Below are 120,737 nucleotides of genomic sequence, written 5' to 3'. Positions count from 1 at the left end.
GTGTCTAAGGTACAATGCAGTATAGCAGACATATAGAGCCTAGCGTTGTAGTAAATATCTATATTGCAGGACTCAGCATGATCCCACCAGGAATTGCCTTTGCATTTGTGGCTTAGTGCAGGACAAAAGGGCTGAGCAAACAAAGCACATTGTTATTGCACATGTGAACATAACTATAAGTGACTTGTATATAAAATGTGGGAGGGCAAAGCTGAGCCTGGTATATTAAGGACAGTTGTGGAGTGACAAATGTGCTCAAAACCATGATCTTGTACATAGTTCTTGGATTGCATCTTTCTTTGTTCTCTTTACTTTAGTCCCAGGAACTGTTCTGGACTTGATAATCACTGCATCTCACTGTTTTCATAATGCTGTAACTGGAGAGCTTGATGTTGTCCCTAGATGTGAGAAGAGTAAGGTTGTTGTAATCCAGGGCACACTGCAGTTTGGCCAAACTGCGAGAGGCAGTGAAGGATAGGCGTGCCTGGCGTGCTCTGGTCCATGGGGTCACGAAGAGTCGGACACGACTGAACGACTGAACAACAACAACAACAATCCAGGGCACATTTACTTCCAAATAAATATACACATGACTGAGATGCACAGAAAAGAAACCATAAAGCACAGCTTCTGTCAATCACTCTACTACCAAGACAGAGGAAGCTGTGCCTTGTGAAAAATTCTCACTTCCCTTAAAAAGAAAATAGTTCTTTTGGGGACTGAATCTGGGAATCTTAGACCATGGTAATTCATGGGAAACATATGGGCACAGGCCGCGAAAACTTCAAAAGGTAAAAAAGAGCACCTTTCACTGTGTTAGCAAAATTGTATTTTTAACTGGATTCCTTTGATCATTCAAAGGCAAGTCTCTGGGCTGGGTTCACTAAATCAAACAAACAGCACTTCAAAGCTATCACTGACGTGATGGTCTCTCTTCTCAAAGCTGCACGCCTTGATCATTCAAGGATCACAGCAAAAGTTGGGGAGGATGGGCTGCAGTTCAGCAGCAGACCACCTGCTTTGCCAGGACCGGTTCAAGACATTTTGGTTCCTGAGGCAAACCACAAAATGGCACTCCTCGTTCCCACCGGGGAAGAAGTGGTGAGTGAAAATGTAAATCAGAAGCAGAGGGGATGGGATAAAATCTATGCTGGGATGTGTTGTCCCTGCGGATCCTGCCGTCCAAGGCAGTCGCCTCACCTTGTCTCATGACTGGGCCGGCCCTGAGCTCTGCATATCTGCTCCAATTCCTGGCATCTCCAGGTGAGACTGAGCAAAAGATTCCTGCATTGCAGGGGGTTCAGTTCTTTCCCAAACTTGGGTCTCCAGCTGCTTTTGGGCTGCAATTCCACTCATCCCTGACCACTGCTCCTGCTAGCTAGGGATGATGGGAGTTGGGCCTGCAGCTGTTTTCGGAGTGCAAATTTGGGAAACACTGGGTGACCCTTGTGGTCCCTTCCAACTCTACAATTCCATGGTCCGGAAACCTCCTGCCAGTAGAAAATGCTGAGCTAATAGGCGGACCAATGGTCCATTTCGTTTCCTTTGTCGCTGGCTGGATCTACTCTCCTGCTTCTCACCGCGGCTACCTCGGGAAATCCCTTTCTCAGCCTCTGAAACCTGGAGGCTGCCTATGCCCTGGCTGGCCTTGAAGGAAAGGCAGGCACCCCGAAATAAAAGCACAGCGGAGGCGCAAGAGCCGTTCCCCTCTCTCTCTCCGCCCACCGGCGCGGAATCCCCGATCCAAGGCCCGGCGAGCCGCCGCCGCCGCGCGCTTCCCGTTCCTCTGCGCATCCCGAGGCCGCGCCCCCTCCGTGCCCTACAAGGGGATTGGTGGAAGCGGCCTCGTACATTTGTCAACCTGGGCGAGTCTATTTAAAGCCTGCATTTTGCCGCCAGTGGCTTCTCGCCGCCTCTCGCCTCTCGATCCCGCGCCTCCTCAGCCGCAGAAGCGCCAGCATGTCCGACAAGCTGCCGTACAAAGTTGGTAAGGGAGCCTCGTTGCATGTTTTTGTGCGTTTTCACTGGTCTCTGTGCTTAAGGCCTGCAGAGAGCGAGCGGGCGAGCAAACTAGCGTGCTCCCGTTTTTCATCGCGGGTGGGTGGGTCTGGAATGGTGCGTTTAATTTCTGCCATGTTTCCCCCTCTCTTTTTTTCGTCGTGATGTTTTATAGGCAAATGAAATTTTTTCTGCACCTTTTTCATTGTTCTCGCTCCACTCCCGCAACCATTTTTTTTAAAAAAGTAGAATTTTGAAATAATAATGATGGTGCTAAATGTAATCCCCCCCTAGCCCAGTTCTGGTGTGCGGGGAGGGCTTATTTTTTTTTCTCCTTCCCGTAGTCCAAAATGGACTTTGGTTTAGCTAGCTAGCGTGTAAGTTTCTGAGCAAACTCCATGTGGGCTCAGGAGAAAGCTCGGCTTCTGGGAAATGTAGTCCCTCTGACCATTCGGCAGAAGGTTCGTTTCGTGGTCGTGGAGCCCCGGGGACTGCATTTCCCAGAATGCTCTCGGGTACCATGCTGTCAAGCCGTCGCTGCTGCTCCCCTGCGTTAAGCACGCTGCAGGTTTCTATTAATCGCCTCTGCTTAGGGAGAAGCCTGGCTATTTTGAAATACGTGGGTAGACCCGTCAGAGACAGAAGGGGTTTTTGGAAATGGAAAAAAACCCACCCCGTTTCTCCAGTCGCGTACAATAAAATGTTTCGCAACGTCATAATCTGCTACCTTTGCAGAAGGGGCTTAAAACTAGGGCAGAGGCTTAAAGGGAAAGTTGTGCAATAGTGTGACTACGTCAGAATATCAGGCTCTGATATACGTTAAGAAGATTCTCCCCCCCACACTAATATTTCTTTATATTTTTAGTTTGGGCTTTCCCCATCTTGCCTCTTCTAGCGATGCTTAGTGTATCTGAAGACAGCTGAAACAATGATCGACAGGCAGAAGGCCTGTCATGTGCTTAAATAAGAACTGAAAATTGAAGCTATTGATGTATTGAGAAAACGTGGAAAAAATCTCTAGGTTTCACCATGCAAATCACTGGGATTCACTGTAGCTGGTCACCAAAAGATCTTGCTACTCTGTTGCAAGTGTGCTAAAGTTAGCTATCTTATATAGTACCAAAGTGTGAGGATCTTAAAACTACCCTTTCTCTATTTTCCATTCAAGTATTGAAGTATCTGAAGTTTGGGTAGGGCAGGGGAGAAAACAAGACATCCCAGTTCTATTCAAGGTTAATGCTGGCATCCCAGTTACCCATTAAGTGGTTTGTATCAGCACTTTTGTTTCTCTGCCACTTCAAAGGTTTCATGTCATTTACCTGATGCAACATTTACCAGTCTTTTCTGAGTTCATTCCCACAAGAGTCTCTCATAAGATTATGACACACAATGTAGTCAGGTAAGGTAAAAGGTAAAGGACCCCTGGACGGTTAAGTCCAGTCAAAGGCGACTAAGGGGTGCGGCGCTCATCTCGCTTCAGGCCTAGGGAGCCAGCATTTGTCCACAGAAAGTTTTCCAGGACATGTGGCCAACATGACTAAACTGCTTCTGTTGCAACGGAACACTGTGACGGAAGCCAGAGTGCATGGAAATGCCATTTACCTTCCCACCGCAGCAGTACCTATTTATCTACTTGCACTGGTATGCTTTTGAACTTCTAGGTTGGTAAAAGCTGGGACAGAGCAACGGGAGCTTACTCCATTGCGGGGATTCAAACTGCCGACCTTCCAATCAGTCAGGAACCCACTCTTTTTGGCCTATGGTTTTGTGGCTTAGTCTAGCAGAAACGGGCAAGACAGAAGCCTCTGAACTACAAAGGGCAGCAAATGTTGCTGAGAAGACAAAATTATTTAGGTTAATGAAATACCTATTTAGGTTAATGAAATACTAGTAAGTGCTGTCAGAAGACAACAGAGGTATTAACAGTGCCAAATCCTGCCTAAGGTTCTTTCATATGTTGTGATGAAATAGTGCCCAGTGGGATGGGTCAAAGTCACAGATCATAGTGGGGCTGAAATGTGTCCTCTGCCTCCCCCTACCCTTACCACCTACTTAAACCTTTGTTTCCTTAACATTTGAATGCCCATTTATTTAACCACCTTGGTGAAGTCTTGGCTTATGGTTGCCAATTCTACTTCCTGAATTATAGTTACTAGAAATCACTGCAAAGTGTGCGTGCCCTACTATACCATGGTGTTTTTGTTGTTGTTGTAGCCTCCCCATCTTTTAGCTCTAGCAACTGACGCAGCAACTTGCTAATGTCGTCAAATTTATAGGGTGCTGTGAAGCCCTTGAGTAGCACTTGTGCAGGAGGAAAAGTTGACATTGCCATGCACATTATTTTAAGAACTGCTATGTCTACTTAGAACTAAGTCCCATTGATTCCAGTGGGGCTTCTTCCCAGGTCTGCAGCTTTACTAGATCCAGATCAGAGGTCCTTCTAGCTAGTATTCTGTTTCCAACAATAGCTAGGCAGGTGCCTCTACAAAGATAACAGGCAGGATACCTTGAACTTGGACAGTAGACAGAACCAAAAGAAGTAGATGTGCACTCAAGATCTCTGCAGAAAAGAAATATGTGGGGTAACTTTATGAGATCTTACTTGCAGTGCACATATTCTTCTGTTCACTCTTTTGGATCATGTAGGCACCAAGGTGTTTTAGTGCTGCAGATCTATATGGTCTTGGCCACACAGAATGACAGTAAAATGTATGCCCACCAGTGTCAATGATGGATGTATCATACTACCTTTAGCTTTTTGAGGAACCACCTTTTATTGTGGATGTTTGCACCTGAAAGGCTTTAAAATGGGATCTTCTTTAAAAAAAAAGTAAAACGGGATCTTCTTCATATATATTTTTAGATTTCTCTGAATATTTGTTTCCTGAGCTCTGTTGGCTGGCTGTCCCCTTCTTTTTTTAAAAAAAGATTTTTAAAGATCTAAGTGCTTGGCAAATGAGTTTTCCTGTATTTTCTGCAAGATTAGCATGTGGTGTAATACAAGCTAAGTGATGCTGTGTCATAAATGTCTAATGTAGCAATGTTTGGAAAATGAAAGCTATATTTAGTTGCAAAGAACTTATGGTTGGGGTTTATCTTGCTTTTAGTTCTTTTAGAGCTGACAAATGCCCTCAGTCTTAAAAGTATTCCTTGCAGAATGTTGCAGTTCCATGGAACGGTCCTCCCTCGGCCCTTATTCCAGAAACACCTTGCTTCCAAGACTTTACAGAAGAAATTGCCTGGAAATGATGGTTTCTTGTAACTCAGAGAACATTACACCTAAATTGGATTACCTGTATATGATTTTTTTAATTTTAGTTTTTGTAAAACGGAGGTAGAATTTAATAAATCTCTTAGCATAGTATAACACAGTGTATGCATAAGCTCTTAACCAAAAAGTTTCAAGAGAAAATGAAGAGGGACTGCTGCTTCTCTCTCCCAGCTGCTGCCAAATGTCTCTCTTGATAGCTTCATAGCAGTTGTGCTGCTGCTGCTGTTAGTGGAGAACCTGAATGAACTACAGTTTCATGAATGCCTGTTCCAACCACCTGTTGCTCCTTATGCTTATAGCTGACATCAGCCTTGCAGAATGGGGTCGCAAGGCCCTTGAAATTGCTGAGAATGAGATGCCAGGGTTGATGAAGATGCGGGAGATGTACTCTGCAGCAAAGCCACTGAAAGGTGCTCGGATCGCTGGTTGCCTACACATGACTGTTCAGACTGCAATTCTGATTGAAACTCTGGTGGCGCTGGGTGCAGAGGTAAGCATGTTTTGGATTCCTTCTTTAAGGAAGAAAGAGAGGAGGAATCTCGTTGTTGTTGGCTAAAGTGGAACAAAATGGCCCAGACAGTGTTTGTTCAAAAAATTTAAGGGAAATGTCAGAATAAAAAACAAAACAAAACACTAAAATGTGAAGTTGTTCTGAAAAAGGAAAAAAATTAACTTGTGTTTCCCTTAGTAAAGAGGACTACTGACCCATACCAAATGGAGCATTTTCATGCATCACGTTTAAGTAAAGCCACAGACTCTGAACACAGGTCTTTTGTAGGTATGGTTAGCCATTAAGAGTCATAAGTATAGTTGGATTTGTGTAGCTGTTGAATAAATAGCCAGTGCAAGAGCCAGATCAGTACTGCAGCATGAGGTTGTGTGTTTTTTTTTTTAAAACTTTTTGCTCCTGCTGCAGTTCCAATCCTGCTTGGGCTTCTTCTGCCCTGGCTATTTGTTAAACAAAAAAACAGGTGGACCAATCTGGCAGTCTCTAGATCATGGGTAGGCAAACTAAGCCTGGGGGCTGGATCCGACCCAATCGCCTTCTAAATCCGGCCCACTAACGGTCCGGGAATCTGTGTTTTTACATGAGTAGAATGTGTCCTTTTATTTAAAATGCATCTCTGGGTTATTTGTGGGGCATAGGAATTTGTTCATTTTTTTTTTCAAAATATACCGGTAGTCCGGCCCCCCACAAGGTCTGAGGGACAGTGGACTGGCCCCCTGCTGAAAAAGTTTGCTGACCCCTGCTCTAGATGTTGACTGGCTGCAGTTCCCATCATTCTTGACGATAGGCTATGCTGGCTGGGGTGAGTGAAAGTTGGAGTGTGACAACTGGAGGGCACCAGGTTAGGGAAGGCTGAGCTAGGCAATATGGAACTATGTGGAAGTCACTTGGAATTTATTCCTGATCATGCTTCAGAGCAGTCATAGTTGGCCCTGAGGAAGCACATTAGGGAGTACCTCATTAGAGCAGCAGTGCTGGCTGTAGGGATTTAGATCTGCTGTTGTTTTTCTGGTGTAATGGAAGTTCCATCTCCCATAAGGATTCTAGCGGTGGTAAGAATAGATTTTCTCCCCACCTGAAGTATAGGCTGAGAGCCATCATTAGTCATTAGACACACTGAAATTGAAGACGTTATGGTCATTGATTCCAGTAGGTCTGCTATGAGTTTGAGTTTGAATACCACCTGTAGTTCGCAGGGGGATTGCATGTGATCGAGAATTCTGTTCACCTGCAACTCAATTTGCGCAGAGGTATATTTAGATGCCAACTTTGCTGTCATGTTGTTGACTGCCCATCCACCCAAGAAGAAGCAAATCCGAGAAAGGACATAGAATTCAGTTTCATATCAGGTTAATAAAATCTTGATTGGACCTCGAAAGGGGGGGGGGGAACATCCACACACTTGTATTGTAAGTTAGCTCCATTCAAAGCTCCAGTTACATCCTGATATTTAGCAGATGCATTTTAGAAAGGTTTTCTTTTGATGCAGGTAATGGTTCCCAAATCTGATTAAGCTTCAATTTGTAAACAATTGTTTCCTGTTTCTTTAAACTGTTTTGCCTTTTAAATGAAACATGCAACAGTTGAAAGGGTTTGGACATGCTTTGTTATCTCTGTAGAGGAAGGAGGGGGGGAAAGCACCCTTATGGTTTCTGGATATAATTTGATTTCTTTTGCAGGTGCAGTGGTCCAGCTGCAATATTTTCTCCACCCAGGATCATGCTGCTGCAGCTATTGCCAAAACTGGAGTTCCTGGTAATATGTTGCTTTGATAACACTTTAACTCTTGTCTGTTTCTTTTGCTCGGTCCAGCCCAATGACTATCAAAGAATGTAGCGTAGAGGGGTGAATTTGCCAGGCTAGCACCAGAGCAGAAGAAATGCGCCTGAGAGAGATTTCTCATTCTGAATGCAGTGCTGACAAGGCAAAATTCTTTTGGTGTGTCATCCTAGCAAAGAAAAACTGTTGGTGAGAAATGGCTAAGCATTATAGTTCATCAAAAAGAATGAAAACGTAGATTGGGGTAGGCAATCTGCAGCCTAGGAACCAAATGCAGCCCTTGGGGTCTCTCCAACTGGCCCTAAGAACTCTCCCCACTGCTACACCCCTCACTGACCCAATTCAACCCCCAAGTGTTTTGCCTGGTTGGAGTGTGTCTTGGGCTCTGATAATGACTTATTTGCCAGGATAGAGGTGTGTGTGTGTGTCTGTGTCTATAGAAACTAGCCTACTGTACAAAGGTAAAAATTACACTCATTGGTTCCCCACTGTTGCCCTGCCTACCACTGGCAGGTAGTCCTTGGAAGGTCGCTGAGAAGGAAATGCATCCCTAGTGGTGAAAAATGTTCCTCACTCTTGATGTAGGTCGGGTCGACAAAGTTTTTGTGACTTGGGCTGTTCATGGTCCTGCAGACGCTGCAGTGGGCTGAAGTGCACGCATGAATGCGCAAGCAATATTTCCTGCGCTCCTTCTGGGAGGCGTGCGCAGTTTCCCATTGGCTGCAAGAGCTCCCTGCAGCCAATGGGAAGCCGGCCAGCATCGCAGAAAGCTGGCTCCGCTCTGCTCTGGGCCGGTTTAGCGCAGCGCACAGGAGCTGACCGAGTGGGCAGCGGGGGTCCCCAAGCGGGTGGCGGGGGTCCATGGGCCAGTTAAATGACTCCCATGGGTCACTTGTGGCCCATGGGCCTTAGGTTGCCGACCCCTGGTGTAGGTTATAAGCTGCAGGATAAAAGTAGCTCTCAAACTACAGAAAGCTTACTACAATAGTATGCTACTATTGACGATGCTGCAGTGGCTCTGAAGATGGTACATTCTGTTTAGGAGTCCTGCGTCCTGACTATTTGCTTGAATATATAGTGAGAACCCCCTGCTCCCTCTTTGAATGATCTCATTGTATGAAGTCTACTTAACTGTTGATATCTGTTACTGAACAAGGGCTTAAGTAAAGTGGTCTGCTGTTTGCTAGTGCTGCATGTTGGACAATAAGAACACGTCAACGTATTTAAGGATATCTTGGGAATTTCAGTAGGTGCATCATTGCTTACTCTTACAAGAGAGTGTCAAACTTCACTTGTCCAAATTGCCTCTTCCACACAACCAAGAAAGGTACAATCCTCTATCCTAGATGGAGACTTATGAGAAATGGAGATACAGTATTCCAGATATCTAGTTGCTCCCTATTCAGTAGTAGGTGCAGCAGCTTTTTTTTTTTTTTTTTTTTAAATATATGATCCTCCCCAATTCTAATTTGGTTGCTTAAGGATACAATCCTTAACACACTTTCTAGGAAATAAACCCTACTGATCTCAATGAAACCTTCAAGTAAACATGGTTAGGATTGTACTACAAGTTAGTAATGACTTAAGTCTCACAGGTTTAAATTGGGATAAAATATGTCTTAGTCTGGGATCTAACCTGCTGATATGCATCCTATGGGCTTCATTAAAGGCCTCAAAATGTGGAAGCATGTGTCTAGGCACCACACCAAAACTAGCAAATTCATTGCAGCATAAGTTGGTGAACCAGACTCTAGTCCATAAGAAGTTGTAAGGCCACAATACAATTGTTTAGTCTTCAAGTTGCTGCAAGACTTCCGTTGTGTTTGCGGCAACAGGCTTAGGCATGGCTGCTAGTCTGGAAGATGTCAAGGCATGTATTTTGGAGGATGAACACTCTCCCTGCAGAAGTGCGAGTCTTAAGAGTTGACGTGTGAAGTGAGGAAAGCCAAAGGGATGTCAGCCATGCTCAATAACTCTGTACATCATTTTCATGGAAAAGCTGAGATCTTCTTTAGTTGAAGATAAAAACAGCCAATCTGCCCCCATCTCCTTCAAACCCTTCCTCCAAACCACACCTTTCCCCTCCATACCTGCTGATGCTACACCTAAGTAAGTGTTTATGAAATTTAAGTATACGTACTGCCCCTCTCTCTGTTGCTTCCACAATGTCAATTTAGATTGCAAGCTACTCGGGGCATGGACCTGTCTTTCTGTTGCTCTGTGACAGTATGGCATGAAGAGCACCAGCGTGTGAATGTGTAAGAAACTGATGGATTCTGGTCAAGGTCTTTAATGTGCATGATTAAGTGGTAAACTCTGCTTCCCTGTCCAGATGTAATTATTTTGATTTCCAGTTGTTTATGCAGAGATGAGTTTCTTGTTGCTTCAAGGGAAGATTGCTGATATAACTATCAGGATAGCACATGTTTTCATTTAGCTCTTGAAACTGCATTCAGCTGAATGTAGCTGACTTGAAGTTTTTTAATTACCTTTCTGCTTAATTACCTCTGTGTTTTAATTGCCTCTCTGTTTTGACTTGTGCCTAGTGTTTGCTTGGAAGGGGGAAACAGATGAGGAATATATATGGTGCATTGAGCAGACCCTCTATTTTAAGGATGGGCAGCCCTTGAACATGATTCTTGACGATGGTGGAGACCTCACCAACTTGGTCCACACAAAATATCCACAGCTCTTGAAAGGTAATTGTATGTGGTCTTGCATAAACATTTAAAATATGTAAAGCGCAATGTAAGAATGAAGGAAGCTGCCTAGTACAGATCCAAACATTGTCCCAGCAAGCTCAGTAATATCTAAACTGACAGGCAGTAACTCACCAGGGTTTCAGACGGGGGGCATTGCCAACTCTATCTGGAGATGAGACCTTACACTACCACTGAACTGTTGCCCTTCCTCCTTGAAAGTCCCTGGTTAGTTCCCTTCCACTATATCATGCAAATAATCCAATGTGATTGAGGAATGCTATCCAGAGGCACTGTGCGCACTGACCTAATTAGCAATTCTTTCCACTTGAAATTGGTAGAAAGGGCTATACAAATCAGGCCATCATGCATGCAGGCCTCCAGGGAGGGAGTCCACATGATACTACTTCAGGTGTATGGTGCGGTGGATGTGTTCATGCTACAACACCACTGAGTCACTATCTAGGTAAATATCTGAACTGTCCTGGCAAGTAAAGAGGAGCCCTTCTTACACTTGCCTGCTTCTTGTAAGATTTTGCAGACTAGTAACTTCTGGGTGCTTTGTAGCACGGCTGGGTTAATCTTAGCTATGGCTTGCTGAAGCAAGCCAACACCATGAACCGTGCTGTGGAGCAGACTTGTTTCAGCAATTCATAGTTAAGCCTATGGGACTCTCAAGAGTCTCCTCCAGCACCATAAGTGAGTTTTGTCTAGGTCTGGATGCTTCAGCAAGCTGCAGTTAATCCAAAACAGAAGTGAAAGGTTCCAAACCTTCCCTTCTTCAATGCTCCCGAGGCACACTAAAGAGGTGTGAGCCCCTTCCAGCAGCAATAAACAATGTTTTTGCACGGTGTCTATTAAGCCGTTACTTTAATAGATGAATTACTTAAGAAATGAAAGTAGGACAAAAAAACATGCTGGCAAAATTGAGCAAGATTGGATGCTGTACTCATCATCTGCTAAGCAGAGAGTTCAGTGTTTCTGGGTACCCCCACTCACCCTCCTGCCAGTAAAACTCGCACATCCTTTCTGCCTTCATGCCTTAACTGGCAGAAACTTGTAAGAATAAATGCTGAGATTCTCAAAATACGAGGCAGCATACCTACACAGTTTCTGTGATTGTACAGTGGTATAGCAGAAGGATTCGCCCTTTGGGTTTTTAGTCTGGAGGAAGCTGCCTTGTTAGATCTTCTTATCTGTATATTTTAGTTACAGTACTTTAAGTGCTGCTGCCTTGGGCTTTTTGTGTTTGTGCTAAGGGGTTCGAAGCTTTCGGAAACACCAGTCAGACAACATACAGCCAGGGAGTTGCTTGCGTCAAATGGTTGTGTGCTGCGTTTTAGTACCTTGGTGAAAAACACCCTCCTGTGTTATTTTCCTTGAAATAAGAGGCACGTGCTAACTTCGCATACATAAAGTTATGCAAGGAACAAGGCATGGTTAAGATTAAAGCAGCATTGTTACCAAGCCCCAAGAAGTTACTAGCCTGCAAAATCTTATGAGGAAGAGGAACAAGCATGATAGTAAAGAAAAGAAAAGAAAGGAGGTTTCAGGCTAGAATTGCAACTATGCCTTTTTCACTTTCCTCTTCTCCTGCCCCCCCCCCCTGCTTGCCTTCCCTCTTCTCAACACCAAGCCATAGAGCAGAAGTGGGGGCCTCCCCCCATTTTAAAACATTTTCCTGCACACTGCCACCTGAGCAAGCCCCACCCTCTGCCCAGAGTGTTTTGAGGCCTGTGCAGAGTTTGCATGGAGTGGAGAAGAGAGCAGAATTGCCCCTAGTTAGCCTCTTATGGATTTTTAAGCCCTCTTGGGGCAGGATGTAAGTTTCAACAATAAATAAATTCACATATAGCTAGGCGGATTTTTCAAGAAGGTGAACAACAAATAGCCGTGAGCGCTACTGAAAAGTGATTTTTGCAAAAGGCCCACTAGAGGGGGGCATTGCACTTTACACTGCGGTTGGAAGCTAAATTCCACCCACCCACTTTGATGGTAGCAAAGTAAAAACATGCTGGGAAATATTTTAAAGTAATATCTGTTTCAACAGAGCAGAGACCACATGACTGTTAGCTGAGGGCAAAATTCTCCCCATCACATGTCATGGAATGATTAGGGTCCATCCATAGATTTGTCTCTTCATGTAATCTGCTACTGATTGGCTGCATGTGACCAAACTGTGCTCCTCTCTCCATCCCGTGATCTGCTGCCAATTCCCATTATTTAATAAGACGCCAGTGTTTTCTACATTTATATTATTAGATTCATATGCTCCTGCCCTTCAACGTTAAAAATTCTGAAAGCAGCCTCTCAAACATCTTGAAGGACGCTGATTCATTCCAATCCAGTTTCAGGCCTGGGCTTGGCATGGAAGGAGCCTTGGTCTCACCCTGGCAGATGGGATGGCTTAAGCCATGGAATGGATTTGGTGTGTGACCCTATTAGTTTGCCTGGATCTCAAAGTTTCCTTCCCGTGTCAATGATATAGTGTTTCTCTAGGTTTCCTGGTAGGATTGGCTAAGAAGCAGTGTTTCCAAAGAAGAGGAGAGGGAATTTTAGACACACAGGGAGCAGAGCTGTCAACCTTCCTTTTTTGCATTGGGGAAACGGCCGTAGCTGTCAACTTTCCCTTTTTTTGCAATGGGAAATGGCGCTGGAATAAGGGAATTTCCTGCAAAAAAGGGGAAGTTGACAGCTATAACAGGGAGACACTTTTAATTTCCCCTTGGTTAATTATTATTAATTTAAGACTATTATTAACTTAATACTTGCACTCTCTTGTGTGTGTGTGTGTACACACTGAGAGAAAGATACCATATACCATATACCTGTACTCTGTCTTTTGTATTTGCGGGTGTTGATGATGAGACCAGGAAGCATTAGGATGCTTCTGGCATGTCCCCATAACTCCTCCTCTTTGGCCATTCTGACATTTGTTGGGTCATTGGAGAGAAGTGAATGACATTGAGGGAAGTCCCTGGGATCAATGTTCCATCAGCAGAAGCATTTCATCTTGTCAGAAGGAATGGTCCTTCTCTTCACTCTGTGTGCTGTTCTAGGGGTTCTCTTGACCCCCCCCAGCCAATTTTGGGGAACCTGGTGGGGGTTGAATCCCTGTTGCTAAAGCAGAAGTCATTGCACAGAGCTTCTGTTGATGGGACTCATTAGGTGAATCCCACCCTAAGTCTTTTTGTTCATTTCTTTTGATCTCACCCCTCACTCGGCCCCCAGCAGTCTCAGACAATTGGGCTGCTCCTGATACTAATGGAAGGTGCTTTGTTAGTTTTGTCTCTTAAAAACCTTAAGCTCGCTTTCCCTCCCTCTCTATTGAAGATTATATCTGTTCTTTTAAGAGCCCTTTCAGATACAAATCTTCATCCAGCCACTAGATGGTATTTATGGTCTCTCCCATTTCGAAGGACCCAGGTGTTTGTGTCTTACATTAATCCTGCCAATATAGGTGAAGATACACTCTGACCTCTGAAGGACTACCTGGTTTTTCTCAAACATCAAGATCCTTGATGGCGACCATTACTTTCAGATGGAAATAATTTATTAAATGTAACTCATCCACTAAAATGCCAACAGGACTGCACTTCTGTGGTCGTTTTCTTTGCCTAGACCAGGCATAGGCAACCTTCGGCTCTCCAGATGTTTTGGCCTACAACTCCCATGATCCCTAGCTAACAGGACCAGTGGTCAGGGATGATGGGAATTGTAGTCCGAAACATCTGGAGAGCCGAAGGTTGCTGACCCCTGGCCTAGACCAACCAGCCTCTTCCTTTCCACTTCTTTGAGTCCCCCTCCTCTGTTTGGTTTAGTCCATGGGTTTAATCCATAGTGCAGTGCCTGTGGGCTTATCCATTCAGTAGAAAACATTCTTGTTAAATGGGTTTCATAAATTTTCTGTCACAGGACCCCCCCCCCCCCAAATCGCTTAGAGACACCTGTGGAATTGGCAGTAATTCCTGTCTTTTCATCTGCATATGAAGCTGCGCATTAACCTTTGTAGTAGTCATTTTGTTATTTTAAGTAAGCGCCATGTTGTAAATATTTGTTTTTGTTAGTGAGCTGCACAAATTTTAAGGTTACAGGCTATATCAGACTTGGCATCTCCCTTGCAAGAAACAGGTGGGAAAGTCTTTATGGAGGCCTGGGCCGTCTCAGTTATGCATGCATGCATCCCTACCAATCGGCCCTTCACCTCCTTCTGCAACTGTAATTGGATAACTACCAGCTGCCTTTTCCAGAAACAAATACTTAAGCACCGCTGTGTTGTAAACAAGTTAAAGAGCCATTAGGGGAGGGTAGCATTTTTATGCAATGCTATCCATTGGCCACTTTCTGTTCTGCTAGGCTGCTTTCATGTGACTTTTCCCTAAGTTCCCATATTATATTTGAGCTCTCATGCCATGTAAAAGTCACTTCTGCAACTATAGTACAAGTTTAGTGCTTATTTCCATTTTACTTGCTTCCAGAAGACATCCATTTGCAAATAATATGGAAATGGGTGCTAAACTTGTACTATATTCCACTATAGTTCCAGAAGTGGCTGTTACATTGCATGAAAGCTCAAATATAATACAGGAACTTAGAAGTCAGGAAAACGTTGTGGAAGTGGAATAAACGGCCATATGGATGCAGCCTATTAATCTGCTGTATTGCATCATAGGATTCTTTTCAGAAAAGCAGTTCACCGAACATCGCCTCTCCTGTTCTGATGGCCTTGTGTCACAAGTCCTAGTTTCATCCTGATTTGTTCCTTTCCCCTCTGTTTTGGTCCGTCCACCTTGTGAAGTAGGGAGGGATGTCAAGCTACATAATGAGACTCATACTGCAAGCATGGAAAACCTAGTGGTCCTTCAGATGTTGTTGGATGACGGCTTCCATCAGCCCCAGTCAGCATGGCCAGTTGTAGTCCAGCCACATGGAGGTCCACAGGTACCCCCAGGACTACCTTGTCAGCTGACAGTGGGTCTCTAAGGTCTCATGCAGAGGTCTTTCCCAGCCATGCCACCTGAGGTGATATTGAACTGGAAATGCTAGAGGAATGAATTGCCCCAGTGAGGCTGCCCCTTCAGCTTTGTTGTGAAAGCTTGTTGTCAGAATATTATTGGATATGAGTTAGGATACTGTGTTTCATGTTCTTAACATTCTGATACAAACCTAGAATACTTTAGACTCGACCTTTTATGAAGAGGGTTCCTACTACTAGAGAAGTCCTCTTAAGAGGACTACTAAAGATGGCTGCTTAGTGTTGGTTGAAATCTGGAGATCTCTGCTTGCAGCATATTGTAAACACAGTTGGATTCTTCCTTGCAGGAATCAAAGGAATATCTGAGGAAACCACCACTGGGGTCCACAATCTCTATAAAATGCATGCCAAAGGGGCCCTGAAGGTGCCAGCTATCAATGTTAATGACTCTGTCACCAAGGTAAGGTCACTATAACTCTTCTTCTGTGTTGCCTCTCCTTCCACAGCTGGTGACTGTAACAGCAGGACTTGTTCTTCCTTGTGTCTCATTTTCCCTCTTGAGCCTTCACCTGCCATCTGAAATGATAAGAGCTCAGTAATGATTTTACTGTGACGAGCTGCTTGTCCACAGAACAACTCATCATAATTACTGATTTGTGATGGTGGTGGTCTTTTGCTTTGGGAAGAAGGGGTGGCAAAGCCTACTGAGGTGTGTGCTTCAGAGAGTGCATCTGAGCAGTAAGCTAGTAAGTCATTCCCCACAGCAAGTCTTTTTGGGAAAAGATGCATAGATTTCCTTTGAAGCTATAAGCTTTTGCATTCAAGCTAAATTGCAGCGGGGGCACACTTCTTAACATCTGTCAACACTTGCAACAACTTTCTTCTCTGGGTTCCTGCAGCATTTGTGTCGAAAACATAGTTTGGATGCAAAATATCAAAGGCTTCTGTGAAGAAACCGCCTTTCTTTCACCACCCCTGAAAGTTGGCACATTTTGCCAAGGAAGACTTCAGTGGAAGAATTATGGATAGTAGAAGTTGGGTGTGAATATGCTGTTTTTGGCAACTGATGAAACCTGGATACATTTAGCCTACCTCTAGCATTCTGATGTGGTTGCTTCATGCTGCGATCATCTTTGGAAATTGCTTCAGTTTCTCAAATTCTGCTTTCTTCCCTAGAGTAAATTTGACAACCTCTATGGCTGCCGGGAATCCCTCATCGATGGCATTAAGCGTGCCACAGATGTCATGATTGCAGGGAAAGTGGCTGTTGTGGCAGGCTATGGTGATGTTGGCAAAGGTTGTGCACAAGCCCTGAGAAACTTTGGTGCCAGGGTCATCATCACAGAAATTGATCCAATCAATGCACTGCAGGCAGCCATGGAAGGTGAGAATTGAAGGACCGTTTGCTCAAGTGAGTCATTGCTCTTAGTGAATCCAGCTAAGACATATGTGACATAGGCCCATTAGAATGAATGGGAGTCCCAAATCTGGGGGTCAATGCTTTAGGGTATATTGTTTTAACCCTACGTATGCCACCCTAAGCGCTTTGGGAAAAGGGTTGGGATGATACAGCTGTGATAGATACTTAAGAGCTGGCAAAACAGGCGACATACACCTTGTTTATGGATGCAGGTGGCGCTGTGGTCTAAACCACTGAGCCTCTTGGGCTTGCCAATCAGAAGGTCAGCGGTTCGAATCCCCGCGACGGGGTGAGCTCCCATTGTTCGGTCCCAGCTCCTGCCAACCTAGCAGTTTGAAAGCACGCCAAAAAGTGCAAGTAGATAAATAGGTACCGCTGTGGCGGGAAGGTAAACGGCGTTTCCGTGCGCTGCTCTGGTTTTGGTGTTCCGCTGCGCCAGAAGCGGCTTAGTCATGCTGGCCACATTACCTGGAAAAACTGTCTGCGGACAAATGCCAGCTCCCTTAGCCTGTAAAAGGAGATGAGCGCCGCAACCCCAGAGTCGTCTGTGACTGGACTTAACTGTCAGGGGTCCTTTACCTTTTTACACCTTGTTTAAGGCAACCATCCCCCATGGTCTAATAGTGAAAGAGAACAGATACATTCTGAATCAGAAAAGGCAAGATGGAAGGTGGGTCACCTGTTGGATCTACAGGGCCTTTTTGTACATTACACAGGGGAAGCCAGAATCTCTTTCCCTCTTTCAGTCTTATAATACGCATATTTGCTGCATTCATTTTTTCACGTTTGGAGGTGTAGCTGTAAAACTTGAATGTGTAAGGTGCAAAGAGGCCCACAGTTACAGTTCAATGTATCCTTTCCCTTCTCCTTATTTCCAGGTTATGAAGTTACAACAATGGAAGAAGCTTGCAAAGAGGGCAACATATTTGTTACCACCACTGGATGCTCAGAGATTGTGCATGGGAGGTACTGTACACCTTTTAGCTAGTGACTGCTATCCCTGTGTGTGTTAGGAAACAGGAATTGTGGAAGATGGTATTGCAGATATTTCTATTGCACAGCTTGGAAAAATAGGATGAATAAAAACTACTACTCCTGGAATAAACATTGTCCAGACCGTAAATATAGTTCCAAAACTTTACTAACAGAATTTTCTTCAAACAGACACAAAACAAATAAGTGATACAGCCAAATAGTTGCATGAAATCATGTGCTTGTCCAAGCACAGGTTCAGCTTTTTATAAATATAAAATACTATTTATTATCGGAGTTGACAAACAGAGCTCTGTCTCTCCCACAGATTCCATTAGCCTGCATTCTAGCCTGAAGCTGTTTTCTCTCCAGGAGAGACATCAGCATGTCTTTCCTCTACAGTGGCTGAAGAACAAAGGACTCCCTCAAAATGGCGATTTGCAACTCGGTACCTTACTCATGTGATTTAAGGTTAAGCACCACATGAGAAAGTAGAAGTGCAGACATACATCAACGGTTAATCATCAACTCATTAGGTCCTCAAGCAGCTCTCTTGTTTATCTCAATGGAAATCCCCCAATGTTCCCTTTAGCAACACACATACAGATTCATTTTCTATTCAATGTACAGTTAAGCAACACATGGTTCATTGAAACAGCTTTTGTGTGATGGTCTTGCTATTGTCTTGCTCCCAATGTCATTTTCTGCCTATGGAACTAGATTAAAATGGCGTATCCCTCTAGAATTTGTGTTCTGCGGATATAGGACTATTAACTCCTATCAGCCCTACCAGCATGGCAAAGGATGATGGGAGTTGTAGTCTAAGAGCTCCTGGGGGGCAGAACACTGACTGTTCCTGAAATGCACCAGAGCCTGTTCAGCTGCTAAGACAATTTAATCTGTCCAGACCCCAGTTCTTCTGGATATGTCTGGAGTATTTTGGTTCATAGAAGATATAACAGCATGTGGAGTTTAAATCTGCATTTCATCCCTTCTGTTCTTGATTATGCGACAGGGACAGAGAATCTGCACCACTCCAGAGGTTGTTGGGAATCAAACTCCCATCATCCCCAGCCAGTGTGGCCAATAGCAAGGGATAATGGAAGTCGGATTTAAACAACATCTTGAGGGCTGCAGTTTCTCCATTCCTGTTCTATAATAAGCCTGTAACCAAACCTGCTGAACCCTACCAACTGATTGGTAGCTGACTATGAACCAGGAGAGAGCTGAGAACTTTACTGGTTTCACAGGCTGCAAAGAGGTAATTGGGCCAGGCTGTGACAACAGAGGAAAGATGGGCTTTACAGTAGGTTGTAGCAAGATTAGCGAAGGTGCATTAGAATGTGATGTTGGAATTAGATCATCTTCCCAGTTCCATTTTTAATATGCTGGATTTGGGATGCTCTCTGTTGGGAGTGACAGGAAAGCACAAAAGGGCCTCCTAGTGTGACTAGGGCATCTGAAAAAATACTGGTAAGTGAAATTCTTGGGACTTGTATTGGTCTGTATGGACCAGTCCTTGGGCCGAGGGAATGCATAAGACATCAGACCACAACTCCATCAAGCAAAGTCAGGTTGCTGAAGGCTACCTTACATCCTTGCCATTTTAAGCAGATCTTTTTAGTGGTCAAGGGACTTAGTTACTGGGATGAAACCCTTCCCAACTGATTTGTGGCCATCTTCAAGCAGTGTTCAGTTCCTTGGGTGCAGGACACAATGAATTACCTTCTCCACAAAGAGCTGTGTTGTTGTTTTCCTTTCAGGCATTTTGAGCACATGAAAGATGATTCCATCATATGCAACATTGGACACTTTGATGTGGAAATTGACGTGAAGTGGCTAAATGAGAACACCGTGAAGACTGTGAACATTAAACCCCAGGTGAGTGAGAGTGAACTTAGAACACAAAAGATCCCATCTTCAAGGAACACATTCTTGGGAGGATAAAGTCCCATGAAAGAGAGTGTGGCGGCTATGCCAGAAGTGGAGAAGGGGACCGCATCTTTTGACAGCTTGTTTCTGGTGAGCACTGCCGAGGTGTGCCCTGTGCCTCCCTCTCCTGTGGGACATGTGATGAGCAAGGGATGAGGGGGCTGCGGACGAAAGAAAGTACCTTATTTTCACAAGGGCTGGGCCTATGCAGAGACTTTTAGCAGAATACGCATTTGGGGTGTGGTGCCGAGGCACACTTCGTGGGTTTGTGCAGATCACCGGAGAGCTTTACACAGGTATGGTTCTTAAACAAGCTAAACTCTCTTCTAGCCCCTTATCACCACAGGGGAGATAAGCAGCATTACACCACTGCTGATCTAAATTGTTAAAAGTTACAGGCTGGGTTGAGAACCTCAGGCTCCAGGTGTTGAATGCAACCCACGAGGCTTCTCTGTCTTGCCCTCTGGTTTCTCCTCAGATTACACCCCTCATAGGGTACCCTCCTTGGGTGTTTTTGCTGGGCTGGAATATGTCTTTGAACTCTGATCATGCCCGTTGCTTAGGTTTGTGTATTGAACAGGGGTCAGCAAACTTTTGCAGCCATAGGCCGGGCCACTGTCCCTCAGACCTTGTGGGGGGCTGGACTATATTTTGGGGGGGGGAATGAACGAATTCCTATGCCCCACAAATAACCCAGAGATGCATTTTAAATAAAAGCACACATTCTACTCATGTAAAAACACGCTGATTCCCGGACCGTCTGAGGGCCGCATTTAGAAGGCGATTGGGCTGCATCCGGCCCCCGGGCCTTAGTTTGGGGACCCCCGGTATAGAAGCTACCCTACTCTACAAAGGTAAAATTTAAAATTCACGGCTGGGCCTATTTTGTCTCTAGACCTTCCTACCACAGACATGTGGCCCATAAATGGATGATCAGAAGGGAATGTGACCCTGCCCCTGTTTCGGACCAATTCTGTGAGCCAGAAGGCATCAGCTGTAGGAGGGAATGTAAAAAGCAGCAATTATAGCTCTGGAACTCTGGAAATTTATTTATTTTCACTCACGAAAAAAATGTGAATAACATTTTAGAACCTTGCGAGTTCATGCAGACACTTTTTGAGATGGAAGGGAGGGATGTCTAAAGTATTTTGTGACGCACATAAAGTATAATGAGGTTATCCCTGTTTCTGATCAAACACTAGAAACTCATGGTGTACTTTTAAATTAATTTATATACTGCTTAATGTTAAAGTAGACTTCTGAGAAGCTTAGAAGTATAAAACCAATTACAGGAAATTCCATAATTAAAATCTACAATTAGATTGGAAGATTAAAATATAAATATTGAAAAATAAAAGCATGGAATAGCAGAAACCCATTAAATGTGCACACACACAAACACACACACACACACACACAGAGAGAGAGAGAGAGAGAGAGAGAGAGAGAGAGAGAGAGAGATATTCAAATTAAAACAGGAGACTCGGGTCCCTGGCAGATACCTTTCTCAGACACTTCTCTGAAACCAGACCTGGAGGCTGGAATGGCTCAATTGTCCATCCAGCTGGAGCCCACTCCTGAATGCATAACAGGATGAAAGGTGAAGTTTTGTTCCTCTTGCGCTCTTCAGGCTGATGTTGTTAATCTGCACACCTTCAGTAAAATGACCTCAGCCTTTTAGGATTAGACATGGTCCCATTTTAACTGCTTTGGGAGGCCTGGCTTGTATTAAATGTATATTAGAAACCAGCCTGGCAAAACTCACTTTGTGCTGCAACTGCTCTGGGTTGTGTCATGATTTTCTACCACGGATTTGCAGTTATGGTTAGTGTATCCTGTCAATGGCAAGTCCACATTTCCCTCTTGTCCCTTTCCTCGTTTGTTCAGCTACTGGTTTCCATTTACTCAAAGGTGGCTGGAGGCCTGGAGCTTTTCAGAAACACATTGTCATCCTCTTCTTTTCTTTTCTGAAGGGAATATATGGAACGTTTTTCCAAGGCAACGTGCTAACTGGTTCTGAAATATTCCAGGTGCTGTGAATATGATACATCTTTTAGCGTGGCAACATCAGAAAACACTCCTTCCACGTCGTGCCATCTAACATAAAAAAACAACCCTCTCTCTTTCTTAAAAGCCACAATACGCAACCTAAGCAAGGGCACTTGTTGTCAGAAGAGTAATTGGATCAGAGTGTGAGGCATACATGATTGGAACCATCATAATGGAATTCCTATGGAAAAACCTTATTCTGTTAGAACCAGGCTTTTGAGCAATCTCCATCAAAGATAACCTATGCAAACTGTTTTCGGCTCCCTTTTCGTGCGTGCACATGCACATTTTACTGAAACATAGGCTGCTAGTCATCAAGAACATTTATACTGAGGTTATTTTTACATGGAATCCAACCCATCCATATACAGTGGTACCTCGCAAGACGAATGCCTCGCGCAACGAAAAACTTGCTAGACGAAAGGGTTTTGCGATTTTTTAGGTGACTCACAAGACGAATTTTTCTATGGTCATGCTTCGCAAGACGAAAACGTTTCAATGCATTCCTATGGGAAACTGTGCTTCGCAATACGAAACGACTCGCGGAACGAATTAATTTCGTCTTGCGAGGTACCACTGGTGGTGCTGATGGGACAGTTCAGGTGGAGTCTAGACAGGCTGTTCTCTTTATTGTATCAGCTAACCCTTAAGAGCCAGGTAAGCACACACTCCTAGGATGTGTGCATACCCCCCCTCTGTGTGTGTACGTAAATATTATTGTTGTTACTATTGTTATTTCATATATTGATCTATTTATTATATTAGCACCCTCAAACTTCATGTTGCTTGGGAATTCTAATCCAATGAGGTACTTCTGCTAGTGCTATGTATGGTTTCTGCTTCTGCAAGTGAGCTCCTGTCCCCTTCCCCATTTCTGCTCTGGAAGGTTGGGGTAACTTGCAGAACACATTTAGTGGGGCATGCTAGGAGAGGAGAGAGGAAGAGGAAGTTAGCATATTACACCAAACCTGTACTGGCTGCCAATTAGTTTCCAGGCTCATTTAAAACCGCTGGTTTTGACCTATAATACCTCAAGGACCACACCTTCCTATATGAGCCTACCTAGACCCTGCAATCATCCTCTGAGGGCCTAAATGAGAGGTCTGGAGGGTGGCAACACAAAAATGGCCCTTTTCTGTGCTGACTCCCTGTTTGCGGAATGCTCTCCCCAGGGAGGCACAACCCCAGCATAATTACTTACAAATACATAAAACAAAGGTACAATGAGCAATTTTCTTTTATAGTGAAATAAGCATAGTTTTGTACCATTTATGATAGATCTTTATTTAATAGGATAAATTGTAAATCAAGAAACACAATATAACCTGTCATCTGTTCAGTTTTGATCAAAAAGCATTCTCCCCAGAACTCTTGTATATATTTATATGACCACATCATGTGAAAATAATTTCCTTGTTCTTCACAACATTTACTATTTCTCATTTTTTGGGGAATATTTTTAATTAGTTCCAGCATGGTATGCCATCTGCTCATAATTTTATAAGAAATGTCTCTAGCAGACACACTTACATAGATGCTTTGTGGATCCAAATATCTCCCTAGTCCTCTGCTATCACCTCTCTATGCAGTCTTCCTCCCAATTCTGCATATTCTCCATTTTAGCATTCAGCAAACATGGAAGCTTGGTGTATCGGTTTTTGCCCCATTTCTAATGAATCACCAGCTGATGATTCTTCCCTTTTCTCCTGCTTATAAACTTCACCTGAACCCCATATGCTTAAAATACCAAACTGTTTCCACTCCCCACCCAACCTTTGGACCAGCCTTCTCCAGTCTTGCACAATTAAAGTGAGTTAAAGGGCCCTGTCACCCAAGGAAATACACTTTTTAAAAAAAGAATTGGATGCTTTGTGGTTTGGAACATGATGGGGAAATGCCCTGAAAATGTGGACTGGGTGAATGAGTAATGGGAAGAAATATAAACACCCCTCAAGCAAATCAGGACGAATGCTTATTGTCAAATAGTGACCCTGCAAATAAATAGGAATGAATAAAGAGGCTCAATAAAGACCTGATATATATCTAACCTCTGTGTTGGCAAATTGAGATGAATGTTCAATTAAGCAGGTCATCTGGAGGATCCCCAAACCTGCATTTTCTAGTACACTGGAAGCATAAATGGGAATCCTCACTTGCCTTCTCTAGTGCTGCCATACTGCTTCTTAAGTAGAGCCAGTGTGGTGTAGTGGTTAAGAGTGGTAGACTCGTTATCTGGGGAATCGGGTTCGCGTCTCCGCTCCTCCACATGCAGCTGCTGGGTGACCTTGGGCTAGTCACACTTCTCTGAAGTCTCTCAGCCCCACTCACCTCACAGAGTGTTTGTTGTGGGGGAGGAAGGGAAAGGAGAAAGTTAGCCGCTTTGAGACTCCTTCGGGTAGTGAAAAGCGGGATATCAAATCCAAACTCCTTCTTCTTCTCTTCTTAAGTCCAATATCCGGTCCAGAGTGTCTGGTGCAAGCTCGTAAAAAGATGAATACCTCATGACAGTCATAAAATGAGTGCTGTGTGTTCCTTTCCAATGAGATAATCATCTTTCTTTCACTTTTCTAGGGCAGGAGCTTAACTATTGTTTCTCTCTGTTGCGCCTATGCCTCTGGAGGTTTGAATAGGGCTCTGTGGGTTTCCTCAATCACCCATTCATCATAGTCTAGTTCTAGTCAGGATTGAATTAATCTGTTAATTTGCGAAAGGCAAACTGTTTTCATTGAGGATAGTCTGCAGACTTGGATATTCAGTGCCCAAATAACTGTGGCTCTTTTGCTTCCTTCGGGTGTGTCAGCTCCTAGACCTTTTTCCTCACTCCCATCTCTTTCTTTGCCATTCTTGCTTTCTTGTTTCACTGAAAAATGGCAGCTGCTGCCATTGAGGCGGTTGCCTCATAACACCGTGACCTGAGATGTCTGTTGTCCACAGCATCTACAGACATCCACAGGATGAATACCTTCTAAAGCGGCACAAAAAAATAATCTGGCCACAGACTATTATTTTTTCACTGGATCTGTGAAAAGACCCATGTAGCCCCACACCCTGCCTTGGGGAGTAGTGCCTTCCCTTTTAGTAAACAACCTGCTATGAAGAAGCTTAGGCTTTGTCATACAGGGCAATCCCTATGCATGCTAAATTCCACGGTGTTCAGTAGTGCATGAATCAAGAAAGCACATATAAAGATTATGACCTTGATTCCTTTAATCCAGAGTTGTTTGTTCTCAACCAAGAAAGGTTTGGCAGACTGAAGCATTCTGAAAAGTCATTTGTCTAGGAACCGTACTGCCACTTACTGTATATTCTGGCGTATAAGACTACTTTTTAATCCAGGAAAATCTTCTCAAAAGTCGGGGGTCGTCTTATACGCCGGGTGGAGTATCTGCGGTCAAGTATATCTCAAACTCTATATTTTAACTGGAAAAGTTGGGGGTCGTCTTATACGCCCAGTCGTCTTATACGCCGGAAAATACGGCAATAACCTTCTCAAGGGACATGGTTCTTATCATTCTTTAGATTACATTTTAATAGACTGATTGTGTAGATAATACAGTGAAGAAGACTGGAGAAGGGCTGAATCCCTGACATTTTCAGATAGGGTTCTGGGGTGCCTGAACCAGAGAACCATTGCCAGTCTGTAGAGCCTACACTGTCTGTCAGTGGCTTTTCAGGGTTTCAGGCAATGCTGAACTAGATGGTGGCTTCCAATGTTCTTTCATATCATGATCAGTTAACCATTTTCTGCCTGTTCTGCAGTAGTTGCTGAACTAAGGATTAAAGCTTTTGATCCCAAGGTTTTTACTCCCCCCCCCCAATGCTATCCTCTTCCTCATGTGCATCATTCCCCACACCTGGCAGCCTAGCAGAGCTTGTAATAATGCCTCTGTGTCTTTCCCCGACTCGCTCTTGAGCTCTCTCTGGGTCTTTTTTTTTCCTATTCAGGTGGACCGCTACACGCTAAAAAATGGCCGCCACATCATACTTCTAGCAGAAGGCAGGCTGGTGAACTTGGGGTGTGCCATGGGCCACCCTAGCTTCGTTATGAGCAACTCCTTCACCAACCAGGTTCTGGCACAGATAGAGCTCTGGACACATCCTGACAAGTACGCAGTAGGAGTCCATATTCTCCCGAAGAAGGTGAGTGTTCAGACTTAGGCCCTGTGCTTCTTTGGATGAAAGTGGTATAAAAGTAGTTTTTTGTTGGGGGGGGGGAGGAGGAGATAAACTGACTTGAGACTCTGGAAAGCTGCTGCCAGTCATAGTAGACTGAAAAAAGTTCTGCACTGATTGAAGGCAGCTTCCTATGCCCCTTGATTCGAATGTCAGTGAGTTTATGGCTGTGATACGATTTGAACTAGGCACTCCCCAGCCCTCAGGTCCTTGCGACAACTGCTCTTAATTGCGCAATGTAATGATTGCCAACAATGCTTCCTCCAGCTGTTGTTGGATCTCGGCTCCCATCATCCTGGACCATTGACCGTAATAGCATGGAATGATGGGAGCGCCATAGTGGCTACCACTAGTCTAGAAAAGCCTCATACTTTGTACAGTATCAACAAGCTAACCTGTGCGCTAGATCATATTTAAATATGTTTACAACTTCTGCAAAGAATACTTCTTTAGACAGATTAATCTTGCGTGTCACGGGTCAAGAAGCATTGCTCAAGGGTCTTGTGAGTTTCATTTTCTGCTTTGGCGTTGCCTTGCATTCCTGGAAAACATCAATTTGTACCGAAACCCTTTGCTTTCCAAAGGGAGTTGGTGCACAGAAGTGTTTCATATGTAATCAAAGGAGAAATGGGAGTTTGTCCTCATTCTTTGTTGTTCCTTCTGGAGCCCAGTTGTAGCTTGTTCTTTTGTATAGGCATGATGGATAAAGGGGAATACGCAACTGCTTGAACATCTGAGCAAAGGCAGTCACAATCTGTTCCTAATTGTCCAAGTGTCCATCCTGTCTCTGTCCTTTTTGCCATTTTATTTTCCTGGGTTTATCCTTAATTATGAGCGAATTATTAATTATCAGTGAATTTCTTTGTTCTGAAAGAGGATGGGGGGTTTGAGAGATGTAATAAATTACTAAAAACAAAGAGTAGTCTGGCCTCAATTTTCTAAAACAAGACCATGATTTTGACAAGATGGTAGTTGTTTGGTGCTTGGCCTAGGCTTAGTCGTCTTTGAAATTCAGCCAGAAGTGATTAGAAAAGATTTTCCCTTTGGTAAATAACATAAACCTGCGCACAGCCAGCTGATACACATATTTGCTGGAAGAGCTTTTCCTCTTAGACTAGTCCCCTGGGAAGATGAGTCCCAAATAATTGAGAAGACTTCCCCGATGAACCTGGAGTCACTATGTGTCAGCATTACAACAATCTTGGGATGCTGAAGAAAATTTCGGCAATTGCACAGTGTGCACAGCCTTGGCTCATTGCCTGTCCTTACCAGGGAATGGGGCCATATACCTCATTGGGTGTGTGGGTGTATGCTGCTGCCAGTCAATGTAAGCTAAATGGACCTATAGTCTGATGCAAAAGAAGGCAGCCTCCTCAGCTCCATAGTAGTACAGCTTAGTCTTTTACATCCTTTAAACTATTTCCTCCCCTTTCTTTCTTTCAGCTGGATGAAGCTGTGGCTGCTGCTCACCTGGATAAACTTGGCGTGAAGCTAACAAAGCTGACCGATAAGCAGGCGAAGTACCTGGGAATACCCAAAGACGGCCCCTTCAAACCAGATCATTACAGATACTGAGCAGCTAGCAGGGCCCCAAAGATCAAGACACAGGGACATAAATCTTTCAAAGTGCTTGCTTCCCTGCTGGGATTCAGCGGACGGCTCCACCCCAGTCACTTTTTATATATGAATTTAATAGCGGTTCTACATCGTCACATTTTGCTCTCCCCACTCACATCTCAGCCCATATTTCTTTTTTAGTGAGAAGTCCCCGTGGCTTTCCCCAAGCACTTTCTTTCTCAAACAACTGTGCAGCTGGCTCCTCAGCAGAGCGGTTGCCATGCTGGAAGGTCTACGAGGAGCCTGCAAATTCACTTATCTTCAGGTCTGTGTTTCCAGGGGCGGCTCCTTTGCATCTTCAGGTACCTGGAGTGATCCTTCCCTTGCCGTTGTAAAGCACAGGCTACACTGCACAGCAGACTTTTTACCTAGCTGCTGCTACATCATGCCTAGATAACTGGAACTTGGCTGGGGTTGACCTGAAACAAAAATGCAGGATTTGCTTGCATCTGCTCACTGGATCTCTCGGATCACAGATGCTGGTCCAGATACAGCTTTTGGGCAATGTAACATGATCCCACTGTGCATATATAGTCTCCGTAGTAAGAAAGGACTTGAATGTGTCCAGGGAGGCAACATCTAGAAGCAATTTCTTTTGTGTGTAACAAAATTATAAGCCTGGAGCCAGGGGTTGGAGCAGCCAGTTCTCCAAAGATGCCAGTGGTGAATGTCTACTTGGGCCTAATTTTTGAATCTTGTGCCTGTCATAGTGTCTTAAAACAAGTTTTCTTAATAAAATCTGCAACGGTTGCCTTGTTTTTCTTTATGATATACATTGCTGTCATTTCACATTGTCATCTTAAACATTCACCTATTTAAGGCCACTTTTAAGCAGTCGACTTTGTCAATATTCTGTGAATATATAGGGTTGCATCCAGAGTAGAACCATTGGAATCAATGGATTTTTTTTTTTAGTCATGTAATGTCCACTAATTTCAGTGAGTCTGCTCTGGTTATGACATTGTTGGCTTCAGCCTGTAGTCCTTTTCTGAAGGCAGTTCTGGTATTACCCAGCACCATATCCTGTGACAGTGAATTCCAAAGAATGACAGCATGGGAGGTAGTCTACAATATTATAGCGATGGCTCAGGGCAGGCACTGATTTTCACGCACAGGTGTATGGGGTATTTGAAAAGGGAAATTTGAGTGCTCATTCCCAAAATGTGGAGTCTAAGGGTGGAATTCACTGTTGTGCAATGATGAACATTTCATCTGCAAGCATTTAAGCTTGCCAGACGAAATGGCCCCCCTCCTCCTCCCATGTGCTGTTCTGGGGGTTCTCCCAACCACCCTGAGCCAATTTCAGGGGTGGGTAGACCTGCCATACATCCGGGTTTTCCTAGACACATCCTGGAATTGCTCAGGCCGGGGGGGGGGGGGACTGTTCCCGAAAAAAGCTCAACAACTTTGTCATTAATCCTAACAGGAAAGCCTCCATAAACCAATAGGGCTTGAGATTACTAATGCCCACAATCTGTTTTTAAGCTCCCTTCAGTACTTGGATCAATTCACACATCCAGTGATGTTGGAGCTGAATTCTTCATATGCAATTTTCTTTTGGCTCTCGCCATGTACACAGTTGGGTCAAGATGGCTGTATGTGATCCAGCTCTGTGTGGGATTGCATAGTGATTTTCGGTATCTCAGTGGCACATATTCTGCCAAGATAATCACTGCAGACTTGAATAGCTGTGCAAATCTGGTTCACATGGGATTGCCTCCACATGGTCATGGGGAGCACATAAATCCTCCAGTTGGTTGAAGAGAAGTTGGCAGCTTCCCAGGTGTGAACTGGGTGTCTTCTGTAGTCTGCAGGCGCAGAAATTGGTTCCATGTCTGCACAGAGCAGACACCAGGAATTTCCTGGGGAGGGAGCCTAGGAATGAGTGCTCCTACACCCCCCTGCTAGAAGGTGTGAGTGCCGTGCCTCCCCCCCCCGATAACTTGTACAAATCATCTCTCAGCTACCCACTGGTTACCTGTCTCTCTGAAATGAATCAATCAGTTTCCCTGGTCCTGACCTCTTAAGCTGTGAAGGATGCTGTCGTGGCAAGACAATAAATTCTCTGGTCATCTGTGCAGTCACTTGACCTGCTCTATCGCCCCCACTGTTTCCTTATAAGGAATACTCTTGCAGCAATAATGAAGAAATGGAGAGGGGTGTCAGTTGCACAAGCACAGAAGAAATGAAAAATTGCTTACGAGAGATGGGGGGAGAGCTAGCGTTTCTTTCTAGAAAGTTCTCAGGCATTGTCATGCACAGGTACAGAATCCATGTGTGTCTGTTGGCACAGACAAATGTGGCACCAGTTACAGGTAAATTGCAATATTTTTTTTTAATCTTGGGACTTCAACTGGATACATGTTTATGCACATCACAACTTCTTTACAACCTCCATTCAATATGCAGGGTTCTTATATTGTAATTGCTTGCATTTCTTTGATATATCCCATAGCTGTTTAAAAGCTGGGCATGTTGTTTGGATGAAAAATAGACACCTTTTCCTCAGGCAGGTGTGATATTTTTATATATTAAAAAAGTGTTCTGCATTAAGGCCTTCAAACAAGCTGTGGAGGGAAGCAGATGCCCCAAGATGGCACGTTGCCTAGTTCCTCTTGATGAAAACTGGATGTGGGTTTTCCTTTTAACACCTATGCTTCCTTTCTCCTACCTATGGTTTAAGTTGCCTTTTACACTAATTCGGTTTTTGGTGTTCGTTGGTAGCCTTGTGCTTCTTTCTGGGGATGGGAAAATGGACTAACGGAGCAATCCTGCACTCTTAAGTAATGCCAGGTGTGGTGCTGTAGGAAACGCCTGAAGGCCAGCTATGCTGGTAGAATGCAAGATATGCCACCACCATAGGAATCTGCCTTATACTGAGTTAGACCTTTGGTTCATCTAGCTTGGTATTGTTCACACTGACTGGCAAGTCCCTCGCAGTCTGAGGGGTGGGGGCAGTGGCGTAGCAAGTCCAGACTGCACCCGGTGTGGCAATATTTTTGCCACCCCGTACGGACTGTGCATGTGAGGCACCCCTTGCGTGCGCACTCTGTATGGAATGCCGCACATGCACAGTCCGTCCGTGCTGCTGCTCACGTGCGGCAACCTTACGAGCTGCCGAGTGAGGCTTTTTTTACCAGGCAGCGGGGCTTGGCTTGGGAGTCACAGGGGGGCCGGCGAGTGTCACCCTCTCCAGGGTGGCACCCGGGGCGAACCGCCCCCAACGCACCCACCTTGCTCCGCCCCTGGGTGGGGGTGCTGTGGTTACCAGGTTAAATGAGGCAGTTAATTGCCAAATAAGAGAGGGAGAGGAAATGAGTCTTGGTACCTGGTAAAGGTAAAGGGTAAAGGAACACCTGACCATTACTTCCAGTTGCGGACGACTCAGGTTGCGGCGCTCATCTTGCAAACGCCGGGAGCCGGCATTTGTCCGCAGACAGCTTCCGGGTCATGTGGCCAGCATGACTAAGCTGCTTCTGGCGAACCAGAGCAGTGCACGGAAACACTGTTTACCTTCCCACCGGAGTGGTACCTATTTATCTACTTGCACTTTGACGTGCTTTCGAACTGCTAGGTTGGCAGGAGCTGGGACCGAGCAACGGGAGCTCACCCCGTCGCGGGGATTCGAACTGCCGACCTTCTGATCGGCAAGCCCAAGGCTCTGTGGTTTAGACCACAGTGCCACCCGTGTCCCCAGTACCTGGTGGGGCAAGACTAATGGGCAACATCGCAGGAGTGCGAATGGTTTGGTCACATGTGTTGCCAGGAAAGTGGTCGTGGTGGGTGTAATTCAACAACGAATCAATAAGACAGAATTGAAAGCAAATAAACATTTCAGTAGTACCCAGTTAGCAGACAGTTAAGATCAAATGTTAATGATGACAGCAACTGACTAAATGATATCAGAACAGATGTCATATTCCGAAAATCCTTCTACAAAAAATAATAATCCCCTGGTATTGGAAAAAATCCTCAGAAAGTTACTGCAAGCAAGACCGCTTCACAAAGGAGTTGGACAAGCAGACTATGGGCCAAGTGAATGCTTGGCCTGCATCTAATGAATCCCACCACCATCCCTAGGGAGCACATAGGGAGTAGCAGTAAGAGGGAAGTTGTTGGCTGTGACACTGTGGCTGACTGTGTTGGAGGTACTGTGGTGGCATCCTGCATGTTTGTGTGGTGATGCCAGAGCATGTAACTGGAAGCATGCCATTATTACCTTGAATTCATTGACTACTTCTGTGGAACCCATGAACTTTATGTAATCAGGTTCAAAGGGAAGAATATTTCAGAGACGGCCTCTAGTGTTCTTTCACCTATAAGAAGCAAAACCCTGTAAGCATTGCCCAGAAAATTCCCACCGCTTGAGCACATCAGCAGCGTGTAAGAAAACAATAAATATATAAGATGAGCTTAGAGCGCATATGAATCTGTCATGTCTCTGCGAAGGCTTGCTGAGATTTTTAAAAGGAGGGTGTGTGTTTCCTACAGCCTTTCTAAAACAAAAGAATATGGAACCGGGAGGCATCTTTATGGTACCTTCACTGACAGAACATAACAATCCTGCTGAGCCATTTAGTCCAGCATCCTGTTTGCCTATAGGAAGCCCACTAGAATGATATGAGTTCAAAGCAGCCTACTGCTTATGATCCTCAGCAACTGGTATTCAGAGGCATGCTGCCATCCATCTTGGAAATATAAGTACAGAGCTGCTATGACAAGCAGTCATGGGTAGCCTTATCCTCCATTAGTTTGTCTAACTATCTTTTAATGCCATCTAAATTAGTGGCCACCACTACATATTGACACAGGAATCCTTTTAATTATTATATTTAATAGGGCTGCCAAGTTTTAACTGATACCTTTCAGATTTCCCTGGACAGTGGATGATAAACTAGTTGCAGCTTCTCCCACGGATTAGTGTCTCAGTTCTCTTAATTGCCATCACATCTACTTGCAGTAGCAAGCAGAACTCTAGGGCTGTGTACACACTCCCATTTACTCTACATCTAGTGCATTCCCACTCGCACTGCATTAGCCACAGGTAGGGGCTGAAGCTAGGAATAGAAAAACGAACTCCTCTTGATTTTGCATTTTCCCAAGTCCTCTTGATTTGCAATAATACATTCATTTTAATGCACACTTTTACCTAATATTTGCATTTTGTAAACATCGGTTGGGTGGACAAGCGGCATTGTGAAATTTGAATAAGTGCAAATTTTGAAGGGGGGGGGGCCAAGTTTTAGTTCTCAAATCGTTTCAGAAAGTGCCAATTTGATAAATTTGCCTTTGAATGTGAACTGAATTAAATTCTCTCCCTCACCCGTAGCCCCAGCCCACACCTATGCTGTAATTTCTTTTTAAATGCTGCATTTCCCCATAAACCAGCCACAATCCGATTAGAAAACATAATAAAACATATGAAGATATCCATGCCCCAACTCTGCCCACTGGTGCGGACAGATAATATGCAAGTACAATCTGAAAAGCAACAGGGGTGGGGGAGAGAACCCTGCTGCATTTTAAGGTGCTGGCCTTGCACACAGCTGGGGTGTGATGCCCAGTCAAAGGAAGGTGGCAATATCTGAAAAAGAAACACATGTAGGACAGGGGCAGAGATGGAATGTATGCAAGAAGCTGTGACTGTCTTCTCTCCTGCTGCTCTGTGGGATTTAAAGATATGTTGCAGGCATAAAATGCCATTGAATACTTCTTTTCTAGTAATCAGCCACCCTTCTCTTTCTTTCTGGCTACAGTTATGGATGTCTGTTTTTGTTACGGTGACGGTTCTTCTACTCTAATATTCTCCCCCACTATATAACATTCTACACCTCTTTTATTTCTTTTGTTCAATTCAGCTAACATCTGTTTTTGGGGGGGAATACTTCCCAGCATCATCTGCTTGAAATCATGTCTAATATGTGGTTTATGTGACATTCAAAAAGTGAAAAATGAGATCTTGGTACAATTACACCTCCTTGAAAATTTTAAGTTCTGAGACGTGCAACTTCTTTTCCCTGGGTAGCTGCCTTCCTCTTTTTGCCTTTAGTCTTTTTATCCTACCTAATTCTTTTCCCACAAGGAGGAGCTGCCTTCTCCCAGTTCCCATGTCGTAAAATTGGATAGCCCCTGCTGTCTTTGTCTAAAGGTGGGGATAACAGTTATAGCAGTTGATTGGACAGATGTGGTTGTATGGCACACACACCATACACTTAAAGCAAATCCCCCCCCAAACAAAGAAGCCTGGGAACTGTAGTTTACCTCTAACAGAGCTGGGATTGCATCACCCCCCAAACAAACTACAACTCCCAAGATTCTTTGAGGGTGCGGGGACATGTTTTAAATGTGCTTTAATACAACCACCATGAAGCCAAGATAAAGCTAGAAAGGGCAACTGAGTAGGCACTTGCACTGAGCATGACTGAATGTTGCCTATTCTTAAATATCTGTATCACCACTGCAACTTGTGATGTTGCTATGTAAGGAGAAGGGGAATAAACTAGAGGAACACCTCGGATAAGCTGAAAAACAAAACGTGTGTATGTCCCCCCCCCCCCGGCAATCTGGAGGTGCTTGGGGCAGGGGGAAATGCGCTGTCTTTATGGGCCTGATTTTGTGAGAAATGAAACAGGGAAGGAATCAGCAGGAAGGAAGACAGATAAGGCAAAGTACTGATGAGAATCAGGTGTGTTGGCCAGGGACCTTCAGAAGGAGCTGGCAGCCTCCTGGTGCTTTTAAAATAATGGTGTAATCTTGGCTAAAAGGATGAGATTGCATTTCATCTTTGGATCAATGATGAGCTGGGAGGTTTGGCCCACAGAAGTAGCAACAAAATCTTTGTTCCACCTTCTTTAGCTGGGCTATCTTTAGTTGCCAAAGGAAAAAGGTAACTTTATGTTCATTACTCTTCTGTTTGGGGAAGATAAACAGTTTTATTAGGCACCTAAGGATTCTACATAAAACAGTGTTCAGCCATTTCTGGCCCTTTGTAATAAATGAAGCTGTTGCCTTTATCTATAATACATACCGGTAATCTGAGATTTTCCTTTCTCAAGGTTTGACCCATTACATTTTTTTGGTGTCTTCTCGTCTGATTTTAATTCCTGTTCCTTTCTTTGTGTCTTTTTTTGGGGGGTATTGATGTTAATCTAGCACCAACAGTGCCCACTTATTGAAAATGTGGGCAATCTTTTAAAAAGTTCAAATTTCACAAAATGTAATCAAAAGCTCCACATCACTGTTGCAAAGAGTGAAGTTGTATTCCTAAAGTTTCATTCCCCCCCCCATTACAGAAATTGTATCTTAGAGATCTCCGCATCTTCTACAGCAAATAAGTAACAACTGTACATCTAGGAAGACCTTCTGAGTCTCATAAGATTCAATGATGTTCTGTTTACCCAATTGCAATATGTACCACTGACAGAGGAGTGCATCAACTCCAGTTACTCAGTGGTGTTTTTCATGGGTTATGTCATGGGTAGGCAAACTAAGACCCGGGGGCCTGCAGACGGTCCGGGAATCAGCGTGTTTTTACATGAGTAGAATGTGTCCTTTAATTTTAAACGCATCTCTGGGTTATTTGTGGGACATAGGAATTTGTTCACCCCCCCATATAGTCTGCCCCCCCACAAGGCCTGAGGGACAGTGGACTGCCCCCCTGCTGAAAAAGTTTGCTGACCCCTGGGTTATGTCATGTAGTTAAGTGCAATCTCTCCCCCTATCTCTTGTATTAGTGATATTGCAGCCACCCAGAACTCACTTTTACATGAATCCTTTTCCCTCAGCAGGACCGGTGCTAGGGCTTCTTGCGCCCTAGGCGAGACCACCTTCTGGCACCCCCTGCCCCCCGCCAAAGCCTGCTTTAGCGGGAGGTGGGGGTGGTGGAGAGGCTGTAGCGGAGAAGCTGCTGCTCGCCTGTCCCGCCCCCCGCCAAAGCCTGCTTTAGCGGGAGCCGGGGATGGTGTAGGGGGCAAGCAGAGAAGCTGCTGCTAGCCCGCCCCCCGCCCAAGCCTGGCCAGCGCCCCCTCCATTTTGGCGCCCTAGGCAATTGCCTAGTTCGCCTTAATGGACGCACCGGCCCTGTCCCTTAGTACATTGGTAAATGGCCATCACATCAGTCAGTAGAGAAACCTAAATTTCCAGAAACTAATCAATGTTCCCCAGGGAAAACAGAACGCTTTAGCGAAAGAAACAGCCATTTATTTAAAAAAAATTGTTTCTTATTGTGGCACCTGGCTATTGAGGTGATGAGTTTTAGCTAAAATGACAAATACTATTCAAGCTGGCCTTACCTCCCCAAGGACCCTCCAGATTTTATAAACCGTTTTCATCTGCAAGATGATTGGGGATTTGGCCAGCTTTCTTTCAAGATCAAAAGGAATTCCAAGATCAAAAGAAGATTCTTGTTGTATGTGAATGTTTCTCTGGTTTGCGTTGAATTGGGAGAGATTTGTGGCCTAGTTGGGAGGATGGAATGTGGGGAGAGCAGGAGAAAATGAATTTCAGCAAATAAACATGGGCTCGGAAAAAAAAATGGGCTCGAGTCTGTGCTGTGTATGTAAACCTTACCTGAAGAAATAAAAAGTGAGAGGAGGGGCTGGTGAAGCACGTTGTTGGTTAGAAGGGGGTTGTATCTTTTTGAAGCTTGACAAAGTTTATTCAGCTGTCATTTTGGCTGGTCATCTGTTCAGGGCTGGCTCAGCACCTGTATTCCCTTGGCAGTTACCAGGGAACCCATCACTGATGCTCATTGTCCTGACTATATTTCTGATGTAGCATTGCCTTTGGAGAAACCGGAGAATTAAAATGCTAGTCCTCGGCAACCAAATGCATGTGAACATATTAAACTCTGCTATAATGAGTCACACCGTACATACTCAAAGTATGGAACTCATTCTCACAAGAGGCAGTGATGGCCACCAACTTGGATGGCTTTACAAAATCGAAAATTCTTTCCAGTAGCACCTTAGAGACCAACTGAGTTTGTTCCTGGTATGAGCTTTCGTGTGCATGCACACTTCTTCAGATACACTGAAACAGAAGTCACCAGATCCTTAAATATAGTGGGGGAGTGGGGAGGGGTATTACTCAGAAGGGTGGTGGGAATGGGTGGGGGAAGAGGAGTATTGGGACTGTTTTCAACCCCCCTGACTGCTCCTGATAAAATTACCCTTGAAGCAGCCAATGGGAGCTCTCCCCTCCAGAACTAATAGGAGTTTTGGGGAGGGAAAATTTCAATTCCCATTCCCACCACCCTTCTGAGTAATACCCCTCCCCACTCCCCCACTATATTTAAGGATCTGGTGACTTCTGTTTCAGTGTATCTGAAGAAGTGTGCATGCACACGAAAGCTCATACCAGGAACAAACTCAGTTGGTCTCTAAGGTGCTACTAGAAAGAATTTTCGATTTTGTTTTGACTATGGCAGACCAACACGGCTACCCACCTGTAATTGGATGGCTTTAACAGAGAATTGGACAAATACACTGGGCATTAGGCTATCAGTAGCTGCTTGGCATAATGGCTTCGTTCCACTTTCATTGTCAGAAGCAGCACGTATCTGAATATTAGTTGCTGGGAATTGCTTCTGTGTAGTGGAAGTGCTGGCTTTGGTTGGACTAGGACTGTGAAGACCCAAAATCAAATTCCTACTCAGTCACGAAGCCCACTGGGTGACCTTGAGCCAGGCATGCTCTCTCAGCCCACCTCACAGGGGTGTTGTGTGAATAAAATGGGGTAGGGTGGAGAACTGTGTATGCTACCTTGAACTCCTTGGAGCAAAGTTGGCATTTAAATATAATAATATAATGTAATAATCAATAGTCTAATGGAATTAGCTTTTTGACAAGAGAGAAAATAATTTGGTTGGAAGGCAGACATAAACTTGGCGCCCACCATTCTGAAAGCAGATGTTAGAAGTTTGAAGCAGAATATAATAGTTTCATTCATATACTGAGGGAAGACCTTGAGAGGACCAGAGCTTTTGAGCAAAAGGATGTATGATATTCATTGTGGAATCATCTCCACAGTTTCCTTTATAATCACATTTCTACTGATATTATTATGTATGTTACTCTACAATCTATATCATCTTGACAGTGACTAGGAAATTTTCCTTCCCAACTCAATTATTTTTCAAAGACAAGAAGCATCATTTTTGATAAATACTTTATTGGTTTCCATACCCTGTAAACGATCATGCAATGTGAGCCACGGCCAAGAAATTCAGTAAGGCATATGATTATTTCACAGTGCTTATTGCGGAACACATTATCCTTTGTGCCATTCATTTTCATGGTAATAAGTCACAGGAAATATTAGAAACAACATCTTGCACACCTTTGTATCCAAATAGTGGTGAAAAAAGCATTAGTAACAGAAGATCATGTGAGTGTATGGAAAAAAGACATAATTAATTCCTGGTTAATTCTAAACGCATAACAAAATAGTTAACCGCGGGCCAAAGGAGATATGATATCTGGGTGAAAGCAAGTAATGTGCACAGTTTAAAAAAATGTCAAAAAGCCACTATAGGTGGGGGTGGGGGAAGAGGAGTATTGGGACTGTTTTCAACCCCCCTGACTGCTCCTGATAAAATTACCCTTGAAGCAGCCAATGGGAGCTCTCCCCTCCAGAACTAATAGGAGTTTTGGGGAGGGAAAATTTCAATTGGATTTTGGAGGTGGGGATATGGTTAAATCTTTCCCTGTGCACCATGCTATCAACATCACATCGAATTTGGTTCAGAATTACTGTGTTAAAAATCTCATAATGGTCTAAGTAAAAAATATTTAACTGTATTTACCTGCTCATGTGCTTGTTCACTTCTCCACACACATAGACCAAATGTTGATTTGCATTTTTTAAAAAACCAAACTTTATGCTGCTTCAAAGTAAATAACCTCTAAATGAATACATCTTAATACTGGTCTTCAAATATTGGAAGGGCTGTTATTGCAGAGTATGTTATTGCAGAGTATGAAATAGGCTTGTTCTCCATTGGAGATGAGGACTAGAACCAACAGGTAAAAATGGCAGGAAAGCAGATTTTAGATCTCTGTTTAGGCAAAACTCCCTAATGATAAATGTGGTTTGACAGTGAAGCTGCGCACATGCTGTAAATGTAAAGATGACTGCCCCCTGGAAAGAATTCTGGTAGCTGTAGTTAGTTAAGTGCTGAGAATTGTAGCTTTGTGGGAAGTAAGCTACAGTTCCCCAGGAGGTGGAGGTCTTTCCTTTGCTGGAGATACTTAAACTCAAAAAATCTTCACTTTCTGCAAAAGAGGTCTTTGTTGTTGTTGAAACAGGAAGAGTGGGAACTTCAGAAGAAGAAAAATGTGGGACTGGTGTGAAGTCTAAGTTGATAAAGATGTATTTTTTTTCAAAATTATATCTATGTTATAAAAGCCTTGCTTCTCTCTAGTAATGGTGGGGCTCTTTCACAAAGCGGAATTTGTCAAATTCGTACTTTCTGAAACAATATGAGAAGCGAAATAGAGCCACTCTTCAAAATGTGCACTTAACCAAATTTTGTGATGCAACTGTTCTACCAATCAAAGTTGACAAAAATGCAGATATTATGTAAAAATTGTACAAAAATGAATATATTCTTGAACATAACATATAAAATGCATTATATGGCTAGAAATTGCTTGCAAAAAAGCGTGTATTAGTCAAAACTGCATATGTGTATATTAGACTAAATTTGCACTGAAATGCTGAAGGACTTTCACGAGGATCTTTAAACAGAAAATTGTCAAATGGCCCTAGAAATGTGCAAAACCAAATTTAAGATGGGAAAAGTGAGAAATACAGTGAACGAAAAATTGACAGAAGTATAGGTGAGCAAAATGGGATTTACTTTCATTTTTGATTTTTCATAGGATTGCTGGATAAAGAACTGGTTATTGTTGGAATGGAATGTTAATGGAATTGAGAAGAAAACCACATATTTGATTCCTAAACCTGTATTTATTGAGCTAATACAAATGTAGGGGCAAAGAGGATATTTGCCAGTGAGATTTGGTGGGTGATAAGGAAGAGAGCTTAAGCTTTCTTATACTAACCACTTCTCTCCTGCGAATGGTTTTCCCGGCTATCTTCCCCTCAGCTGAACTTACTGCTTTGGAGCCCAGGTGGGTGAAGAAACCATTCAAACCACTGGAAAGGGCATTTGTAGGGGAGAATCAGCAGCTGGAGAACTCCTTCCACTGCTGTTTCCTTTTAAGTTCCACCAGCACTCATATTTCCCTTGTAAGGAAAACACGGAGTTGGGGACACCATATTTTCATCATGTGGTTCCACCTAAATATGGAATTCGTGATCCAGGCTGCAGCATTTCTATTTTGTTTTGCTGTGTGTGGCATTAGGCAGCCTCCTGACACAATATGCTATCCAACCCAAGTTAAACACATTTAAAGTCTAATTGATTTCAATAAGAGCGAGAATCACATTCTTAATTATCTCCTACATTACCTTTGATTTGTCTGTGCTAATAATTGTATTTTTACTCTAGCACAGCCCCTCCCAACCTTTTGCCCTCCAGTTGTTCTGGATTACAACTCTCATCGTCCCCCAGTCCAAAACATCTGGAGGACACTCAGTTGGGGAAGGCTGCATGAATCATTATTATTTGTCCACTTCTCTTTCATTCCCATCTTCATATATTGGTATTTAATAACCAGTGTGATATTTTTATTACTCCTTTTCAAAGAAGCGCAACCAGCAGAGGAGCCCTCACAGTGGGATTTTGTTAAGTTTGCTTGACAACCATACTACAAGGCTCCCTGGTATTTTGTGCTTCCGTTAATTTAAGAAAGCAGGTTATGATGCTGTGCAAGATTTCTGCTGTTTGGCAGAATCCAACATAAGGCAGATATGAGTTTATTGGATTGAGGCCAAGGTGGCTGGTTATTCCTCTGTCAGCACTTTCATATTAGACAACAAGATCAACATGCCATGCTAAAAATCTGAACTTTAATTTTGGAGAACATTATTGTGAATTTGGAAATGATTGAAACCTCATATCTGAACATCATTGGATGGGTGGCTGCTTTTATGGTGCGAACTATCCCTTCTTTTCACTTTGGGGTTTTTCTTCCTAAGCAAATTAAGTGCAGATCTCCAACCCTGTAGGGCTGATTAGAAGTAATTGTTATGAGCATTTTAATAGAATCCAACCTAAGATTTATGGCAGTCAATAGACAATGTTGAGAGAGATGAATGTTCTTTGGGGTTTTGTCTGTCACTGCTTAGACTCCCTCTTGGTCTCTGTCTCTGTCTTTCTGTCCCAACTTCATAGAAGGCTGGACTAGCAAACCTGCCCTCCACTCTCTGTTAACATCTGGTCTTTATCTTGAGCACTGGTCTTTGAAGAGGGTGAAAAAGAATTAAATAGCAAAAGCATAAAAACAAACATTTCTGAGCCCACTTCACATAATACATCTGTTATGTATTGGTTTAATATGCATACATGAGTTTCACTGCTGGTTCTGTAACTACCTTTCCCACTCCAGGGTGATTCAAACGGGTGCGGTGACAGTTGGTATTGGTTAACTTGTTGACACAATCTGGATCCTTACTCTGATTGGGTCCCACCAAAATCTAAATGTATCCTTTCCCCAACTCCTGTTCCTGAGAGTATAAAAGGAGCTCGCCCTTTCCCTCCAGTCAGTCAAATTCCTACTGCAATAAAGTAGATTGTTCTTGTTAGACTTGACTCCTAGCATATCCTTGCTTAGCATGCTGAATCACTACCCAGAGCTGATTACACAAAGAGCTGAAATCATATAGACACCCACGACTTAACAACATCTATATTTTTTGTCAAAAAAATTCCTTCCAGTAGCACCTTAGAGGCCAGCTAAGTTTGTTCTTATAGTGATCAGCCAATCACCCATTCCCACCACCCTTCCAAGTAATACCCCTCCCCACTCTCTCACTATATATAAGGGTCTGGTGACTTCTGTTTCAGTGTATCTGAAGCAGTGTGCATGCACATGAAAGCTCATACCAAGAACAAACTTAGTTGGTCTCTAAGGTGCTACTGGAAGGGATTTTGTTTGTTTGTTTTGACTATGGCAGACCAACACGGCTACCTACCTGTAACTATATTTTTTGTGTCTCTTTGTTTACTTTGTTCTCACACAGTTCTCTGTAATGAAATCCAAGTTCTGCAAGTTATTCTCATGCCCCAGAAAGCCCAGTGACGGATGATTCATTGTGCTTTAATACAGATGTGAGAGCACATCTTAAGAAAACAGCTCCTGTATGCTTGGGGAGTGTGTGAAGGGCACCCGAGTAAATTCTGATTGGATATAGCCATGTTATCCAATACACTGAGTAAGGAGGCAGATTTACAGATTGTACCACCATACAACAACAGCCTGGTGCTTCTAGATGTTTTGGGTTTTATAATTCTCATCAACCCCAGCCAGCACATTGCATAAATGTTTTTTGGAGGGCACAAGGTTGGTGAAGGCTGAACCACGTAATGCTAAACCTTTTTCACATTGTGCTAGTTAATTACATAACTCAAAAGCTTGTTGACTAATAAAGCCCTATGATGGATTTGGGGGCCATTATTATTTCTGTATAGACCATAGCCTTTTTATATATAAAAAAAATCATCATGGTGTGTTTAGAGCATAATCTACCACTTCAACCATAATACAGTACAGTGGTGCCCCGCTAGACGAATGCCTCGCTAGACAAAAAAATCGCTAGACGAAGATACTCGCAGAACGAATTATTTTCGTCTAGCGAGGCACCACTGTATACCACTTTTGGGGGGTGGAGGGGGATTTGTAGAGATATTTTATTTATTTATTTTTTGCAAAATCTCAAAAAACATTCTGACAGCTGAATCCTGGCATATGGCAGCCCTAACCAGAAGCAATGCAGTTCGGAATTCAGGCATGGTTAGGATTGTACTGTTGTTAGTCCGCCGCCTCATCAGAGCATTAAGGCAAGACCTGCTGAATTGGTTCAAAAGTTCCTCTAATTTAGTACAGTACCCTGTTCCCAACAGTGATCAGTCAGATGCTTCTGGAAAGGGCCTTCACGTCCCCCTTAGTTTTTTTTGTATTCAGCAGTACAAATGGGGACGTACCAAAAAAACAAAAAACAAAAAACCTTCACTGGGACTGATGGGAATATGACAACATCTGGAGGGCCACAGCACTGATCAAAAGTTCCTTTAATTTGGTATCCTGTTCCCAACAGTGATCAGTCCCTGTCTTAAAGGGACCGCTTTTCTCACTTGTGAAATGTTTCGATGAGCAACAGAGCAATATTGGCACACACTTATCAAATTATGTGTATTATTCAGGTGCCTGAATAATTTGACCATGGGTACTATGTGCAATTTCCTGTTCTTCCTCAGGCAACAAGGGGTCTTGAGCCAGCCCTGAACCTTCTGTATTCTGTATGCCTTTTGATATCCCCTCTTCTTCAGTTTTTCAATACAGGGGTACTACTTGCGTATAAAATGGGACATGGATGGCTCTGTGGGTTAAACCACTGAGCCTAGGGCTTGCCAATTGGGAGGTTGGCGGTTCGAATCCCTGCGATGGGGTGAGCTCCCGTTGCTCGGTCCCAGCTCCTGCCCACCTAGCAGTTCAAAAGTACGCAGTGCAAGTAGATAAATAGCTACCGCTCTGGTGGGAAGGTAAACGGCGTTTCCATGCGCTGCTCTGGTTCACCAGAAGTGGCTTAGTCATGCTGGCCACATGACCCGGAAGCTGTATGCCAGTTCCCTCGGCCAGTAAAGCGAGATGAGCACTGCAACCCCAGAGTCGTCCGCGACTGGACCTAACGGTCAGGGGTGCCTTTACCTTACTTGGGTATAAGCAATCTTATTTCCCTTGGTTATCTTCAGCCTGCTGTACAAACGTTCTATACCTATAGTCAAAACAAAATAAAAAAATCCTTCCAGTTCCACTCCTCCACATGCAGCTGCTGGGTGACCTTGTGCTAGTCACACTTCTCTGAAGTCTCTCAGCCCCACTCACCTCACAGAGTGTTTGTTGTGGGGGAGGAAGGGAAAGGAGAATGTTAGCCGCTTTGAGACTCCTTCGGGTAGTGAAAAGCAGGATATCAAATCCAAACTCTTCTTCTTCTTCTTCTTAGAGACCAACTAAGTTTGTTTTTGGTATGAACTTTCGTGTGCATGCACACTTCTTCAGATACTCTATCTACAGGTATCTGAAGAAGTGTGTGTACACACGAAAGGTCATACCAAGAATAAACTTAGTTGGTCTCCAAGGTACTACTGGAAGGATTTTTATTATTATTATTATTTTTACTATGGCAGACCAACACGGCTACCTACCTGTAACTGGTTCTATATCTATAGTTATTTTTCTTTATTCACCGTATGCCAACATTGGTTCATTTTTTTTAAAAAAAGAAGTGTTCCCTTTCCTTCCTTCCTCAGTTTTATTTTCCTCATATAACTGGTAGATCCCCAGCTGATCCTGGTAGATTGCTGGATCCTTATCGTGTACAAAAGTTATGTGGAAAAAAACTAAAAAAACTCTGTGCAATCCTCCCCCCAAAAGTTCAACAACTCTGGGTACTTCCCTCCTAAAAAAAAAGCTCAACAATTCTGGGCAGCCAACTCACCCCATGCATGCTCCTCCTTCCTCCAATGACAATGGGTAGATCACTGCCAGTTTTTTTATACTGGGAGTAGATCACAGTCTCTTGGGAGTTGGATATGCCTGGTATATGATCCTCAGGGTTCCTTCCAACTCTATGATTTCTATAGGGGTAAAGTCATTAATGGCTATTAGGCACAATAGCCTTTTGTTACCTTTTGTTACCAAAGCAGTGCACCTCTGACTACCAGTTGTTGTGGACAACAGCAGGAGAGGTCTATTACCTTTTTATCTTGCTTGTAGGATTCCCATAGGCATATGGTTAGCCACTGTGGTAAATAGGATCAGCCGGATTTGTGGCATGTTGTGTTGATATCGTACTATTCAGTAGGTATCTGTGGAACTAAGTGCGGCCATGCTCCCCGCTTCAAAGGAGATACATTTGTCATAATAATTTGGGTAAGGGCCACTGTTTTCTAGGACCTTGGGTTGGCAGTTTCAACAGGCTTTTATCTTCCACACTTGACAGAGAGCTAACTATAAAAGACTGAGCAGTAGCTTGCTGCCATCTGCCCTATACTATTTAAAAATCTTTTTTATTGCTACATGGCTTTCTGGAATGTGCCTTTTGTAGCTAGTCAGTGGCCCATGTTTCTCATTCAAACTTGTAATGTGCAATATAATGCCACTTCTGAGGAGAGATATAATTCCTTCTTGACATGAAATCTGCTTCTTTTCACCTCTCTTGTAAATACCCTTTCAGGCCGTCAGGCTGCATCTCCTTTCTTTCCATTCCTTGTCATACTTGCTAGGGCAGTGGCTGTCTTGTTTATGACAGCATTTACCTCATGAAATATATCCCATAATTCATGCAGTTTGGGAGGGAGTAAAAGCCAGCCAGCCAGCTTCAAAACTTCTTGGCTTCCTTTGCAATGCACATAAGACAAAGAGGCCAAGAAGACACACTGTGTGTCTATTAAGACACGGAGTCCCCGTGGCATCCCTGGTTTTTTATTTAGCAGTTTGGGTTTCCCATACGGCAGTAGCAGACTGTCTGAAATAGTCGGCAGTGACAGAAGGCACAAAAATCGCAGCAGGGACGAGATGGTGGCTTGCAGCTTGACCAAGTAGGCACACAGTTGGGTGGTGGTGGAGGTCTTGGTTGGGGAGGCTTTTTTTGCTGTGCCTTCTTCTGAGGAGGGGAAAAAAGGATGAAAAGCTTAATAAATCTTGGCTATAATAAAGTATAATAAGAGTTCCAACAGTGTAGGGTTGCCATAGTTCAGGACACCCCAAAAGTTGTTGAGCTTTTTTAAGGAAAAAAATTTCTATTGATTTGCCTAAGATCCAAGACAGAGCTCCACATGACCCCTGGATGTCAATTCTACCTTTGAAATCCTGTTAATGCTTGGGAAGCTCCAGATGTATGGCAGCCCTGCAACAGTGAGGATTTGTTGCTCTTAAAAGAATCTACTTAAAAGAAAACTCCAGAGAAGGTTTCCTGTTTCTGGCGGTGAGAAATGGCTGACTCCCACACGATCGGACTTTAGCCGTGCCAGTAATTCAGGGTTGATATGGGGGATAATTAGCCCTGGCAGACTCCCCAGGGTGGGGGAGGACTGTCTCGTAGATCTGCAGATCGTCCAAGATTTGTCAGCTGGCATCAAGGTGCAAGCAGCAAGGACGCTGGGTCCTAGAGAACGGCATGGCTTGCACTCTCCGAAAGTCACTCTCACAGAATTCCTCCCTTTTTCGAGGGAAGTGGGAAATACTTGCTAGCTGACTTTATAATGACTCGAGATAACAATTTGGGACAACATACAGTGCATCTGTATGCAGAATTTCTTCATTATGAGCGAGAGAGAAGGCTAAGTGGATGTCTAGCAACCCTCTTTCTAGGGCCCGGGGTGGGTTGTGTGGTCTCTGGGAAAGTTGACCGATCATCAAATGACTTACATCTGTGGAATACAGTTCATTTACATTTCATTATTGCAAACAGTATGCTTAACAACTTAACGTTGGGAATTTATCATGAACAGTAACAATTTAACAACTTGGGAGTTATTGCGTCATTAAACTTCAAATGACAGGCTTGGACAACAGCCTGGATTGGAAGATTGGAATGAAGTCAGGAAAAGCTATGCTGGCAAATTGACAGTTGAAAAAATATATATACACAAATAAAACTGTACCCGATGGATGAAAGAATATATGATCTCTGACATGATTGAGAATTGCACAGCCAGGGACGGGGAACTTTAAAGCGTTAAGATCGCAATGTGGGAAATATGAGAACAACAAGAAGAAGGCATAAATGAAAATATTGGAGATATACTTCAGAGGTCCAGAGTATGGGAAGCCTGAAAAATTAATAATTAATAATTTGGATTGTTTTTTATTTTATTTTATTATTTTTAATTGGAATATGATTTGATGGATTTGTTAACTGGATGTTTTTATTGGAAAACTAATAAAATGATTTATTTATATTAAAACAATATATATATATATATACGGTATAACTATACTAGGTTGGATGAACCAATGGTCTGACTCAGTATAAGGCAGATTCCACTGTTTCTACTGGTCTATGAAGCTGGTAAATGTAGAATATCAACATTCTTGAAAAATAAAGAAGTTTTTAAAAAAGCGTTTGAAGGTAAGGAAGAAAGTTTGCATATCTGTAAAATAGTTTTACTATGGATATGGGTAGTTCTCTGGAAATAAGCTTAATGTGCTATCTAGTTCTGCTGAAGGCAACTGTATAATTTTTCTTTTAGCATGTCTGGCATTCACAGATAATCTCATGGTTCAATTGATCTGACTGTATAGACTCTGATTTAGTTCTCTACTAGCAGTCAAACCTAATATCAAACTTGTAATTAGTGCCAACCCTGCTCCCCCCCCCCCCCGGAAGCATATCCAGTATACAGGCAACCTCTGATTTACGCTGGGGTTACATGGTCTAAACCACAATCAGAAGGTCCACGGTTCAAATCCCTGTGATGGGGTGAGCTCCTGTTGTTTGGTCCCAGCTCCTGCCCACCTAGCAGTTCGTGATGGGGTGAGCTCCTGTTGTTTGGTCCCAGCTCCTGCCCACCTAGCAGTTCGAAAGCACATCAAAGTGAAAGCAGATAAATAGCTCTGGCGCTCCGGCGGGAAGGTAAATGGTGTTTCTGTGCGCTGCTCTGATTTGCCAGAAGCGGCTTAGTCATGCTGGCCACATGACCCGAAAGCTGTCTGTGGACAAACGCCGGCTCCCTTGGCCTATAGAGCGAGATGAGTGCCGCAACCCCAGAGTCATCCACGACTGGACCTAATGGTCAGGGGTACCTTTACCCTTACCTTTAGTTCTGGCCAGAGTGGCAACTGCCTGGGAATTACAGGTATGCTGCCTTGGCTTCCATGAAGCATACTATGTGTCTGTGTATGTATGAACTTTGGACTAAACTAGATGTGAGGTACATACCTTGCTTTTTTCTTAACTGATTTTAGAGTGTGAAGACACAGAAAGGTGAGTTTTATATATAAGAGTTTTATATATAAGTACAGAGATACTGTTCTTGTTAATATAATATAAGCTGGTAATGTAGATATCCCATATCAGCAACATAAATGTAAAAGTGAGAAGTCCTATAACCTGTTACTGACAAATTGAACTATTTTGACCTTGCTGACTTTTCAAGAAGGATCACTCACCTTCATAGATTTCCTTTTCTCAGCCTCATTCCTGCTGAGCTTCAGGGATGTTTTGGTTAAATCTTTAGAGGGGGGGAAAAACAATTTTTTAAGGTGTTACAATGCACAAGTGTTTAACATGCAAGTAGATGCTTCGAGAGACATGGATTTTCTCACAGTGCTTGTCTCTGTCCCCCTATTCCAAGTAATGTGGTAAATACATTATGTAACAATATGACATCACTCTCTGTGTCACCTCACATTTTGCTTACTTCAGGGGTAGGCGATGTAGTACCTTCCAGATGCTACTACGACACCATGTTTTGTCCCATGGGTCCAAATACAGACCAGGACGAAGGATTGACTGATGCCCCAAAGGACTCAGTTGCAGGGATTCCAAATAAATATGCACAAAATGGCCGAGTGATCAGTTCTAGTGCTTTCTATCAAGAGGCTTACATACAGCAGTGCAATGCAGGATTCCTTACCGCTATACCTCAGGATGGATACTGAAGCAGCCAATCGTATGTGGGCTACTTATTTAAAAAGCCAGCCACGTAAGCTGGCCCCAATTATCAACCCCTGGCTTACAGGTCCGTTCCCAAGTCCCATCCATCTCTCAGATAAGGGAGTGGCTGCCAGACATAGCTGTCAAGTTTCGGATTTGAAAATAAGGGATCAGCAGTCTCACCTATCCCGGGGACAGTCACATGTCAGTGGTGGGCGGAGCCAGAAGCAAAAGTGGGCGGAGCAGCAATGTAAACTCCAAGCGGGCTCGGGCAAAGAGGAGGGCAGCCATGTGCTCCACGCAATGGAGCCCCATCGTCTTCTTGTCTGATCCCATCAAAACAGGACAGGAAACAGCAGCTGCTCAAAGGCAGCCAGGCTCCGCCCGCCAGCTAACCCTATTGGCCGGCTGAGGGGCTTGGCAGCAACGGACAGGGGCTGATGCAGGGGGAGGAATACAGTCCCCTGTAAGCACGGGAAACGGCTCCCACTTGCTTTAAGGGCTGAGGCTTTTCTCTCCAAGTAGGCGAGGTCTTCCCACCCAGTCCCTGGCCAGCAGGGGAGGAGCTCCTTCCATTAAAAACGGGAAATTTAAGGGAAATTAAAAATAAGGGAGAGCAGCGGGAAACTGCTTGAAATAAGGGAGAATCCCGGGGAAAACGGGATACTTGACAGCACTGCTGCCAGACAGCCAGCTTGAGACTTCAAAGCAAGCAAATAAACATATATGAGTTTATTTTTGCAGTAAATACCAATTAGTCCTGGGACTATCTTGACTACCAAGATGGTGTTTACAGGCCTTCTGAGACATTTGCACCATTTGGTTCTGTACCCTGCCACCTCACCATCCCTGATCATTGGACACATTGACAGGGCCTGCCAAGTACAACATTTGGACAGGGGGTACTGTATTGCCTTTTATCTACCATACATCATGAGATGTCAACCATAGGGTCAGAAGAACTATACATACAAAAATATACTTACGAAGAATGGGGGGTAAAGAGATGGGGAGTGATGGCAACTCTATGCTTCTCATCTATCTGAGCATTAAAAAACGTTCTGGGTAACCCTTTCCGAATTATATATAATCTAGTGCAACCACCTTGCTCCATATGTTCATTTGATTTTGAGCATACCAGGTTTGCTTGAGCTTTTGAGCATTCAGCTTATCACCAGGTGATAACTTCCAGCACTTGGAGACATAGCTTCTGCAACTCTCCTCCTGTTTCTCCAACAGTTCCCTAACCCACCTTCTTTCTTCGCCTCTTGCAGGTGAAACTAATGTCCTTAATAGGCTGGGTGGAAGTATGACATTGAAGAATTGGGTAGGTTTGGATGTAATGGAAAGCCATGGTTTCCTGCTGAGTCAGGTGTGGGGAATCATTGGTCCTCCAGATGTTGCTTAACTACAGCTTCCATAATCCCTGGCTATTGGCCATGCTGGCTGCACAGATGCTCTTACAAAAATATAGTACTGCTAAAAATCATTGTAATTCAAATCAAACCTTTATACACCACCTGGATTTAAAGCCATAACTGACCCTCTGCAGACAGGCAGATGTGATCCATGTGATGCTGTCAAAATCCTAAGTGGGCTAGGAGTATAAAGTGCACTGGGGCAGACAGGAAGGAATGTCTCTGCCTGTGTTGTACCACTGAAATCACTGCTGCCCTACCATTTTCCACATAAAAAATAACTCCACCCAGGAGAAAAAAATGGCTGTGGGAAAGTACCCTTCTCACTCAGCTGTACTTTAAATTGCCCCCCTTCTTCTGCTCTGGGCCGTCTTAGAGGGATTGGCCGCCGTGGTGCGGCGATCCCTCGGCGCCCCCGCCGTGCCGCCTCTCCGCCCGTCTCCCTCCCGCGCTGGCCGCCCCTCGGGAGGGGGGTGGGCGAGTGGGGGATGAGGGGCGTGGTGCTGGAGCAGCGCGGGGCTTTGCGCGCCCTTCCAGCGCTCCAGCTGGGGCTCCGGGAGGCGAGTGCAGCTGGCTTTCAGCCCACCCGTCCGCCCGTGGGGGCGGGGGGGGGGTTGGGGATGGGGCACCCAGTATGCCGGCGGGCTCGCGGGGCGCCCCTGGGGGACCCAGAACCCTGGCGCGGCGCGCCACCAGCCCCTATGAACAAGATGGCCCTGCTTCTGCTTTATAGGAATTTTGCACAACCTATGTCAGATCATGTTTCATCTAGTTCCTCTCTTGGAAATCTCGCATAATAGATAATATGCCTTTTGTGTTTTAAATATACACTGAAGAGCCTTATGGTACTTGTTAATCATCTTCTCTACTGAAGGATGTAATTGAAAAGGCCTGCAAAAAGAGGTCACACCTTCTATCAGCGCTGACTTCTAGCACTTCTGCTGACATTTACTTTTGTCTTGCAGCCTTTCATCTTCCTGAATGCATCCATTGCTGCTGCTTCTGGGTCCTCAATTCCATCCTGATTTGCTTCACGTGTTCTTTGTAACTGATGATTACTCAAGAGTATCATGATCTTCTCCATGTAATACTGATGACAGTAAATCTATACTGATAGAAAGTGTGAAGCATCTTTATACAGGCATTTTCAATTACAGTCATTTGTCTATTTTTATTTGTTTTTAATATAAGCAACCTCGCTTATATGCTCCCTTGCCCTTGCAGGGATTTATTTATACATACATCAATGTACATAGCAGACACATGCAAGGGTAATAGACATGTACCTCGTCTCCTTTCCTCTCTCAGTACCTTACATTCTAGAGTTTGGAAGTAGGTCTGAGTCACACAGTTAAATTGTTCCTTTTTTGATTTGTTAGAAAACCCAAGGTTGGAAAACATAGAATTTCTCTCTGCCACTCATAAGAAGAACTTGCTGGATCAGGCCAATGGCCCATCTAATTCTGCATCCTGTTCTCACAATGAACAGCTAGATGCCTATGGGAAGCCCAAACCTAGGAACTGAGTGCAAGAGCACTCTCCTCTACTGTGGTTTCAAGAAACTACTATTCAAAAACATCCTGCTTCTGGCACAGCCATTGTGGCTAGTAGCTAGGAGCCATCCTTCATGAATTTGTCTAGCCCCCTTTTAGAACCATCAAAGTTGGTAGTCATCCCTGCCTCCCGTGGGAGTGAATTCCATTGTTTAACTATGTATAAAGTAGTACTTTCTTTTGTCTGTCCTGAATCTTCAAACACGACTCTTCATTGGATGTCCCTGAGTTGTAGTGTTATGAGAGGAGAAAAACTTTTCTCTATCTACATTCTCCATGTCATGCATAGTTTTTTACTCTCCATTTTCTCCCTCCTCCTTTCTCCCCCCCCTCTCTCATACACACAAGCACATGTCCTATTCTGCCATCATTCATTCATTCTCACATGTGCAGGTCCACTGGGTAGAGAAGCTGAAAGTATCTTTAGAGGTTTGGGCAGTTGTTGCAATCCTTCCCACCATAGCACCTGAAAAGCTAGCTAGAATGGATCTTGGAAAGCAGTTTCCTCGGTACTGAGCAAGGAAGAAAAGTGAGCTGCTTGTTTGTTCTGATAATACTGTGGTGTTCCTCCACAGATGGCTTGTTTTTCTTCAGTGCCGGATACATAGAAATGGTCTACTGCTCCTTGGCAGCTCACTTTGGGAAGGGAAGAACCAAAGAGGAGACTAGGCAGGGGACCTGCTATGGCCTGGTGGTTCTGGAGCCATTCCAAGACATCTAATTTTAGCAACTGCCTGTATATCTTCATTTTTCCAAAGTGGACTTCGTTGCCATTACAAAATGGAATGTGATAACACATCATCTACCAAACGTCATGCAAGAGATAACTGAGACCCAGTGGACTTTGTCAGAGGAAGAAGAACACAACTTTGCTCCATACTGGTAGTAGTGAACCAGACTTCAGCAGTCAAGGTAATTATTGAGATTTATTTTACATTGCTTTTATACCGCACCTTTCAGTTATATTCTACGATGGTTTACAAAAATACTTTGGGTGGGATTCACCTAAGGAGCCACATCAGCAGAAGCCCTTGTAAGGGCTTCCACTTGCACAATGGAGCTTTCCCTCATCTCCTCTCCTTGTGCCCCTGAAATTACCTTGTGTATGAGAGAGAAAGCCTCCAGAACAGCACATGGGGAGGAGGGGGGAATAATTGCATATGGCGAGCTGAAGTGCTTCTGCAGACAGAATGTTCAGAATAGTGCTACATGGAATTCCAACCGATATAGCTGGCATTCTCATTCAAGAGCATTATAAAGGAAAGTGAATTCCACTATTGTCTTTTGCAATGTTCTGTGACTTATTCCCAAGCATTTAGAAGTCATGACAATCCTTATCTTGGGTAGGCTGTATTCTGAAATGATAGCAGATTCAGGTCAATTATGAAAGCCATATTTTGCTTAGATGTTGGGCTTTCCCAATATCAAATTTACTTTACTCTCAATTTAGTTCAATTAGCTATTTGTGAACAGATGGCTAATGGCAAATGTGTTTCTATTAATCCCAGAATGCCTATGAAGAGCCTTTATAAAATTAGCCTTGAAGTTTTGATTGACTCATCTGGTAACTCTATGATGTGGTGGAGTTCATATGGGTTCAGTTTGAGTAGTCCTGGAAAGCTACCCCATAGCTTTATGCTTTTTTTTTTAAGGATGACAGAAGCATTGGTGAGATTGTGATGATTTGAGCAAAGATAGCTAAGAGATTTACATGGATCCAGCCACTCAGTATCCAATAGGAGTACAGGCTTTTGTTTTTGAAAATGTAAAATTAATCAGCTGAATTTCAGAGGTGTTCCTTTCAACTCCTGCTTGCCTGAAATGACGGTATTAGTTTATTTTAAAAATAAATAAATAATGGCAGGGCTCAGTTCAAGATTAGGTCTAGTTTGATGTAGAGTTGTTGTCCAGGTAAATTGGTACCCCTGTTGTTAAGATACTAAGCTGGGTTGAAATTCACCTCCTCAGTTTCCTGAAAATGCTCTCCTCCTATGACAGTGGGAGCCAGTTTTCTGCTGCTTTTTGCAGGGGGAAGAGAGATATTTCAGAAGGTTTGTCATCCGAATACATTTTTTTCTGCCTGAGGCAACAGACGTTATAGAATCTAACAGTGGAATCTTACTTCAACATCAAACAGTGTCACCCACTGCACCTGGGGGTAACTAGCCAATTTATGAGGCACAGGACAGATTAGCTTAGGGGTCTCTAGGAGGGATGATAGTGGAATGAGAAAGCTGCTGCCTTGCCCTCAACATCAGCTACCCTGAGGCAGCTGCCTCACTCTTCCTTAAAGTAGGACCAGGCTGGGACAGAGGCAGAGGTAAAAGAGACACACGAGTTCTTCTTTCAGAAGTTGCATGCCTCCCAGTTCTGTTTTTAAGATTCCAAACAGAAGACTTTACTGACCTACTATTGAGATGGATGGGAGATCCGGAAACTTGATTTTGTTATTATTTACCGTACTGTTGTCGGCATTCTGCTTTTCCTCAAATATCATGTAAGAGTAGCTGGTTATGAGCAAAGTACAGCAGAGAAGGAAGCCAAGGAGGAAGTTCCTATATTCCATTCTGGTGAGAGAGAGAAAGAAAATAACACCATATTAAGTTTTTGTATCAGTCACATATACCTGAAGGAAAAGAGGGTAGTGCATGTAATGTCAAAGTATACAAATATTTTTGCAGCGTTTCGTTCTGTCCTTCCAACTGGTCACCTTTGCTAGAATGGAGAGGATGTAAGACCTTTAGCTCACAAATCCTCTAGAAAGCCCTGGATTCACTTCTGGATGAGTTTTTTAGAAGATAAAAAGACATCAAAAAGGATGCCAACTTGTTGTTGTTGTTGTTGCTTTGCTCTGTTTGCAATAACCTCAGTTACTCACATCAGTATGGGGTCAAAGGAAGCAAAGGATGTTGGGTTAAGGAGGCAAAATTATTAAAATAGGGCAAAAATAGCAATCTCACTTTCATTTACTGATTAACGTTGCATAATATTCCTAGCAAAGTAGCCAGAATATTATCACCACTGCCACAAGGTAGGAAACACCTTTAAAATTTCATTTCTATGACAAGATCTGTTTAACTATATTTTTGAATGGCTCCAGGCAGAAAATACATGCAATGTAATTGAAATAACTATGATTAGGCTTCTACAATTTGAAAAAAAATCTGGCATACCAGAACAGGGAATGTAAACTGTAAACTGTTGTCAATGTGCAAATAATTAAAATAGAATTAAAAAGGGCTCTTTTATATCCCTATGTCCTGTTCCTGCTTTGTTGTATTCTTGCAATTTCTCTTTGTTACTGTAAAGTAAATATTTGTCATTGCCCTTTGCTGTAACATTTGAAGTTATTGTTAAAGCATTGTGAAGACATACATAAGAGAAAATACGAAGCACCTGATTAGTTGCATAAAGCAAGAGGAAAGTAAAGTATCAGCTTTCTTTAATCCATGAACAAACAATTAAACCCAAGTGAACACTATCAAATCAACTGAAAAATTCCAGTTGTGATCAAATTTAATTAACCATTTCCAAATCAAGCTGTTCCAGGTTTATCCATTCTTAAATATCAACTTAGTCCCATAAAAACTGCTGAACACATTTAAACTCAGTCATATTAACAACAACAACAACAATTTATTATTTGTACCCCACCCATATAACTGGGTTGCACCAGCCACTCTGGGCGACTTCGAGCACATATAAAAACATAACAAAACATTAAACCTTAAAAAGCTTCCCCATACAGGGCCACACTCAGAAGCTATTTTTAAATATCCCCAGAGTTAGGGGTGAGAGCTATCTATATAAATAAATGGATAGATCCAGTATTTTATTGTAGCTGAGATTTGACACATCTCAAAACCATAATGGAGCTCCCCACCCTGAAAAACCCCCACAGCCAAATGAAGATATTTCGCTCCATAAGACACACTTTTTCCCTCTTAAAAATGAAGGAAAAACGTTTGTACGTCTTATGGAGCGAAGGCACTGGACAGCAGCGGGATCCCTCAAGCGGAGGGATGCTTCTGCCACCGGATCCATGGCTCCCAGTGGCGGGGGAGGGGGTAGCAGCCCAAAATCGGGCTGTTCCCGCCTCCGCCACGGCCACCTTCCTTATCTCTCTCTCTCTCTCTCTCCCACGCCTTCCTTCCTTCCTTCTCTCTCTCTTCCCTCCCTCCCTCTTTCTCTTTCCTTCTCCCACCCCTTCCTTCCTTCCTTCCTTCCTTCCTTCCCTCCTTCTCTCCCTCCTTCCTTCCCTCTCTCTTTCACTCACCCACCCACCCTTCCCGTTGTGCTATTCCATTCCACCTTAAGAGCAGACGTGAGGCTGTAGCATGTCACATGTCTGTGTAATATCCCAGTGCTTCTGGGAACTTCCATTTTGTGGTTAGTACTTTGTCTTTCGCTTTTGGACATGGAAGAGATTGCACGTGTTCATCTCTTTGTCCTGATGTTTGCTTAATAAAATGCTTGTTAATACCAGCCTCTGTCATGCCACTTCTGCTGTGCAATGGACTATATAGGCGTGCTGCTTACACGCTCTGTGCATCTCTCGCTAGAAAAGAATATATTTTTTTCTTGTTTTCCTCCTCTGAAAACTACCGTAGGTGCATCTTATGGTCAGGTGCGTCTTATGGAGCGAAAAATACGGCGGGTTGTGGATGCTCAGTGCACACTGGATGCTTTTGGACTGTTGCAGGAGGATAGGGAGATAAATATTTGGGGAGAAATGAAACTGAGGGGCTGAATCACTCTACATAGTAACATTTTATTTCAATGCCCCACTTCTTGTTTTCTATTTTTAAATTTAACTTGTACACTGTCTTGAAATCCAGTATGGTAAATACTGTATGGTATTTAAATACTGTATGGTAAATATTATGGAATATCTCCATAATATTTTGCACAAAACATGTTAATCACAATCCCACACATAGTCAAGTATGCTTAGGTTCAATGAAATCGGTTTCATGCTGGTTTGTATCACCCATCACAACAAGTTATAGCCTGCTTTAATTATTCAAATTGTTTTATTACCCAATTGATTTTGGGGCGAAATGCAATATATTTAGAGTATATGACTCAGGGTCCTTTCCCACTCTATAGTTCTATGATTTTGACAGCTATGAATAAACAATAACACAGAAAAGGTGTTTTTTCAGACTTTTAAATAATTTCTTATATGCCCGTCTACCTTTGGGAATGTTACATATTGAGAACACATTCAAACCAAATTCTCACCATATAATCCCAGAGAAGACAAGGTGCAAAGACTTGTGTGTGATGTGTATGTCTGTGTGCAGGATTTAGTACATTTTATTCATTATTCATGAATGTTTAAACCATACCACATTGAAAATGTATTATAAGATTCATGTTATTTAAGAAATAGGCCTTTAGAAACCCTCAATTTAAGCTCAAAACACCACTCAAATACATATATTTTTGCTTCATTCTTTTTCCATGTAGCCCTTTATGCAATTCTTAAACTCAGAACTAATCCTATCTGTTACAGTTGGTCTGCATCAATTGATCACAGTCCATCACAGTTATGAGTGCAGAAACTCACTGGAGTCAAAGGGCTTCGGTTCCGTGATGCATTATGGCTATCAGTGTGTTCTAGATATGACATGCAAAATTCATTAAGTATAATAAATCCCCTTCTGTTTTGCAAGTGCATCAGAATCCATTCGTTTCAGGAAATCCAGACATATATCAATTATTCATATTATTCAATGCCTCTAAATGGCCTCGATCTCTCAATACAAATTATTTCATAGTTACCTTCTCTAGAGCAGCTCTCTACGACTTCTCTGTCCTCTCCTTTCAGTTCATTTCTAAAGAGCAATGAGTCTGTTCATTGGCATTAAATATTAGTCTTTAAACTTGTTGACAGGGGAAAAAAGAAACCACAGAGCAAAGCTCTATCAGTAGGGAAATGCACAGTGAAAGTCTGTGAGCACGCCTTCTTACCAATAATATATTTCAACTCTAGGGCATTTTTCCATTCTGGAAAATTCACTGGCAAAATGCCAAATCTTAATATGGAACATAGCCTGGGCCAGCTGATTGCTCCTGTTAAGACTTTGTCCGGGTTAATAAAACTACACTAGCTGAACTAATTTAATAGAACATATTTAAATTTTTGCAAATATTGAATTTAGGCTCACATAAACCAGCTGAGCTCTTGCTGAAATCAATTTACAATCCCATTTGTAGCAAAACCAATGGATTTACCGTATTTTTCCCATGTATAACACCCCCTATGTATAAGATGCCCCCTATTTTGGGGGACTCAAAATTAAGAAAATCGGGGGGGGGGGAATTGTGTCCATGTATAAAATGACCCACAATTTTGAACATAATTTTTATTATTATAAAACCTCATCTTATACACTGAAAAATATGGTAAGTACTATGTTGTTGTTGTTCAGTCGTTCAGTCGTGTCCGACTCTTCGTGACCCCATGGACCAGAGCACGCCAGGCACGCCTATCCTTCACTGCCTCTCGCAGTTTGGCCAAACTCATGTTAGTAGCTTCGAGAACACTGTCCAACCATCTCATCCTCTGTCGTCCCCTTCTCCTTGTGCCCTCCATCTTTCCCAACAAGGAGAAGGGGACGACAGAGGATGAGATGGTTGGACAGTGTTCTCGAAGTACTATGTAAACTGTTCTCAAAGTACTATGTAAACTGGTTTAAAGCAGAATGACCAGATACTAAGTTTGCACTTGATCTGCTGCTAAAATGTAGAGATTTATGGGTTAGGAGCGAAACTGAATCTGAGTAGAGTAGTGCTAAGTTACACATCACACTGAAACATTAGTCTCTGATGCTTGTGCTGGAAAGGGCATCAGGTAGACAATTCCCAATACTTCATTTGCTCTTCTCAGCCATGGCAAGGATGCTCACACATGTCCAAATTTGTTGTGGTGGGCATTTTGCCAGGCGGGCAAAAAGAGGGGAAATACAACATTAATTGAGGAGGGCATCTGAAGACACACTCATGGGAAGCTGAGAACCACTAGTATTAACCCTACAACTGGGATCATGCTTGGCGTTTGGGGCATGAGGAGAGTAGGTTGCTATCTACCCAATCAGCTTTTTGTTTGTTGTTTACAACAATTTGGGCCTCGTTTAGAGATGCTTTAGGAAATCGATCTTTGTGAATTTCAATACAAATTGACCTGATCTGAACCACCAAGACTAATGCCCAGATAGGAACATACAGTGCAATCCCCACCATGCCTACTCAGAAAGTAGTTCTATTGAATTCAATGATGCCTACTTACAGTAAAGTGGTGTTCGGTCTAAGCTATCCACTGGCTTTTAGTTTTGATGTCAAAAGTATCAAAATATGCTTAAAGCATGTATTTTGAGAGAAAATGTGTTTAGAAATGCATTTTTAAATACTTAAACGAAAATTGTCATTATGTGGCAGATTAATGTGGAAACAGGTTGGATGCATTAATTTCTAAATGCACCATTGTTTAGTAGGATTAGCCCCTATCACTATGATATTAATCTTTATTATAAAATACCAGTATTAAAATTTAGTATCCAGTCCTAGAACTGTACCTGGAAGGAAAATAGATGCCAGTTAGCTGATACAGAAAAATATAATACTGTGGCTTTAGGCTTCATAAGTGTATATCATAGTGGCAAAATTCAAGGATTGAAGGATAAAAGTCATGGAGCAAGATGTTCTCCATACTAGATGGCACACTCAAAACAAAACAAAATAAAAAATTCCTTCCAGTAGCACCTTAGAGACCAACTAAGTTTGTTCTTGGTATGAGCTTTTGTGTGCATGCACACTTCTTCAGATACACTGAAACAGAAGTCACCAGACCCTTAAATATAGTGAGGGAGTGGGGAGGGGCATTACTCAGAAGGGTGGTGGGAATGGGTGATCAGCTGATAGGTGTGGAAAACCTGTTGACGACTGTTAACGACTGCAATTGGTCTTACAGGAAAAGGCAAGGGGTGAGATGGCTAAAGATAGCTTTGTCATGTATAATAAAATAAGAATCCAATGTCTTTGTTCAGACCAGTCTTTGCTTATACCAATGTCTTTGCTCATACCAAGAACAAACTTAGTTGGTCTCTAAGGTGCTACTGGAAGGATTTTTTAATTTTGTTTTGTTTTGACTATGGCAGACCAACATGGCTACCTACCTGTAACTAGATGGCACATTGACATTAATAATAATAATAATAATAATAATAATAAACAACGAACAACTTTTAAAAATGGCACATCTGGCAATGATTGTCTGAATTGCACTAATGTCACACAGGGTGAACCAAGCCAGCATTATCAAGTTGTGTGAAAACAAAATCGAAAATTCTTTCTAGTAGCACCTTAGAGACCAAGTTGTGTGAGAATTCATAAACAAAAACAAGTTGCTGAAAAACCAGATGTTGTAAACAGCTTGCATAAAGTTCTGTCCAGTATGAAGGACCAAGAGGATAGGCAGTTCAGTTCCCAGTGATACTTGACATGACAATTGAAACACTTTTGTATAAGGGCTCAGACTGTTTATGAATCTTAAAAACAAACAAACAAACAAACTCCAGTATACCTGAATGTGGAGAGATGCAGAGGGATGCCATCTTATGCCATTCCCACACATATATTAATCTTCGGGGGGGGCGCAAGTGGGAAGCTTTCAGTGGCTTTAAACTGCAGGGGTAGGCAACCTAAGGCCCATGGGCCGGATGTGGCCCAATTGCCTTCACAATCCGGCCTGCGGACGGTCTGGGAATCAGCATGTTTTTACATGAGTAGAATGTGTCCTTTTATTTAAAATGCATCTCTGGGTTATTTGTGGGGCATAGGAATTTGTTCATTCCCCCCCCCCCAATATAGTCCGGCTCACCACATGGTCTGAGGGATGCTGGACCGTCCGACGGCTGAAAAAGGTTGCTGACCCCTGCTTGAATGCAACCCATAGTTTTCTAAATCACACAGTAACGGTCTATCGAAATGGTTAGTAGCAAGATAGATTTCTTCCTTCATTCTCTGTGGATTATTTATCATGTTTATATACTGTCTTACTTCCAAGGCAGCCTATAATTTAAATTACTAACACAAATGAATGGTGCAAAATATTCTCTGGCTGATTTCAGGAGTTGATGACACTAACTCCCTAGTTTCTGATTTCCCTCAGGGCAGCCAGATCTTAAGAAGCCCAAGGAAGGTGGGACTGGATTCCCAAGCAGTTCTTTCAGGGTACTTCTTTCAAGGGCTGAATGTTATTTGCTTCCTGCCTGGGCTTCTGCTCTTTTGGCTTTGCTCAAGGCACACACAGGTCTTTCTGCTTTTGGAAGCGGTGGATAATACAGCCCCAGTAGTGTCAGCTTGCTTTGGTTTTATTTTCTGTATCTTCATTAATAGATTTATTGGGTATAATATTTGGATTATTGCCTAAGCTATGGATGTCTAACAGAGACCTAGAGTGTGAATATATGTTGATATTATTTGAATTCATTGTACAGTGGTACCTTGGTTCTCAAACTTAATCTGTTCCGGAAGTTCATTCCAAAACCAAAGTGTTGCAAAACCAAGGCGCACTTTCCCATAGAAAGTAATGCAAAATGGATTAACCCGTTCCAGACTTTTAAAAACAACCTCTAAAACAGCAATTTAACATGAATTTTACTATCTAACGAGACCATTGATCCATAAAATGAAAGCAATAATCAATGTACTGTACTATAAAATAAATAAGACAGCATTGTAGATGATAAAAATAAAAATTATTATTTTTTCTTACCTCCACTGATGATAGTCATTGTTTGGATGCGGGGCTTATCCATTTCCACAGTCACACAGTCACAAAAACAAATTAACCGAAAAAGCCTCAAAAACAAAAACGCTAAATAAATAGCAAAAACAAAAGCACCAAACTTAATCCATTTAAGAAGTTCGAAAACTAAGGCGCAGCTTCTGATTGGTGCAGGCACCAGACGTTCGGCTTCTGAAAAACACTTACTTCTGGGTTTTTGGTGTTTGAGAACCAAGGTGTTTGAGTACCAAGGCATTTGAGAACCAAGGTACCACTGTAATCGTAAAAATAATGCAACTCCTTTATAATAATAATAATAATTTATTTATACCCTGCCATCTGGCCTACTGTATGGTTATCAGAGGGGCAGAGCAATTCTAACCTCTGTCAAAGTCCAGTTTGGGGAAGTTACCACATATAAAGAGCCTATATCAACCAAAGGCAGAATGAGATGATGTCACTGGTGTTAAGAGACCAATAGATCTGGACCAGTCTCATCTTGAATTGGGCTGGGAAAAGACACAGAGACCTGCCTGCCTTGATGTCCATGCTGAGTCCAAAGCTATGAGTTTGGGGGCCTCCCTAGAAATCTTATAGGGAAGCACGATCTGTTGAAGTGTTAATGCTGTGAACTCTTCCATCTAATGCTCAACCTGCATATAGGTGTGTAAATAAAACTATATCACAAAGACACCACTGTCTCCAGTAACCTTCATTCAAAGAAAATCAAGTCTAAGATATATGCTGACAGCCCTGAAATCTTTCATCATTTGGAAATTGTGGTGCAGCTAACAATATAAATAAATAGGAATGCAAGATACATATTATTAATTAATTAATTAGTTAATTAATTAATTACGTCACGAAATTAGAAGACGCCTGCTTCTTGGGAGAAAAGCAATGACAAACCTAGACAGCATCTTAAAAAGCAAAGACATCACCCTGCCGACAAAGGTCCGTATAGTTAAAGCTATGGTTTTCCCAGTAGTAATGTACGGAAGTGAGAGCTGGACCATCAAGAAGGCTGATCGCCGAAGAATTGATGCTTTTGAATTATGGTGCTGGAGGAGACTCTTGAGAGTCCCATGGACTGCAAGAAGAGCAAACCTATCCATTCTCAAGGAAATCGGCCCTGAGTGCTCACTAGAAGGACACTAGAAGTTGAGGCTCCAGTACTTTGGCCACCTCATGAGAAGAGAAGACTCCCTAGAAAAGACCCTGATGTTGGGAAAGATGGAGGGCACAAGGAGAAGGGGGCGACAGAGGATGAGATGGTTGGACAGTGTTCTCGAAGCTACTAACATGAGTTTGGCCAGACTGCGAGAGGCAGTGAAGGATAGGCGTGCCTGGCGTGCTCTGGTCCATGGGGTCACGAAGAGTCGGACACGACTGAACGACTGAACAACAACAATTAGTTAAATTTATTAGTTACTCTTTTTTTACTCAACTCAGAGTGACTTACAAAACAGCAGCAGCAACAACAACAACAACAACAACAGTACACACATATAAAATGGAACAACTGTAGGTTTTTTTTTGCATATTTATCTTGGAGTTTTTAAGCACTAGCTTGCATAAATTTCTTTCGTAGTACATCTTAACGAAGTCCATGACCCTGCTGCTGGCTTCATAGCCATTATAGGGAACATTTATGGTTCCTATGTGGAACTTCCCTAACTGTGAAACCATCATGTGGTACAATTTAACTGGAAAAAATTTGGTGTCACTGCTCATAAAAATCTTACTCTGGAAAACAAAAGGTTGCTACTACAGGCATATAAGGAAAGGGAAGGGGGAAGTGAACCTAAAAGCTCTTGTTTGTTTTCATTTGCATACAATCTATTTGGCATGTTCAATAGTGTTGGGTAAAGTGGGGTCATCACAAATACTGATTCTCAGATCAGTGCATTTCAAGATTCTGCCTGAGAATACTTTCCATCAACCTATCTGTAGAGGATTTCCTTTATGTTGCAGAGAATTGTGTGAGAGTTACTAGAGTGCACAATCATGCAGAGTGCTATCCAGGCCTGTTTGGCTCTGCATGCATGAGAGGGCACCTAGAACCACAGTCAAGACTTCTTTTTGTTGAGTAATGTAAGGGAAACTGTAAGAGAAACCCTGTTTGAAATATGGATCCAGACAATCCCAGAAAAAGCTCGAGAAGGCCCTGAGTGAAGAAGTCAGTATTGATTTATTTAATATTTCTACCTCACTTTTCACTTCATCTGGGGGTCTCAAAGTGACTGATAGAAAATGGAAAATATACAATGTAGAACATTTAAAACATAGATTAAATAATCAGAGATTGAAACAGAGACCAGCACGAAAAATGCACAGAAGACCAAGAAAATCTGACCTTGAGCAAAACAATTGTTTTCTCTTGTTTTTGCAATTTTAGGTGTAACCAGGCTTTCCATACATTGGGAAGATTCCTGACACGTCTTGGTTTTCGGGTGTAAAAATGGTGAATCGGCAAAATGTTTTGGTGAATCGGCAAAATGTCAAGGGAAAACCCGGATGTTTGGCAATGTGATGGAAAAAGCAGTGGAAACAGTTCAAAAAAAGAGAAGAAGCTTAAAATAACTATTTTTGGGTTAGGTTTCCCCAGAAAAGCTCAACAATTTGGGTTTGTTTCCCCCCAAAAAAGCTGTCAGGAATTTTACTTTTTGAAATATGGCAACCCTAGATGTAACATTGTTTAGCAAAGAAGCAGAATCAAGCCCCCCATTTCCCCCTCCCTAACTGGAGATAAACTCCAATTCGCTTTATCCTTATGTGTGAACTGGGGAAAGGCTGGTCCCTTTAAACTGTGGTTTGTTTTAACAACACGGGATTACAAATCATGGTTTGATCCTCAACAAACCATAATTGAAAGTAACTAAAGATCCCCTATCTGGTGCATCTAACAATACACAATGGTTAGTTGAAAACAAGCAGTGAGTGCTTCCTATCTCCTCGTGGCTGTGCCAGAGATGGAGAGGAGAGCATGTGAGCCCTTTGCTCATTTCTGCTTGTTAGCATTATATCTGAAATCCACAATTAAATTTGTGACATTTCTCTCCAAAGCCCAAATGTATACAAGAATAGAGTGACCCATTCACTGCAACAGTAATAGGCGGTAATAGTATTATCATGATGAGGGCTATGGATGATTTTCCAGACACAGAGAACCTTGAATTCAGAATTGCTAGTCATATAATATAATTAAGTTAATTTCATTTACGTAAGTAAGTTCATTTCATTCAAGTGGATTTAATATCTGAAATTACCTGAAAGTATTATTATTATTATTATTTTAAAAAATGTATTGAATTAAACAGGAACTCTACAAAAGTAAATTTGTGTTGCAAAAGACAAAATTACATTGTTCATCACAAAACATAAGTTGTGTCCACATATCTGTCAGTGACACGGTTATAAAAAATAACCCATTTCTCTTTCAAAAGTCCATCAGTTTGCCTGCCTTTACTGTTTTTCTTTATTTTTTTCTACATATAATGGTTACTTATATCTAAGTTATAGAACTAACTAAGTTATAGAATTATAACTTAGTTACTCTCCTTTGTCAGTACAAATAGTGTCTGTTTCTGTGGGCAAAATTCCAGTATTTAAATGTTGATCAAGGAAACAGAATTCGATCTTGTGCAGACTATTTTGCATTTCCCCTGTGTACTATAAACTTTTATTTTCTCCTTCCTGCAAAAGCAACAACAACAACCCTGAGTAGGGAAAAAGAAAGGACTTAAAACTGAGGAAAATTTATAGATGTTTAAGAGAACAATTGCCAATATGATTTTATTATTCTAAATTACAAACCAGAAGTCACCATAGTCTTAGGCAGCAAAAGGAGATCCTACAGAATCTTTCAGACACTTTAAAAATGATAAGAATTCCTCTCCTCAAAACAACCAAGTCAACAAAAAGTACAAAATATGTGTAACTTGTGATACAAAAAGTTACTTCATTTTGGAATAATGATAAAATTGAAAATATGAAATTAAAAGGGGAAAAGAAATACTAAATACTAATATGCATTCAGAATACTAATATGCAATAAATTACTTTGCAATTATATGGGAGAAGTTTATAATCATTCTACCACCATTTAGTCACCACCTACTTAAATAAGAAAACACCTCTGATCAGGCAACTTGTTATAAATTAAAAATAAATATATCCTTCTTTTATTTTCAGTTGTGAATTTAAGACCAAAAGAACAATGCGTAAGAAAGGGAAAACGGTTACTATTGTCTCCACGGAGTGATACCAAAACCTTCAGAAAATATTGAAAGAATACTAAATAAATGCTGCCCCACTTCAAACTTCATACACCATTCCTAAAAATGCAGATACCAAATGTACTTAACCAGAATACATTTTTTAGTATAAAAAGTGAAGGAAACAAAATAAAAAAGAATCTTTTGAACCAAAGTTAGAAGAAAAAGTGAAATTGATAAGATTAATGAAACAAGCAAATCAGCTCAGTGTAACAAGTGATGATAAAGTTTTGTTTTAAATGTTAAAAAGGAGAGCAAATACAGCACAATATTTGAATGTTAGGAAGATTTGAGTAACTCTTGGATTCACTTTTTCATCCCACCAAGCCATCCTTTGGGGTCTGGCTGGAAGTGGGAAATGGAGAGTCTAAAATGTAAACTTTTCTCCATAAAAGTATGTTAGAATGCAGAATTTATCGGAAAAGGGATTAATTTTTTCCCGATGAAAGTAGCAAGTGGCTACTGCATCCAATACTCACTAGTGCAAATCAGAGCAGCTTTTCTGTCTTGTCGTCCTCTTGGTCTGAAGAGAGAATACAAGCGATGCTCCTGGAGTTTTTGCTATCGCCCTCCTCCCCTAGGATTGCTGCAACCCTTTCCCTCTTCTAGCCTTTTTACATAGAGCCACACCGAGTTGCAGCCAAATTAATCAGAGTACCTGGATGGGCCCCCCCTCCCACTTTGATTTACTGCATGTGGTCAGGTGTTCCTTTTCACTCTGCATGACTCTTCAAATCATTTGCAAACAGGAAAAGAGTGTACTTGAACTTAATCCTGTGTAATTTTAATCATAGAAAAATTCCATTGAGTGAAATGAGAACATCCCGAGATGCAAGCCAGACACAAATAATTGCTAGAAAAGCATTTGGAATAGTTATTCGGTAAAATATCAAATCCTTCAGTAAAATACAGTTTCATCTGTTGACTAGGCACAGGCTTCGCTGGCTTCGATGAATGCAAAAGGGTTGGACACTCACTCAGAATATAGTTCTAGCCTTGCCTTAAGTCTGAGGCGAAGAAGAAACCTGGCAATGGTTTGAAATTGAAAAAGTGAAATCATAATTATTTTTAAATACTTTAAAAATGCATTGAAAGAAATTAATAGTCCCAGTATTGACAAAGAGCAGGCATGTGTTATAGGAGAAGCAGTTTAAAATTGTGTGTATCAAGGCTGGGCTTTCATATGTTCCAGTCTCCCCTAGTCAATTTCACAAGTGTGCTCTTAATTGATTCTGCGTTGGTTTACAGCCACTCCATGCAATGTATATATATATTTTAGTGCTGAACTGAAAATACTGCTGAACTGCCATAGCCCGATTTGCAGACTGCAAAAGCATGCTTGAGTTTTTGTGATTTCTTGGGGGATGTTGAAAGAAAGTCTAGAAATGTAAACCAAGAGGCTTATTAGAGTACATTGTACCAGTGCACCCAACTCAAGCTCCCCAACTTTTCTGCTCCCTTCCTCCAGAGGGGAAGCAGACCATGGAGCAGTAGACTTTGCATGACATCCAAATTAGGGGTCAGTGATCTGAAATGAATGTTTGTTCTTGGTTTGTGGTTTGCTTGGGAGCAACAAACAATGAGCACTGAGTCAGAGGTAATTCTAAGCCATACTGTGATCTGTTTTCTCTCTGGATAAAGATTAGAGCAGATCAGGAGTGCTGGAGCTACTGTAGTTTGTTAAGGGTGCTGGGAACTGTAGGTCTTGAGGGGTGAACTACAATTTCCAGGATTCTTTGAGAGAAGTCATGTGGTCTAAATGCACATTGAATGCACTTTAAATGATGTGATTCTGCCGTTTGTGTCACATCTGAATATGGCCAACAGTCACACATGCCTCAATACAGCGATGTTTTCAGCCTTAACATGGGTGTAGAACCAGCTCTCAATTTTAGACTCAAGTATGCATGACCTTGTTCAGAAACATCTCTTTCCCTCCTGCTCTTCCCCCTCCATTTTTATTTTCAACTCCCCCCCCCGATAGAGTAATATGTAAATCTAAAATTTATAATGCTAAGTGGTAGAAATAAAAATTACTGATTAGCATCCACCGAACCATGGAACTAGGTCTGTATGCCCCACAAAGTACTGAGCATGTGTTTGTTGAAAAGCAGCCTCCAGTGCCATAAGGAAAATGGATCATTTTGAAAGCAATGGATCTTTCAAAATTAGCTTTTAATATGTCATGAAAAATCTGCTGTTCAAAATGTGGGGGGGGGGGAGTGAAAAATTGTAATTAGAATTCCCAATTCCAAAGTAGCTCTTTGGATTGAAATGGGAAGTGGTACTTTATAGTGCAAGCTTATAACCTGATTCCCAGGAAGCTATGGGTGAATATCTCAGTTTTGGTTTCTCTGTTTCTCATTTTCAAAGCTTAACTTTGTTTCTTCATACTTCTACATCCAAGTTTTGTTTTTTTAGGTCCTCATGAAAGTTCACCAACATTTTACTACAATTTTCTCCTAATATACACAAGTTTATATATACTTTTTGCCTAATATACATATTTTGCAAAGCAATTGTGCTTTTGTATGCTATTTCCATTAATGTATGCATTTATATGCACACTTTACCTGAATATGTGCATTTTTGTATACATACATTGGCTGGAGAACTGCACTGCAAAATCTGGAGGAGTTTGCATTTTGAAAGATGGCTGTGTTCCGTTTTGCTTATTGTTTTGGAAAGTGTAAATTTAGTAGGTTTGGCTATAAATGTGAACTGAATTTTTGCCCCATCCCTACTCCCAGGCAAGCAGGTAAACAATTGCAGCCTTAATGTCAGTTCACCTGAAACCACTTGGACATACAAAAGAAGGAGAGAGGGGCGGGACAGAACCAGCACTTAGTGGCTCAGATTACACGTAATTCTAAGGCAAACTATGCTCTAAACCCAGAGCCATGGTTTGTCTTCTCCGGGCTTTGGACAACATACTAAGCCAAACCATGGCTTGACACACAACAGCAGCAACAGGCCAGATATGAAGAACAATGTGGCCATAATCTCCATTTTGGAAGCCCATACTAAGCTTTGGTTTTGCTTAGTACTAGGAGCGAACTACGTCATGCTGCTATTGTTTATGAAGCAATATTCATAATTCTCATGCTCAAACTGTCCCATTGTCTTGTTCACTGTTTCTTGAGCCATATTTCCAGAACTTAGAAAAGTCAGCCATATGGGCCCTCCCCATCACAACCCATGCCTCCTCCAGATAATTTAGACAGATCTAACTACCTAAACGACTAAACAACAAAGCTACCAACAGTGTGGCTTTTGCAGTGGGCTGCAGTAGGCAGTAGTCCAGAGATGATATTATTCAGAACCCTCTTTCTTTATCTGCTCCCTTGTTGGTTTTCTTGCGTTCAGTGCCAATACCGAAAAAAGAAGAAAAAGAGGGAAAACGAATACAGGTACAATAACTTAACTAATTGTACTCCCCTCACCAATTTGGCAACTTCATAAACTGCACTGAGCTGTGAACAAGTCATGCATTTCTCACAACCTGCACAAAGCCACACAGTTTTTGGCATATAAAATAGTCACAACCAGTTTAAATAATTAAGAAATAAGGCAAAAGCACAAGACTTGAAGGCTGGCAGTTAATGCAATGGAGCAAGCCAAAGGCAAGGGCCACAGTGGAATGGCATGGTGTGGGAATGTGTGAACCAGATAAGTTGTGGGTAATATAGCAGCAGAACGTCTGCTTGGGTTGGAAGGAAAATTTTCTCATGATGCTTCAATCTAACATTTATCTGATACAGTATTTGGTGTTGCTGCAATTTACACAAATGTCAGAAAGCTAAGCTAGCTGCCGATAGGAAAGTGTCTGATTCAAGTTACAATACAGTACTGATCAGGTGGGCACACTCCAAGCTTGTGGGATCTACTTGGTTTTTTACTAGAACCTCAAGATCTATTAACTGAAGCCAAATGTAAAATAGTGGCAGGGGCAGAAGCAACATACTGTTAGTATTAAGGAACAGGGTAACTCTGAACTGATATGCAGCCCATGAATTTATTTTCAGTACCAGCACTTAGCTCACAGTCCTATCACACAAAAATTAATTCCTGATTCCACCCTACAAGCCTCATTCATCTCAGAAGCCTAATTTGGAATGTGGGGAAAGGCTTTTTGTTGCTATTATTCAACAGCTGAGAGACAAAATCCTTGCTGATCTTCTGCAGCTCACCTAGAGAACTACCAGTAGATAATGATCTAAGAACATAAGGAGAGCTTGGGTGGTTCAGGGCAAAAGTCCATCTAGTCTAGCATTAAGTGCTTGTAGCAGCTGTGACGGCCACTCCCAATCACCCTGGGTCTGGAGCTGTCTGAGGGGAGCGTGTTCCCTACTAGCACAGGGTACCATATATCCATCTGCTCAGAATGTGTGGTATGTGTGGTGTTGTATGTCACACCCACTGTTTCTGGGTACTTTACAAAAATGCAGGATCTCATACCTTTTTAAAAAGATTAATTGATGGGAGTTTTTGCTTGGGCTCTTCTTTTTTGTAAGCTCACTTATATTTAGGTAGGTTGTTTCAGCACTTAGCACAAAAGAGCCTGTGCTTATGCATCCTGGGAGTCAAGCAAGGGAACAGGTTTGCATTCCATCATGCATAGGATTGTCACCTATCCCTAGAAAATCGGGATCACCTTGTTTTGGGACAAAAGTGTCCTCTGTCCTGTTTGGACTTCAAACAGGATGCCTCCCCCCCCCCATGTTTGAGCTCAGCTGGCCCAAAATTGTGGTTGTGTCACTGTTGGTATGGCTGATGAGGCATCTGGCCTAGCGCAAGCGACAGTAGAGGGAAGGAGCAACTTCCTCTCTCCCTCTCTTTCCCTCCTTCCTTCCCTCTCGCTCCTCCTCCTCCTCAGCCTCTGCCACCCTCTGCCACCCCAACCTGACCTCTCCTCCTCTCTCCTCCTCCTCTGCCCTTGAGTCTTCTCTGATGCCAGCTGGGGCAAGAGGATGGATCTGCAGCTCAAGTCGCCGTGGGAGCTGGCCTTCTACCCCTGGCCCCTGCCCATCTACAGGAGTCAAGGCAAAGAGCAGGGTCAGGGTAGTGGGAGGCTGAATGAGGAGAACCAGACCCCCAAAAAGGGGGGGGAGAGAGGATTTGGTGCCATGAGGGAGAATGTGCCCCACACTCTCCACAACCTGTCCTTTATTTTGTCTCACCTGTCCTGCATTTTGCCTTACCAAAGATGGCAACCCAAGTTCAGTAGCTAATATGGATTTGCCCCACCATGAGAGAGTTACAGATCAATTTGCACATCCAAGCATGTGGCTGACAGACTCATTGCATAAGCTGCCAGGCTATTTTAACAAGTCCTCAACTAAATAACTATATCCAAAAGTACACAAGATTCCAGGCTTTTAAAATGGTTTTTATATTGAAGACTTCATTCTGCATTACAAAAGCATAAAATCAGTTATTCATGAGATGAACAAAGCTCACTTATTTGAATGGGCCACTCTACCACAACATTTGTTTCGTTAGAGACACATTAACATGCCTTATTCTAGCAAGTGCAACCCGCACATGGAATCTTTTCTGTAACTGGCAACCAAAGAGCTATAAACATGTTCTGCCCTAGTTTAGTGGACTTTGGGCTTGTTTCCCACTCATTAAGATGTAATAAAATTTGCTTTTGAAAGTTAAAAGACTTTCATAAGAGCATTTAAATAGGATATAGTTGGACCTGCTCAAGCCCATAACTATGGTTGATGAAGATCTTTGTTACTTAGTTCACATATAGAGTAGGGTGAGGTACACATAATCCCTGTCGTGAAGCCTGCACATATAATTCCAATTACTGGAATGGGGCTGCCAGCATAGTGCTCACAGTGATCAGTTCTGCTAGCAGGCATGCTACGGTAATTCTTATAATCTGTTTGGGCTGAGGGCATTCAGAACACACCCACCCAGTAGATGGTTGGTACTATCAAAGCAGACAGCACAGGCCATCTGTTGGATAGGTGTACTCAGTTCTTGCAAGTATCATACATTGATATATTTGCACAGAGCCATCACTGAATTCCTATCCCTCTTCATCATATAGATAAAAAGAAAAGGAGAGGAAATACAGCTGGGGCTCCAGGAAGAGTGGGCAGCTAGATGCTTTGAGGGAAAGGACAAAAGCATTTTGTTTTACCACAAGCCTGGTCAAAGGTTTTGTGCTACACTGCACAATAGCTTTGCCATAACTCCTTCAAACATAAATAACTTTGATATTTCCCAAGTGTTTTCCCCTCAAAATCTTTTCAAAATGTCACTAAAAAATTAAATCCAAAATTATTTCTGTTGAAAAAGAAAGAAAGACTCGGCCCATAGTATAAACATCTGTAGACATTGTGCAAGAGTTTTGGAACTTCATCCTGGATCAGCACATACCACCAGAGCCTTTTCTGCTTCTATAGAAAGCAAATGATTCTTGCAAAATATGGTTTCAATGATTCCTTCTCTTTGTTTCTTGGATCTGCCAAGACAAAACCTTTCTTATCTCAGTATACAATACTGTTGTGAGCCATCTCAAGACACAGGAAAGGCTGTGCAGAAATAAAATATATACATTTTAAGAAACCCTCAAGTATATAACTAAAGAATGCTTACTGCCTCGCTCTACAAGAGGTTATATTTTAATTCCAAGAATAAGTTCTGTTCCGCAACCTATTCAGTGAAGAAGAATGCTAAGAGACTGAAAGGTAGACATCATTGTTATCGGCATTGTCATATATGTAACTTTGATTTATTTGATATGTATGGTCTGTAGCTTATACAAAGAGACCTATGAAGGCACACATACAGTCTGAAATGAAGAAAAAGCAGGGTTGTGGTTGTCTGAAACTTATTATGAGCACAGGTGTAATATAGTGGCTAAGGAAGTGAGCTATGAATTTGGAAGTTTCTAGCTCACATCTCAACTCTGCCATAAACTCATTAGGTGGCATTTAACAAGCCATTCTCTCTCTACGTCAGTCCCCTTCCCTCCATATGCAGTGTGGGAGAATAATAGTATATATTGGTCCATTAGGGCAAGTTGGGCACTGCCCCACCAAGATGATTCTGCCTTCACACCCCCACCTGTCTGCCTCCTAACTGACAACCAGTCCTTGGGTTGTGGCACTGACTGACTGCCAGCCTCCTCCTTGGTCTCACTCAGTGATGCCTTTGTCAAAACAAAATCGAAAATTCTTTCTAGTAGCACCTTAGAGACCAACTGAGTTTGTTCCTGGTATGAGCTTTCGTGTGCATGCACACTTCTTCAGATACACACAAAGTGATGCCTTTGTTGAACTCAGCAAGGAGGAGAATTGAGCAAATTATCCTTGGCTCTGTCTCCACTGTTGGCCTTCCTGTCTTCTGCCATATCAGTCCCCACTGGGATGTGTGTACGGACATGTGCAACTGCCTGATATGGATTCAGACCATTAGTCCATCTAACCCAATATTGTTTACTCTGACTGTCAGTGACCCATCAGAGATTTTCACTGGTTTAATTATTGCCTCTCCCATGGGGAACCTTAAGAACTTTAATTATTTGATAGGGATAATTAAAGATTTATCTTTTAAATTTATTAAATTATAGATTTATATTTTAGATTTATCAACTGCCCAGTGAACACTTCTCAGGAACTGGTATCAATCCAATCTGAGTTTCTCACACTGATATGTTTATTTTCTGTCCTTAGTCACGGCCATCTTCAGTTCAGAATTTTGCAGTGTGTGTTAGGAGATATTTGATCAATCCAGAAATGAAGTGGGAGATACCAGTAACTATTTTATTTCTTGTAAACTTTATTGGAAATGCATTACTTTTTTGTTGTATTATTGGTCAGTGTAATTTCCTAAAACATTGTTCTTAAGCTGCAATCCAAAATACATAGACAGCTGAGGGGAAAAGTAATTGTGCAAATGCCATTAATGTGTGTGTCTTTGTAATGCAAATATTAGCAATGGAGGAAGCAGAATCAGGACCGCAGAAGACTACTGGCAGGATGGGCTGGGGGAGTTAAATTAGCACCCCTAGAAAGAAAGTTCCAGAATCTGGGAACTGCCACTTGAAAGACAGACATTGTGCATCTTTCCTGCTGAGGCTACCTGACTGGATTTAATTATTTTGTCATAGAAAAATGTCTGTCTTTCTCAGGAAGATTGAAAACAACTACCCTTGTGTATGTATTTAACTATGGAGGTTCAGAAGTTAGGAAGAAAATGGGCTGCAATGTATTTGTGACTGAGAATTGAAGGCCCCTTTTGTTTCTTTTCCCAGAAACCAGATGTACATTTTGTCTTTTTTTCTCTAGAGAAAGACTGTTTTGCTTTAAAAATAATGATAACTGAAAAGCACTTCAAATTCAGCATAAGTGTTTTGGGACTCCCCCAAAGTGAGGCCGCATGCAGGTCACTGGCTGTATTTCTGCACAAGACTGGTCTTATTTCCAGGAATTGTAAGCAGAGCAACTCAGAATGCTTCTTTTCCATGAATGGGCATCACCCTCAGTGTGTGGAACCAAAAGCATTTTAATTCTTATGCAAGCAATCTCTGTTTGGTACAAAATATTTCTTGTGGCTATTCATATTGCTTCCAGATTTGTCTCTGTTTTGTGAGTGGGGTTCAGTTACAAACTGGCAATTCAGGTTGCACAAACCTGTTCTCCCCACCCCCAAACTTTGTGCCATGAGGATGAATGCTAAATAAGCAGGTTATTTTGAAGAGACATCTTCCTTCTCCCATTGTCCTTCTAATCCAGTCTCAATAGCCAGGAAAAACTAATTTGTGATTAACCCTGGACATCCTGAAATCCTAACTTGAATGTTAGTGCTGTTCAACTAATTATTATTCAGCGTAGAGCCATTGAAATTAATGGACCTAACTTAACCATATTCATTAATTTCAATGGGTATGCTGTGAGTAAAATTTAGTTGACAACCCCCCAAGGTTTGGATCAGTCAATCATTGCAAGCAACGGCATGAAGGCACACAAAGGAAGGGGCTTAATTTTTCCACAAGGGCCATGCTGATATTCTCCAAGCTGCTTTCCAATGCATAAAGCAAATGTATATAGAACTATATCGTTCCCTGTTGTGAATAGAAAAGCATCCTGAGGAGGCCTATTTTGAACACAAAATGCACCTTCATTGCATGCGCAGGGGGAGGGGGGCAGCATAAAGAAAACTGGGAGACCAAAAATAAATCTCACAGTGCCACATGTGAATTGATGGCTCAAAACAAATAAGAGATAATGAATAATAACGAATAAATAAATAAATAAATAAATAAATAAATAAATAAATAGGTAAATGAATATTTGTGTTGTGTAACAACAACAACAACAACAACAACAACAACAACAACAATTGTATTTATACCCCACCTTTTCCCATGACCGGGACTCAAGGTAGCTTACAAATAAAATAACAGCTATTCCAAATTAGACCCAGAAAAGCAACCTTGAAGGCAGAGTCATCTTCTAGGGCGGGGGTCGGCAACCTGTGGCTCCGGAGCCGCATGCGGCTCTCTGACAGGTCTCCCGCGGCTCCGGCATGCCCCCTTTCAATGCCCTTTCAATAATACTTAAATGGTTATCGGCAAAAAAAGGGCCAAAAAAACCATGAATAATCCGCATCAACGTTGAACAGCTGGGCGGTCTTTCTCAGCCCTCTCGGGGTTCCCGAGGACAGACCCAAGATTGATGTCCACCTTGACCACTCCCAGAGAGAGGAAGTGACTTCTTCACACCAATAAGCGTGTGGGGAGGGCTGAGCTTTTACCACCTCGGCGTGCCGATTGGCAGGACAGATCGCCCGCCTTGGCGCATAGGCTCGGAGCCGGGGCCTTACCGCCGAGGTAGCCACTGAGGATGAAGGCGGGAGGCAGGCACGGGAGAGCGACGCTTCGTCCGGCCAATGAGCCGCCGGGATGCCTGTTCCTGTTTGAGGGGAACGTGCCAATGATGGTGGCGTTAGGGTGGGGAGAAGAAGGAGCTGGGCTTTGCGAGTTATCGAGAGAGAGAGAGAGAGAGAGAGAGAGAGAGAGAGAAAAGAGTCGGGATAATAAAGGCGGCGGGAGGTGGCGGCGGCGATTGGAGCGGCCCCTGTTCTGAGCGGCCCCTGTCGGGCGGAATCCTATTCAAAGCGGCCGCGCGGAGGGCGGAGCAGGCGGGCCAGGCGTCGCCGTGACGGGAGGGCGGTAACGGTCGCCGACAGGATGAAGTAGAGCTGCTTTGGGGCGGCGGCGGCGAAAATGTCCGGGCTGCTTCTGAAACCTCCGCCAACCGGTGCTTCGCCAGCGCTCGCTGCAGGCGGTGTACATGCTCAACGACGGCCCCAAGGGCGGCTCAGGGGCCCGGAGCCCCGAGGCCGGCGCGCTGCAGTGCCTGGCGCGATTCCCCCCCCTCAAACTTGTTTTTTGCTTTTTGGCTTTTTGCCTTGCTCTCCCACCCCCCTCTGTTTTTCTTCCTCCCCTCCTTTTTTAATCCAAGGGGAGAAATCCCATTTTTTTAAAAAAACAAACAAACGAAAAACAAACAAACACCCCCCCACAGCTGCTGCAGCCACTCTATTTGAATTTTTATTATTACCCTTTTCTCCCTCTATCCCCCCCTTTTCTTTTCTCTTCCCCTTTTGTTTTTGTTTTCAAAAAAAGGAAAAAGAAGAAAAAGATTTTCCCCCTTTATTTTTATTTTTTAAACTACTACATATTTTTAATAGATATTCTCCCCACCCCACCCCAATTTATATTTTTCCACCCCACTTTTCCATTCCCACACCCCTTTTTTTTCTTTATTAGTTCGCTTGCCAACCTATCTTAGAGGGGGAAGCCCTCTCTCCCACCCACCACACCCCCCCAAACAACTTTGAGCTGAACCCCAAAAAACGGGGGTAGATCACTGCTGAAATTAGATCACAGTTTCTTGGGAGTTGGCCACCCCTGGTATAAGACATGTAACTAGAATAAATTTTTTTAAAAAACCAAGCAAATAATTGTAATAACTACTGTAATAAAGCACTGCTGTAATTATATATAATTTCCCTAAAATTTTGGTTTCATTCGCCTTTCCGTGCTGAAATGTCACAACCTGAACGACCATGGCTTGCCCCCCCCCCCCAGTTTTGATCCTGGGTACGCCCCTGAGTCAATGCAAAAAAGTAAGAACCTATTCTTGTTGTTTTTACTAATTATACTTTGCATTGGCTCCTATACGTTATTTATTATTATTGCATTAAGGTAAGAAACAATATATGCAGCGTTATATTTGTTTTAAATGTCGCAGTGGTTTTGCGGCTCCCAGTTTGTTTGTTTTCCTTTGGAAACGGGTCCAAGTGGCTCTTTGTGTCTTAAAGGTTGCAGACCCCTGTTCTAGGGCAATGTTCCAGAAGTGATGAGGCAACCCCAGGCCAACAGGCAGTGTAAAGATTATGACCCGTTTATATCTGGAATCAAGACATGTGTCCAGCCTCTGTTGTGTTTATGGCATTTTTACTGTTTTTAAATGTAAGGGGGATAAGCTCAATCCTTTGTAAATTTATCCCTGCCACTTCAAACATTTTTTTAATAAACAAAAGCAAAATCACGAGCTTTAAAAATCAGCATATGGAAATAGGATTGTGTTTATTACTTTGCTCATAACACTGTCCAGCTGCCCAAACGAATCTCATGTTAAATACATCGTTTTGTAAAAATATCATTTTTGATACAGTGGAATTTATTAGCTGGATCATCATCCCCCTGTGAAGTGGATGATAATAACAAGTGACATTTTTCTAGAAAAAGAGGTGCTGGAACTCACCATGAACTTCTCCCTCGCTCTCTTAGAATGGCAATTGCACCCGCCCAAGAGGGACGGGAGCTGGGCACTGGTGAGCTCCGGTTGAACAAAAGCCCTGATAATAACTAAATTCTCACTTCAATGTACTGTGCTTTTCTTCTACGGATTTAAATTTCATCATTTGCTTTGCAACCATGGCTCCAAAAAAGTGGGGGTCAAAACTGCATGTTGCAAAAAAAAACAAAAACAAACCCACCTTTCTTTTTCAAAAAGCCTGCTTAAACTATCCACTTGCATTTATTGATTTATTTATTTTTGTTTGGGGCAAGCAGCCATGGCTTCTTGATCTAGGACAAGGGTTGCACACCTGTGGCCCTCCAGGTGTTGGTAGACTCCCAACTCCCATCAGCCCTATCCAGTTTGGCCAATGGCCAGAGATAAAGAATCGATATCTGGAATGTCAAACCTTCCTCAGCTCTAGGATACGTTTCCAATCAGAGCCAGCCCAATACATTTTGTGACCTGAGTCAAACCATAAAATGGTGCTTCCTCTCTCGCCATGCACCCTGACTAGGACATTGAACAGTCACCAGGTGATAACTACCAACCTGTAGGATCTTAGACACACCCTCTTAATCGCTTTTAACATATTTGTTCAGTGTTGTTGAGTGCACATTGAGCAGCACATCAATGACTTCCAAAGACTGTTCCAAATCAAAATTGCTGTGATGATAATTGGAGCAATCTAATTGTGCAGTTTAAGGAGCCTTGTAATAGTGCAGATTTTTACTTGGGTGAAAAATGGCCCATTATGTTACTCTCAGAAAAGTGTGCATAAGATTTGTTTGTATGTATGTATGATTATTATTTTTAAAAAAACCTTGACCCCCCAGCCCCCAAATCCTAGCCTTTGGTACTGAAACAAAAAACCAGAGGGATTGATAATATTGTTAACATGCCGCCCCAATCTCCACGAGCGGGATGAGAGTCCATAGGTTGCAGGCACACTTACTAGGGTCTAGGTTCCCTTTTAGGACAATGCAGCACAGGAGAGCCTGTGGTGTTTATGATATATGGTTTATTTTACACATATACACAACCTGCTTCTAGATGGAGTGAGTGCAGAACAGGGTCCTATTCTTCCCATTCCTGTAGCCTCAGATTCCAAATATCACATCTGACCCTCTCTGGAGCATAAAACAGACTACCCACCTCATGCTCTTTTACTAAATCCAGGAATTATGGGGAGGATCTGGCACCCAAGAGTTTAGGGTATCCTTGCCCCTCTCCCAACTTATAACAATACTAAAAATACAAAGTTAACCTTAATTACAGGATTAAGTTTACTGGACCACAGCCTAAAAGCAGGAACCACTTAAGCACCTCTAAGGCTGCAATCCGAAGCACGCTTAACATATAAGATCAATTCAGCATAATGGTGCTTACAACTGAATACACAGGATTTGCACTGAACTTTCTAGTGAAAGATTGTTGTGCTTCATTATTGAAATCAACGGCAGCTGAATCAGTTTACGGTAATTGAAATAGGGTCATTTCTCTACCCCCGCCAATCGGTTTTACACTGGGAGGAGAATGCTAGGATGCTCTTTTGCTTCCAAGTGTCTTCATTTAGGCTGCAGTTAGCAGACGTGTGTGGATTTGGTTTTTTTACTGTAATAATAATAATAATAATAATAATAATAATAATAATAATAATACTATTTCGCACACACAGCTCTGGCTGTGGAACTGCATGCACACTGCAGTCATTCTCACATCCAAGCCCCCTTCCCACCCAAGCCAGGGACAGGCATTTGAAACATTTGAAGATGTTCACCAGTTGCAAAGCTCTTTACAAAGTCGCTTGATCAGCAGTGTTCTGCAATTAACAATATATATCATTTTGAAAAAGAAAAAGGGGAAGCCTGGTGTCCTGGTATCTTCCCTGAAAATAAAATAAAAATTACATGTAGCGTTTCAGATTATTTCTCCACAGAAGGATTTATCTGTGTTATTTGCTCAGAAGACATTCATCTTCACTAAATACCCTTCAAAGTTGACCTTGGTTAATATTTCAATAGGTTTAATTGACTGAAAGCTACAATCACACACTTGCTTGGAAAGAAGCCTGACAAAACTTAGTAGGCATTGCTTTTGATTACACATGTACAAGATAACACTGTAAATCAGTTAAAACATTGTTCTTCTGGCTAAATCTTTAAGCACCTCGATTTTATATATATGTATAAAATATAATACATACATACAATATATATATATATATATATATATATATATATATATATATATATATATATGAAGCATTTTACAATGGTATAGGGTTGGAATGTGTAAATGCCAAAGTTTTGAAAATTATCAAAACATGAAGAAGAAGAAGAATTATGTTAGCATAATTAAAGATGAGACTTCGCTTCAGAGGCTGAAGTATGTTCTTTCATCCACAGTGGTTAAAACGAATGATTTAAACCTGTACATTATCTTACAGGGGTCTTTTACATTGATTAGATTCGCTTTGAATGTTAGATCAAAAGAGAAATCATGTTCTCTGGATGATTATTAGCAATTCCTATGGTTTCAATGATAACCTTGTTTTAAAAAATACGTTAATTCCTTTTACTAGCTCCCTGGTTCTAACTATGTTACACAAAAGTAAAGCTTGAAATCAACAAAAAGTTTCTCCCACCCAAAGTGTTAAGAGCCAATGTGTAAATCTAAGAACTAGAAGATATCTCTGATGTCAAACTGATTTCGCAAAAAAATCAGTAAAGGTTTATAGAGCCAGTTTGGTGTAGTGGTTAGGAGCGGCAGACTCGTAATCTGGGGAACCGGGTTCGTGTCTGCACTCCTCCACATGCAGCTGCTGGGTGACCTTGGGCTAGTCACACTTCTCTGAAGTCTCTCAGCCCCACTCACCTCACAGAGTGTTTGTTGTGGGGGAGGAAGGGAAAGGAGAATGTTAGCCGCTTTGAGACTCCTTCGGGTAGTAAAAAGCGGGATATCAAATCCAAACTCTTCTTCTTCTTCTTCTTATAGATGTGCACACAGTAATTTGCACATTGGTATGTGCTATCTGGGTTCATTCTTTAATTATTTTCACTGATGCTTAGAATAAAAATAATAAAATCAGGTTTCTGGATGAAAGCGTCACATAAGGTCCGAAAGTCCAGGATATTGTCATCATAAGAATATTCTCTTTCCTAAATATATCTTTGATGCATCAAATCTTTATGTTTTGTTTATATTGTAACTTTTAGCCTTCTCTTCACCTCTACCTAATTCTTAAAAAAAAAAAACCAACCCTGAACATTAAGTCCACAAGTGATATTATCAGAAATAAGAAGCCTCGATTAATTTTCTACTAATGATTGCTAGGGGAGAATAAAGTTTGGGTACACAAGTGGTAGGGTTGACTAAGATTCATAAATCCTCAAGCATAACTGCCACATACCTTAGTGTTGTGCCAGGCGCTATAAAGCTTCAAACGATCTGCTTCTCCCTTTTTTCTCCTCACGGATAGGCAGCCAAGCATCGGTTGGCGAATTAAAGATGCTAGTCGTCTTGTTTATATTGCCTATCATAGACGTGCTGGCAGGGGCGGTACCCCAAAGCAGTACTCTGCACCCATACTCAAATTCATGTACACAACACAGCTGCTTTCGTCACCCCCATGAGGGTTGGAGAACTTTGTAACAGTAGACTTTAGAAAGCTTTGATCTTTTTCAGACAGAAGAAAACCCGAATATGCATAAGGCACCTTTCAGAGGAAAGAAATGGTTGAAATAAACATGTGCCCTGCGCCAGGAGGGAATGCAATCTGTCACTCCATTGATGAAAATGGATGCATTCCTCATAACTCCTTACAGTATTATTAGAATAATTCTTCAAAATCTGCTTTTGTAGATCACAAATGCCAGTTTTGCAGGTGGGCATGCCACTGATGTTCTGGATTTAGTTCTAAGATTCAGATGACCTTTCCTGATGCTAGGGATGTACAAACATCTGAATTTCAGTTTCTCTGCACTTGCTTCACTTTTGAGAGGTAGCTGCCTGTCACTATCCTAAGCTGTGATTCAGCTATCCTTCGACTGTGATTCAGTCGAAATTAACTTGTACTATATAGCATCTCTTGAAAATGTATTTATAGGCTATGGTTAAAAGAAACCACTGCCTTCCTGTTACCTTCAGATTCTGTTCCTTAAGATGCAATTCCCCCATGACTATTAAAACAGCATCTGCAAAAGACATTTGGCTGGGCTGTGGGGAGGAGAGCTGTTTGTGCCATCAACCAAAGACTGGAATAAGCTACTTAATAATTTGTGAAAATGAGCATCTAGGTTTTAACTTAGCACTGCTTGCTGTTTTTTCTATATAATGTTTACCTATGGTTTTGGATCTTAAAAACAACAACATTTTAGGTGCTCTTTGTGGTAGTTCTTTTTCTGTGTTAATTTTAATGTTTTATAGGGATACTTTTTATTTGCATTCTTTTCCTTTAAGCTGTCCCAAACTTTGGAGAAGCAGGATATTTGTCTATATTTGTTTGTGCCTGTGAGTATGTGAAATAAATAGGGTGCCCCATCAGGCTTGCTAAATGAAGACAAACAAACAAAAAACCTTGCAAAGCTTAAAAGGGAGTGTAACTACCCGGCTAGCATAAGCTCCTTCTGTTTTGAATTCAGTCTGATTCTTCCTCAGTTCAGCTACTCTGGTTTGAATCAGCACATGGTCGTTGCTGAAGTATGACAGGAGCAGCTGGAGGTGCTTGGTAATTACCTGATATACCTTTGCTGAGTGCTTTTCCCACCCCAGTGGTTGTTCCGCTTGGAATTCTCCCTAAGGGTACTATTTATCAAGCATCTCCTGTCCCATGCTGGGTCATAAAATTTACAAGTAAACAGAAATTGACTAAAGGGGTGGGGTGTGCTTTCATAATTTAGCTTTAGGAGAAAAGCTGCTACATAATAACCTCTGCATATTCCTTAAAGGAGGGCCCTGTGTGCAATGTAATCAAAGCTCCTTATTGGATACTTCTCTATAGCCCAAGCATTAACAAATGCATGGTAGTACTAATCACCTCCAGACTCGCATAATAGCAATAACTTGGAATGTTGTGTCCAGCTCAAAAACGATATTGTACAAAAGGGAAACCACAATAATCAAATGGGCTTGTGATTAGATTTCGGGTTGCACTAGAAGCTACTGTGAAGAAGGACTATATACTGATTTATTATTTTACTGAATTTCAGTGGGGAGAAAAAGGAATTATTTGCCCCAGTTGCATATAAACCTTGCCAGTCATTAAAATCTTTTTTGGAAGCCTCCTTCCAGTTGGCTGTGCCTTTTGAGGAGAGATTTGTGGTGTCAGAGCAGAAGATCACCTTTGTGGCAACATATTAGCTATGGAATTTCCTCACCTGTTCCTTATTTAGTATTGACTCAAATAAGGAACCTTGTAATAGGGAACAGGAGGGCAAAGACTGCTCGACACCTTCCTCTTTGTTGAATTATATGCAGCAGACCAAAATGGTGATCTGTATCCTTGGTTTTTGTAAAGTGCAAGATGGAGAGCTAGGAATCTGTGGCCCTCCAGCAATTCTGGACTTGAACTCCCATCAGCCCCACTGTGTGTGGTTAATGGTCAAAGATGATGGGGGTTGAGGTCCAGTAACATCTGGAGAGCATACAGGTCCCCACCTCCCACTGTAAAGAATTCTTGCTCACTTTGCAGAATCTTGCTGGTCAATTGTTGTTGTTCAGTCGTTCAGTCGTGTCCGACTCTTCGTGACCTCATGGACCAGAGCACGCCAGGCACCCCTATCCTCCACTGCCTCCTGCAGTTTGGCCAAACTCATGCCAGTCACTTCGAGAACACTGTCCAACCATCTCATCCTCTGTCGTCCCCTTCTCCTTGTGCCCTCCATCTTTCCCAACATCAGGGTCTTTTCTAGAGAGTCTTCTCTTCTCATGAGGTGGCCAAAGTACTAGAGCCTCAACTTCAGGATCTGCCCTTCCAGTGAGCACTCAGGGCTGATTTCTTTAAGGATGGATAAGTTTGATCTTTTTGCAGTCCATGGGACTCTCAAGAGTCTCCTCCAGCACCATAATTCAAAAGCATCAATTCTTCGGCGATCAGCCTTCTTTATGGCCCAGCTCTCACTTCCATACATTGCTACTGGGAAAACCATAGCTTTAACTATACAGACCTTTGTCGGCAAGGTGATGTCTCTGCTTTTTAAGATGCTGTCTAGGTTTGTCATTGCTTTCCTCCCAAGAAGCAGGCATATTTTAATTTCGAGACTGCTAACACCATCTGCAGTGATCATGGAGCCCAAGAAAGTAAAATCTCTCACTGCCTCCATTTCTTCCCCTTCTATTTGCCAGGAGTTGATGGGACCAGTGGCCATGATCTTAGTTTTTTTGATGTTGAGCTTCAGACCATATTTTGCGCTCTCCTCTTTCACCCTCATTAAAAGGTTCTATAATTCTAGATGTACTTCCACTGCTTTTACAACGGTTCATAATTCTAATTTAATACTTGTTATATCTGTCATTTTTTACACTTTTACCAATTTAAACACAAATTCTCCAATCTCTGCTTTGTTAAATCATATTTCATCTCATTATTCTAAACACAGCCAATATCTTTCACTCACTTCTTGTTTACTCAAATAATCGTTAAAGTACTTCCATTGATTTTTTACCATATCTCTTGATTTCCCTCTAATAATATCTGTCAGCTTCACTAGTTCCAGATATTCTGATATTTTACTCAGCCACTCTCCCTTTGATGGTATTTGGTTCCCTTTCCAGTATTTCGCTATAAGAGTTCTTGCAGCTGTTGTCACATAGAGAAAGATGATTATTCTATCTTTTGGAATTTCGTTGTTCAGTATTCCTAATAAGTATAGTTCCACTTTTTTACTATATGATGTTTTGATCAGCTTTTTAACTTCTTCATGAATCATATTCCAGAATTTTTTAATTTCAGGGTTGAAATTAATTCTGCATATAAGTTAAATAAGCAGGGAGATAATATACAGCCTTGTCGTACTCCTTTCCCAATTTTGAACCAATCAGTTGTTCCATATCCAGTTCTAACTGTAGCTTCTTGTCCCACATAGAGATTTCTCAGGAGACAAATGAGGTGATCCGGCACTCCCATTTCTTTAAGAACTTGCCATAATTTGCTGTGGTTGACACAGTCAAATGCTTTTGCGTAGTCAATGAAGCAGAAGTAGATGTTTTTCTGGAACTCTCTAGCTTTCTCCATAATCCAGCGCATGTTTGCAATTTGGTCTTTGGTCTCTGGTTCCTCTGCCCCTTCGAAATCCAGCTTGCACTTCTGGGAGTTCTCGGTCCACATACTGCTTAAGCCTGCCTTGTAGAATTTTAAGCATAACCTTGCTAGCGTGTGAAATGAGTGCAATTGTGCGGTAGTTGGAGCATTCTTTGGCACTGCCCTTCTTTGGGATTGGGATGTAGACTGATCTTCTCCAATCCTCTGGCCACTGCTGAGTTTTCCAAACTTGCTGGCATATTGAGTGTAGCACCTTAACAGCATCATATTTTAAAATTTTAAATAGTTCAGCTGGAATATCATCACTTCCACTGGCCTTGTTGTTAGCAAGGCTTTCTAAGGCCCATTTGACTTCACTCTACAGGATGTCTGGCTCAAGGTCAGCAACCACATTACCTGGGGTGTATGAGACCTCCATGTCTTTCTGGTATAATTCCTCTGTGTATTCCTGCCACCTCTTCTTGATGTCTTCTGCTTCTGTTAGGTCCTTTCCACTTTTGTCCTTAATTGTGGTAATCTTTGTACGAAAAGTTCCTTTCATATCTCCAATTTTCTTGAACAAATCTCTGGTTTTTCCCATTCTGTTATTTTCCTCTATTTCTTTGCATTGCTCGTTTAGAAAGGCCCTCTTGTCTCTCCTTGCTATTCTTTGGAAATCTGCATTCAATTTCCTGTATCTTTCACGATCTCCCTCGCATTTTGCTTGCCTTCTCTCCCCCGCTATTTGTAAGGCCTCATTGGACAGCCACTTTGCTTTCTTGCATTTCTTTTTCATTGGGATGGTTTTTGTAGCTGTCTCCTGTATAATGTTACGAGCCTCCATCCACAGTTCTTCAGGCACTCTATCCACCAAATCTAAATCCTTAAACCTGTTCTAGTGTACTGAGGGGGAAAAACTTTTATCTGTCCACTCTCCTCCCTCATCCATACTTTTATACACTTCTGTCATATCTTTTTCACCTTTTTCTCTAAACCAAAAAGCTCCAAATGTTGTATCCTCCATCCCCATGTAGCAAGGAGGTTTAAAACTCATACTTTTTCTGTGACAGTTAAGTCACCTGACTATCAGCAGACATTCATGATAATCCTGGGGATTTGGAGCAAAGGGCAAGCAGTATATCTGGAGCTTGCAAAAAACTTTTGAACCTCATTAGCAAGGGCAGAAACCCCATGGTTTATTCTAACAGGGCTATGAGGAGGGATGAGGAGGAGGCCAGGGCAGCCCGGAGGGGGAAGGTCATTTGGTGGCAAAGTCTTATATACCAGCTTGGTTGCTGCCTAATGGGTGGCACATGAAAATGAACTATATGAGCATAAAATAGCTGGCTGGAAGTTACTGGCAGGAGCTGGAGAGCAAAGGGGAAAAAAGGAGGCACAGCACCAGTTTGGGATCAAAATGGCCACAACTTTATTGACTACAGATATAAGTTGGTTTTGGTTTAGGCATTGGGTATGTATCCTGAATCAGCCCACCTGCTTGCTGACAGATATCTCCATCAAGGTTAAACCAACTGAATGGGTGATCCTACCAGGTTGCCCTTTTGAGATGTTCTACGGCCCGTCAGCCCTCCTTGGGCTTTTAGACAGAACCCAACCCCTGGACCCCTTTACCAGGGTCCAGGGGTAGGGAACCCACCCTTCCCTAGGTTGACAAAGGCAGGTGCCAGAAGCAGGTACTAGGAGCATAGCTGTCAACTTTTCCCATTTTTAAAGGGAAATTCCCTTATTCTGAATAGGATTTCTCACAAGAAAAGGGAAAAGTTGACAGCTATGACTAGGAGCGGGTCAGCATATGGCTTCAATGAAGTCAACTCTTTATTCAAAGAAACAAGACAGCCTAGGAGGCCAGGCCTAGTGAACACAGCAATTCTTCCTGGTAGAACTTGACCCTATGAGGCTGTTGCAAGGATGGGTTTTTTTGGGAAGGTGGCAGGAGGGCTCTTGGATGAGTCAAAGCATTGTGCCTCTTTCCCTAAGCCAGACAGAAGCTTCCTGGGCTTTGGGAAGGAGGTGCCAGGCTTGTCCACTGATTGCATGCCACTGGTTAGGCATGCACTTCTTTGGATGCTGTTGACTCGTTTTTGACAAGCTCTTCATATTGGGTTTCTAATGTCCATGATTTTCCATTGTACTTCAGAATAAAAACACTTATTAGCAATGAAGTGACTCATAGAAATGTCACAAATAATAAATGTTTATAATTTATTGAGAGCTGGCTCTTTCCAAAGATTCCTCCAAATACATGGCAAATGGAAGCTGGAGGAGAACAACAGGGGACAGTGTGCTTCATGGGTGTTTTGTGTTGTGGTGGTCTGTTACAAACACTTCACAGCGGAGGCAAATTATTCCCAGTATGTATTTATTTAATATATTCATATCCTGACTTTCTCCCAAGCTGGGAGTCGAGGCAGCTTGAAACATTTTTAAAAACTCCATAAAATACAAAATATTTTTTTAAAAAACTAGTAAAAAACCAAAATAATTAAAATACATCAGAACATAGGTACAGCAGCCCCAGTGATCAGCATCACCTGCAGCTTAGTTTTCAAAGGTCTGTCTAATAGAAAGGTCTCAGCCTGCCAGCGGAAGGATAATGAAGAAGAAGTTGATCTAACCTCTCTCAGGAGAGAATTCCACAATATAGGAACAGCCACAGAATAGGTTCGCCTGTCACCAGCATCCTTGCTTCTGATGTTGTTGAGACCTAGAGAAGGTGCTCACCCAAGGATCTTAGCACCCAGAGAGACTTGTATAGAGAGATACAATATTTTAAGTTGTTGTTGTTTAGTCGTGTCCAACTCTTCGTGACCCCATGGACCAGAGCACGCCAGGCACTCCTGTCTTCCACTGCCTCCTGCAGTTTGGTGAGACTCATGTTGGTAGCTTCAAGAACACTGTCCAACCATCTCTTCCTCTGTCGTCCTCTTCTCCTTGTGTCCTCAAACTTTCCCAACATCAGGGTCTTTTCCAGGGAGTCTTCTCTTCTCATGAGGTGGCCAAAGTATTGGAGCCTCAGTTTCAGGATCTGTCCTTCCAGTGAGCATTCAGGGCTGATTTCCTTAAGAATGGATAGGTTTGATCTTCTTGCAGTCCATGGGACTCTCTAGAGCACCATAATTCAGAAGCATCAATTCTTCAGTGATCAGCTTTCTTTATGGTCCAGCTCTCACATCCACACATCACTACGGGGAAAATATTTTAGGTAGGCTGGGCCATATTTAAATGTTTTCCCACCATACCATCCCTGCAAATAGAAAACCAGCATGCCAAGAAGTAAGCTAGGCTAGAACCTTCCCCCTAGCCCCAGTTCACATAGGAAGTACCCACCATATGGCAGTGCTAGAATTGGTGGCAGCAGTGCTGGAACCACATAGTGTGGACTCTGCCAGTGTGTGATCTGCCATTACTGGCAGCGTATCAGAAAGACCATATAGCTACAGCACATCCCATAGCACCATAGTCATGTCAAAGGGGGCTCTGGACTGAGTCCAGTTGTAGAGATCCCTTACATTTGTTAATCTGACCTGGGTGAAACTAGTTTTTGTTGTCAATGTATGCACATAGAACAGCCTTCCAAAGCCTGATGCCTTCCATCAGCTTCAGTCAGCATAGTACAAATGATGAGAGTTGTAATCTAAAACATCTAGAGGGCACCAGGTTGGTGATGGGTATTGAGGCTAAAATGCTGCATTGGTGGAAGCTACAACAATCTTTTTGAACTTCCCCTTTACTGCTGTGAGGCCCCCCTAATACAGGTTTTAGATTTTTCACTACTTCATTTTGATTGGCTTCTGTCAAAATTGCTTACTCCTTTTCCTCTGGTTTGGGATGGGCAAACATATCAATTTTGGTTTCTTTCCATTTTGCATTTCCCGAATCTTATGTCTCCTCCTACTTCTCAAAAGCTGCCTTATGTCAAGTAAGTCCAGTGGTCTTATCTAGCTTAGTATCTAAACAGACTGGCAGTGGCTCTCCAGGATTTCAGGTGGGATCTTTCCCAGTCCTACTTGGAGATGTTGATCATTGAATCTGGAGCCTTTTGCATGCAACACATGTGCTCTGCCATTGAGTCATGGACAACAACAACAACAACACCATCAATATATACTTGTATGCCTCAGGTGCCAAATTGCCTTCATCAGTCATTTTGTCTGGTCCCTGGCACATGCTCACACCACATAGTTCTAAGAAGAACTCTACTCTCAAAAAAATTCTTTAAAAATAAAATAGGGACAGTGTTTTAACAAGGAACAGGTGCCTGTCTGTGATATATAGGGACACTGCTGTAAAGAGAGGTTGAATTGTGAAAACACGACCCCTCCCTTCAGCTCCAATTATATCTATAGCTTTAGTCAAGCCACACTCTTGCTCAGCCTAAACTCAACAGAGGGATAAGACTACTGATACTATCTTGGAGGGTCATTGAGTTAGGGTTGATTGAGATATGTGGATTGCACTGAGTACTCTACAGTAAAGGTTTATATAGGCAGGCTTATCGTTATTACTCCCAAAGTCACACACAGATTAATAACTTGAGCGAAAAGGGTTATTACGAGACAACTTTTCACTGTTTTGTAGCTTTATGGTTGATCCATCAACAGTGCACCCACTGCTCGCTTTGTTCTGGTTTCTAATATGACACTGCTCTCTTGCGTGCAAATAATACATTGCTTTGGAAAAACCATTTCCCTTGAGGCTGTTAATGATTTTTCACATTTCTCCACGATAGTGAGTGTATAAGCTTAATAAGGTGTTTCTGCAAGTTTAGCAACAAGCCCTTTGAACAACAAGCTCCAACATTCTTCATCCGAAAAGGAGGACACGTGTCTTTGGATGTGCAAGTCAGTGGGCCGCCTTCCCTCCCGCAGCTGCTCACTTCCTTCCCTCCTCACTCACTTCCTCCACCCACACCGTGGCAGAGAGGGGCCGGCAAGACCACTGTGCATGTCCACCACTTCCACTCCAGTGGGGAACTGACTCTCCCACTCATGAGGGATCCACTTTACAAGGGTCCTACTACAAGTACAAGCGCCACCTGCAAATGCCGGCTGCAAGTGCCAGCTCACTCTCCTCTCTGAGCTTGGTGGCAGCAGCACTGGAGAGGGGAAACAGGAAATTCCAGGATCAAATTAGAAGCCGGGATGTCTCCTGTAATTTCAAGAATGTCCCAGGAAAAATGGGACCCTTGAAGGGTATAGACAAATGTATCTGAACAAAATGCTGGTTTTTCTCCCCCTGTTTCCTAGTGAGACACTTTTGCATTGCCCTTTACATACACCTTGAATCAGGCCCCAACTGCACTATACATTTAAGGTAGTATTATACCATGCTAAACAGTCATGGCTTCACCCAAGGAATCCTAGGAACTGTAGCCTGTTAAGGGTGTGGATAGTTGAGGAGACTTCTATTCATTCTCACAGAGCTACAATTCTTGAAGTGGTTTAACAATCAACCCCTCTTCCTAGGAAGCTCTACCACAGGCATAGACAAACTGGGACCTCCAGATGTTTTGGGACTACAATTCCCATCATCCTGTTAGCTAGGGATCATGGGAGTTGTAGTCCTAAAACATCTGGAGGGCCAAGTTTGCCTATGCCTGCTCTACCCTGAGAGGGGAATGGTGCTTGTGTCTTCTAACATTTCTTAGGATTCCTGGCAGTGGCGGCGGCGAGAGTCATAACTGTTTAACATGTTTAAGTGCTATAATGGTGCTTTAAATGCTCAGATGCACCGGGTTGCCCCTAAGATTGGGGTGCTGGGTGCTGGTGCATGTCATGTGTTTGTCATGCATCACGTGTCACGTGCGATGCAAGAAGCCAAGAACCCTGGAGGATCTGGCCACTGGACCTGTGTCACATATTGCATGTGTGATGTCACACACGTGTGATGCATGCAGGACGTCACACACACTTGACACATGCAGGGCCACCTGAAGATTGAGGGGACCCATTCCCCTTTAAAATATATGGATCAAGGGGGTCAATATAGTTGGCGTGCCGGATAGTGAAGATGAAGCCTAAGGCTGTACCGGTAATTATATAACCACTGGGAGTAAGCTCTATTGAACTCAATGGGACTTGCTTCTGTGTAGACATGTGTTAGCTTTGCACTGTAACTTTATCACAGTGACAGGGAGATTGCCTCCAAATGTTGCAGTCAGGAAAGTCAGGAATTGTACTTTTGACATGGAAGTCAATTGATCTAACTTCAGCAAACTGGGCTTAGTTTTATGAGATAACATCTGGACTCCAGAGAATGTATTCCTTATGTCCATTGTTTATAATATCCAACAAAAGCAAGCAAACCAGTGGTTCTTTTAGATAGATAGATAGATAGATAGATAGATAGATAGATAGATAGATTATTTATTTATTTTATTTCTAAAAAGATTTTCCATCAGGGCAGCTCTCAATCAGTAACACCTTTTTAAATAAATAAATTCAACATCAATGAAGCACACAGCAAACCCACAGCAGAACGATGATAAACAGCAATTGGAGTTAAGTCAGCAGTGAAAAAGACACATGTGTAAATAAGATTTTTTTTTAAACTGATTCCACAGTGCATTAGAGGTTGAGTGCTGGGTGAAAGAAAGAGCTTATGAATATTCTTGTAAGGCTTGAGAGCTTGTTAAATCTTACAAACAGAAGTTGAGTTAATGAAGAATTAGGAACAGCATGCACTAAAATTGGACAATCATTTCCAGGGAGTTCCATGGAAATGATTCTATGTCAAGACTTGCACCATTCCATATTCTTGGGTAAAAAGGTGCAGCCCCTATTCGGCCAAGTACTACTGACCAGTAGCAGATGGTGTGGTAGGATGGCACCAGTCACCGAACTTCTGAGCAGTTGTGTTGTTGCTGCTTACTAGGAGGTAAAGGGGAGGGGAGGCAAGGCAACAGCGAGATTAGTATGGTGCAAATGTACCTGCATAATCACCAGTTTGGCTCCACCTGTGCATTTACACCTCACTGACCTTGCTTCCATATTGATCATCTATCTCCTGATAAGCTCTTAAGGGGTGTGTGTGCTGTAGCCTATCAACTTTATGATTCCACTGTGGGGCTTCCTTGGTGGTAAATTTCTGTATTGTGGGAAATTTCAGAGCTGGTGGCACACTTCACTCTTACACTTGAAAAGAGAATGCTACCTGTGTTTCTTTTACACTCAGTGCAGAATTTTACCCTTCCACCATGCAGGCTGATTAGCAAGAGGCAAAGATGGAGCAGTGACAGCTGACATTTTGTATAGTGTAATTTGGACTCAGAGTCTTTAATTGATTTGTTTCTTTTTTACATATGAACACCAGCACAACACATGAAAATTGTTGATACCAAATGAAACTCACTTGCAGATCAGTTAATCCTGATTAGCTCAGTTGGATTTTCCAAGCAAATGTAAAGCAGTTAATATATTTAACACAAACTGTCAGCGACAGGGAAAGTCACTATGTGATTGCTTGGATTTTCATGATGAACACTGATTGTGTTATGAGTGCACAGATAGATTACAGCTTCCTGTGGACAACAGTCTCATTTGGGTTGCATCAATGTACCCAAACCTATGGAAAACTTTCTACTTCATATTGGCCCTACTCCAAAACTGTGAGTTGGCTACATGTTGTGTGGACAAATCTCCACATGCCTGGCTGTAAAATGGGTGGCTGGTGCTGTAATTATGACTAACTCAAATCACCTTGTTTCAGAAGGATTGTGGGTGTGTTAATCCAAGCTTTCTCCATGATGTAGAAGCTCAGTAGCAGAGCACATGCTCTACTATTACCAATCACTGGTGTCTCCAGGTAGGGCTGAAACCATAGAGAGCTGCTGCCAGCTGGTGTTAACAGTATTGAGTCACATGGATCAATGACCAAATGCAGCTAATACAGCTTAAAGCAGAGACATCACCTTGCCGACAAAGGTCCATATAGTTAAAGCTATGGTTTTCCCAGTAGTGATGTATGGAAGTGATAGCTGAACCATAAAGAAGGCTGATCGCTGAAGAATTGATGCTTTTGAATTATGGTGCTGGAGGAGACTCTTGAGAGTCCCATGGACTGCAAGAAGATCAAAACTATCCATTCTTAAAGAAATCAGCCCTGGGTGCTCACTGGAAGGACAGATCCTGAAGCTGAGGCTCCAATACTTTGACCACCTCATGAGAAGAGAAGACTCCCTGGAAAAGACCCTGATGTTAGGAAAGTTTGAGGGCACAAGGGGATGACAGAGGAAGAGATGGTTGGACAGTGTTCTTGAAGCTACCAACATGAGTCTGACCAAACTGTGGGAGGCAGTGGAAGACAAGAGTGCCTGGCGTGCTCTGGTCCATGGAGTCATGAAGAGTCGGACACGACTAAATGACTAAACAACAACAACAGTATTCCTGAAACACCATACAAAATGTCAGTCAAAGCACCTATCACCTGTTCAATACCATCTTCCCAATGTCTTCCTCTCTCCCATTATGAAGGTTAAACCTATCATACTGTTATGTGTTTTTTTTGGGGGGGGGGGGGTAGGCTGCATGCCGAGACCCTTCTAACCCCTGGATCCAGCAAGTGTAGGGGAAAAAAGTTAGGCTAGCTTCCTGATGAGGTGATTGCCTGGGTGATGAGGCATTGAGGGGAACAAAGAGAAAGCACTCTGTGCGAGATGGCAAATGGGTGGGGCCCTTTTCTCAACTCATGGGTAGTTAGAAAGACAAAGCCAGAGTTGAGGGCAGAGAGTTTGGAGTGATGTGAGCTAGAAGCCAGAAAGCAAGCGCGCGCGCGCGCACACACACAGTGCACACCATGTCTGATTTCTGCTGGAATCCAAGGCTATGGCTATGGGAGAAACAATGCGTTTTTGGGGGTGTTAATGCTGTGAACCCCTCCATCATAAGACTCAGGTTGTATATATGTATGAATAAACTTTATATCATAAAGACACCACAGTTTCCGCTGTCCCTCATTCTGAAGGAGAAACAAACTCTGGGTAAGCACCTGGAACCCCTGGAATCTCACATCGTTTGGAGAATGGAGTGGTGCAGTGCTGTCAAGTATCCCGTTTTCCCCGGGAATCTCCCTTATTTCAAGCAGTTTCCCGCTGCCATCCCTTATTTTTTATATCCCTTTAATTTCCCGTTTTTTCAAAGGAAGCAGCTCCTTTCCCTCCCCCTGCTGGCCAGGGACTGGGAAGACCTCGCCTCCTTGCAGCCTCAAAGCAAGCGGGAGCCATTTCCCGCGCTTACAGGCGCCGTAGCCCACGGGCAGCGTTTCCAAAATACAGTAAGCCTACTGCGCGCGTTCACACCAGTGCCGCCCACTTTTGCTTCTGGCTCCGCTCACCACTGCCATGTGACTGTCCCTGGGATAGGTGAGGCTGCTGATCCCTTATTTTCAAATCCGAAACTTGACAGCTATGGAGTGGTGTGCAATAGTATTGTAACCCTGCTAGCAGGAATAACCTCCCCTCTCTCAAATAATTCATAATTAGCTGAAGAGCTGAAGAGTTGATTAACCAGAGGTTATGGCAAAGTTTTATAAAACTGCTTAGGTTGAAGTTTGATTACCAAAATAGACAACTTTATTCTCCTAATATAACCTCTGCTAATATACTCTTTGCCTAAAGCTAGTTTTGTACAGGCATTTTGAGTTTTTATTATGTTGTTATCAGTTGTTACAAGGTTATTTGAATAGCATGTGTTTATCAATAGAGCATTTTGTAATAAAGCCAGCCAGATCAAGGTTTAGTTGAGATTCCTGCATTGCAGGGGTTTTGGACTAGATGACCCTTGGGATCCCTTCCAACTCTATGATCCTATGAAACTCAACTTACTCATGAAGTGGCTTCAGCTACCAGTAAATAACTACAGGCTAAATGTAATCTTATACTGCCATCTAGCTTTCAGCTCTTCCCATTTTCCCCAAATATTTACCGCAAAATAAATACATTTTAAAAAAATCCTCATTTTTTTTTATTGGCAATTTGGCATTGCTGCTGAAAAGAAAAGAAGAAAAGGGAGAGGGAGAGTGTGCTGGCCCCAAGGGTTTGTCCGTGAAGCGAGGTCCAAGTCCAGTCCTGGGTCTAGGGGTCCAAAGGAGGTCAGTCCGGCAGGGAGCAAGGCAGGGAGCAGGTCAAGGTCCAAGGCAGGTTCAGGCACAAGGTTGCAGGTTGAGCACACGCTTGCAACTAAGTTGCTCACGCAACTTGGGCTGGGTCTGGCTGGCTTTTATCTGGCCCTATGCTTAGGGCCGCCCCGATCCTCTGGAGACTCGCCTCTCCTCCGGGCCTGGAGGCGAGCACTCCTCCTGCAGGCACTTAACTCCCTTCGCCTCTCTGCCCTGAGCCTCTGTAGCTCAGGAGAGGCTGGTGGGTTACTGGACCCAGGGGCTGCCTCAGCCTCCTCTGAAGAGGCTGGGAGTGGAGCACCTGCAGGCAATGGGTCCTCCCTCCCATCAGGAGCCAGAGCAGACTCTGCTGATGCCTGCACCTGGGGATCCAGCACAGGTGGGGATCCTTCAGGCTCAAGCCCTGGCCCCGGCTCAGCTGGTTCTGGAGGTGGGGAATCCTGTGCAGGCTGGGATCCCTCAGGTTCAGCATCAGAGTCTGACTCCCAGGCCATCACACCCCCCCTCCCAGGCCTCCCCCTCAACCGAGGGGCCGGACCAGGCTTACTGGGGTAAACTGCATGGAAATCACGGAGGCAGGCAGGTGCGTGGATGTTTTCCGCTGGTTCCCATGAACGATCCTCTGGCCCATACCCCTTCCAGTCGATGAGGTATTGGAGCTTCCCCCTGCGGTATCGTGAGTCGAGAATGCGCTCCACCTCATACTCAGGCTCCCCCTCAACCAAAACTGGCTGCGGTCGTGGATTGTCTGGGTGGAACTCGTCGGGCGGGGCGACTGGACTGAGTAAGGACCGGTGGAATACTGGGTGAACCTTGAGCGATGGAGGTAACTGGAGGCGAAACGCCACCGGCGACACCTGCGCAGTGATGGTGAATGGGCCGGCAAACCATGCATCCAGCTTTCGTGAGGGCCGAGAGGGATGCAGGTGACAGGTAGAGAGCCACACCCGATCGCCGACATGGAGTTCTGGCCCCTCCTGACGATGTCGGTCAGCCTGGGCCTTGTATGCGTCCTTGGCCTGGCGCAGTTGCTCCATCAATAATTGTTGCTGGGACTGAAGCTCCTGAAGCCAGTCTGTCACTGCGGGGACCGCGGAAGCTGGCAGCACGTCCGGGAACAAACGTGGATGGTAGCCGTAGGAGGCCTGGAACGGGGTCTGCTGGGTGGAGGCGTTCACTGCATTGTTGTAGGCGAACTCCGCCAATGGCAAGTGATCGACCCAGTCATCCTGCTGGAAGCTGCAGTAACACCAGAGGTACTGCTCCAGTTCCTGGAGCCGTTCCTGAGCCCAAGCGTCGACCCGTTGCTGTTCTCGCACCCGAGCCTGCAGCGGCTTGGCCTCCTGAGTGGCCAGGAATGCGGCCGGTGGTAAGATAGTCGTTGGTACTGCCTGCTGTACAGTGTCTGCGACGTCCTCGGGTTTCCGGGACAGGGCATCCGCTTTCCGGTTTTGGGAGCTAGGGATGTAGCAGATCCGGAACTGGAACCGGGAGAAAAACAGCGCCCCCCGGATCTGCCTTTGGTTCAACTTGCGGGTGGTCTGGAGGTACTCCAGATTCCGGTGGTCCGTTCTCACTTCCACCGGATGTCGTGCCCCCTCAAGATGATGGCGCCAGACCTCAAAGGCCACCTTGATGGCCAGTAGTTCCCGCTCCCACACGGTATAGTTACGCTCCGCCGGAAGGAGCTGCCGGGAGTAGTAAGCGCAGGGTAACAGCGGCGCATCGGGTCTGTGTTGCTGAGACAGGATGGCACCGAGAGCCGTACTGGAGGCATCAGTCTCCACCACGAAGGGATGAGAGGGATCAGGATGCTGTAAAATCGGCGCCCTCTGGAAACAGGCTTTCAACCCCTGAAATGCCACTTCAGCCTCCTCATCCCAGGAGAAGGGCGTCTTGGGGCGCAGCAGTCGGGTTAATGGGGTGGTGCGATGAGCATAATCTGCAATGAAGGTCCGGTAATAGTTGGCGAACCCTAGGAACCGCTGTAAGTCCTTGCGATTCCGGGGCGCTGCCCACTCTCGAACCGCAGCCACCTTCCCAGGGTCCATCTGCACCCCGTCAGGGGAGAGTTGGTGTCCAAGGAAGTCCACTGACCGCTGGTGGAACTCACACTTGCTGAGCTTGGCGTACAGGCGGTGCTCCCGCAAGCGCTGCAACACGGACCGAACATGACTCTCGTGACGAGCTGGGTCACGGGAATAAATCAGAATATCATCTAGGTACACCACCACGTATTTGTCTAGCAAGTCCTGGAACACGTGGTTGATGTACCGTTGAAACACGGCGGGCGCGTTGCATAATCCGAACGGCATAACCAGGTATTCAAACTGCCCATACCGGGTCCCGAATGCCGTCTTCCACTCGTCCCCGGCACGAATCCGAATCAAGTTGTAGGCCCCTCGGAGGTCCAGTTTGGTGAACATCTGCGCCCCCTGCACCCGCTCCAGCAACTCTGCAATAAGGGGCAAGGGGTACCGGTCTGGGATGGTGATCTTATTCAGGGCCCGGTAGTCATGGCAGAGGCAAAGCTCCCCACACTTCTTCTTAACGAAGAGTACAGGAGCGGCAGTGGGTGAGGTAGAGGGCCTAATGAACCCGCGTTCCAGGTTCTTGCGAAGGAAGTCCTGCAAGGCTTCACGCTCTGGCTCCGAAAGAGAATATAGGCGGCTCACAGGCAGGGGCGCCCCAGGCTGTAGGTCTATGCCGCAGTCGAAGGACCGATGAGGCGGCAGCTCCCTGTTCCTCGAACACGTCTAGATAGTCCTGGTACACGGCAGGGAGCGTTGACACCGCCTGCCCCGTGGGGGCAGCTGCTACTAACTCGGACTGAGCATGGGAACCCGGGTCTGGGAAGCGTACAGTCCGATTGACCCAGTCGATCTGAACATTGTGCGACTCTAGCCAGTCCATCCCAAGCACCAGGGGAAACCGGGGCATGGTGGCAATGTCCAGGGATCGCACCTCCCGGTGCAGCTGGTAGCACAGGACCAAGGGCTGGGTCTCCCGAGTAACAGCGCCCGAGCGCAGGAGCCGTCCGTCAATTGCCTCCACCTGTACCGGTTCCGGCTTGTTCTGAAGCGGCACCTGATGCTGAGTGGCGAAGGCAGAGTCCATATAGGAGCGGGTTGCCCCCGAATCCACCAGAGCGTGGGTGAGAATCCAGGGCCCACCGGGGGGGGTACAGATGTACCGGTATCATGAGGTGTTGCAATTCCACTGGTGAGGGCCCATCATGCAATGCTTGGGACCCCAGGTAGCCTGGGCCATCGGCTACTGGGGTTGGCCGTTTCCCTGTGGCTGGCGTTTCTCAGGGCAGGTTCGGGCGTAGTGTCCACTCCCACCACAGTAGAGACACAGGTTCCCCTCCCGACGCTGAGTCTTTTCCGAGGGGGAGAGGCGAGGCCGCGCTGCCCCGAGCTGCATCGGCTCCTCCAATGACTCAGCTCTGGCCACGGAACTGCAGGGAAGCACCGGCGCCGGGAGCCCGGGGTGCCGGCAGCCCCGGGCCTGGCAACGGTCCTCCAACCGATCGTCTATCTGCAGACTCCGTTGGATGAGGGCATCCAGTGTGGCAGGGCGATCCAACGTGGCCAGCTGATCCAGTATCTCGTCTGAAAGTTCCTCAAGATACTGGTCCCGAAGTGCAGAGTCGTTCCAGGTCAAGTCCTGCGCCAGCAGCCGAAATTCCGTGGCGTAGGTGGCCACTGTGGACTTGCCCTGTTTCAACCGCCGAATTGCCCGAATTTCTTGACTCCCCTTCTGAGGGTTGGAGAACATGGTTTCCAGATGATTGCAAAACCCTGTATAGTCTGTCAGCAAGGGGGAGTCTTGCCGGAGCAGCGGCAACGCCCACTTGGCCGCCTGGTCCTTCAGCAAGCTGATCAGGAAGTGCACCTTGGTGCGGTCGTCGGGGAAATCCCGAGCTCACCCCTGAATATACAGCTTGGCCTGGGCGAGAAACATGGGAAAGCTGGCTGGGGACCCATCAAATTTCTCTGGCAGGGTCACTGGGTACTTGCCAGGAGCTGGGGCGGCGGCCCCAGGAGCCGGTAAGGCATCCAAACGCTGCTGAAGCGCCGTAACTGCATTGCTTAGCTGCTGCACGGTGTGGGTCAAGGCCTGGTTCTCCTGGGCCAATGCCACCAGTGCAGCCGCCTGGTCAGCCATGGCTACTAGTTCCTCCCGAACGCACCCCAGCGAAGGGGGAGTGCGGGTGTGGCGTGAGCAAACTGTGCTGGCCCCAAGGGTTTGTCCGTGAAGCGAGGTCCAAGTCCAGTCCTGGGTCTATGGGTCCAAAGGAGGTCAGTCTGGCAGGGAGCAAGGCAGAGAGCAGGTCGAGGTCCAAGGCAGGTTCAGGCACAAGGTTGCAGGTTGAGCACATGCTTGCAACTAAGTTGCTCACGCAACTTGGGCTGGGTCTGGCTGGCTTTTATCTGGCCCTATGCTTAGGGCCGCCCCGATCCTCTGGAGACTCGCCTCTCCTCCGGGCCTGGAGGCGAGCACTCCTCCTGTAGGCACTTAGCTCCCTTCGCCTCTCTGCCCTGAGCCTCTGTAGCTCAGGAGAGGCTGGTGGGTTACTGGACCCAGGGGCTGCCTCAGCTTCCTCTGAAGAGGCTGGGAGTGGAGCACCTGCAGGCAATGGGTCCTCCCTCCCATCAGGAGCCAGAGCAGACTCTGCTGATGCCTGCACCTGGGGATCCAGCACAGGTGGGGATCCTTCAGGCTCAAGCCCTGGCCCCGGCTCAGCTGGTTCTGGAGGCGGGGAATCCTGTGCAGGCTGGGATCCCTCAGGTTCAGCATCAGAGTCTGACTCCCAGGCCATCACACACAGAGAGAATAAAAAGCCATCCAATGGCAAGGGGATAAATCTAACTGAATCTGCTGACTCTAAGATAACTTAATACAAAATTAAATAACATTTCTCTGAACTTTGAAAATGTGCAGGAAAGGAATGTATTGGCTGGGGTGACTTATTCTGTGCAAGTGGGAAGAAGTCTCTGTTGCAACTTTGTTCTTTGGTTCTTATATTCTCGGGCATCTGGTTCACCTTCAAGAATTCACACGATCTCATTTTTAAGGCATGTTGATGTACTAATTTCTGCTATAATACTTCTTAGCTTGTTTATTATTATTGACCACTTTGAACACTCTAAAGCATCTTTCCCCTCCCTGGTGCTTTCCAGATGTTTTGGAGTGCAGTTCCCATCAGCCCTAGCTCCACAAGCACTACCTTATTCCAACTCTTTACACCAAACCTAATTTCATTGCAAAAGGGAGACACGGATCAGGGACATCCTGCTTAACAGTGCAGTTTCTCAGCCACTGTAGTATTCTACTAATAGAAAGGTTAGTGGAAGGTAATTTTTTTTGCATATGAAGCACTGTGTTGGGATAATGCAAAATCTGAAAGAGTGGGAAAAGATGGTTGATAAGGGAATGATGAGTATTGAGTTCCAGGGTGGAACAACAGTGCAGTGAGTGAATGTAAGAACTGTTTTTTTAACAATGGTGTCATGTGTTCTAGACTGGAAACACCCACCAGAATTCTCTCTGGGCAGTTGGAAACCTATGGTATGGGGTGAGCTTTGTGTATTACAGTCTATACATTCATGTATGCATGTAAAAATGAGGTGCTGGTACTCATATATTAATAACCCCCCCCAATCCATTCATCACACACACCACAAATACAACTCTCCCTCTCTTGAACAAATCACCTACATACCTCTCTCAGTTTTTGCCTTTTACTCCCCCTACAAATTGAGCGACTCCTTCAGAAAATTTCCTCCATTTCCACCTGACTGGCAGGCAACAGCAGGCTGAGTTTGCTGGAAATACCCCACTGCTCCTTCCACCTCTCCCCAACCTTTTTAAATTTTACGCAAACCATAGCACAGGGTGAAGAAGTTGCCTGCTGCTGGATGGTGAGCATGTGGGGGATATCTTGCCACTCCTCCCCATCTACTTTCCCTCCAGCTAGTCCCAGCATGGGATGAAGGAGGTTCAGCTGCCTCTTGGTGGGCATCTCACTTGTGTTTAATAAGTGTGGAGTGGAGCTTTTTAACACTTGATTGGGAGCTGCCCAGAGTGGCTGGGGAAACTCAGCCAGATGGGTGGGGTATAAATAAATAAATTGTTGTTGTTGTTGTTGTTGTTATCATCATCATCATCATCATCATCATCCATGCATTAGAATACAGTGGTACCTCACAAGACGAATGCCTCGCGCAACGAAAAACTAGACGAAAGGGTTTTGTGTTTTTTTAGGTGACTCGCAAAACGAAATTTTCTATGGCTGTGACTCGCAAAACGAGGTATTCGTCCTGCGCGGTACCACTGTAAGCCGAAGCGCAGCTCTCGGAGGGAGCCTGAGGGGATGCGGCAGCAGCTGAGGAGGGAGAAGCAGGGCGAAGAGCTGAGAGTCGCTGCTGCTGCTGGGGTGGCCACCATTCCCTCCCTCTGACTCAGGGCTGTCTCATCCGTGGGGCTGGTGGCGCACCGCGCCAGGGCGCTGGCCCCCCAGGGCCCCCCCGCGAGCCCGCCGGCATACCGACCGCCCACTCCCCAACCCACCCCCGCCCCCACGGGCGGGCGGGCGGGCTGAAAGCCCGCCTCCCGGAGCCCCAGCTGGAGCGCTGGAAGGGCGCGCAAAGCCCCGCACCGCTCCAGTGCCATGCCCCTCACCCCCTGCTCGCCCACCCCCCCTCCCGAGGGGCGGCCAGCGCGGGAGGGAGGCGGGTGGAGAGGCGGCACACCGAGGGATCGCCGCGCCACGGTGGCCAGTCCCTCTAAGATGGCCCTGCTCTGACTCCTCCTTCCCTGGCTGGAGGGGGATGCGGCGGCAGCTGAGGAGCGTAAAGAATGAGGGCGAAGACGGTGGCGGCAGCGGTCGTGGCGAGGTCGCCGATGAGAGTGCTGAGCAGCCCAGCAGCTGCTGCCGCTGGGGTGGCTGGGCGCTGTTCCCTCAGGCACAGCTCCGCCGCCCTTCCCTCCCTCCCTCCCTCCGGCTCCCCTGGACTTTTTTATGGACTTTTTTTGCCCATAGGAACGCATTAATTAAATTTCAATGCATTCCTATGGGAAACCGTGCTTCGGAAGACGAAATTATTGCAAAACGAAACGACTCATGGAGCGAATTAATTTCATCTTGCGAGGCACCACTGTAGTATTAGAATACAGTGGTGCCTCGCAAGACGAAATTAATTCGTTCCATGAGTTGTTTCGTTTTGCGATAATTTCGTCTTGCGAAGCACGGTTTCGTCTTGCGAAGCAATGCCATGGCAGCAACTGCTGGCAGAGAAGATCTCTTCATTGATATCTTACTTTCAACATATCAAAATTTTCCAGTTCATGTCCACATAAAAAACCATTTTCACAGAAGTGAGAATATGGTAGCAACGAAACTGTCAGCACATTATAGCTAGATTTGAAAGTGTTTCTATGTCATGAACTGCTTGCAGCCGGGCTGCTTGACAGAGCATGGGTCTGATTGTCCCAGTATGGAGGACACATCCCCCCCAAAGCAACTGTTTTTATATCCTTTCACAAAATGGCATACATTTTTGCAAAGCAGTTTCAACTCATGTAGTGCATTTTTCATTGTTATTTTCATACATGCATTTCTATGCTCACTTTACCCTAATATATACATTTTTGTACACATTGCTTGGCTGGAGAACTGCATTGCAAAATTCAGGGAAGTGCACATTTCAGAGGAAGGCTACATATTGTTTCAGAAAGTGCAGGTTAGGTAGCTTCAATTTTTTATGAAATTGAATCAAATGTCTGTCCCATCTGTACTTTCTGCAGCATAAACTACCTTTCTGGTTTAAAATCATATGTGTGAGAGCTGACAGCAGGACTGTATGACTAGCCTCTAAAATGTATGGAAATATTTCTCTGGAACCAAAACACCAGCTGCCTCAGCGTAAAATGCCCTATCTCTCATTTCCTATAAACATGTGAGAGGGATTTGTTTACTGAAGCTGGCCAGCAGCCCACAGACACTGCAATATTATCTTCAGGAACCTTTCCTTTGCTGCCTAATAAATCCTTCACACATTTCTTCCATTTGTCTGGCAAGTTAGAGTTCACATCTTTGGTTTGTGAGGGTTTCTGGCCCTTCCCTAATTTCAGGAAATCTGGTTCTCTAGTAGATTTCTCAACACATCTGTTCATCTTCTGGGTGCATTTCATGGGGGTGAATGAACTTTCTTTCTTTCTTTCTTTCTTTCTTTCTTTCTTTCTTTCTTTCTTTCTTTCTAAAGATCAGACATATGGCAGGAAGTGTCAGTGGGAGGGGGAGTGAAGAAGGCCCCACTCTCTCACTAGAACTTCTAAATTGCATGGAGAACCCAAGAAGCTCAACGTGAGTTTGAGAAAATCTTCAGTTTATAGGCTACACTCTGCCTCTTCCAGATAAAGGCGGTGCTGGTATCAGCACTTGTATCCTTGCGTTGATCCGGGGGAATAATGGTGTAATCCTAAACCTGGCTACTAACAAACAGGTAGGGTGTAATGAAGGTGGTGGTGGGTGGAGAAGCAAATTAGCTTGGAATTGGCAAAGTGATCAGGCCCAAATTGGGCCCAATGCCATTACATGATGACGGCGAGTGTGCCTTGGGAACCAATAGATCTCGGCTGGCTGAGAATAATACCCATGTTTTGCAGGCTGGACCAGGGAGCCCTGCACCAGTGAAAGCTGGCAGGGATTTAGATTGTGCTCTTAGTGCTCAGGAGGGCCCACTGCTGATACCAGTGCACCAGCATGGTGGCTTGTTTGCCCCCCGCCTCCTGCATGCCCTGAAATTTGACACCTTCCAAGGTTTTTTAAAAATGAATAAAATAAAATGGCAACCACCACAAAAACAAAGTGGCACCTGCTGGTGGCTGCCATGATTTTGTGATACTGTCCATTTTTATTTTTATGTTACTCTCAATACCCTAGAATGGTTCAATTTCTAGAGTGGGATGGGTGGAATGAAGATGGTATTTGGAAGCCACTTGGGATAAGAAGAAGCATTTATCACTTGCCACTATGAAAGCCTCCCTGGTTTCCCATGGACCCTCAGGGGCTGAGCAGTATAGTCCAAACCATGTGATATTTAGGTCTCCTGTGGGACTCCTAGCCATTCGCCACAACAGAACTGATATGTGTACTGATGTACACCAACACAGGAAAATTGAAAGCACCCAGGAGGGTGTTATTGAGTACATCATTTCCCTCATATCTATGGATGTCAGGAACCAGAAGGACTCTGAAGAAGGTGTGGTGGAGGCAGGGGGTTAGGAGAGTGACCCAGGAGAGGGGGACAGCGAGTTATGGGGTTCGGTGCCACCTGTAAGGCAGGAGCCAGGGCAGCAAGCAGAGGAAGGGGCAGGGCAGTTCGAGATGGAGGGAGGTGCCTAAAATGTGATGGAGAAGGAAGAGACTGATCAGGTAAGGAACAGGCCAGTAGACTCCTCACTATCCCCCACCCCGCTGTCTCCTAGATCCAGGAGGGGGTTGAAGAGGGAATGGCAGGGACTGTTTTTGTGATGGGTGCTTGGAAGGTTGGAATATCAACTTAAATATGTGGCATGAACCCCAAAATGTGAGTGCTTTTAACAACAACCACCACCACCACCACCACCACCCAGCAATGTTAGCAATAGTTGGCCCCTTCAAGAACAGATTCCTGGGCTAGATAGACCTATGGTCTGATCTAGAAAGGGTTTTCCTAAGTTTCATCTTCCACAAAGACTTTTCTTTAAGCAGCTCACGACTCCATTTCTTATAAATCTGTGATCAATAGATATTTTTTTTTTGCATTGTTGCTGTGATTAACTGGAGCATTCAGTCCAAGCAAAGAAGCATTTGTTAACATCCTTTGGCAGTTTGATCTTTCTTCATATAATAAAGATAAAGATATGCTCCTATGTTTATTTAACCTGAACCCTTAAAAAGGAACTACAGTGGTACCTCAGGTTACATACGCTTCAGGTTACAGACTCCGCTAACCCAGAAATAACGCTTCAGGTTAAGAACTTTGCTTCAGGATAAGAACAGAAATTGTGTTCTGGCGGCGCAGCGGCAGCAAGAGGCCCCATTAGCTAAAGTGGTGCTTCAGGTTAAGAACAGTTTCAGGTTAATAACAGACCTCCGGAACGAATTAAATACTTAACCCAAGGTACCACTGTATACAGTGGTACCCCGCAAGATGAATGCCTCGCACAACTAAAAACTCGCAAAACGAAAGGGTTTTGCTCCAGTTCTCTTCCCTTCCAAGGTAGAGAGACTCCTGAGAAGAAAAAAAAAGTTTTCTTTGCTCTTTAAAATGAGGCTTCTCTGGTCCCCCCTGCTCTCCCCCTCCTTTTTCCTTCTCCTTCCTCTTTTTGGCTCTTTCAAGCAAGCTTTTTAAAGAAACCTTAGAAAAACACATTCCTTTGGTGAACACGTATCTATACATTACTTAGTAAGTATCAATTAAGAAACAAAGCAATTAATGAATTGCTGGATCCAAGGGACTTCAGGAAAAAATTGAGGCTTCACCCTAACTAGGAAGAAACAGAGCAACCCCCCAAAGGAAATCTGAAACCTTTCCACCAACTTTCCCTGGCACATATCAAAAGGTAAGCATTTCTAATTACAGAAGTTGTTGTTATTTAGTTGTTTAACCATATCCAACTCTTTGTGACCCCATGGACTATAGCATGCCAGGCACTCCTGTCCTCCACCGCCTCCCGCAACCTGGTCAGACCCATGCCGGCAGCCTCAAGAACACTGTCCAACCATCTCGCCCTCCGTCACCCTCTTCTCCTTGTGCCCTCAATCTTTCCCAACATCAGAGTCTCCTCCAGGGAGTCCTCTTCTCTCATGGGGCGGCCAAAGCACTGGAGCCTCAGCCTCAGGATCTGTCCCTCCAGTGAGCACCCCAAGGCTGACCTCCTCCAGAATGGACAGGCTCGATCTTCTCACAGTCCATGGGACCCTCAAGAGTCTTCTTCAGCACCATAATTCAATTACAGAAGTAATTGGCATTAATTACCTGTAACCCCACACCTTCCCCACAAAACTCTCAGGATGGTAGCCCACCTTCAATGCAAATGCCTGGGCCTGGAGCTACCTAAACCTCTTGCTTCCCTTTTGTCAGGCAGAGCAGCATGAAATGCAAAATCCCTCCCCCCCCCCCCACTAAATCACCCACTTTCAAAAGGCTGAGAGAATTGCCTATCGGAGGAAAACAGAGCAAGCATGCTCCCTGAAAAAAAGAACCGGCATAAGGTCTGAAGGCCACAGATAAAGTTAGGCGAAAAAGGGGAAGAGAAAGTTGTGGCTTCCCACAGCCCCCCTCCGTTAGAGAAAACACAAGTCTCTATGCAAACACACCAAAGAGAGACAGGCACGATTTACTAGGCAGAACATGTCACAGCTAGGGGGCTACAACAAAAAAAGCCCTGCCATCCTCCAAACAGTAGTTATAAAAACATTAATGTTTTGCATGTTACTTCTTTTCTTTTTCAATAGTTTAATGTACTTATATTTTTTTAATGCAAGTTGCTTGGAGACCTTAAGTAACAAGCAAATAGTAATAATAATAATAATAATAATAATAATAGGGTGAACACTGAAAAGGGTGCCCGTTGATGACCTGAAGGTGCATATAGGAGGAAGTATTCTGTTAGGTACTGAGGTTGCCATTAGTGTGGAAGAGAGAAAAGCAGTCACAATGTGTGACCAAAGGTGGAGACACACAGCCCCAATTTCTCTCTTTAAAACATCAGATCAAACAGCAACAACACCAGTATAAAAGGCAAGTGTGGAATGGTCTGTGGCCTCTGTCCAGGCAAGCACCTGTGTGATGTGAAGTCGTTGAAGGCAGAGGAAACCTATCAGGAAAAAAATCTTTCAATCCTATTCAGAGAGTGAAATTGTTAGGCGCTGACAATGTGCATCATGCATGCCCCCTCACACCTTTCACAGCTGTATGACAGGCAAAAATGTAACATGTTTCTCCATCAAATATATTTGATGATGGGGGGGAAAACCACTTTAATTTCAGAAATGTCTGCATGCCATGTAGCTGTCACGAGGTGTGTGTGCTTTTGTACTTTAACAGCTGCATGAAACAGGAAGAGTCAGTCAATGAAACTGTTCTCTTATGTTAGGGCTGGGAAACTTGTGGCCTTCCTAATGTTTTTGGATTCCAGCTCCCATCTGACCCACCCAGCATGGTCAATGGTCAGGGATGATGGGAGTTGTAGTCCAGCAACATTGGGAAGGTCCATCTCTGCGCTAGGGAAAGTGTTGTTTATTAAAAACAACAACACAATTTTAATGTTATTGCTGTATGTGCTGAGGCAGTTGTTGGGCTGGATTGCTTTCATGTGCTGAATTTTACTTTCAAGATGTGCTGGAGTGATCACATGACCAACATGCTAAATTCCATACTAATTGCTTCAATCTACACTCACAGCAGAGTAGCTCAGTGGTATGAATTGGTCATTTGCACTGCTTTAGAAAGCTTTCCAAGATCTTTCTGTTTTAAATAAACTCCCTTATTGAAGAAGCACCATTTCAGCGATATACTGAGAGCCATACTTCACACGAGGCACAGCTGTGTGGGTCTTAAATGCTTAGTCTGGAGTGCAGAGAGGGTCCATAAAGAGCAAGGTTAATTGTGAGGCCATGACTGCCTAAAATAGTTGTCTGTTAGACAAGCTGTGATCTTGGGATTGATTACTGGCTTGTCACAAAGGCTTAGTTCTGTGAGGTGGTGAGAAGTCCCACAATTATATGACAGAATGCTCCTCCATCAAAAAAAAAAAAATCCTTTCTGTCACAGAAGGCTTAAAAGACTCAATGGTCAGGAAGCTGCACAATGACTTTATTATCGTAAACAAGAACATGCCTCCGCAAGAAACTGCATCCAGATAAAATGATCAATCCTATACATTCTTGCCTGGGAGTAGAGCATCTGTTTTGCATTCAGAAGGTCCCTGATATCTCCCCAATACTCTCTGCCTAAGACCTTGGAATTGTTGCCTAAAACCTGCCAATACAAAACTGTATGGACCAATGGTCTGATTCAGTATAAGGCAGTCAGCAGAAGAACATCTTTTCTTTAAAAGAAAACCCCCAGGTGTATTCTCACAAGCTATACTTACCGGTACATTTGAAAAAAAAATGCATGTTTCATGAATGCATTCATTTTAAAAGAGTCCTGGGATGGTAATTTCTCATTACCAGTTGCACAGGCTCAGTTGCCTGTACTGTATTATCATTCTGCCACTACATTTGCGCTGCAGAAACGTCTCCAGTTGATGTTGCAAATTTTGATTAAATTCAGTAACTGACATGGCTCCCCCCTAAAGAATTCTAGGAATTGCAGTTTGGTGAGGAATCCTCAGAAATCCTGAGATCCCTTCCATCCAAACTGCAGTTCCCATAGCTCCTAGAAGAGGGACTGAGTGACTGTCAGGGTACATGAAAGATACTCGGAGTCCAGTGTGACTTTCATGCTCTTTATTCAGCTCATAGTAGTGAGGAATGCAGTTCCCCCAAAACGTTTGCTTTATATACACTATTTACACAATGGGCCCCACGTGATTGGCTAATTCCGGGATACTCCTGTATGCCAATCAGAGTGCGGATTCAGTTCCACCTGGAGCTGGATTGGGTGGCTCCTGCAGACAAATCAGACTCCTGCAATCTCAATCCTATTGTTCTGGGACCAGTCAGACTGCTGCAATCTCAATCCTATTGTTCTAGGACCAATCAGACTGCTGCAGTTTGGATCCTATTCAGCTCAGTACATAACAGTACACCACAGTGTTGCTCATGAGTAATGACAGAGTCCTCTTACATTAAAGATTACTTTATTGTGCATAACTATTTACAGTGCAGAGCTAGCTAAAAACATGACCGCTCAGTCACTTGCAGAATCCGGAAGTGCCCCTCTCCTGTTTCCCGCCCAGCACCAAAACCTCGGCACCCTCAAACGACGTTTTCTGTGTACCTTGACCCCCCCCCCATGGTGCCGGAAGCTGCAACTCCCCCTCTGATTGCCTCTGGCTGGCGTTGCTGGGTCTCTGCCCAGCATCCCTGTCCCTCGACTCCTCCTCCTCTTCCGCGGGAGATTGCTCTGGCAATGGGCTTTGAGAGGAGTCAGAGGACAGCAGTGGCAGGGGCTCCCTGTACTTGAGCAAGACCTCCTCTTGAGGAGGTTCCCTACCCTGATCCTCCCCACTAGCAGGATCACCTTCCCTGCTGTCCCTGCGAGGAGTACTCCCGCCCGGGCTTTCCTCACGAGTAGGACCTCCCCCCGGGCTCTCCTCGCGAGGAGAAGGAAAATCCCTGACAGTGACAAACAAGTTTATTGATGCATGTTTGCTCAGAAGTAAGGTTGTAATCCAATAAATACTTACCAGGAAGTAAATCCCATTGAACTCAATCTGATTCACTGCTGAACAGACACAATGGGCTTGAGCTGTATGTCCCAGTGGAGTCAATGTAGCTGACTCAGTTCTAAGTAAGTATAGGCTTGCAGCATCAGGCTAAACTGAACAAAATATCTGGTTTCCACAAGGAAGAATGCACCAATTCTGCAAGTTTTGGCAGCATCAAAATTAGTTAATGGAATAGTTTTTAGCAATTTAAAGGGTTGAATATGTTAACCTTTTCCAGAAGTGAAGAATTACCGGTACTTGAGATGTTTCCCTCTATATTAAATTCAGGCATCTTTTATTCTAGTACATATATGCTGTAAGAGTGAGAGTTCAAAATTGGAGAACCAAAACAGATCCACAAAATATGAACACATGTTGTGTTACTATAATTACACATTGCTCAGTTTCATGGGAGATGCAATGTGGAAAATCTTCAAAAGGTTTAGGATTAGTTAAGTCCAAGTTGGGTCCCCACATCAACCCCTTCCCTGCATATTCCAGTTATTGAAAGTATGCAAACTCATACAAAATCACAGAGAAATGTCTCAAAGAAAATCCAATTTTAAGTGCAATAAAAAAATATTGTGTATCTGGATAGCATAATTTCATGGGGAAAGCACAAAATATTTATAGAATAAATATGACTTAAATAATTAAATGGATCAAAAACTGCTAACAGTCACCAACAATTGAACCACATAATAGTTTTCAGAAATTATTATTGGATTGTTATTTCTAGGTTTTAATATGTGCAGTATTGATATAAAGTAGTTCAGGCAAACATTGTGGCTACAGTAAAACAAAACAAAACAAAACCTTAGTTTGTGTGTAGTAGGTTAACTGTTGGCCTACTTGCATAGACCTGTATGGACATAGGCTGTATGTGCATTCTGTGAACCTGATTGTAGGAGTTTGGAAAATACATGGAAAGCTAATGCCTAAATGGAGTGCCACTACCATAAAGGCCCTGTTCCTAATGGAAACCAATGCAGCAGAATTACCAGATAGGCAGGCTGACCTGGAGTCTCCAGGTTTGCCTAACCCCACACCCCAGGTGGCAGGTGAAGGGCTTGAATCTCCAGGTGGACGAAAGTGCCAGCAGCAGCAACAACAACAAATCAAGAAGACTACATGCAGCCTGGAAGCTTCAGGCCAGCAGGAGCTGGCTGAAAAATATTGCATATACTCTCAGGGGAAGGGGTCTGCCCTTTCCTCCCCTCCCCGTCCCAATTAACCTCCATCTCTGTACATGCTCTCAGCAACTGTGTTAATGCTTGGTGTGTCATGCTTGATTACATCACTGGGGGCCGCCCCAGGTCTGTTTGGGCCCTGGGATCCTCCTGATCTACAATGCACAACTATACAGGTCTACATTTGTAGGCTTTCTGTTATGTACTGAATTGAATAGGATCCAGAATGCAGCAGTCTGATTGGTCTGTAGGAGCCACCCAATCCAGCTCCAGGTGGAAGTGAATCCGCAACCTGATTGGCATACAGGAGTATCCTGGAATTAGCCAATCATGTGGGGCCCATTGTGTAAATAATGTATATAAAGAAGATGTTTTGGGGAAACTTCCATTCCTCGCTACTATGAGCTGAATAAAGAGCATGAAATCCACACTTGACTCCAAGTATATTTCACTTTCCCTTGCAGGCATTCATGCCTAATGCACGAATGTCAGTCAACAAATGGCAATAAAGACATATGCTGCTGCCATTAGTTGATGGGATTGAGCAGCCCTGGAACTTCACACTTAACTCCTTTCAAACTGACATAATTTCTCTTCTAGTTTTATCACTCTGTCAAGGAGAGTAATCAGGACCAGAGCTTCTTAGTGAAGTAGGAGCTGCCACATGGTTTGAAGGTTTCAGTGCCATTAACCAAAAGCACCTCCATCTTAGAGATGTCAGATTTCTGGACATTTTGAGGCTGTAGGGAATAAATTTTTTTTCCTTTCTCCTCCCTGGTAAAAAGGAAGTTTGGGGGGAAATTGAGATGTATGCAATACACAAGCAACAAATGTCCTGTAGATGGGCCGCATTAAGATGCCATCCCTCACTAAGTGCAGGGACATACCTTGATTCTGGCTATTTTATATGTCAGAATTATCATTCTTGAATGTTGTAGGCCATCTTAGATAGAAAATTGTGATTTTAAAAACCATTTTGTATTATAAAAGAGAAAAAAAAATTTTTCACACACCCCAATCAAATTTTCTATTGGAAATGTGGGGAGTGGGAGTCTTTAAAAATGCATAAAATCTATAATGCATTTAAAATGCTGTTTTTTGACTAATGTAGCTGAGTCCCAAATCTCTACTCCTTCTAGAAAGCCTTTGAACAAACTGGGCTTACCAGCTGGTGCTTTAAATTCCAGGCACCAGACTCTTGACATCTAGAAGAGAAGATGGCTTCTAGAAGCATTGTCTTCTGTAGCTGTTCACGCACCACCTCTTCACCAATGTATTTGTTTGTGGCCCTTTTACATATCCAAGTATTGTAAACTGAACACATAAGAGGCAGCAGCAGTGCTTTTTCTCTGGCAGTATGCAACAGTACAGAGTACCACCACCTTTTTTGGGGGGGGGGAGAAGGCAGGAGGGCTCTTTGATCCCGTCAAAGCATGGCACCTTCTTCCCTTAAGCTGGGCAAATGGTTCCTGGGCTTGGGGAAGGAGGCTCAAGCCTGTGTCCCAGCAGAACGTTGGACAGTTTGACCCTGTGGTACACAGTCAGGTACTGAGAGTACAGAAAAAGGTATGGTGTTGTAACAAGTCAATTAATTATCATACATTATGCAATAATGATATACCAAGATCTTAATGAAGTTCCAGTAAAACATGCAATTGTTTTACATGTAATTGTTTTTCCTGGCCCCAATGAATTTTTGTGTCCAGGGCAACTGCCCAGAGTACTGGCACCTTTTTTCTAGAAACAAAGCACTGGGCATGGCAGTAGGATGGCAGTGGCAGGCCCCACCCTGTGCACATCCATTTTTAGGCTAGTATAGGGGCTGTTGTTACACAACTGACAGCCCTGAAAAAGCAGGCCAAACTTTTCATCCACTAAATCCACATTTTGTAACACCCCTCTTTAGTTGTTTGCCTTCTACACTAAAAAGCCTCCAAACTTTAGTTCAGTATTCACCAACTTGGTGCTGGCTGGGAATGATGGGTGGTATATCTCAACAACATCTGGAGGGCACCAGATTGGCAAAGCCTGACTTAGCTTTTCCTTGTATGGAAGTTGCTCTGACCCCTCAATCATTTTGACTGTTCTTTTCTGCACCTATTCCAACTTTTCTTTTCTTTTTAGATGGAACAACCAGAAAATGTATTCACATTATTCCAAATGAAGCTGAACCATAGACCATAAAGGGATCACAATACTGGCTATTTTATTTTCGGTCTATTTCCTAATAATCCCCCAAATGGAAATTTCCCTTTTCACTGCTGTCCTGCCACACACAGAGCTGTTCTTCCCACCAAGCTATTCTCTTTCCTGATTAGTCACTGCCGAATTAGGCAACGTCCGTGTCAATGTGAAGTGAGGAATTTTTGCCCTCATCTGCTTCATTAACATTGAATCTGATTTACCATTTTGTTTCCCCCCCCTGCTTTGTTTTGTTTGTTTTGGTTTGTTTTCCGGTTTGTAGAGTTTCTTTTTCTTTACCGTGAATAATTTGGAAGTATAATTTGGAAACTTACTCACCTCACAGCACATCTGTTACTATAGATCAGTTTTGAATACATCAAATAGCACCAGTCTCAATACGGATGTTTCTGGGACCCTGCTGTCTCCTGCACTGCAAAGATGGTATAATTATTACCATCATCCACTTCCTGTTCTTTAACTAGTTACTGATCCGTAAAAAGACTACTTCTCTTACCCAATGACTGTTAAGTTGAGCCTTTGTTGAAGGAAAAAAGCCTTACTAGAAATTAAAGTACCGGTATATAATGGTGTCGTCCCCACAACACGCATTAACAAACCTTGGCTGCAGTCTGTGGTTAGTGTTGGTTAATGTCCAGACTCTGCCCCATAGGTAGTGGATGATTTTGCAAGTTGCTCCCACCCCAATTGGGGCAGAAATACAGCTAATACAAGAATCACAAAGATAGAGCTCAAAGCTAGAACATAAGCTGCTACATGGTGCAAATGGCTACATGTAACACAGATTCCCAACATGCATACTAACACAATGTAACAGATCCCATAAGAAACCACACTGAATCAGCAAAAATGCCAGTGCTTATTGCGCATGTGTAAATAAGGTAATGATGTACATGATTGGTGAAAATTGAAATGCTTTGTTTGAAACTTTATAAATACCACTGCCTGAACCACTGGGGGTGGTTGCAATTTTGCGGAACAATCCAACTGCAACCTATTGCTTTGCAATAAACATTGGACTCCTAACTCCTCACGTTTCTGAGTTTTTATTGGCATAAACTCAGGAGATAAGCCATTTTTGGCTTACAACAGTAGGACCGGATCTACTGTAATACAGTACTGGTATACCAATCCCACGACCCAGTTCAGGAAGGACCTACATCCATTACACTCATATCCTCCTTATGGGCTTACTTTGGGCATCTGGTTGGCTTTTGAGGGAACAGAATGTTGGACTGGATAAGCCTTTGATTTAACCCAGCAGGGCTTTTCTTGCCTTCCAGTGAATGTGAAAATGTTAATGGATGCAGTTTCAAAAGAACACAAGAGATTTATAGATTCAGTTCTGAGCTTTTCTAGCAAAAAGTGAAATGGATCCTCATTGGGGAAAGCTGTAAATGTCAAGATTCTGAACTAGAAACAATTATTTATGATCACAGACCCCATGCGCTTGTATACTTAAATGGGGCTGGATTTTTTTTATTAAAAAAAAGCTTTCACACATCTCCTTCAGTTATGTGTATATTGTGTTACAGAATTCTGGTAGGTGAGAAAACAAAATTGCTCCCCATCTGATATTTATTTAGCAATTACCAAAAAGGTAAATTGTGTCTAAGATCACAGCAAGCTTTACAAAGAAAGTCCAGGAGCACAAAACATATAAGGAGAAAAGAAAAGTTCCACAGAAATAACTCAGATCTTTGATTCTATAAATCAAATTTGCCACTGCTGAAAAACAGGAGAGAAAGCTGTATGCTCCTCTTAGAAACACCAGTACTAATATTATCAATTTCATCACACTTTCTTTTCCCTTGGTGAGGCAGATCTGTTCTGAGAACATATACATATAGGGAACTTCAAAAATTACATCAGTTTGTATGTTTGCATGACTCGGGCAATATTACGTAAAATTACACCCACCTATTACACAGTTCTACAAGAAAGTTGTTAATGTGAAACCCAAAACATGTAATTTCACTTTGAAAAGTTACTAACCAAGTCTCTAAAATAAATTGCACACAGGTCTTTATTGCTCATATATACCGGTATTCAGTGTATAGTTAGCCAACCACAAGGAAGATTTCAGCCCAGCCTGAAAAATGTACACAATGCCAGTCTTGCCATCTCTCTCGCACTGTAGCACAAAGGCACAAAGTACTTTTTTCTGGCAGGAGTGCTGATACAGCTCCTTGACAGGGGTGTTTAAGGTCCAAGCTATAATGGACTCTCCAGGTGTTTGTTTGGTTTGGTTTTTAAAGTTACGGTGCAGGAACAAAATTTGATGGAAGCAGTACCATTGGGAAAGGTCCTACCAGCTTAGGTGTTGTCTAAGTTCATCTGGCAAGGGAAGAAACTGAGGATTAAGTTTAAACTATTAACAGATGTTAAAGAAAGAGGTGGATTCTCCTTGCCAGATTTAAAATTATACTTTGAGGCAGCAGCATCTTGCTGGCTCAGAGACTGGATTACATTGGAAGACACTGATCTGCTAGATTTAGAAGGATTTGATAATGTGTTTGGATGGCATGCATATTTATGGTATGATAAGGTAAAGGCCCACAGAGGTTTTAAAACTCATATAATCAGGAAAGCACTGTTTAATGTATGGATGAGATATAAAGATTTGCTTGCGAGTAAGACACCTAGGTGGATTTCACCTTTGGAAGCTAAGGCCAGGAAAAAATTCAACATAGAAATGAAGTGGCTGAAGTATAATGATTTATTGATGGACCATGATAATAAATATAAGCTAAAACTGTATGACTTATTTAAAGACAAATTGACCAACTGGCTTCAATATCATCAGATCAATGAAATGTTTAAGCTAGATAGTAAGAATTTAGATAGTAAGACTGGAGACAGAATTGTTGGACTCAAAAACCAAAAATCTTTCCAGAATGTATAATTTACTGTTGGAATGGCATACAAAAGATGAACAAGTGAAATCGGTTATGATTGATTGGGCTAAAGATGTGGGGCATAATATCATGTTGGATGATTGGGAAAGGTTTTGGAAGAAAGGTATAAAATTTACTGCATGTACTGCTTTGAAAGAAAATATGATAAAATGATGTACAGATGGTATTTAACCCCGGTTAAACTTGCTAAAATGTATCATACATCAGATAATAAGTGTTGGAAATGTAAAGAGAAAGAAGGAACCTTTTTCCATATGTGGTGGACATGCCCCAAAATAAAGGACTTCTGGGAAAGGATTTATAATGAAATGAAAAAGCTGTTAAAAGATACCTTCTTAAAGAAACCAGAAGCCTTCCTTTTGGGAATTATAGGGGATGAAATCCCCAGAAAGGACAGTATTTTCTTTTTGTATGCCACGACAGCAGCTAGACTACTAATTGCAAAGAACTGGAAGAACCAGGAAGTACCAACGGTGGAAGACTGGCAATTGAAAATGATAGACTTTATGGAACTTGCCGAGATGACAGCGAGACTGCGTGACCAGAGGGAAGAAATGGTGCAGGAAGATTGGAATAAATCTAAAGTTTATCTGAAGAAATATTGTAATGTTTGATTTTGCTGAAATTCTAGAGAAGTATTTAGAGGTTCCTAGCAGAATATAGAGGAAAAATGATATTAATTAGTATATAAGGGAAAAGATGTGATAAATTAATGGATGTGGAAACTGCTTAAGGAGGATTGACAATGAAAACCAGAAAGGGGAAATTGGGGGAAGCCCACCCAACGATGTTTATGGAAAAAGTGAAAGTGAAGTAAGAATCGTGTGTATTTTGTTTATCTTTTTTTTTGTGTTTTATGTGTATATTTGGAAAAATGAATAAAAACATTTTTTTAAAAAAAGGGAAAGGGCCTACCAACTGATTACCTCATGCTATTTCCCTGATCTAAATCAAAGCACCCATGTGGCAGCTAAATCTGGGTCCCTGTATTACCAAAGGCTAACCACACAGGTTTTGATTGGGGTAACAGTATGGGGAAAAGATTACCTCTTCATCTAGTGCTACCACTATGATCAAATTTAACCCCATTTCCCTATAGCTGCTCTTAAGAAAAAGTCTGGAGATATAATCAGGAACATCCATGACATGTGTCATTTGGTCCTTGAGTTGCATAAAATGCTGCATTTTAACAATGCTATCCTTAAAAGGGGGGGGGGGGAACGAGAGTGTAGTTATTCTTAAAAAGTTCTATGCTACTCTGTGTGTTCCAAATACATTAGAAGCATGGGGCATAAGCAGTGATTTTTTTTCCTTTGAAAAATGTTTAGGGGTACTCTCATTTTGACTCAAGAAAATCACCATTGACAGGAACACCATGACAGGAAATGAGGCCACCATTGGGAGCAGCAACAGAACTGATGATTCACCTTGCTAGAGAAGAAACTAAAAAAATTAAAATTTTAAGTTTCTCCTCCCATTAGAGTCACAAAATGTCTAGGGGTATGTGTACCCCTGCGTACCCTCAGAAAAAAGCACTGGGCATAAGTTTTCTAATTGATAACATTGCAGTATAATCAAAATATAAAAACAGCAATGGCTAATAGTTCCATGGAACACAATGTCAGAATTTTATCAGTGTTCCAGTAGAACATAATTTTCTTCTTCTACAAAAATTACTGTTTTGTAAAAGGCAGAGGAAACAAGAAAAAATAGCTTCCCACTCAAACAAAATTAACATATGGAAGGGTATGATGAACATTACATTAAAACCTATCTGAAAACCTTGTTTTATCAACTACCATGAATCCATTTGCCCTTTCAAAAAACAGTACGCTCTACAAAATAATGACAGTTCCTTGATTCTTTCTCAAAATTCCACATTCATTCTAACTTAAATAAAAATAAAAATAGTATTGCAAGAAAAGCTTTGGCTTCTCTTTCAGTATCAGTACAACCCAAATGAACGGACTTGTTAAAGCATAACTAACTTAAATCCATTTATTTCAGTAGGTCTAATCTATGGTTTAGGGCAGGTGTCACGATGCCGGAAATCACGTCTGCGCATGTCCCTGGTGCTGGAAATCGCTTCTGCGCAGGCCCAGATGCCCGCGCAGAAGCGATTTTCGGTGTCTGCGCATGCACAGGTGCCATTTCCGGCGCCACGCGGCGAGTCCCCGTGCCGTGCCGGTTTAGCACAGCATGCGGGGGACTTGCCGGCATAGCTGTCCACCTTTCCTTTTTTTGCGGGAAATTCCCTTATTATGGCATTGGGAAACAGCAGGGAGGGTTGACAGCTATGCTTGCCCAGCGGGCGGCTCAGTAACCGGGCAGCTCGTGGGCTGGTTAAACGGCCTTCGTGGGCCGGTTGCCGACCACCCTAGTGTCTTAAATTACCATATGTAAACCTGGTGAAATTCTTTGGGCTTATAGTTGGCAGGCGGGGGTGGAACTAAAATTTCACATAAGTTTTATATATATATATATATATATATATATATATATATATATATATATATATATACTGAAATAATTTTGATCTGTGCCAGGCCCACAATGTTTTGATTGCTCCATGTATTTTATTTTGTATGTGGGATTTAAAAAATAAATAAATAGAAGATGCAGAAGTACAGGACAGTCATTTTGTTAATTTGAAAGAAAAGGCTATGGTTTCTTTCTAATGCATTTTTATGAGACATGTACAGTAGTTTGTATATAAAATGTTTTAAGATCTTGGAAAGATAAACACAAACACCCCTGTACAATTTAGATAAACACAAACACTCCTGTACAATTTCGGGCATGGTACCCAATTTTATGTGGCTTACTTCAACACCGAGAGAATATTAAAACATCTGAACAGTTTTGTTCATTATGCCTTCCTGTTGATCCTAGTAACTATATTTGAGTGTCACCAGAATTTGTAAACATGACTTTTAAGTAGCATCATTTACGCAAGAAGCTATGGACCACAGTACTTTTGTTCATTTGATGTTATTTATCACCATGTAAAACAATTTTAACCCTGAAATCCTATTCATACTTTCCCGACCACAAGCCCTATTGAACACAGTGGGGCTTTGGGTTAAAAAAGCAAGGGGCTGAATTACACATTTGTTTTGATAAGTTTGTTCTTATTGATCTCCACATATAAAAAATACACTTATAAATTAAATGAACACCAGAAATTAACATACTGTAATGAAAATAAATGCAATTCATTATATTTAAAATTAATTTGAAATGTGCTTTATTTTTTATTTTATTTTACACCACATCAATTTAGGATCAAGTCCTGATGTGTTAAAGTTCAATAAGTAATAGTTACAGAACAAAAAGTTTGAAATTTACTGGTAATTGCCTTATTTGTTCTCTGCGTGCTTGAAAAGCATACCAGGTTGTTATAAAATCTTCAGGATTAGCTAGACCCATTGTCTCTCTGTTTGGTTCTGACAAGGAGACTTTTAAATATCTCGGAGATCATTATGGACTCATTCATAATAATCAACATTTGAATGATATGTATGCAAGTTCTATAATAATTTTATTGGGGGAAAACAGATACAATTCTTCCTTGCTGGGTGCTATGAATTGAAATATGCCCACAAGGAGAATTATTTTTATTTTCCATATGGTAAATATTTCCATTGTTCAGACATTGCTGATAAACCTATAACCTTGCACATTCTTCGTGGGAAATACTCACAATTTTAAAGCACATTTTTGCCACACACTTCAATCAGCTATTTCTGAAAATCTTTAAACAAATTTTTAAAAGTGTGGTTTTAAAAAATATATCTAAATTTTCAGCAATTTAATGCCTTATCTCTGTGCTTTTTTATTGTAAGTTGAAATGTTATGCACCCTGACTTGTAATTAAATTCATTTGAAATCAATGAAAGTTTCTTCCAAGTAAATAATTTTTAGATTCAAATTCATACAAAGATGCACATTATTGTATTAAAATTATATATAGAAAGCCACTGGGTTACTCCTAAAACAAAGCATTTGAAAATACATTATAACTTAATTCATGCAAATTCAAACATGAATGGGAGAAAAAAATACAGCATTCATTAAAATTAATATCAAAAGCATTGTTGGGATTAAAAAGAAGATATGCTCCTCCCAATTCAGCTATAGTGTATTCTTGTTCGGTAAATGTAGTAACGGAGCATGTTTCAGATGCACAGAACTATAGACAAAAATAACAGGGGCAAATGTATGCATTTAAAAAGCTATCACAACAAGAAAAAAGCATAGTACAGTAGTCAAACCTCTCTAAGTCAATAAAGGTACTTGAAAGCATAATTAGGCACTCTTCGAAAATTCAAACGACAGTGCTACAGAGCAGCATTTAATTTAATTTACTTTTGATGAGAGCCTTAGGGTATCTTTGCAGAGCAGAGTATCTTAGAAGCAAATAGACCTTCCTTCAACAGTCAGCAGATTCCTATAGACAGGCAGCCCCACCACTCCATAGGGCTTTAGCACTGTCCACTCACTCACCTTCCCTCTAACTCTCACAAATCCAAGCTGAAAACTGTCTGTGAACAGTAGGATGGTCAGTCAGTCAACAACCATAACAGTATAAATACATGAAGAAGAAGAAGAAGAAGAGTTTGGATTTGATATCCCGCTTTTCAATAACCAAAGGAGTCTCAAAGCGGCTAACATTCTCTTTTCCCTTCCTCCCCCACAACACTCTGTGAGGTGAGTGGGGCTGAGAGACTTCAGAGAAGTGTGACTAGCCCAAGGTCACCCAGCAGCTGCATGCGGAGGAGCGGAGAGGCGAACCCGGTTCACCAGATTACAAGTCCACCGCTTTTAACCACTACACCATTCTGGGAGTGTCATTCTTTGCAACAAGTTTGACCCTGAAAGGGGGGGGGGACTTATTAGTATGCTGCGTGAGCATAACGCTGAATTTTCACACGCACCTATTGCAGCCAGTTTGCAATTCTGAGAAGAGTCTGACAAAAGCACATTTACAACTATAGAAGCAGAAAGCCATAAGAAAGAGGTGCATTCGAAACCTTGACAAGGAAAGCAATACAAATCCGAGGGGGACAGAAAAAGGGCATGGAGATGTTAATAAAGGGTACAGGAGAGAAACAGAATTTTATTTGTAATTCAAGGGGGGAAAATGTGATTTCAGCTCCTACCTGAAAAGAATGTGCCTCTGTTTATTCTACCTTGGGAAACAAAAAGTTCCAGATTCTCCCTAGTTGTCTGCATTAGCTTTCCCCTTTAAGAAGTTGTAGGTTCATAGCAAGAGGGGATTTTTTTTTTTTGCACAAATGCCTATTGAAAAGGGTGGGGGAGACGGGGGGTGGGGGGAGGGAAAGAGCGCATGGGGGGGGGGGATCAAGCCCAGTACAATAAATGAGTAGAATCAAAATACTGCCTGCACATTGAATCTATCAGGCTTCTCTGACACTCCCCTAGAATCTAATTCATCTGAGAGGAGCGGGGATGCCAGCACAAGATAATCTCAAAGTTTCTTTCTCTGTCACAGGGCAGATGAAAACTCCATCTACTCAACGAATATGGCATAGTTTATCGTCTCTTTCCTGG

General features: G+C 43.2%; 2 protein-coding genes across 5 annotated transcripts; one reads left to right on the top strand and one right to left on the bottom strand.

Moving 5' to 3' along the window:
* Positions 1-1,959: 1,959 nt before the first annotated feature.
* Positions 1,960-28,159, top strand: AHCY (adenosylhomocysteinase). Its single transcript, XM_033153301.1, has 10 exons — positions 1,960-1,987; positions 5,569-5,759; positions 7,457-7,532; positions 10,103-10,255; positions 15,578-15,690; positions 16,407-16,614; positions 17,529-17,616; positions 19,386-19,503; positions 25,549-25,743; positions 27,220-28,159. Exons 1-10 carry the CDS (start codon positions 1,960-1,962, stop codon positions 27,349-27,351), a joined length of 1,302 nt encoding a protein of 433 aa, XP_033009192.1. The 3' UTR covers positions 27,352-28,159.
* A 15,979-nt stretch (positions 28,160-44,138) lies between these two features.
* On the bottom strand, positions 44,139-120,446 carry ASIP (agouti signaling protein). 4 transcript variants are annotated; one of them, XM_033153298.1, is made up of 4 exons: positions 120,326-120,446; positions 53,555-53,715; positions 47,691-47,752; positions 44,139-45,183 (listed from the first exon to the last, which is right to left on the bottom strand). In XM_033153298.1, exons 2-4 carry the CDS (start codon positions 53,712-53,714, stop codon positions 45,007-45,009), a joined length of 399 nt encoding a protein of 132 aa, XP_033009189.1. In that variant the 5' UTR covers position 53,715; positions 120,326-120,446; the 3' UTR covers positions 44,139-45,006. The 4 variants fall into 4 exon arrangements, with proteins under 4 accessions (XP_033009189.1, XP_033009191.1, XP_033009188.1 ...); XM_033153300.1 differs by lacking the exon at positions 120,326-120,446 and adding an exon at positions 80,462-80,761; XM_033153297.1 differs by lacking the exon at positions 120,326-120,446 and adding an exon at positions 65,698-65,881.
* Between the last annotated feature and the right edge of the window lie 291 nt (positions 120,447-120,737).

Source organism: Lacerta agilis, chromosome 6 (genome assembly GCF_009819535.1).
Source record: "Lacerta agilis isolate rLacAgi1 chromosome 6, rLacAgi1.pri, whole genome shotgun sequence".
NCBI lineage: Eukaryota > Metazoa > Chordata > Lepidosauria > Squamata > Lacertidae > Lacerta > Lacerta agilis.
This window is presented reverse-complemented; position numbering and strand designations above follow the sequence as displayed.

Coding starts and splice junctions, on each gene's coding strand:
- AHCY (XM_033153301.1), top strand. CDS start 1,960: ATGTCCGACAAGCTGCCGTACAAAGTTG. Junction 1,988..5,568: donor CAAGCTGCCGTACAAAGTTG/GTAAGGGAGCCT, acceptor TTATGCTTATAG/CTGACATCAGCCTTGCAGAA. Junction 15,691..16,406: donor TTAATGACTCTGTCACCAAG/GTAAGGTCACTA, acceptor TTTCTTCCCTAG/AGTAAATTTGACAACCTCTA.
- ASIP (XM_033153298.1), bottom strand. CDS start 53,714: ATGGAATATAGGAACTTCCTCCTTGGCTTCCTTCTCTGCTGTACTTTG. Junction 47,753..53,554: donor CCCATCCATCTCAATAGTAG/GTCAGTAAAGTC, acceptor CCCCCTCTAAAG/ATTTAACCAAAACATCCCTG. Junction 45,184..47,690: donor AGAAAAGGAAATCTATGAAG/GTGAGTGATCCT, acceptor TCCCCTCCTCAG/AAGAAGGCACAGCAAAAAAA.